At 42.0% G+C, this 144,179-nt stretch overlaps 2 protein-coding genes across 4 annotated transcripts; one reads left to right on the top strand and one right to left on the bottom strand.

Annotated features, from left to right (window-relative positions):
- Positions 1-52,663: 52,663 nt before the first annotated feature.
- On the bottom strand, positions 52,664-55,408 carry LOC147882618 (uncharacterized). The gene is made up of 4 exons (XM_087400462.1): positions 53,898-55,408; positions 53,584-53,718; positions 52,995-53,420; positions 52,664-52,847 (listed from the first exon to the last, which is right to left on the bottom strand). The coding sequence occupies exons 1-4, from the start codon at positions 54,653-54,655 to the stop codon at positions 52,664-52,666; spliced, it is 1,503 nt and encodes a 500-aa protein (XP_087256588.1). The 5' UTR covers positions 54,656-55,408.
- A 17,721-nt stretch (positions 55,409-73,129) lies between these two features.
- On the top strand, positions 73,130-119,889 carry LOC147882617 (uncharacterized). Of its 3 annotated transcripts, none has more exons than XM_087400298.1 (15): positions 73,130-73,274; positions 73,996-74,129; positions 74,357-74,397; positions 74,630-75,422; positions 75,563-75,634; positions 77,192-77,284; positions 77,389-77,468; positions 91,046-91,214; positions 112,844-112,931; positions 113,259-113,350; positions 113,480-113,548; positions 114,356-114,532; positions 114,628-114,829; positions 115,017-115,858; positions 119,367-119,889. In XM_087400298.1, exons 2-15 carry the CDS (start codon positions 74,058-74,060, stop codon positions 119,457-119,459), a joined length of 2,883 nt encoding a protein of 960 aa, XP_087256424.1. In that variant the 5' UTR covers positions 73,130-73,274; positions 73,996-74,057; the 3' UTR covers positions 119,460-119,889. The 3 variants fall into 3 exon arrangements, with proteins under 3 accessions (XP_087256424.1, XP_087256423.1, XP_087256421.1); XM_087400297.1 differs by having other exon boundaries at positions 74,001-74,129; positions 115,017-116,158; positions 119,367-119,885; XM_087400295.1 differs by having other exon boundaries at positions 115,017-116,158; positions 119,367-119,885.
- Positions 119,890-144,179: the final 24,290 nt, after the last annotated feature.

Raw genomic sequence — 144,179 nt, 5'->3', positions numbered from 1 at the left:
GATGTGCATCTGCTTTGGTAAATGAGACATTCATGTACTTGGGTACACAGTGTTGAGATATCAAGCTCTACCCCCGATATATCTCCTGGGTGACTATCATTTATGTCACCGCCTATGTTAGTTGTACTCGTGGTGTGGTTAGACTACCACGTATGTTTTTGGTTTGGGTTCACATATGAACCACGTATTCTAGGGTCTGACATATAGGGTATTTCCCTCTTCTATTGTATTGTTGTTGTGTGCAAAAGTGAAGAAAGTCTTCACCCTCCAACCGTGTGTCCTCTCTCTTTTGTGTGTTGTGAAGAAAGCTGAACTTGAGTCTCCTATCTCTCTCCCTTATTCTTTACATGGTATCAGAGCCTTGTTCGTGGTAAGGAGCTCAAGAAAGCAAGCCAAGTTTGTAATGTCCTGGTAAGAGGACCAGTGTTGCTTTCCTATTTCGAGTTTGGGAGCAAAACTCTGCAGGTAGCACAGCCAGAAGTGCAGGAGTGCACTGTTTCAGATTGAGAGGCCCTTCGCGGTGTGGCGAGAGCACAGTTTCGGGGCCGTTTTGATTTGAGGCCGTTTCGGGGCCCGTTTTGAAGGCGGAAGTTCTTCGCAGGTACTCAGAAAAAGGCCCTGTTTTTCGCTGTGCGACCGCTGCGCGGCTAGTTGGTGGAAAGGTGCCACAGAAATTGCATCGTATGCCTGTGTGTAGAGATATTGGGAGTTGCAGATTCATGCCTGTTGCCTGTTGATGCAAAATCGTCACTAGGAAGTGACTGTGTGGTGAAATACCACTTTCCTCAGTGTTGCGGATCTGCCCCTGTGAGGCTGTTTGCAGAAGTTTTGCTATTTGCCCTTGTGAGGCATTTGCTGTGTTTACAGGTTGCTGTTGCAATTCGTGATTTGTAAAATGTCTGAGAATCTGTCTACCATTGTCAGTGAAAAGCTTGACAAGAACAACTTCCAAGCATGGAAGTTCAAGATGACAAACTTCCTTATGGGAAAGGGAGTTTGGGAGTACATCAATGGTGAAACTGCAGAACCAGTGTTGGGTGCTGCTCCCACTCCTGCTGAATTGAAGGCCTTTAAAGAATGGCATGAAAAAGCCAGAAAATGCCTGTATTGGCTGTCTGTTAGCATTTCAAATTCTATGATTGTGCATATACAGGGTGCATATATAGGATGTAGAGACGCCTAAGGAGGCATGGGACACATTGGTGAAGCTGTATAGCACAAATACCAAAGCACGAAAGATGCAGCTAAAGCAGGAGTTGCACAATGTGCAAAGGAAAAATCTGAATATAAATGAGTATTCCTTGAAGGTGAAAGGCCTTGCAGATTCTCTTGCCTCCATTGGAGCACCTGTTGATGATGAGGACTTGGTGTCCGTGACCTTGAATGGTCTTGGGAAAGATTATGCACAGTTTCGGACATCCATTGGAGTCCGTGAAACATTTCCTAATTTTCAGGAACTTATTGCTCTCTTGCTGAGTGAAGAGCAAAGGAATGGTGGTTCAGCCACCTCAACTTCTCAAGAGACTGCTTTCTACTCGAATACAGGTAGAGGCAGGGGTAGAGGAAGAGGCCGTTTGGGTGGCCGTGTAGGAAATCAGAACCAATAGCAACAACAGGAAAACCAGTCCTATGGAGGAGGACGTGGTAGTTCTAGAGGCAGGGGGAGCCAAAGAGGCCGTGGTTCATGGCAAAGGAACCAGCAAGTAAATAGCAGCACAGAATGCTATTATTGTGGAAAGCCTGGACACAAGGAGAATACATGCTATAAAAAGCAGAATGACATCAAAAGTGGGAAGTTGCAGCAAAGCAACTATGCATCATCAAGTGGGCATGGTGACGACAGAAATGAGCACCTTTTTGTGATGCAGCATATGGTTAACTCCATGTCAGGAGATGCTGCAGCTTGCAATGATGTTTGGTATGTTGATTCAGGTGCCTCTAACCACATGACCATTCATGGTGAGTGGTTTCATGATGTTAGAAATTTGGATAAGCCAGGTTATGTTGAAACAGGTGATGATACTGCGCACCCAATTACGCAGGTTGGTAAAGTGCCATTGGCTATGCAGGATGGCAAAACAAAGTACTTGGCAGATGTACTTCATGTTCCAAAAATCACTAAGAACCTGGTTTCAGTTGGCCAGATGGTTGAGCAAGGTCTGCAGGTTAGATTTAATCCTGATGGATGCTTTGTTGAGGACTTGAAAAATAAGTGCCGCTTGGTTGCGAAAAGCAACAAAAATGGCAGAATGTTCACCTTGGATGTTGATATGCCTGAGGTGAAAGCTGCTATGTTTGCGCATGGGAGAGGTGTCATTGCAGATATTGAGATATGGCACAAGCGCATTGGGCGCGTGAATATACAAAGGCTAAAATCTATGCAAACGAAAAACATTGTTGCAGGTTTGCCTAAATTCAGAGTTGAGGGAATGCAAAAGGTATGTGAAGCATGCCAAATGGGTAAGCAGGCCAGACATGCATTTCCCAAAAATTCTAAGGTGAGCAGAAGACCTTTGGAAGTGATCCATTCAGATGTTTGGACAACCAAAGCTGCTTCTATTGGTGGATGCCATTATTATGTGACGTTTATTGATGACTACACTAGGAAGGTGTGGATTTATTTTATGAAGCACAAAAGTGAAGTGTTCAGCCATTTCAAGGCTTTTAAGGCCATGGTTGAAAAAGAGAAAGGTGTGCATATTAAAGTGCTAAGATCTGATGGAGGGGGAGAGTACTTTTCAGAAGAATTTTCTGAATATCTGAAAGAACAGGGAATTCAAAGGAAGTACTCATGCAGGTCTACCCCTCAGCAGAATGGGGTTGCAGAAAGGAAGAACATGCATATTGCAGAAGTAGGATGGGCGATCCTAAATGAGAAAAACATGCCTGATTATTTTTGGGCTGAAGCAGTAGCAACTGCAGTTTATATTATGAACAGAACCCCCACTGCAGCTGTCCATGGCATGACGCCTGAAGAAATGTATACAGGCCAAAAACCAGATATTTCTCACTTGAAGGTATTTGGTTGCATAGCTTATGATCATGTTCCTGATGAGAAGAGAACAAAGCTGGATCCAAAGGCAGAAAAATGCATCTTTATTGGATATGCTCTGCACCAGAAAGGGTATCGCTGTTATAACCCTTCCACCCGCAAAATGCAAGTGAGCAGAGATGTTGTTTTTGATGAAATGAGCAGCTGGTATGCACCAACTGTTATGGTAGGAGATGCAGATGCAGGAAACGGGAATGCTGCAATAAATGCAGAGCAGCAATCTCAAGCCTTGAGTGAGAGTCCTCTACTAGTGGATCTAATATATGAGTCATCAGGTATTGATCCACAGAGAGAGAGAGAGAGACTGTGCTAGTTGTGCTTGTGGTTGCAGCCACCATGCTAGTTGCATAGGGCAACCACATTGAGTGTTCTTGAATGCATAGGTTGAAATAACAACCATCCTGCTGGTTGCAAGCGACCATGATGGTGGCATAGAGTGTTCTTGGATGCGTAGGTTTTAAATGTACTCTTTACATCGACCAGCTCGATGGTTAAAAAACAACCATCATGATGGTTGCAACCACTCTATTGGTCAGGATGATTGTAGCCATCGTGCTAGTTGTGCTCACTGTACTGGATGTACTAGTGTGTTGGTTGTAGCCACCATGCTAGCTGCAACCACACTTCGTACAAATAACGAAGAAAAAGTGAAAGCATTATTAAACAGCCATATACATTGGTATACATTAACTGTAGTCACTTGGATTTTAAGATCCATATAATTACTCTATAATTACAAATGTTTACATGTGGGATTCAAAGAGCCATTAAAGTATACAAGTTTACATGTGATCAGCTATCTATCTCAACTCAAGTGTACACTCATCTAAAGTTTGGGTGTTAAAAAAAGTCCCTGATGAAAATTCCTTGCGATTGTTATAGCATAGCCATCACCATAGCCAACCAAATACATGTGGCACAATACCACAGGGAATGGCTACAACCTTGTACAAACTGTCATCCATTATGAGCATATTGTGATCATTGAACCAAGGCTTCCGCTCCCAGAAGTTGCCCAAAAATTTGAAGAAGACAGGCTTTTCAAGAGGCAAAGTGACAGTAGTGCTTTGACAATCCTCTTGGCTGAAGAAGCCACCAATATGTTCTAAACTCTAGAAAACAACACTTTATACTCCGCACAATATTTACAATTTTGGCACAACTCCATATGAACACATCAAAGTATATGATTGCCCACTGCAAGAAGGCATATGCATGCATCTTTTTGCACAATGTGTGTGACACCCTCATTCTCTTTCACAATAAAAAAGGCTTGGCCCATTGTGGAAGCCTTTCATGCCTTGTATGGAATGATTGCATCACCAATCTGTTCATATCTAATATGAGTACCCACCTCTCTCGATGCTTTGGGGGTGGAGACTTGCGAGGCCATTTAAGTGCATAACAGGAAAATAGTTTCCCACGTAGACTTATGGGAACTTTATTTGTAGTCTCACCACATTCATATTTTCCATCTTTGCCTTGCAATGAGCCCTCCAAACAAGAATGGGGTTGAATGGGGCTCTTTGTTTTGGTTGCATGCCAACTGTTGCATTAAACATTTACCAATTGTAACACTTTGTTTTGGTTTCATGCAAATTGTTGGATTAAACATCTACCAATTGTAACACATTTTTGGGGGGGGCAAACAGAAGTTTTGTATCTTAGATTAACACAAAGGTTTGTACAATATCAGTTTATCTTTCCGAAATTCTCATAGTGGGAAGATTGAGAAAACATCTGGAGCTCAAGATAGAAACACTTGACTCCATATAGAAACAAGTAAAATATAAAAGAATAGAATGGGGTTGCAAGATTATTCTAAAATTTTATTTTCACTCAACCATTACAAAATAAGGTGGGCTTGCATCCCCCGACTATCTTTAATACACATAATACTTTCTTAACTGCACTTTTATAAGCCACTATATGTAAATCCTGTATATCACATGCATGAGGTTGGGATGGTGTCATGCTCCTAGTTTGCTAGGTTGAGATGAGGCCTTACTTCATAACTTATGGGCTATCAATGACACACAATGCCTCCTTTACTTTCTTCTGCTACTGCAAAACTACAAACAAATATATTCAAATAAGTAAAGTTTTCATTCAGCAGTTGCAAAATATAATCTTTGCTATGATGGATTTGAACTTTTGCCCTCAACACTTGCATTCATGCACCTTCTTTCCTAAATGCATTGTTGATGTTCATTCGCTTCTTTTGAACTTTCTTGCTTAATTGTTGCAAGGTCAAGGAGTCCTTAGTGGGGTATAAGAATTTTCTTGCATTTTACTAGATGCTTACAGCCCCTTTTCAACAATGTTGTCCAAAACCACAAGCAAAGAAGCTCCTACCCAATCAACTTTGTCAAGTGTAGGTTGTAGTGGATCTAAGTCACAATTTTGTGGATCTACATCAATAGGCTTAGAGGAGCCCATTTTTTACAATGTGTTGCAATCTACATAAAATTAAAAAATAGTTTCATGAGAATCAAGTGCACACAACTGAACAAAAAAAGACCTAGCTATAGAGTGATAATATTACCGACATCCAATTCATTTCAGGTTTCGGTGGTGACATCTTGTTGACCAACTGTCTCACTTGGGATGTTACCTTGTACAAGAAAAAACACACATTATTTAATATCCTTGAGATGCACAAAAGCCATTCACTCCATGAACTTATTATATATTGAAAATGAAAACATTTTAAGAAGTGATAAAGTATAGGATCTATTTATTTGAGTGTAATGGAGTCATACTCTACCTTATTATAGAAACCATTGACTTGATGATGCTATTATATATTAAGATGAATCAGATATAACTGAGTATGAACCTATGTAAAACTGCTAAAATAGAGTTCATTCTAACATTCTAAGTGATAGAGTAACATCAGTATTTATTTGAGTATATTGGAGTCTTGCATAGAGTATGACAGTGGTTGTTATTTCAACCACCGGGCTAGTACTGTAAAGAGTACATTGAGAACCTATGCATTCAAGAACACTCACTATGATTAAAATAAATAGCCCAGTGTTTTGTAACCAGCATGGTGGTTGCAACCATCCCAATGGCTGCAAATAGTGTGGTGGCTTTTGTTTCGACCATCGGGCTCGTCATTTGCAAAAGATTACACTCTCTCTCTCTCTCTCTCTCTCTCTCTCTCTCATACACACATACACACACATAGAGATAATAGTTCATTGATATAGATAATAGTGCTAAAGAGTCCTCAGAAGTGTCCAAAAAGTTTTTAGCAGTTGCTAAAAAGTTCTAAAGAGCCCTAGAAGGTGCCCAAAAAGTATTTAAAAGTGCTCAAAAAGTGCAAAAAACTGTGGTAAAGTTTCATAAGAGTGGTTAAAAGTGCTTTGAGAGTGCTAAGGGAGTTGAAGAGTGATGGAAAACTACTTGGTATTGTTAAGAAGTTCCTACAAGTGCTAAAATGTCAAAAAATGCTCAAACAAGCTAAAAAGTACCTTGAAAGTTGTCAAACTTGTTGAAAAGTGCTAGAAAGTGGAAACAAGTGTCCATAGAGTTCCTAGAAAATGCTAAAAAAGTTCTCAAAAAGTGCTTTAAAAAGCCTTTAAAAGTGCTAAAGTTGCTCAACTTTCAGCTCTCACTCTCCTACTCTCTTGCTCTCTTGCTCACACACTCTGCTCTCTCTCCCTTAGTACTCACATTTGGTATCAGAGCAACAAGATCCTACTCTTAGTTTTCTTGCCCACAAGCTTACTACCCAGCTACCCTGCTCCCTGCTCGTCGTTCGTATAGTCTGTCTGTACAATATGTATGGACTGATTTAGTACATTCCCATACAACTCCTCCTCTCTGTACATTTGCTTCAGCTTTCAAGGTGCCGTACAACGTTGTCAGGGCCGTACAAGCTCATAGAGCTCTCGCTATCTGTACATATGCGCCAGCCCATCACCACACTGTTGTACAATTTCACCGTACACCTGCTATCCGTACCATCTGCGCCAACCGGTACAGCTCATCATCAGCAGTACTTGCTCTTTGCACTACTTCCCATACAACTCGTACAGATTGTTTCGTATAGTCGTACCTGTTTCGTACAGTCATCATACATCCGTCGTACCTATTTCGTATAGCCACTGTACAGATCTGCGTCGATTGTTTTGTACAAGAATCTGTACATCTATACAAAGAGCTCCGTACAAGTCGATGTACACAGTCCATACATTGTATGAATTTCGTACTGACAGTTCTATACTGTCTGAGGAGACCGTACTTTTTGCAAAATTTTTCTTTGCAAGTGGACTCTGGAAGGTGTTTTGTGATAGGCATTTGCGCAGAGAGCCATTGTTTGGGTAAGATCTTGCAAGAATTTGAGACATTCCGTATTTGGGAACAGACTTTGCATTTGTTGCAGAGAATTGCAAAAATTTGGGGCTTTTGCAATCACACTATAATTTTGCAGTGAAATTTGGGGCTTTTGCAGGCAGAGTGCAATTTGTGCAACATTTGGGGCTTTTAGACCATTTGCCCCTTTCTAGTTGCAATTTCAAGCCATAAATTGGGGCTTTTGTGTTGGGAGAGCAATTTTGCAGGTTTTAGTTCACACTGCCTTTCTGTAAGTGTTTTGAAGCACTTTTGGCAGGTCTTGGGAGAGGACAAAATCAACAAGAAAGTTTTAACACCATAAAATAAGCTATGGTCTCAGGACCGAGGCGAGTCTCCTCCCACTGAGAGTAGGTCCTCGAAACTGTAAAGGTCTCCTTCCTATAGGTTTTGCAAAAAAGTGCTCAAATGCCCTAAAAAGTCCTCGAACACTAGAATACATGCTAGAAAGTGTTAAACAGTGCAAACAAGTGCCAAAAATGTGCTAAACTACAGGGGTTCACTACTAAGAAACCCTATGTATCATGTGTCTTCAGGGGTATTAAAAAATCCCTCAACTAAAAACCCTATGTATCACGTGTATTAAAAAAGCCCTCAACTAAAATCCTACCCCCCCTAAAACCACCCTTGTTTACTTATGAACTAATGGATTTTTTTCTAAAGTTGGATCAAAATCCCCTACAGTTATTGTAATCCTATTAAATTGTTTCCTAAAGTTGAATTTTAAAACCCCTCCTTTTGAACACACATGGTACACTAACAGTATGTGAGGTGAACCCCACAAGTGTTAAACATGTTAAAATGTACTTAAACTATGCTTACAAGTACAAGAAAAGTGCTAAAGAGCCCTAAGAGAGTGCTAAGAAGTTCTTACATGTGGTAAAAAGTGCTAAGAAGTGCTAAGAAGCCTCCAAAAAGTGCTTACTATTGTTAAGAAGTTCCAAGAAGTGGTAAAAAGTGCCCAAAAAGTAAGAAACAGTCCTAGAAAGTGCCACAAGAGTGCTCAAGGAACCTTAAAAAACGATATTATCTTAAAGTGCCTACAAGTTCTGAAAAGTTCTAAAAGGCTTCTGAAAATGTTGAAAAGTGTAGACAAGATGCTAAAAAGTGCTATAACAAAACTAGTTTAGGATGGCAAAAGTCAAAAGATAAATTATCAGCATGAACATGTTCAACAAGGTGATAATATGCAGTACATGTGAGTAATGAACTAGTGATGCAGTGATTAAAAAACATGTCCTTTGAGTATTTGATGGAGGGACCAATGTGGCACCCCAACACCATCTACTTTGCAACATCGATGATAGTTGGAGTCTGAAGTATTTATTTGAAACCAAGTTTTGCATGATGATTTGCATTTGGTTATAGAAGTGGTCGACTGCTTTGATATTTAGCATGTTCGGGTAAGGGTCAAGTACAACTACAAGCCAATGACTGCAAAGAAGAATGTGAGGTAATTTTTTTGGACTAGGGAGATAGCGCAAGTGTTGACGGTCTAATTTGCTCTCTTTTTTTTTTTGTTAACTTATGGGTGCTCAGTGTTCTATGCTCATGGACCCTTAACCCAACCCGTGCAGTGCTCAGATGAAGATGCTCGCTCTTATAGTCCTTGGGTGAGTGGTGCATGCAAACGTGCTTAGGCGTAATGCAAATAAATGTCAACACAAATAACGTGCTTGGGTGTAATGCAAATAGATGTCAACACAAATAACTCAGAGGTCACGGTTGCTATTGAAAGGAAAATTGTATGGTGACAGGGGGGGATTAAGCATATAAAATGAATAGAGAACAAAGAACAATATAGACAAGATGGAAGGAAACCACACTTGTATTATATTAAGAAAAGACTCTGTTACAATGGAGCTGCCTTGGCTTGAATTGAGCACTCAGCTAAGCAAGCTCCTAACCTAGCAAGCTAGAGAGAGGTCACACACTCATCAACAACCATCACCTGTTCTCTATTACAATGCCTTTCTCCTAAGTAGACTACCTGCAAAACTGACTTCTATTACTAATACTCATGGTTCACTGGACCATTGCTCATCATTGGTCTATCATCCTTAGCTTTAGGATGACTCCTTGGAATCACCACCTTAGCTTCACTGATGTTATTTTCTTGTCGGTTGGTAGAACTACCCAAAGATTTGCTTGTCACTCAGAAAGTTATCCAAAGATGTGCTGCCATGTTACCAACCATAGGTGCCACCTACTCGTGCTCATGTTTGGTAAGTTTTCCATGGGTTCTACCTATGTTGGTCTAACCCAAGGGCCAACATCTTTCCTCAACTTTCCATAACCAGGCCCTCACAGCTATAGACTGACTAGAACTAGGCATTGCTCGAATGCAGATGCACGTGGATTAAAGCCGTGGGGTCATCGTGCATGGTCATGGTTTTGTCTTGGAGGTTGGCATGGAGGTACTCAGGGAGCAACAGAAGAAGGGACAAGGGCATCATTTGGAGGGGCATGGGAGGAAGATGATCTAGGAGAGGGAGGGTCAAAAGGATTAATCATTAAGATCGGAGAGGAGACCAAGGATTCAAAGAGCGGATGTCAATGGGAGGCCCCTCAGTATCTATAGACCAAAGCTCGGCGAGTGGGTCCTTGAATGGATTGGTCATGTGGTGTTTGTGGATTCAACATTGAGATGTAGAATATCTCTTTTGCCACTACCCAAGTCATGGGTAGATCAAATTCACTATTATGGAATTTACTAAACAGGCGTAGTGGTTGTTTGGGATTGACTAAAAACATGCATGAGGTTGTTTGGGATTATGGGATTTACTAGTCATAAATACATTTTCCATTTTCTAGGATAAATGGAATAACTTTTCCTTGCAATGAGAATACACTTTCTTTGTACTGTCTTAGTCGCTCTTAACAACTACTTCAAGACACCCCATGATGTGCTCATGCATGTCTAAATCCATTTTTAAGACACTCTTGCTCTTCTTTCCTCTAGGCACAGCTTGCAACTGGAACTCAATAGATCAAATAGCTCCAACTACTACATCCCACTTCTAATAGATTGTTCCCCAATCATCCTTAAATGCTTCCTCAACCTTGTTCTTGGGTTTGGTACACAACAACACAAAGTGTTGGTCACAATTGGGACACTACAGTGGCAGCAACAATTGGGAAGCTATCCCACTCTTCCAGATAGTCAGTGAGGTCATCAAAACACTCCCCAAAATATGGTGTCATTGTTTGTCACTCAATCTTCACGTAGAGGGAAAACTTAAAATGGCTCCCATCCCTTCACAGTTGCAATGTCCTCACAATTGTCATGATCCCCTATGATGCACACATTGTAGGAGCAAGAAAGTTTTCTTGTTTTGAGTAGGTGGTTGTTTGAAAAGCCCCATATGTTGTGCAAACTATGAGTTTCTTTAATGGCCTCACAATCGTGCCTACTTCTCCTTTGCACTTCGTTCACTTTCACTTCATGGAACACTCTACACTATTCTTAAGGCTTTGTTTATTGTATCTTGATCACACCCCCATGGCTATAAGCCATGTTACAACATCATGGGCATCATTGAGCTTTTCTTGAGGACATGTTAATTGGTGTTTAAATAGATCTCTCTTAATAGCATCACCACATCCATCATGTTCATCCTTGCCATGGCTAGACCCAAAGAAATTCCACATCATGTTTACACTGGCCAAGGATTTAAACCTTGAGACAAAGTAGAATCCACGAGCTAATTTAAATTGAGAGGTAGCACCATTTAACCACTCCCAATGTTGTTTTATATTTTCTTGTACATGGGAATCATCTTCTTTTAGCCATTCCCATGCAATAGAAAAGCATGTTGCTCAATTAAGGTCTCGTGTTCCCTAACATCCAAAATGTACAAATGGTATGTGTGTTGCATTGCCTTGGACTCCTAAAAGTTACCAACAGGAAAATTGGCATCAGTATTAGAAGAATCAAGTGCATCAATTGTAGAAGAATCAAGCAAATGATAGTATGTGATATTCACTAGAATTGTTATGTGCTTGTTGTACCAGCAATGAGCACTTTGAATCTCATCTTGTTCTTGAAATGAGTAATTTTTTGCAAAATCTATGACAGAGACAATAGTGTCATGGGGAAAATTGGCTAGGCACGTCCGGAACTGCTTATCTTGCCAGTTGGCTGTGAAATTGTGGAGCACATCTTTTGGGATGGATTGAACCAAGTGATCTATACGCTCCCTCAGCTAAGTGCTCTTATATGATAATAGCCATCTCTTTTTCTCTGATCCTTCAATATTAACATGCTCAAATCTCCTCCATTTTAGAGCAACATGGTTGTCTTCCCTCATTTCATTTGGACAGACATCAAATTTCCTCTTCTTTAGACTACAATGTGTGCATGTGCCATAAATACGTTCAATGCAGTGCCATTCAAAGTCTCCCTTGGACAGACCACTGGCTCCTAGAGAGACATTAGGCTACCAAACTTGGCCTTTCTTGCGACACATGACAAGGATCCAGGTGTCCTATAGACTACACATTCATCTGGGACACATGGGCATCTATCTCCATGGAGCAATGCTCCAACATGACCAAATCTCAAATCATTCATAGCTTACTAGGACAATTCAAAGTTATCTATGTGTTTAGCTCGGTGATGTTCCAACCACCAGGCTAGTTTAGGACAATCACATTAAGTCCAAGCCAGCCCGCTAGTTTAGAAATTAACTAGTATATGACCCAAACCAACACGAAATTAAATTTAACCGTTATTGACTAATTGATGACCAGCCTAGTGGTTGAAATTGCTATGCAAAATAGATTGTTGTTAATTCGATATTTGTGTGGAGGTGATCCATTTTGTTGCAAATTTATCCATGATATATCAAGTAGAGGTCACACTTATAACTTTGGGCAATTCTTTGGTTTATTATGCCATATTTGTGTGGAACTAACACGTTTAGTGTTCCAAAATAACCCAATTTACAAGTCTACCAAGTGATATTGAGTGGAGGTGACCAGTTATAAAAAAAAGTCCAAATGAAGCGAGAAAGTTCAATTTTTTTGAAGTGTGTTAACTGTTTCAAAAACTAGAAACCAAGCCCAATTTAACGTTGAAACCTTGCAATCACACCACAAAAATAAAAGCAGTCAGCCACCATCTGCAGATTTGCTTCAATCCTCCATAAGAACCCCTCAAATACAGTCACAATTCATTACAAATGCACCCGCTTTTCCAATTGCATCATGTTGATTAGGCCTCAACATTATACCATAGTTACTTAGCTCGACCCAACAGCGCCAGTCTAACACTATCACCTGATCCACAACTCAACATCAAGTAGAAAATATGTTAGTAGTACACTGCCAATGTGTGAGACACCATAGCCATGTTCAATAATTCTCTCAACAACTAGACACACTGGCTACTATATGATGCCTAAACCATTTTGTACTAGTGTTCCCAAGCAAATCCCAAGGAGATCTCCACATGATAGTCAAGATCCCCAATTAATTTTCAAAACGATTTTTCATCTCTTTGCCCAAGGCATTGGTTGTTACAGCTTCCAACTAATGCACAATGGGCAATGTGCTATGCCTACAAGGATAGGGACCCCAAAAACATGAAAAAAAACACCCCCCTCCTGGCGAGCTATACGGGGAGGGGGGGGAGATTTTTCACTTATTAAAAAAAGGCCCCCCTCTTGGAATAACTTGCCGACGAGCTATGCCAGGAGGGGGCATTAAGAAATATGTTCTCTCTCTCTCTCTCTCTCTCTCTCTCTCTCTCTCTCTCTCTCTCTCTCTCTCTCTCTCTCTCTCTCTCAAAGGCAACTTATGGTTTGGGTGGGTAGTGGAGAAACTAACTTTGAAGAGATGCTCTAACATTGCGGTATGTTGCTTCTCCACTCTTGCACAAGTGGGAAAGAAATATACTTCTACAGCGCTGATTACCAAATGCATGCTTACTTCAAAGTTTGGTACTCTTTATGTACTCTCTAGAGCATTAGAACACACATCGTTGGAAACAATTCTTTGGTACTGGACATGCATTTTGGGAAGCAATTTTTTACAAAAGAATTGTAAGGATTGTTGGCATGCCTTGGCACACCAGCAGGAAGAAGCCTGGAGGCAGCAAGCATTTAATGAATGAGCTTCATGTTGACGAGTCAGGATGAGATTTTATAGTGTCAATCAGTAGCAAGAAAGAAAAGAACTGCTCTCACCATGGGTTGCGTAAGCGTGCTTGGGGTAAGTGGGTATTTAAGAATTTTGTGCCTCGCACCAGATCTCATATACGGTTGGGATCTTATTTCAGACCGAAGGTAGCTGTTCACGCTTGTGATATTGTTCTGTTACATCTTCGAGGACCATCTACTCGGCTCACTTTTCCCCAATTTATACAAAGAGCTACACTTAATGAAGGTAATTCTTATGATAAATTTTCAACAAACTCAGCAATAATACAACAAGCACTGATGTAACCTCTCTCATCAATGCAACTAGCCCTGCTTCTAGCTATGTCCTCCACAAGGACAAAGCAATGTTGGAGACTTTATTAGGCTCATCACTAATTTAGGTTGCACTTTCTAGCTATATTACCAAATTTATGGTGGGTAGTGCAAGTTCTAGCCGTGTCAACTAGGATAAACCGTGTTTCAAGCTTGGGGACTTTGTCGGGCTCGAAAAGGCTTTAGATAAAATGTATGCCAGTGCTAATTTGATATCATATTCCAATACAACTTTGACTTACAACACCCATGAATTGGCATAGATTTTGCCAATGGATGGAGATGTGACGTCCTTTGGTGATGACAACCACTTAGCAGCTCACACATTCAAGGAGGAGCAAGATGTGGAACCTTGGGAATCAACATTTCTATGGCAAGATGGATATTATTGCCACATGTACTAAATGCTAGGAAGTTCCCCTCTTGTCCAACTACATAAATATAAGAACTTTGTGTTTGTAGTGCCTCATGTAGTCTAAGTATTCTAACTATTTTATAATAAGGTGGCAAAACCATTTGAGCAGGAAAGAAGAGTGGTATGTGTGAGTTGCTATTTATGAGTGATTATGTAGTTAATATTTCTAGATTTTATGGTGTCATTGACTTTAACATTTATATGGGCTTTAATGTCCCCTAAATCTCCAAACAATAGATTAAACTCCCCCATCCAGTAGTAATAGGGGAGAACAAAGGGAGTGAAAGGAGGAGAGGAGCAGTTTATCTAAAGGTGAACGAGAGAGAGGAATGTGTGGAGGTTAAAGCAAATTAGTAATAGGGAAGAAGAGAGGGACTAAAAGGGAGGAGTAGGAGAGTAGTTTATCTAAAGGTATAAAGGAGAGAGGGGAATATGAGGAGGTTGAAGCAAAGTGCACTTAACTAAAGGTGGAAGAACATGCTAGCTAAACTTTAGAAGTTACAAGAAATGAGCAAGAAACACACTAACTTTTTTTAAAGTAGGGAAAAAGATAATTTATTAGTAAAAGAATATAAAATTTTGAAAAAGTATAGTTGCCTCAGCTAGAAGTAGAGCACTTGTTTCAAAGCTCTGTGTGCAATTTTAAGCTTCTCAAACTTAAATCTATAATAATAAACATATCTTTCATTAATGTGGACTCGTGTGCTCTCCAAATTCATTTTTATAAGTACTTTTGGATTAAAAAATTTTTAAAAAAGAACTCTCCAGTAAACAAATTAGGAAGATTCACAAAACATGCATTAGGTGCATTCTTAATGGTAGTAAAGTGAGAGGTAGTCAGAAAGCTGAGCCACCAAAAGTGAGCCAAGCAGAAAGCCAAGCTACCAGAAGCAAGCCAAGCTATGTACGAGCACATAAATGTAAGTTTTGAAGTCTTTTCATTATTCTCAATTCTTGCTATTAATTGTACTGCCTACCAAATTCATTAACTTCATTGATTGAATTAGTAGCATGAGTGACTTAATAAATTACATTATTGACTTCATTGCCATATCATGAGCTTCAGTGACTTAACAAATTACTCGAGTGACATAAGAAATTTCATGACTGACTTCTATGCCATAACATGGAATATACAAGAATTACTTGAGTGACATAAGAAATTTCATGACTGACTTCTATGCCATAACATGGAATGTACAACCATAATACTCAACAAAGGAGAATAATGTGAGCCAAAAAATTTCATCCAATAGGACTATTTTAAATATTCATCAAATCAAAACTTTGTACAACATCCTTTGGAAATCAAAGCTATGGAGTTCTTTTAAAGAAGCCAAAATGAGATCATTCCTCACGAGTCGAAGGTGAGGCATGTGCTACATCTCAGAGCATTCATCATCGACAAACAAGCATTGAGCAACTTTCTTGTCTTTTATCCTTCTATCACACTTCCCACCTGCCTCCATTTGCTTTGCCATGTCTTCTGCATAGCATGGTAGGAAGCTACAGAAATCAACATAAGAGCCCAAGTCAACTTGACATTCCAATAAGCAAAAACTTTCTTTAAGTTATGGATTATTCAACTACAAATATAATCTCCTTGCTCACAAAACAAATCACTACAAATTCTTAAGCACAATCAAGATATTATATCACATATAGGCCATATGGATTTGCGAGGGATTTGCCACTCTCAAACTTTTGAAAAGTTCTCAAAATATAAAAAAGAGACCACTACTTCAAAGGTCTCAAAATATCAAAAAATGAAACTTAGACAAATATTATATCCAAGTAGCCAGTGTCTCACTATGAGTCATCATATGGATTGGTAGTAGGCATAAAGGCATACTCAAATTCATCCCCCTCTGTAATACCTACATCCAATCTAGCTCTCTTTGCACATGATGCCTGCACAAGGGGCTCCACAATGGAAAGAACAATGCTACTATCACTATAAAAAGAAAAGCAAGAACGACTAGTAGCCTGGCATGCTCGCATAAGTGGTGTTGTTCCACATCCCATCTCCATGCAAAGGCCACCTCTGCAGGACATAGCAAGCTCAAAATACAACCCACAAAACTAGTGGACCTCTCCGCTGATTCTCTAGCATGCCTACTCAATGAAGATCCTGCCATCTTCTCTACATCTAGAAGATAGTGAGTCCATGAGTCACTCCTCTGCTTGATGTGAAGTCTATCAAATAATATTCGGCTCTCCTGGTAGAACATGAGTGGGCGACAACCCACACGTCTAGCAAATACTACCATGAAAAAAATCATCTGCATACAAACAATGAAAGTTAATGCTAAACTTTTCTTACCTATTGTGATAAAAGCAAACAATGGATGAAAGAAAACAAACCATTAAATCCTCTCCATTCTCCATGACATGTCCATAAGGCACTCTGTCTACACGCCGTGCAATCTCCAAGCCCTGAACATGAATGTATTTCTCAAACCATGTAATGCAAGGTCCTTCAAACAAAGATTGTGCCAACATGTTAGAAAGACCAAACTCAAGCAAAATCTCATTCAATTAAGAGAGTATGTTTAAAGTTCTTTTACTTGCAAGAGGACAAAAGAGAACCAACCATCCATCATCGCCAAGTGTAGCAGCTGCTACACTAATACCATATCTAAAATGGTCCTCTAGAATCTTATTCCATGTGGGCATCCCAACATGTCCATCTCTAAACCGGTAGGGAAGTTTAGCAATATAAAGTTTGCAACCCATTTTACTTTCCTACCCATCCTAGAATAATCCCTCCCCTTACTAGCAACTCCAAGAAAAAACTCATGCACCTTTGTGTAGGCATCATTGTTCTTGGCAGTAGCAATGTCTAACCCCATGGTAATGTTGAGATATCGAGCTCCACTCGCGATATGCCAGGGTGACCGTTGTGTACTTATGTCACTGACTTGTTAGCTGGAGATGCGGTTGGTACACCGCCCATGAATAATAGCTGGATGACAGCTATCCTTATCTACTCTAGTTTGTGGCTCAGTTAGTATGCCACCTTAGTTAGTTGAGTTTGGTTTGAGACCCACATATAGGGTTCTTCTATTTTCTTTGTACTAGAGTTCTTTTGGCTTTCACAACTAAGAAGAGGAAAACTGTTTTCAGCCTCCACCTTTGTGTGTATTCCCCCAATTGTTCATGTGAGAAAGCCGCAAGTGAGACTCCTTCCCTCTCTCCCACTATCTTCACATGGTATCAGAGCCTTGTTCGTGGTAAGGAGCTCAAGAAAGCAAGCCAAGTTCGTGGTGTCCTGGTAAGAGGACCAGTGTTGCTTTCCTATTTCGAGTTTGGGAGCAAATCTCTGCAGGTAGCACAGCCGGAAGTGCAAGAGTGCACTGTCTCAGATTGAGACGCCCTTTGCGGTGTGGATTCGAGGTCATTTCGGGGCTCGTTTTGGAGGCAGAAGTTCTCCGCAGGCACTCAGAAAAAGGCCCTATTTTTGCTGTGCGACCACTGTTCTGCAGGTCGGTGAAAAGTTACCACAGAAATTGCATCGTATGCCTGTGCACAGAGACATTGGGAGTTGCAAATTCATGCTTCTTGCCTGTTGATGCAAAATCGTCACTAGGAAGTGACTGTGTCATGAAATACCAACTTCGTCAGTTTTGCAGATCTGCCCGTGTGAGGCAAAAGCTGTGTTTTTTGCAGTGACAGAATATTTTGCAGTGCTCTGTAATGGCATCTGATTCTCTTTCACAAATTGTCACTAAAAAGCTTGACAAGAACAACTTCTAGGCATGGAAGTTTAGAATGACGAATTTCTTGACGGGAAAAGGCTATTGGGAGTTCATTACAGGAAATGAAGAAGAACCTATTCTTCCTAATGTTCCCAGTCAATAGGAAATGTAGGCATTTAAAGGATGGCATGAGAGAGCCAGGAAAGTTATGTACTGGCTGTCTATAAGTATTTCGGACTCCATGATTGTGCATATTCAAGATGCAAATACGCCAAAGGAGGCATGGGATACTTTGGCAAAAATGTATAGCACAAATACGCAAGCCAGGAAAATGCAACTCAAACAGGAGTTGCACAATTAGAGAAACTTTGAGCATAAATGACTACCACATGAAAGTGAAGAAAATTGCAGATGTACTTGCTTCCATTAGGTCGCCAGTGGATGATGACGATTTGGTTTCTGTGACCTTGAATGGTCTAGGAAAGGATTATGCACAATTCCGGACATCCATTGCCGTCCGTGAAAAATTTCCAGATTTTGAGGAGTTGATTGCTCTTCTAATTTCTGAAGAGCAGAGAAATGGGGGTGCATCGTCTTCAGCAGGAACTTCAAAAGAAACTGTCTTCTACTCAAATGCTGGCAGAGTAGAGGAGGCCGATCTGCAGGCCGTGGTAGAAATCAGAATATGCAGCAAACGCAAGAAAACCAGTCCTATGCAGGGGGACGTGGTAACTCTAGAGGCAGGGGGAGCCAAAGAGGCCGTGGTGGATGGCAGAGAGGCCAAAATGCAAACAGCAATGTTGAATGCTACTATTGTGGCAAAATGGGTCATATGGATAAAGACTGCTACAAAAAGCAGAATGACATTATGAATGGAAAATTGCAGCAAGGCAATTATGCATCCTCTAGTAGACAGTGTGATGACAGAAATGAGCATTTGTTTATGGTGTAGCATATGACAAATTCTGTAACAAGTGCAGAAGAAAGCAATGATGTGTGGTATGTTGATTCAGGTGCATCAAACCACATGACAGGTCACGCTGAATGGATGCAAGATGCAAGAAAAATGGAAAAACCAGGATTTGTGGAGACTGGTGACGATACTGCACATCCTATTGTGCAGATTGGAAAAATTCCTTTGTCTATGCAGGATGGGAAAAAGAAATACTTGTCTGATGTATTTCATGTTCCGAACATCACCAAGAACCTGGTTTCTGTTGGTCAGATGGTTGAGTAGGGCTTGCAGGTCAGATTTAATCCTCATGGATGCTTTGTTGAGGATATGAAAAATAATGGTCGCTTGATAGCAAAAGGAAAGAAGAAGGGCAGGATGTTTACGTTGGATGCGGACATGCCTGAATTGAGTGTAGCAATGTTTGCACATGGGACCAGTGTAGTTGCAAATATTGATATCTGGCACAAACGCATTGGTCATTTAATATATAGCAACTTAAATCAATGCAAGCCCAAAATATTGTTGCAGGATTGCCTAAATTCAAGGTTGCAGAAATGCACAAGGTTTGTGAAGCCTGTCAATTTGGGAAACAGGCAAGGAAACCTTTTCCTAGGCATGTTCAAGAGAGTAAAAAGCCATTGGAATTAATCCACTCTGATGTGTGGACTACAAAAGCTGCATCTATTGGAGGCTGTCACTATTTTGTCACATTTATTGATGACTTCAGCAGAAAACTGTGGGTGTATTTTATGAAAAAGAAAAGTGAAGTGTTTGGGCACTTCAAAGCTTTCAAAGCTATGGTTGAAAAAGAAACAGGCCTGCAAATAAAATGCCTAAGGTCAGATGGAGGGGGAGAGTACCTCTCAAATGAGTTTGCAAGGTTCTTGCAGGAGCATGGTATAAAGCAGCAATATTCATGCAGTCATACCCCACAGCAAAATGGAATTGCAGAAAGAAAAAATAGGCATATTGGAGAGGTATCTGGGCTATGCTAAATGAAAAAGATCTACCAGAATATTATTGGGCTGAAGCAGTTGCTACAGCAGTCTATATAATGAACAGGACTCCCACTGCAGCAATACATGGCATGATGCCAGAGGAGATGTATACTAGTAGGAAACCAGATATTTCTCATTTGAAGATTTTTTGTTGCATTGCCTATGTCCATGTGCCAGATGAGTTGAGGTCCAAATTGGATCCAAAAGCTGAGAAGTGCATCTTTATTGGTTATTCTCTGCAGCAGAAAGGGTATAGATGCTATAACCCTTCTACACATAAGTTCACAGTGAGCAGAGATGTTGTTTTTGATGAGATGAGCAGCTGGTATAAACAACCAATAAATGTGATGATTGATGTAGATGCACAAAATGGTAATGCTGCACAGAATGCACAGCAGCAATCACAAAATATCAGTGGACTTGGAGTGTCCTCTACCAGTGGTTCACATACTTCGCCATGGACAAGCAGATTGAGATCAGGAGAATCCCCTCAAAGCAATGCAGAGAGTGGTGTGCAGGTATCACGAAAAGGAAAAGAGAAGGTAGATCAGCCCATGTTTGATGTGAATGCAGGTCACTCTTGTGTGGATGGTGAATCCAGTGGCTCAGAACAGAGCATTGATGATGAGTTGGGTATTCCTTCTGTTGTTACACCTGGAGTAAGGAAGACCAGGGATGTTTTGAGAGCACCTGGAAGTGAGCCTATTTTGCGTAAGTCTACCAGGGTCAGGTATCCTATGGATAGGCTGAAATATGATGGATTTACAGCCATTCACTATGCCTATATGGTCAAAGTGATACAAGAACTAGAACCCACTTCTTTTGAGCAAGCCATGGGAAATGAAAAATGGGAGAAAGCCATGGATGAAGAAATGGATGCCTTGGATGCAAATGCTACATGGGAATTGGTGCCTTTGCCTAAAGACAAGAATGCAATTGGCTGTAAGTGGGTTTATAAGATCAAGCACAATGCAGATGGTTCTGTGAATAGATACAAGGCAAGATTAGTTGTCAAGGGGTATGCACAGACATATGGCATTGATTATGAAGAAACTTTCAGCCCGGTTGCAAGGATGGCAACCGTAAGAGCAGCCATTGCTATGGCTGCATCAAAGGGATGGTCTTTACATCAGATGGATGTAAAGAATGCCTTCTTGCATGGTGATTTGCAAGAAGAGGTCTTTATGGAGCAGCCAGCAGGTTATGTTCATGCTACTCATCCTGAGTTTGTTTGCAGGTTGAAGAAAGCCTTGTATGGCTTAAAGCAAGCACCTAGAGCATGGTCTGACAAGATAGGACAGTATCTTATCACTATTGGCTTTCAGATTTCCAAGGCAGATTTCTCACTCTATGTGAGAAAAACAGAGAAAGGGATTATGCTGCTGGTCATTTATGTTGATGATTTGATCATCACAGGTTATAGTGATGAAGATATCCTTCATGTGAAAATGCTATTGAGGCAGAAGTTTGGAGATGAAGGATTTGGGAGAGCTGCGTTATTTCTTGGGCATTGAGGTGATTAGATCACCAAGTGGGATACAGCTCTTGCAGAGGCAGTATGGACTGGACATGCTATCCAAATATGGGATGACAGGCTGTAAGCCTATTTCAGTTCCTTTAGAGCAGAATGTGAAGCAAAGCGCAGATGCAGGTGAGCTTCTGGAAGACCCTACTATGTACAGACGCATAGTAGGAAGTTTGATTTACATGACTATTACCAGGCCAGATTTGAGCTATGCTGTTGGGTTGGTAAGTCAGTTTATGCAGGCTCCAAGGAACCGCATCTGGATGCGGCTAGATGCATACTCAGGTATGTGAAGTCCACATTGCAGTATGGACTATCTTATGAGGCTGGGGTTCAGATACAATTGCATGGATACACTGATGCTGATTGGGCTGGTAGTATTTCTGATAGACGATCTACCAGTGGGTATGTGTTCTCTTTTGGGAGTGCTGCAGTCACTTGGAGCAGCAAGAAACAGCCTACAGTTGCCTTGTCGAGCACAGAGGCTGAGTACAGGGGTGCAGCAATGGCTGCATGTGAGGTAGCTTGGTTGCATAAGCTACTCTATGATATGCATCAGTCAACAGATGGGCCGGTTGTCATTTATTGTGACAACATGAGCAGTATACACTTGGCAAAGAACCTAGTCTTTCATGCTAGAACAAAGCACATTGAGGTGCATTATCACTATGTGCGGGAGAAGGTTTTACTAGGTCTTATTGATCTAGTTTATGTCAGCACAGAGGATCAGGTAGCTGACATATTCACGAAAGCATTGGGCACAGAGAAGCTGCGCAAGTTCAGAGACCTGCTTGGTGTGCAGGAATTGGGATTGAGCTCGAGGGGGAGTGTTGAGATATCGAGCTCCACTCACGATATGCCAGGGTGACCGTTGTGTACTTATGTCACTGACTTGTTAGCTGGAGATGCGGTTGGTACACTGCCCACGAATAATAGCTGGATGACAGCTACCCTTATCTACTCTAGTTTGTGGCTCAGTTAGTATGCCACCTTAGTTAGTTGAGTTTGGTTTGAGACCCACATATAGGGTTCTTCTATTTTCTTTGTATTAGAGTTCTTTTGGCTTTCACAACTAAAAAGAGGAAAACTATTTTCAGCCTCCACCTTTGTGTGTATTCCCCCAATTGTTCATGTGAGAAAGCCGCAAGTGAGACTCCTTCCCTCTCTCCCACTATCTTCACAGGTAATGCAATCACCTACCACTGAACCAAACATAGACATGTCTCCATGGCCATCCAAAGGTGATGGGGGGTGACATGTAAATGTGATGAAATTTTTCACCATTTTCTTTTTTCCTGGAATTAATTCAAATGCTTCAGTAATAAATAAGAACATAAGCTTGATACTTTTTCAAGAAAACAAACTTGAGATTTCTACTTGGAAGAGAAACCTCAATGACTGGTTCCTCATCCCTAGTCTCACAAGGTGGAGTATCCATGTCATCTACTTTTGTAAAACAAAGATTCCAATACTTCAGAATTGTAACTTCCATACATTTTTTCTACCAACTAGGCTACAAAATAATTGATGACATACCTTTCTCTTTAGTTGTTTGTTTTGTCTGTTGTTGCAGACATTCTCTTTGGAGTATCTTCTTTACCAGTCTTCTTACTTATTGAGTGCTCAGCAAACATATATCTCTCATGTGTAAATACTTGCCCAGCTGGAAAGTCAATCCACCATGGGTAGTTACTAAGCTCCCACTAGGACAATCCATGCATCGAACTAGAGTACATGCAAGTGTTGGGGTTCCCTATCTCAAGCCAGCCTTTGCATTGAGCAGGCATCTCAATCAACTTGTTCTCCTTCACAAGGTGCTTCAAGTACCTTCAATGTGGCATAAGTTCATTACTTACCAAATGGACAATATCTAGTTCTCTCCCAAAGAAAAGACTTATAGATCATGCGTAAGTACCTAAACACAACTCTCCGCGTAGCCTGATCAATCTCTATAGCCTTCCTTGGTGCATGTCCGTCTCCTCTCTTTGAACCTTTGATAGGGGATTTGCTGTCACGTGCCTTCAGAGAGGAGAACATATGCTTCCTGCCCTCTAGCTTGATGTCCTCCATGTATTGTTGGAGGGTATAATCCACATGCAATTCCGCATGCAATACAAATGGATGGGTAATGGCACTGAGGACACACAAGTCCTCGAATGCAATGATAGACTGTGTCTCTATCTTCTCAAGGAGGATCTCCCTGGCAAGCCACCTAAAAATGATGCACAAACCAACAGTAACCATCTTTCATTACACAACAAGACAAGAAATTGAGCATAAAGAAACACCTTACTCTCTAAAGTCGCCGTCTCGTGACGGCATGAAATACATATCCCTCATCCTCTTATTTGCTTCAAGAAGAGACAATACCATTAGTCTCTTCTCCATCCTCATTTCTACATTTGCTAGACTCTTAAGCTTTGCCAAAGTTACAATGGAGTCATGACTCTCATATCTCCTATTGAAGACTCTTGTCTTCCACACATCTCCCTGTTTGGGATTTAGACAATTAAGCATCTACAAAAAATTGAACGTAAGAAATTTTAGAAAGCACAAGACTTACCAAAAAATTAAAATCACACTTCACATACCATTCCCATCCTATCAGAAAGCTTCTTATGAATTCTCCCTCTTTCCTTGCTTTCTGCTTCTCCTCTACTTTCTTGTGGTATTGTTTCTGCCACAGTATCCAATGCTTGCTTCAACTCAGAGATGTACTCCACCTTCAATAGAAGGAAAAAGTGTGAAGAATTGAAGATTAAGCAAAGTAATCATGATGTTTTTGAATCACATGAATTTCAAGTACCTGAAAAACAAGACGAAACAAAATTCCTCGTGACAAAGGAAACCATTGCTGCTTCTCCAATGCATCCCTTGATCTAGACTTTTCAATCATTTGTTGTTGCTTCTTTGTCAAACTATTCATGAAGAATTTTGGATCACACTTAGCCACTTAGCATACAATAACATTTCAATGACTTGAGGACTCTAATTCTACAGTTTTCAATCATCAGAATTAATAGAGTGTTCTTTGCAATAGAGAGATGAAAAGCGTGAAATACTCGATCATTTAATCTCACTGCCATCTTCCCATAGGTACACAATCAAGGACCGATGATGGATCACCTATTTGGTGGAAATGATGAGCCAAATGTGGCTGATATGCAAGGAGGACAACAAGTTGAAATGCCCTTAAGAAGATCAGCTAGAGTGTTTAGACCGCCTGATAGTTTTGTTCCAGAGGCAGACTATGTGATCCTTACTGATTGCATGGAGTCTTCTTGCTATAGAGAGGCTATGACGTGCGAGGATCATCACAAGTGGGAGCATGCTATGCAATCAGAGATGAGTTCACTCATGAAGAATAAGACTTGGGACTTGATTTATTTGCCACATGGAAAGAAATCATTGCCATGTAAATGGGCCTACAAGATGAAGGTCACATGTGATGATGTGCCTAAGTACAAGGCCCGTTTAGTTGCTAAAGGGTTCAAGCAAGAGAAGGGTGTGTACTTTGATGAGATCTTCTCTCCGGTTGTGAACATGACCACACTTAGATGCGTACTTGGACTAGTGGCAGCACAGGATATGGAGCTTATGCAGATGGACATCAAGACAGCTTTCTTGCATGGGGATCTGCATGAGGAAATATACATGGTGCAGCCGAAAGGCTTTGAAGAAAAGAGTAAAGAGCATTTGGTTTGCAAGCTGAAGAAGAGTCTCTATGGCCTTAAGTAAGTGCCTAGAGAATGGTATCAGAATTTTAAAGCTTTCATTCGGTCCCAGGGTTTCAGCAGGACTGAAATTGATCATTGCCTCTACACTAAAAGGACTAAGGATCATAACTTGATACTCTTGGCACTATATGTGGATAATATGCTATCGGCTAGCAAGAATACTTATGAGCTGGACACATTAAAGGCCAAGTTGCATGAGGCCTTTGATATGAAGGATTTGGGACTTGCAGGTCATATTCTTGGTATGTGCATCACGCGTGACTAGAGTAGGGAACTCCTTTGGCTTTCATAGAAGGAGTATGTTACAAAAGTATTACAGCATCTCAATATGGAGGGGGGGGGAGGAAGTGAGTACTCCATTGCCTCCATATGTGAAACTGAGTCAGGAAGATAGTCCCAAATCAGATGAGGAGAGAGCCATGATGGCCAAGGTTCCTTATGCATCAGTGGTTGGGAGTCTTATGTATGCTATGATAGCTACTAGACCGGACATAGCATTTGTCGTGGGAGTTGTTAGCCGATATATGGCTAATCTAGGAAAGAGGCATTGGGAGGCATTTAAGTGCATCATGAGGTACATCAAGGGTACCAAGGAGATGTGCATCTACTTTGGCAGAGGAGTACTTTGGCAGAGGAGAGATGCGTGTACTTGGATACACAAATTCGAACTATGCAAGGCATGTGGATAGCAGAAGATCCACTTCTCATTATGTGTTCACCTTTGTAGGTGGTGCAGTGTCATGGATGTCTCGTGCACAGAAGTGTGTTGCTTTGTCTACCACAGAGGCTGAGTATGTTGCAGCCACTAAGGGTTGCAAATAGGCTATATGGCTTGATAGGCTAGTGGGAGATTTGGGGATTCATACAGGTGTACCGACATTGCATAGTGATTCCTGAGTGCTATTCAGCTAGCACGGAATCTGGTCTTTCATGCAAAGACCAAACACATGAGGTCAGGTACCATTTCATTAGGGAGGTACTTGAGAACAAGCGCATAGAGCTTGTCAAGATCCATACAGATGATAACCCTATAGATATGCTGACGAAGAGTCTACCTAGTCAGTGGTTTGAGTATTGTCATGTATTGATGGGCATTAGATAGTATGCTCACTGATTGTTCTCCCTTAAAGGCACATTGGCCTTTAAGTGGGAGGTTGTGGGGGTTAAAGGCCATTGTGCCTTTACCCTCGTTATGTACAATACTCAAACACATATATAAATGAATGAAAAAGAAGATTAGGATGTTCTACACCCACCAAAATCTTGTGTGGCTCTCTAGTTCTCTCTCACTCTCTTCCGTTCCACTTTCGTTGAGAGCACTCTCAAAGAATACCTAAGGGAGCGAGACAACTCTCTCTAAGGAACTCGACTATATTTCCTTGTAACTTTGGGAGAAGGGGTGCCTCCTCACAAAGGAGGTCGCAATGACCAGGCCTAGGTGACTGTTTACCAAAAACACAGCTCTCCACAATGTTGTAAGACCATGTGTGGGGGCTAACACCTGCCCAGTACCAAAAGGTTAAGGAAGTTGGTGACTTGATAGCAGGGAAGCCGACCCGCAGGGTGGATAAATATCAACACCAGGGGATGCCAATCTCAAAATTTCAACCTTATGGTTTGCTAAAGGCCTCAAGTGTCTATGCTTTAGGCCATGATGATGTTATCAAATATATACACAGAATAGCGCAAAGCTTATTCAAAGGAATGAACCAAAAAATTAGTCCTTGAATTTCACCTCGAGTCCCCACAATTGCCTTGATAATAGTAAAACAAAATTATCCTCAAATTTACACTATGATCAAAGGTCAAGTTATTAAGGATGTTGTAGTGGATGTCAATTCTGGTAGCCAATGTCATGAATCTCGAGAGCTTTGAGATGCTTGAACTAAAGTTCTAGTCAAGCAAGTGGTATCCTATTTCATTTACCTATTAAAGTTAAAGAAATTCAAAATTTCCATGTGCTTTGCATGGTAAGAGGATGAGCAAAATGTTCGATTCTCCTTAGGAAGTCATGGATTATTTGAGTGGACCAAATTGACATATTACTAGAAATAGCATTCTAGGGAGAGGCAAGAATCACATTATTCTAGATGCCTATCCTTACATGCTAACTTTGTATTCTGGGGAGAGGTAAGAATCACATTATTCTAAATGCATATCCTTACATGCTAAAATTTGCAGGCATTGGATATCTAGCTTTGATTTTACTAATGGGATATCTAACTTTGGTGATGAGGCCTCCTCCATTGACTGAAGTTCAACACATTCAAGAGATTCCATCACCCTTGACCATTTAGCAAGCTTCAATTTTCTTGGGTATGGTAGGCTATTATCAAAGGTTTATTAGAGACTATCCAACTTGAACCTTGCCTTTATTCAAGTTACTAAAGAAAGACAATGGCTTTGATTGGAAAGATAAGTAGGATGAGGTCTTGAAGGAAATGAATAAGATATTGGAGACCAAGCTCTCATCCTATTCCCCCCAAATTATGGGGAAGACTTTTATGTCTTTTTAGTCGATTGTTGGCAATCAAACTATAGCATGTTGTCTACCGCAACTATAAAAAGACAAACTTTATCATTCAATAGTCCTCTTAATTCAAAATTACTACTATCTCAAATGCAATATACTCAAGAAGAGAAGGTGGTTCTCTCAATAGTCTATGATAATCAAGAATTGCAACATTATGTCACAAAACCAACAGTGGTAGTTTGCATGCAGAGTGAAGCGATTTGCCTCCTACTTAATAAATAAAAGCTACTTCAAATGGGCTACTTGCATTGTGATCTTGTAGAATATGAATAATTAGGAAATAATTAGGAAGCTACCCTTCCTACTTTACGACTCAGGAAGAGTAATTTATAATGGGATATTACCTTGAATAATGGACTAGATTTCTATAATATTAGATCTAAGACTTTTGGATTGTTCTATTGTTTACCCATATATGAGCAGCTTATACTGGAATACTCTTAGACTGTATGTTTATGCATAGAATGTTGTCTTCTTTTTCAGCTTTTGCCAAGCTTGTTGGGAATGATAGGGATAACAACCGCATCCAAGCAATGAAGCCTGCGGTCATGTTCACACATCACTAGTACTAACTTGTGATGTGTGTCGATTGACACAAGTGAGTTTGGATGAGCATTTTGGCATTTGAAGATGAAAATTAAGGTTGTTACATTTAGGAACTACGCCCTTTTGTACTGGACTCCCAGCTCTACTACACTCAAAGTTTGCAGATCATTTCACGACTATGGATTCTGATGAAACTAGCCCCTAAACTTTTATCATATTTGGAACCTATGGAATTTTTTGGAATTTGATAGTATGGCACATGGGACCCTGGTTATATTGATGCATATTAGTTCTATGTTTTTACAAAAAGACTGTTAAGATACAGCTAAATCTGAACATATTGATGAAAGACTTTTTTGTGGGACTTTGCAATAACAATAGAATATGTCATGTAGATATTCCGTTCTTTAAGGAACCAAGAATCTCCTTTCTGCTCTCTCAAATATGAACCTTGTTATGACAATTCTATTACTTCAAAAAGATCATTTAATGAAGAGGATGGATAAAATTAGTTAATTTGAATTACAATCCCCCCCTTTCCCCAAGAAAGACCTGGATGAAGAACCAACAAAGGAAAAGAGCAACGGACATGTTGAAAACAAGAATCCTTGAGTCGACCCATCTTACTACTTCATGCATCTTGATTTATCAAAAGAAACTGAGTAGAACCTGATGATGAAAATACTAAGGTTTTAGTATGAATTAGCAAGGCCTTTGGGTAGCATAAGTGTGCAAGAAGGCAGAAGGGTAGAGTAGTATTGAAGATGTAATAGGCAACACACACCCTTGCTAATTCGTCATAGGATTTTAGACGTCCTATAACTAACGAATTGGCATGTCTCCCCTAGGCCCCTTCGTGGCATGAGGACCTTACCAAAATTGGCTATGAGGATCCACTTCCTGCCCCATCACCGGCTTGCCAAGCTATCATGACAATGTTTAGTCCCAAAATCCATGAGGTGATAATCAGTAAGGATTCCAAAGAGCTTCATGGACATTTGGACTCAGGAAGGTTGCTAATTATGCAGTTATCCTTTAACGATTGGTGCAAAATCCTTGTTATGGGAAAAGGGAAATTGGAGGACACCATCTCTATCATCAATCAGCTTGAGCAATCTCTTGACCAGATCATAGAACAAGACAACAATGATTTGTTGGCATTTGCAGAGGATTCCCCCAACAATATGAGGAATCTCTTCTTTAGCTATAACTTAACCCCCCCTTTTACCCCTAATTCTGCAAAAAGTTTGGCCCCAAAGCCACTCTACTACCAGCCAACATAGTTTCTGCAACATGGAAGGCTTGTCTCAGGATGACCAAGATAAAATTTTCTCTGATCTAATGGTCACACCTCCAGCCACCATAAAAAGAAGTTTGTGTCCAACCTATACAAACCCCTTCTTCCCCCCAAGGGTCCTTGAAGCCAAGTTGATGGCACATGAGAATAAGGTTTGGGATCTCCATGACATGAACTTATTAGCCCCGTTCCATATGGATACTTGGTTCTCTTTAGTGGATCTGGTGCAATCCTCAAAGGTAATGAAAGCAGAGACTAAGAAGGCAACACATAATTTTGACATTCCCATAACATATAATATGCATTGGCAAACTTTTTCCCTATGTCTTCCTTTGCATTAGGCAGATGCTCTTCACCAGTGGGGGTATTCGGAAGATGTAAGAGTAAAATTGTAGAGACAGAGAGAAGAACACCAAAATATATCAATGATATTTTCAACATTGGCAGACCATACATAAAATGCAAATGCACAGAAGAGAAACTGGACTGCAAAGCTCATATGTTATGGTTTGACCATGCGGTTTGGTTCATAGCCAAAACTTTAACTTCTTTCTTCCCCAGAAGGCCTCTAAAAGCAGCATTCAACTCCTTTCTATTATTTATAAAGGCTCCGGATATGGTGCAATTTGGGAAATCAGCAATTACCTTTATACTTATCAGGGATTTGATGCCATTGCAGTGAAAAACCTCGAAAAGAACCCCTCCTTGCCTCTACTCCCCTTGCCCTCTCTAGGGATGTGCTCTTATGGTGAGAGGATAGTTCGAGGATAAGAATCCAACTATTCTAGAGCACCAGGATCATCAAAAAGCGAAAGGTTCCAATCAAAGAGGTGGAGCGAGCTATGGAAGAAGCCGGAGCCTCTACCCCTGGCCCACTCCCCTTCCCCTAGGAGGATTGAATGGCAACCATCATCGGAAAGCTCAGTCCACCTTGATAGCCATGAAACGCAAGTAAGAACCTCCAAAATCCTAAGAGGAGGAAAGACGATTTCTCTCACTCAAAGTGCTACTAGCAAGTTGCCCGTCAAGCACCTTTTATATGATGACAAGGACTGATTGATATAAGGAAACTTTGTCAATGACTCATGGAAACATGTGGTAACCTTGGACATCAACCTGATTCGATAGGAAATGTTGAGGAAGGAACTACAGAAGGGCTTAAACCATATCCCTAGGGAGCAGGTACAAATGGAAGGTTTCCTCTTAGCAATTATGGATGCTTGGTCTCAATTATCCAATTTTTACAAGGAAATGATAAAGATCACCTTTCGACTTTAGGGCTAGCAATGGAATCATACTCACGAAAGTTCTTACAACAATTAATAAGGACTAGATTTCGCCACAAGAAATATTCAGCAGACCTTCCCGATCATTATTATATGCAAAAGGAGATAGATTGGCTTGCTTCAACCCTTCTAATCAATTCTACTAATAAATCACCTTCCACACCAGCCTTTGTTTGCAAAACAGCCCCGACTTTACTCGGGTGGAGCATGGGAACCTCCTTGACCAATTGGAAAAGGAGATCTTGTCATTTCACATATGCCCAAACATTGAGAACTATTCACCTCCTTGACCGACTGGAAAAGGAGATCTTGTCATTTCACATATGCCCACACATTGAGAACTATTCACTCCCTTACTTGATGTGTACCTATAACGCACACAAAAACTCATTTAGATGGATAACAAATGCCCATGCACATTTTTTCAGAATTGGCTTCATTCATAGCATCATCCCTCCAAGCTTGCATTGAACCTCTCATGATAGCAAGTGCTAAACTACAAGATACCATCTTTATGGACCTAGGGTCCAATCGAAAGCCATTTGGATTACAAAATCAATATTTGATACAAAGATTAACTTACCCAAACAGTTAAGCTGTATTTTTACCACAGCGGATATTGGTAAATGCTTTGAGAATATCCCCCTACAAGGAGAGGTGGGGCTCATCAGTGTCATGAAGCGAGTCATCTCCTTTGCTTTTTCCAACATTGACAAAAGGTTTACTCTCTTGGCTGGAAGAAAGAAGCTACTTGGCATAACAAGAGACCATGGTATAACCCATCGGTTTCAAAACAGGAATTAATTAAACTTAACGCATGGCCTTTATCAAACATGCACCTCTCCTTAGGAAGTTTGAATTTTCAGTAGAGATATCTGGGATCCCCATGGGATTTGCATGCTCTCTCCTTTGGTGCAACTTATATCTATTCTCGTTTGAATATAATTTTACTGCCAGGCTATGGAAACTCGAGGAAAGAGATGCCTTGGAAAGTTTCAAACACTCCACACGATATATGGATGATATACTCTTGGTGAATGTGAGGAACACAAAATTATGATTCCTGGACCCCTCATCCCAACGGGACCCCCATAACCCTTATTGGATTTATCCACTAGATTTTCTAGAAATAAAAGAGACGACTATCACCCACTCCCCACATTCACATGGCAATTTAATTGGAACAAAGGCAAATTTCCTAAACATGACTATTACTGTGGTGCATTGCCAAAATGGAGTGACGGTAACAAACAAGTTTGATAAGTTTACAGATTAAATTACAAGGTTTTCCAATATATATGGATAGATAGCAATAGACCAAAATCATTCTCAGAAAAGGTAATTATCTCCCAGATTATGCCAATACTCTACGCAGAGAATGAAAATTTTAATGCATTCCTACAAATTAGGAAGCTAATGGAAAATTTTGAAATCAACCGCTTGAAGATTAAGAGGATCCACAGGATTATCCTAAAGTTCTTGGAAAGATACTTCCCCAGAACGGACTTGGACTTGAAAAGATAAAACGTTGAAGAGGTATATCCTTACCTTCTTGAAAAAATTATAAGCTATGTTTGAACTGTAACGGTTCGTCCCGATCTATGATGATGGGCGGACTACTGCCCTCTCATAGATTGTGGTGTAGGACCTACTGTGGGTTTGCGAAATGGTGGGACACACACACACACCTCCTCTAGCCCTAGGCCTGACGTGAATATACCGAATACATGCATGACCATAAAGGGACATACTAAAATTCTTCACGGAGAGCCATATAATATGATCCCCAAAAATTATTCTATAGGCTCCAATGTGACCAAAAAGGGTAAAAGGCCAAGAAATAGGATTATTAGAGTGCCCATCTAGAATTAATTACCTTAGAATGCCCATCTAAGGTAATACATTGAGGCACGAAATGGTTTTGTACCATAAGAAAAAGTGGTTATAATTAAGCATTGGATTCCATGAGAAAGAGATACAATCGATGATAACTCATATCTAAATGTGGCAAGAGCCTTACCTCTAAGGCATATGAAGGTCTCAAAACAACCCCCCAAAAATTAAACACTACGCACTAAAAAGGACTAGGAGTTGGGAAAGACGAGGATCTCAAAAATCTTCATACTAAAGCTATGAGTATCTATATCAGATCTCAAGGTGATATCTTTGGGCTGAGACTCCCTTTGAGAAGAGGAGGAGCTTCTGGATAGCGAGCTAGCAGATGACACTGCTATTTTTTTGGATGCCACTCCATAGACACTCACTTCCTTCAGGATAGCATTAGATTTATTATGTATTGCAGCGGGGGCGCACATCAATTGGCACAAATCCAATGTCTTTTGGATCAGTGACAAGGACACTCCAGATTGGGGAAATGACATAGGGTTCACTTGGGTTCCAAGGGGTGTTTCTGTCAGATATTTGGGCTTCCAGATTGGTTTGGGCATCTCTCCAACACAATAGTTTGCTCCGGTGTTGGAAAGCATAATAAGAAAGCTTCTTTTTTGGGGCTCTACCAAGCTTGACCTTGCCTCGAGAGTTGTGGTGGTTAACCGAGTCCTATTAGCCATGGCTTGGTTTGTCTGCTCTTGCTGGTGCCGTTCCAAGTATTGTATCTCTTAGCTTAGGAGACCGTTGAGGAACTTTTTATGGAGTGGACTTGATGGCACAGAAGATGTTACAGCTAGGGTGGCTTGGGACACCTTGATTCTCCCCACTTTGGATGGAGGTCTTAATATAATAGATCCTGATTTGTAGTGCAGGGCCTTGCTCTGCAAGATGGTTGTTAGAGGACTTATGCCTGGGTAGGAGCCTTGGAAGGATTTTTTTCCTTGCAGCATATAGTCATGCACTCTTTGTTAATAGGAGACTGGATGGCAGACATGAGAGGGGAAGAAGGTGAGGTAACCTAAGTTACTACTACTATCCCAAGCAGAGAGCGCCCCCAGTACTTCATCTTCTCTCAAATTTTTAATATATTGAATGTCAATCAATAATAAATATTCTCTATTTTCAATCAAAATATACAGAAGGGTTTGCATCAAAACCTCATCCGTCATACCTTCTTCCTCCTCTTTTTGCTCTCCTTCCTCCTCTTCCTCTTCTAGTTGTCCTATGGGGAATGATGTCCCGCCTACTTCAGGAACCACAACCAACTATGTCATCTACTCTATTTCTGTTGTGTGCTTTCCCTTGTCCAAAGTTGCACTAGACCAATCTAGAGCAACGGCGGCTTCCGCAACCACATCAGGATTCAACGTTCACATCTTGCCCTCTTGCTAGAAGAAGAGTTGGCTCTACATTTATGAATGGAGGTGCGTCTGTGTCCTCCATTTCCAAAAGAATTACACAATTGGCTCTTTCCAGGGATACAAAACGAGTTCCTATAGGACTCGCTTGCAGATTCACAAGAACACACTGTACTCTATCTATGTCTAGCCGGATAAGGTAAGGCTTGATTTTCTCTCTCACATAATCTACCACATCTCTAAAGAGATCTAGATGCTTGTGGACTGTGCCGATGGCATCTATCTGACGATCAAAAATGTCATACAACTCTGCCTCTCTACTCGAATGATCAGTAGAAGCGACGAAGTCATGGTATGCCTTGTGGGGTGTGGCCATTAGAGGTTTGTGGAAGATGGCAAGAGCAGGCTGTCTAGGAGGTGAGGACAATAAAGGCTATGTCATACCTAATGGCCCTTTATATAGTTGACTTTAGTCTCTTTAAATACCTTAAAAGTCCGACTACAATTTAGATAATAAAATATTGGACATTGTAATATATTGGCCTAAATAATTTGCCATCATATTCCACTCCCGCCTCCCCCACCACCCAAAATAATGGATTTTTTTTTTGGAATTTAGGGGGCCCTATGTTAGTACAAATGACATCACACTTAATAAACACTATTACATTTAGTCAAAAACTATTACAACATAGTTTCAAAACTTTTACATTTATTCAAGTGCTATTACAACACAGTTCAAAAACTATATCATATTTTCAAAACTATTACAACACACATCAAAAACTACTAATTTTATTAAGTATACTCATTGCCAGCCAGTACAAATGACATCACACTTCAAAAACTATTACATTTATTCAATACCAGTATGAATGGACAAGTTACAAGGAGGCTTCCATTTCTCAAGCATTGATGTTCCTTCGAGTCACCTTCTTACTATCTTCCCATTTAGTATAAAGAAAAAATCACTATCATCAAAGGTGACAGAGCAATGTACTCTTGAATGTGCTTCAAGATCCAACTACTTATGACCTCAAGATGTTGGATATCCCCATTGGGCATATGTACCTCTACCTCTGTGGTGTCCACTACATCACAATCCATAGGTATCCATGTGCCATGATTATTTTTCCAATGTTTGTAAGCGTATCTCATGTAGCAAATACTCCGCACTACTTGCTATCTTATTACTATACCTTCTTTAATAAGTATACATCGAAAATGGTCTCCCTTTTGCAAACCCTCCCTAATATCCCACATTGGGTATAGAATATTATCAACAAATTCATTTTCTAGGCCTTTGCATACCCACATGGTCTTTGTCTTGTGAATGAAGACTGATTTGAAAAAATAAATAAATGTAATGGAGGGCATGAACCAACTGACACCCATAGATTTTGAGCCAAAAGTAAACTTCATTGATGATTGAATATTTGATCTCATCTTCATTCTAAATGCATCTATAGAGACTGGATCAGGAAGAGGCCATTTTGGACTATCAAAGTTAGGGAGAGGAATAGGACATAGGATTCCATATGCACCTTCTCTTCAAGGAACTTGGTAACATGAATTATAGATAAAAATACTAGACTTTGTGAAGGAGGCAGCACTCCGTCCTGAGAACATTAATTCCCCAATATTTGAATGGAAAGCTTAAAATATTCCCGTGAGACTGGGTTTTAACTTTGGTAGAGGAAAAGATATCTACATAGAAAGCAAAGAAAGATGTTAATGGGCCAATCAATCTGTCTCTCTCGCTCTCTCTCTCTCTCTCTCTCTCTCTCTCTCTCTCTCTCTCTCTCTCTCTCTCTCTCTCTCTCTCTCTCTCTCTCACTCACTCACTCACTCACAAATCTCTCCCCTCTACTATCTCCCCCTAACACCCCTCCATCTCTCTCTCTCTCTCTCCCTCCCCCCCTCCCCCTCTACTATCACCACAAGACACCCTCTCTCAAAACGCATGCTCACATACAATCATTAGAATACACAATTGAACTGAAAATGAAAAAAAGTTAATGTAAAAGAGAGATACAGTTTGAAGGAAAGCAAGTTTGAACTAGCAGGATCCAAGTTCATGTCTTGAGCCATGTACATGTGCGAACCTTCACCTTAAGTCCTTTTTTTGTATCACAAAACCCAACAATGTGACCCTTCCAATGCTTCTCCTTCTTTGCTCTATCCTTTCTAGAAACCTTGAATGGACCTATTGTAGATGGTTGCATTGTGACCCATAACATTAACCTAAACTCTTGAGGGATCCAAATATCACTGTTGTCCTTCAAAATGTGACCCACACAAGATTGAATTGATAGCTTTGGCCTACGGGAAGGGGAATGCTTCACCATTGTAGAAAGAATGGGAGCAAGCAAAGATAAAAAGGTTGGGAGAAGGAAGAGATTGAGAGGAGGTTGAGAGGAGAAAGAGGTTGGAAGGAGGCTGAGAGGAGGTTGAGAGGAGGAAGAGGTTGGGAGGAGGCTAAGAGGAGGTAGAGAGGAGGAAGAGGCTCAGATAAAGGTGGGGAGTCAATGGGGATAGTTTGGGGAGACTCCTGGGAGGAGTTTGGGGTGCTAGCGATACTTTTGGAAAATTTTAATTTTTTGGAGGGAAAAAAAAGTCGCGGATTTGGGGGCCTACCAAGAGAGCCTAGGAGGGTATGGGGACCATCCAAAAGTGAAAGGGGGGAGTAAATGCCTCAAGAGGTGGTGGGGACATGAGAGAGGCAAGTGGAAGCCTAGTGGGGACCAAGGAGGACTCTCCACCAATGAGAGGCCAACATGGAATCCTCCATTCTTTTAATGCCCAAGCCTTCCCATTAGCTAGTTTGCTAATCACAAATCTTAACAACTAACCCAAGAGGCCCTTTTTGAGTCCAAAATTCCCCTAATGGCACATGTTAAACTACAACATGAGCTAACAATAAGACATGCATTGAATGTGCTCCCCACAACATGCTTACCATACCAGTGTTAGAAAAAAACCGTCTTAAGTGGTGAGAAGAAGGTTACTTTAAAGGATAAAATTTTATGGCAATCTTGACTTTAAGGGTATTTGAAAGATATATCTTGAAAATCAAGGTTAGCTTAATAAATAGTCTTTGAAATACCAGTTGATGTAAACTTATCCATGTGGCTTGCATGATAGTCCTTGATCAATTGGATCAAACTTTAATCGTCACCATTGATTGCTCATCACATGTGTGGTTCTAATTTTAGGTCTCTTTTCTTTCTCAAACTGTGGAGTGTACTTTGGAGGATACTCCTGCTATCACATCCATTGAACATTCTCTATGCCCATTGCCTAATGCTCGTGATTCGTGACCTAGGAGCTTGTTTGAAGTTGTCTATGTCCCGAAGAAAGGCCTTTCAAGTTTCAAAGCTCAAGTTGGACTCTGGAGATTCGAGTGCATACAAGTCTGGACTCTGCTAAGAGCTCTCCTTTCAAGGCACATCAAACCAAGGAGTTGGGACTCGAGACTTGAAAGGATTGAGGAGGAGCCGTCACACATGTTTGAACTTTGTGCTACTTTGAAGTTTGAAGTTTCATTTTACTTTGAAGTATATGATTGTATTATGTAATTTGTGAGTCACGAAGGCATAGCATAGTGTAATCAAGTCCAGTGTCCATGGCTGACACAACAAGATAAAGCAACTATAAACGTGCTTGATAGACACGCAAAATAGCAGACGCGTCTACAAGCATTGCTAGAATAGCAAAAATATGAGCGGGTCTAATAGCACATCTAATAGCACGTCTATTTGCACGTCTGAACTATGAATTAGATGCGAATTTAGACGCAGATTTAGATGCAAAACAAAGAATACGGAAAGTGAAATTTTGGTGTAGGCTGATAAATGTACATCACTGCTTTCCAAACATTGCCCATGATTACCAAAGCACGTAATTTTAAAAAAAATATCAATGCTTTTTGGCAAAGGCACATATACAAAAATTAAGTGAGGTGAGGAGAATGAGACAATATGTAAAATAGTTTTGCCAATATCAATGATGGGGGCTACGGTTCAATCTCATCCTCAATGAGATCAACCCTTGCCAAATTATCTACTTCAAAATCCAAACCAGTGTTGAGATCTACAAATACATTCAACCCACTACTACTTGTGCTACTCATGTGCTCATCGAAATAAGCATCACCAATGGTAGGCTCATCCTCACAGTGGGTAATGGCCTCAATATCTATATCTCCTATCTCATGATCATCCTCCTCTCTCGAATCACGATCATCATCACCTCCATGGCCATGATCATCCTCCATATGCTCCATATTAGTAAATGTACTATACATCACTTTGGAACGTGGCGTAATAGGTATGACATGCCACCACCTATTATTATCCACCATAGGTTTGATAGACAACCTAATTCAAACACAAATACAATCATGTTATTTTCCTTGCATCGAAGGTATCAAATATTTAAAAGTGAGTACTTTTATATGTGTGTACAATACCTGTTCACATTGTTGCGGTAGTACTAGTGTGTCCTTCTTACTTTGCCAAAACTTTGTGGAGTCAATAGTTACAAAGCCACTCGCATGGTGATTGATTGTTGCATTAGGGCCTCTTTCCACCATGTCCTGAAACCACTTTACATCCAAAACATACACAAAGAAGCATCAAAAGTCAAGCTTAATAATATCTTGGATTATGCCACAATAATCATCCATGGTTCCATTGGCTCCCTCAAAGCTAGCAATGACGCCGCAATTTTGTGTGTTTCTCTTATCATCAATCTGTTGTGTTCGAAAATGCTTGCCCTCACACCATATAGCATTGAACATAGTACACTACACCAATACAAAATCAATTAAATAAGAAATCTAAATTGTTGAAAGCTCCTAACTTATGCATAACATTCTATATACCGACCTTGCTTATGCATCCCCTAGCATACTCCCATTCTTCCATTGTGATATGCATCCCCTCGTCTCTCTCTGCTCTCTCCATTTCATCAAGTAGCCAATCCACACGAATATCCTTTGGAAGTGCTCTTAGATGCTAAGGGTATGGCACACGAGATCTGTGGTGTGTATGAAAGAGGGCCCTTTCTCCTTGTCTTCTTGCCTTTGCATCCTCGTATCTTGTCACCCATCTTTTCATCACATCACTATTAAGCATGCAATAGAGGTTGATATTATTATGCAACTCCGTGTCTATTACTTTGCTGCATCCTTTCCCTTGAGGCACAATAGAGGTCATCCTTAGGTCTTCATCATCTCTCCATAGTCATGGGAGAGAGCTATCCACATCAACAAGAAACTCAAAAATATATACAAGTAACTCTTGTATCAACCAACCCTCAGCCATGCTACTTTTGGGTCTTGCATTTTGTCTCACGAAACCCTTCAAGGTCTTCATGAAGCGCTGGAGGAAGAACAACCATCGTGCATGTACAGTACCGCATATAGCAATCTCATCCACCAAATGCACTATGAGATGTAGTTGGCTCGTGAGAATAGAATGTGGGAATGTCTCCTTCACTAAACAAACCACCTCCACTGACATAACTCGAGCATTCTCAAGCGTGGTCGGATCTATTTCCTTTGAGCTCACATACCTAGAAAGGAAAAAGTACGCAATATTAGTGATATGAACACCTTGCATCTTGTGAAGTACCTCACAAGCTCGCCCATCTTGTAAATACAATATTCACATTTTGTATCCTGTAAAGTACCTCACAAGCTCACCCATCTTGTAAATACAATCCTTTACGTCCTTCGATGCACTGCGAGAAATGCTAGTAGGTAGTATGAATTGAACACACGAGGAATGGTTGATTAGTTGCTTCTAAATCACTCACAAATTTGGAAGGAAAAAGATATTATGCACATAAAATACTTACTTGGAGCATCTTGTGCCAATCATGAGATTTCAAGCCGTATAATTGCTCTACACCTCTTGCTCTTTGTGAAGGCCCCCTTCAAACACCTCATGCATCCAGTGGGAGTACGAATTGTAGTGATAGCTCGCTTCACTGCCACCATCTCTAGATTTGATAACCTCCATGGTGCACGAGGTAAAAAGACACGCCCATTTGGCCTCTCTTGTGGCCAAGCTTCATGCATCCTCCCTGTGGTATGTAGATCCTCCCTTATGCCTGCGGAATCTCGTGTCCCATTCAAATGTTCCCAAATGGTAGACACCACATTCTTGAAGATATGCATGGGATCAAGCAAGTGATTGATCTTGAGGTGGGACCAGTATGGTAAACGATAAAAGATGGAGTATCTAAACAAAAGCTAGTGTTAGCGGGCAATCTTTATTTCAAGCCAATATAGCACACAATAGTTACAAACCCTTACCAGCTCATGCCAAGTGGTGGAGTCGTGGAACCATCCCAACAAATTCTCATCCAATCTCCCGCAGTGAGTGATTGTGGGGGGACTTCATTCCAAGGGGCGACATATCTAGGATGATCACATGGGAGAAATCAATGGTGGTTCTCATAGATGACCTTATTCAAGGCGTCTGCCCATGAGGCAACTAGCGAAGGACCACAAACAGGACATGCATGGTAACCTAATGTAGTGAGACCTGAACAATAGATGCAATTAAGAGTTAAAGGTGGGTTTAGGGTGCCACATTGATTGCCCAATCATAATTAAAAGTGCAATGCTTACCTAAACACTCGCCATAGCCTGGGAAGTCATGCATCGTCCACATCAAGACTACTTTACAGTTGAAGTCTCGTGACGAGGGAGGCCTGCCCACATCATGCACCTCGACACCTCTCCAAAGTATCTCTAGCTCATCAATCAAAGGCTCCAAATAAACATCAGGATTTTTGACTTTATGTTTCCTTGGAATTAGAAGGGATAACATAACATGTCCTTTCTTAATTGCCATAGAGGGTGGAAGGTTATAATTCACCAATATCACTAGCCATACACTGTAAGAGGTGCTTTTGAGACCAAATGGGTTCACACCGTCCATACCCAATCCAAGTCTCAAGCTCCTAGGTTCTTCCTTGAAGCTTGGCCATGTGTCTTCAATATGCTTCCACGTAGGAGTGTCTGTGAGAGTTCTCCACTTGCTATCGGTTGATCGATGGAAGGAATGCCATGACATGAGCTCTGCAATGGATTTGCACTTGAACGTATGTTGGATGCAAAGGATTATGGGAAGATGTCGCATAACCTTACAAAGCACATCCAAGGTTTTGAGATCTGCTCTATATCTTGCCTCTCCACAATAGGACGCTCTCTTACATCCTTATGTGGTCCATGAAATAGAACGTAATCGTTGACGCATGCATGGATGCGCTTGTAATCTAATCCTCCAAGAGAGGTCACATGTTGCCTTGCCATATCTCTTGAGGTCGGTAATTTATTCTCCCTTGGAATCATTTTCCACAATAGCCTACACGTGAAGACCATAAATGAGAAAAAGCATTCAAGTAATTGACCCACTAGCATAATTCACCATGTTTGCAAAATAGACTTTAAAGCTTACTTGAATAATGCATTCAAACTTGCATTGCTCCATCCATATATGGTCTGCAAGTTTAGTAACTCAAGGGAGGCACGTAGAACAAAGAATGTGCACCCCTCAAATAGTGGAGTTGATGCTACGGTAAAAATATCGTCCTGCTCCATGCTATCATCCCCACCTGAAGATTGATGGACATATAAATCCTGCACCATATCATCAAACACCTCCTCCTCCATGGCCTCACGAGGTAATGGCGGAGGGCTACTATCACCATCACTCCATGCATTCATAACGGTCCCTCCTGAAGATCCCAACTCATATCGTCGATGCTTCACCTCCTCACGATGAGCATAGGGCAACATATGCATGTGTGGCACTACATCCTGTATCAAATTAAATTGGAATCATAACTCAAACACATGAACACTCATAGGTATCTCAATCAACCTTAACTCTTTAACACTTACCATGTTTATGGTCGCATCCCATTCTCCATACTTTGAGACATGATTGAGTGTAATTTAGTGTGCACGATACATGTTTCCTTGACATCAATCACACATACATTTGACTTTTTGCTCCAACCACATTTCGCGATGGTGGATATGGAGCGATTCATCCTCACTAGAGCTACTTGTTGAAGATAAAGACATCCTATAGATAAACAACCCAAAAAATTTATTCTTGCATGAGTTGTAAATGTCAAAACTCTATGGAGTGTCTAAAAGTGCGTCTAAAATCGTGTCTATACTGTGGAGTGCATCTATAGGCGTGTTTAAAACGTAGTATAGATGCACTGATAGATGAGTATTTAGATGCACTTTTAGACACGTTGCTAGACACGCTAATAGATACACTTTTAGACGTGCAGATTGCGAGCTGATTTTCAAACCTACATTTAGCGTGCTTGCTTTCCTTCACATACTTTTAGCATCGCACGGCTTGCTTTCCTATTAATAGACACAACTCCGAGCATCCACACTTATCTCCAAGCACCCACACTCATCTCCAGGCTTACACAATCATCCCCAGGCACACAAGAGAAGAGGGTGAACAAGGAAGAGAAGAAAGATAAGTAGCTTTGAAGAAGGACAAGAAGCTTCCATACCTCTATCCAAAATAAGTCTCTTGGCGGTTGATCTTCTTTGGAAGTTGCTCTCTTTGGATTCATCCTTTGTCGTATGCAGGGAACGGATGTTTTTGGTACTAGTGTTGTTCTTTTTAGAGTCAGGCACATGTCCTTTTCAGTTTCTTTGAAAAAGGCATTTGTCGGAGTGCGTCTATAGACACGTCTAATAGCACGTCTGTCTTTTGGAAAAACGGACAACCGCGCCTATAGACGCACTGTTAGACACGTCTATGGATGCACTCTGATAGTCTTTGTTATGTATTCTTCCCTTTCCCCTTCCTTTTCCTTCTCTTTCCCTTCCCCTTCCCCTTCCCCTTTCCCTTCCCCTTCCCCTTCCACTTCCACTTCCAAGAAAAGGATTGCATATTGAATGATGGAAATAAGTGATTGCATGAATGAAGAAAGGAATTGCATGAATGATGGAAAGGGATTGCATGATTGAAGAAAGGGATTGCATGAATAAAAGCATGATTGAAGAAAAGGATTGCATTCGTGAGGAAATAAGGGATTGTGTTCTCTTTTTCTCTCCTTTCTCCTCTCTTTCCTTCTCTTTTCTCCTCTCTTTTTCTCTCTTACCTCCTTTCTTTTTTCTCCTCTCTTTTCGTCTCTTTTCTCATCTCTTTCCTTCTCTCTATTTTCCTGTCTTTTCTCCTCTCTTTCCTTCACCTTGTCTGTCTTTTTCCTTCTCTCTTTTATCCTCTCTTTCCTTCTCTTTTCGTCTCTCTTTTTCTCTCTTATCTCCTCTCTTTCCTTCTCTTTTCATCTCTTTTCTCATCTCTTTCCTTCTCTCTTTTTCTCTCTTTCCCTCCTCTCTTTTCTCCTCTCTTTCCTTCTCTCTTTTTCTCTCTTTTATCTTCTCTTTCCTTCTCTCTATTTTCCTCTCTTTTCTTCTCTCTTTCCTTCACCTTGTCTCTCTTTTTCCTTCTCTCTTTTATCCTCTCTTTCCTTCTCTTTTCATCTCTCTTTTTCTCTCTTATGTCCTCTCTTTCCTTCTCTTTTCGTCTCTTTTCTCATCTCTTTCCTTCTCTCTTTTTCTCTCTTTCCCTCCTCTCTTTTCTCCTCTCTTTCCTTCTCTCTTTTTCTCTCTTTTATCCTCACCTTTTCTCTCTTTTTCCTTCTCTCTTTTATCCTCTCTTTCTTTCTCTTTTCATGGTAATTTTCCTCTCTTTATCTCCTCTCTTTCTCTCTTTTTTTCTCCTCTCTTTTCCTCTATTTTCCTCTCTTTCTCTCTTTTTCTCTCTTTTATCCCCACTTTTTCTCTCTTTTTCTCCTCTCTTTTCCTCTTCTTTCTCTCTCTTTCCTTCTCTTTTCTCCTCTCTTTTTCTCTCTTATCTCCTTTCCTTTTTCTCCTCTCTTTTCCTCTCTTTCCTTCTCTCTTTTTTCTCCCATGTGAAGCTTCAATAGCCTGACATTGAGCAAGCAGATACAGACTTCTATCACTCTAATTCAAAGAATGCAGGAGTCTGTAAATGCTTGCTCAATGTCAGACTGTCACTCTATTTTTTATTTTGCATCTCGTGACTCGATGGTAATCTTCTTCTTTTCTTTTCTTCAGTTCATCATGTGGCCAAGAAGCTCTTCAGTCTCACCTAATCTTTGGGATGGCATCTTTCGGGAGTTATATAACATTTTGGGGCACCCTCCCACTCCTGTGGAGTTATACACATACATGATGGGTACTACAAACACCCCCCAGGAGTCGACAGTACAGACTCCAAACCACCCCAATCCCACACCAGCTGAGATTACCCCAGTGGAGTCGAGACAGCCCAGCCGCCCGAGCCCCTTCTCCCCCCCTATGGTCAGGAGGTCCTTCTGCCTCGTAGAGTCACCGACATACTCCCGTGCCATCGAGAGTCACTTCTCTAGCTACGAGTGGCTAGCGTACTCCCGTGCAGTTGAAAGTCGCTTCTCTAGCTACGAGTGGCCAGTGTACTAGCTTGACATGACAGGGCAATAGGCGTAGTAGCAGGGAGAGCAGTGGGGGATGCATGGCACAGTGCTTTTGGGGGGGTAGTGGTGGGGACAAGGATGATTCAAATGATGCAGACGTGCCCTAGGGTGATGGTACGATCTTCTATGACATCACTCAGACATGAGGCATCTTGATCGATGCATGGGGGAAGGACATCATGGCCTTCATGCGCTCTGTAATTGCTAGCAACTATAGAGATTGCTTTATAGCAGTCTTTAGCCATATGACCCATTTTACCTCAATAGTAGCATTCAACATTGCCGTTCGCATTTTGGCCTCTCTGCCATCCACCACAACCTTTTTGGCTCCCCTGCCTCTAAGATTACCATGTCCTCCTCCATAGGACTGGTTTTCTTGAATTTGTTTTCTGCCATGACCTCCAAATCAGCCTGCTCTACCTCTGCCTCTACCTCTTCTAGCATTTGAGTAGAAGACAGCTTCTTTTGAAGTTCCTCCTAAAGAAGATGCACCACCATTTCTCTACTCTTCAAAAATTAGAAGAGCAATCAATGCCTCAAAATCAAGAAATTTTTCAAGGACGGCAATGGATGTCCGGAATTGTCCACAATCCTTTCCTAGACCATTCAAGGTCACAGAAACTAAATCATCATCTTCCACTGGCAACCCAATGGAAGCAAGTCCCCCCAATGTTCAGTTCACAGATAAATAGGCCAAGTCAAAGATTGTTACGATACTTGGCAATAAAAGATCTTCGCTTAAGAGGCAGGCACTAGCTGAGATTGCTAGGCTCGAGGGAGGTCAACCACCAAGGGGCTAGCCCCACACCGCTCACAAGTGTGAGTGAAAGAAAGCATTGAAGGCAGTGAAGGTAGACCCCAGTCTACAGCACGTGGAGGCACGAAGGATCCAAATGGAGAAATATGGAAGCATGCATTTTGGAGCAGGGGGTGTTGAATAATGGGAGGCCCAATTTGTAAGTATCGATCTCAAATTATATTATTTATGTAGTTTATTAGGAGGTTGTTTCTTTCTTTGTACTAACCCCTCTGCAAATTGTGTCATCTTGCAACTTGATATCGTGGGTAGGTACCCTACTCCTGTCGAGACAGCCTACCACCACCACCATCGCAGAGGAGATACATGGAGGCACTTCTATGATGATGGGTTGATTACTGAGGAGCAGTATCCCAGGTATTTAAAAGTGATTAAATAATGTCAATATTGTAAGTAAAGATTTGATTTGTCATATATTGATACATGTTGTCCCTCATTTACAGGGCCTTGTAGTGGCTGATCAGGAGGAAGAAGATGAGGAAGAAGGGAGCGAAGAAGGGAGCAAAGAAGGGACCGATGACGCGGAGAACTTAGATTAGTCGTAGAAGTAGTTCTAGCTACTCTTTTTTGTACTTGAAGCCACTGGCTTGGGTTCGTGCCTCTCTTGTATATACACTCCTCTTATTTTTTGTACTTGAAGCCACAAGATGTGGCTTGGCTTCATGCTATATGTACATACAAGCACTTTTTGAGCTATGAATTAATATACACTGCTTTTATTTTTTTGGCTTTCAATTTCCTTGTGCAATGTTCTATCAATTAATGCCTTGTGAACTAAACTTTTTGAAGTCGTAATGTTTTATTCGGAATTTTATCGTCAGCTATAGACGTTCTTGTAATCGTGCTAATTAAAATGCAATTGGCTGTAAGAATTGAATTACACAATGTGGAAATGGGATTCTTGTAACTACATAGCATACACAACATACACAGCATTCTGTTCAACCACACAAATTTCTGCTTTTATTAACAAAAAAGATTCTGTAGAGCATCTATAAATGCGTCTATAAATGTGTCTATGTACGCAACTCTTTGTTTTTTTAAAATTCTAGTAGGGTGTCTATTTGCGCATCTATAAGCGCGTCTGCCTGTTATATAGACGCGCATGTAGATGCGGGTCTATAGATGCACCAATAGACACACAAATAGATGCGTTCATAAGTTTTTTTTAAGTTAAGAAAATGCATCTGTGGGTGCTTTGTCTTCTTGTGTGAGGGTTGGGCTGGCCGTTGTAATCTTCCACTCCAGCTTGCAATGTGCATGTTATCATTTGGACTGTTTTCCATTATCCCCTTGGCTTGTGGGCTTGCAAGATGCATCACCTCAAGACCTACAGAGTCTAGACTTGCGAATTTGATATCCAAAATCAATAGAGCTCAGAGTCGTATCCAGATTCCAACGATTTCCTGGATACCAATGATTGCATAAGTTATGAGGGAGAAACCTAGGAAGGGGAGGGGCGATGGCTTCCCGACCTCCTCCTCCTCCTCCATTCCCATTTCCATTTCCATGGGAGCTTTCAGCCCACAAACAATCCAGTAACTAGTTCATTGTGCACATTGCACAGTGCAAACAATCGAGTTTGCGATGACCCCTCGTCCTCCCAACTGCCGCACAATAGGCAAATATGCGGAGCTTTTTCACCTTTCTCTATCTTGTAGCCTGCTGCTGGTTCTGGTGCGCACTACCGTGCCTCATGTCCTGCCTCCATCGCAATTTGCAGCACCCACCACTGTCGTGCCTCATCTCCTGCCTCCATCGCGATTTGTAGCACCCACTCTTCTGCACTATGCTTCATACAAGAATCGCGATTCATGATTCCATGAAGTTGTTAGGAGGGCTCCAACCTCCGAAGTCTGTAGATGGTCACATCCTCTTGTTGCCATAATAGTTGTTGGAACTTGGATTCATCTTTGAGGAGGTTGGAACTTGGAAGTCTCTATTGCTCATCGTTGTTTGTCTCCAGAGCTTCTACAAATGCATCAACATAGTCCTTTGTTGCTGCAATACGAATCCAGATTCCAGAGCTTCTACAGAGCTTTGTTTCTCTCCAAACTCCAGAGCTTCTACAAATACGAATCGGGATTGTGCTACAATCCATCATTCATCAAAGTAGACCTTTGTTTTCTATGTCGTCCCTCAACGCAATCCTTTCAACTTTGTTTTCTGAAATCTCCAACGTATTTCCAATGTCCATTATTTTTTAGCTTGCCTAATATTTACAAGGTCCAACATTTGTACACGTGGTAGCTGAATAAAAGTCCTCTTAAGAGTCCTCTTATCTCCTTATCACAAGGCTTTTCCTCCAATGTAGGAGCAAGCCATGTGCTACGAGCTCTCGTAGGTTGAGAAATGGGAAGCCATGGATAGATTTGATGGTGCAATTTGCAAAGCTTGTAAACTTTGAAGTAAACCAAAGGAACATTAAAATTTCTTTCTCATTTGTGAATCTCTAGTATCTACATTGTTGTTCTAGGTTCTACGTGTTTTTTTCATGTTTTTGACTTTTCTAGATCTTGTGTGCTCTTTCGATTAGCATTTTTTAATACTTTGTTAAAGTTTTTATTTTTAATTATCGAACCAATGAGCATTAAGTATTTCATTTTAATACTTTGTTATTTCTTTTATGAAGGAACACTGCCGTTTTTCAATATGCGAGGATTTACTAAAAAGGATTCATGTGAAAAATCTAATCAGAAGAGAAAGACAAATAAACATGTATCAACCCTGATTGAAAATGAAATAATTGAGGTCAGAATTTTAAAGAAGACTGAGATAGATGAGAGCCTTGGACCTAATGAAGCTAACCGTAGGAGAGAAGCTAGGAAAAACTGGAATGAAGGGTGGACCAAGATCTCCAATTGCACTTATTTTGATAGGGACTTAGGTCGAATGTTTTGCAAATTCTACAAGCAAGACAAAGGTAGCAAGAGCAAATTTGGAAAGCTAGGATCTTGCAACATTCAAAGTAGTGCCCTCTCTAATCATGCAAAGTCCAAATCGCATAGATTGACAATGTATTCATATGGGAAGGAGAAGGTTGCAATTACTCAGCGTTTGAGTAAGAACAAAGATAAAGTAGTTTTGCAACCATGAATCTATTTGTAGTAGCCTACCATGTTGCAAAGGAAGATCTTCCTTTCCATAAATATTCATCAATCTTAAAGTTACTTTTATTTGCTAAATGCCCTTCATTACCTATTGAGATGTATCATAATGATAAATCATGTGCCATGTTTGTGCATTACATTAGTGAGTCCATGCTTATAGACCATGTTAAAAGGATACAACGATCTCCTTTTTTTAGCATTATGATGGATGAATCCACAGACATTGCAGTGACGCAGCATCTCATTGTGTATGTGTCCTTCTTAGAGGATTTTGTGCCTATTACAATTTTTTTGGGATTATTGGAAATTGACAGTGGTACAGCCTCTACACTTTATATTGCATTTGAGTGACTACTATCGAAATATGACCTTGATATTCGAAAAATGATTTGCTTTGGAATAATGATTGGAAAACATAAAGGATTAGCCACTTTGCTGAAAAAGCATAATCCATATATGACATCGATACATTGCATTGCACACAGAGCAAGTTTATGTGTTGTAGATGCAGTGAAACAATCAAGCATGGCACAACATATTAATGAGTGCATGAGTTGAATAAATGGATTGTTTTCAAAAAGTGCTTTAAAAACATCTGTGTTGGAAAGCGTAGAAAAAGAATTTGGTTGCGCCATACTTCGTATGAGTCGCATTCACAAAGTGCGATGGCTCAAGTGGTTCACAAGGTTTGTAAATCACTAGAGCCATTACTAGCATTTACAAGGACTGAGAATGCAACTTTGTTTGAAAAGATTTCCAAGTTTGAATTCATCTATTGTCTTCATTTTATGGTGGATATCTTAGCCAGACTTGCATTTCTAAGCTAAACTTTTCAACACAATAATGTCGATGTTTCATTTGTAGTGAGTTGTGTTCAAGTAGAAATAGAAGCAATAGAAAAAGAATTCATTCATGAGCACGAAGTTGATATGAATGCTTCAATTGATGATCACATGGGTTTTCCTATCATTCCTGATTTTGGACCGATAGATGGTCAACTCTATGCCCTTCATTCATCCATTCGGGGTAATATGTATAGGTCCATTAAATTGGATAGGGAGATTGATGGGCGTGATTTAGAGAGTGCCAGTGCATTTCAGAAAAATTTTGCTTTCTCTATTATTCAAAACTTGAGAGAGAGATTTTGTGATAATGATATTTTAGGTTGCTTTAAGGCTTTGGCACCTTCTAGCTTTCCACCTGGGTTGGGATTTAGAGATTATGGCAATGTGGAAATCCAAAAGCTAGCATCATTTTATGGTGAGAAGAAGAGAGCAACTAATGGTGAGGTTTTTGAGGAATTGATTAACATTATCCAAGCTAAAGCGAGAGTATCAATACTCTAAATTACAAGCTCCTTATGAATGGAAGGCATGGAGCTTGTTAGAACATGGGTTGCCATTGGAAGAAATGCAACAATGCGTGTCAAGTATCCCATGTTATTGAGATTGGCTGGAATTGCCCTATTGCAATGTTGTAGCATAGCATCATGTGAGAGAGGATTTAGTGCTCAAAACATAATAAAATCCAGATTAAGAAATTGCTTAAACACAAAAAATGTGGATGCTTTGATGCGTATATCAATTGAGGGGCCAAGCAGCTTGGATGATTTCGATTTCTCTGATGCAATACGGATGTGGACTAATGGAGCAAAAACAAGTTGACATATCTATGGAGACACTGCAAGGTAACTTCAACTATTTATTTTTTACTTTTTTTCTTGTGTCTTTCTATTAGTATATGTGAAATATTTTGTTTAATCATTTTACAGCTCAGTGCTTATAATCAACTATATGTCTATCTTTATGTAGGCTAAATGATACTGAAGATCTTCACGCCCTAGGCTCACAAGGGGTAAACTACTTTCTAATTATCTTATCAATCGAATTACATGTGTCTACTTATATATACTAATATATATCAATATTCTTACTAACTTGTTTTCTTATGCTCAATGTGTAGGTTTATGAAGACCATAACGAGCTTGCATATTGAATTGTGTGTGTGTGTGTGATGCCTTGTGTGCATGTGTGGTTTTTGTCCATACGCAAAATTATAGTATGATTATTTGGACATGTGGTTTTTGTTTATGTGTGTGTGTTTGTTTCATTAATTTAAAAAAATCCTTAAAATATATGGCCAATGATGACAAAAATCTTGGATCCTTAGCTTGTTGTAGTTAAGGATCCTATAGAAAGATCATATTTTATGATGCTGCATTTTGTACCATAAGTCCATCTTATTGTGTATAACATTTTTTCTTCTTCTTCTTCTTCTTTTTATACTTATGTATGAGCATGTTTTACATTGGGACTTTAGAGGATGGAATAATGAATGTGCAATCGCTTGGATTTTTTGTTTTTCATGATGTGCTTGTTGTTGTATTAATGTGTGGATCTCTCTCTCTCTCTCTCTCTCTCTCTAAGATGGATAATGGTACATCCCAAATTGCATGATTAACACTTGTATAAAAAAAGTTTGAGGCCAACAAACAAAAAATCATTTAGATTATTTGTAAGAATTGAATTATGTATGTATTGCATTATAATTTGTAAAAATATTTAGTGTTGAAGTTATAACAATTGTGGATTAAAAATTGTGTTGTTATGCAACATTTATAGCTACGTAGTACGGTTCATGGATGGCGACTCCGAGGATATTCTTGTACTATTCAAGCTAGGTAAGTAGGATGATGGCAAGTCTTTTTATATTTTTATTTTGAATGCTATAGCTTCATATATATCTTGTAATAATATTTACTTTGAAAAATTGGATCTTCTCTTTAGGAACCATGCAAAGAACACATAAAAACCTTCAAGGTCAAGGTCAACATACGATTGTTCCAACATGGAAGTTATGCGATTATCCCAAGTATGTAGTCTTATAGTGCCATAATCTTGTTTTTTATAACATGCAAGATGACATGGGTGTTTTAAAATTTTCAAGTTCATTGAGTAAATTAGAGAAACAATGAATATCTTTGCATACTTTAAAATGTATTATTAAAGCTTAAATGCTAATACAATGATTATTTGCTTTATAATGAAACTATTAGATATGGGATGTAAAATGTATAGTCTTTAATTTAAGGGCCAAATTATGAACTAAAGTTGAAATCACCGGCTCAAAAATATGGAAGTCTTTGAGAACCGGCCAGGATTTAAACATTTAGGTTGAATATAAGAGTAGAAGGTTTTTTTATTGGTTCCAAAAGAGGTTTTTTTCTAGCACTGTGCCATACACAACACTGACCATCAAGGCAACAATGCAACCACACCAACAAAGGGTACAGCATCGGGAACCCTTGAAACTCATCACAATGACAAACTTACCCACCCATGAAAGAAAAGCCAAATAATGAGGAACCCCAAAACATACCACAAGAACAAACTAACACACCCACAAAAGCATGACAAAGCATCAAAGAGCAACAATCATGACCACCCTCGTGGAAGGATTCAACCTCATGTTTCCAACCATTAAGGGATGCCAATGCTATAGATTCCTTGAATCTTCTTGATGTAGAATCTAGAGTGAGAGAGTAATGGTTTGATAAAGGCCATCTATATAGATTTCTTGAATCTTTGAGTAATGGTTTATATAGATTCCTTACTATTGTGATGCACAATCTAAAATCTTGAGACACATAATAGATGTTTTCCTTTGTGTGATTGCAACCCGGATCTCCATTTTTGCCAATTGAAATGAATCCACAAGAATGAAGGTTAGTGATCACAGAATCTCAAAGATTATGACTTTCTCTAAATCTGATTACAAATTCTGTTATTTAACACAGGACTCCGTTTTGCCAATCGAAATGCATACACAGGACTCCGTTTTTGCCAATCGAAATGCATGCACAGGATACGTCAACGCCGATGCCATCGCAACGCCTCTGCTGTGCCTGACCTCCCATCATCCATGGTCGATTTCTCTCACACAGCAACAAAATGATTTGTTTGCCAATCATGCACTCAGTACTCAATCCAATCCACCAAGTTTTTAAGCCCGATTTGCACAGAGGGTTTTTGATCATCATGAGATGACTACAGACCTCCCATGGTGGTCGATTTCTCTCTCACACAGCACCAAAACGATGTGTTAATTGCCAATCATGCAATTCCTGAATCCAATCCATCAAGTTCTGAGCCCACTCTGCACAGCCAGTTTTTGGCGTAAGAGCTGAGATGGTTACAAATTCGAACCCTGAGCAGCTTCGGAATATCGCTTGCAAGCGCATAGCTGCTGAAGATGCTGGATAACTACGATATAAGGTTCTGGCTCTTATCCATTAATGGAACACTGTACACCACTTCTTCCCTTACTATCTTCAGTTACATTATCTTCAGTTGTCCACGCACAGTTGGAAATTCTGTACTGGCTACAAGCATCCATCGCCACCCTCTGACCTCTCTTTCACACACCGCTTCGGCCTTAATATGGCTGACATCTCCGGGAGCTCTTCCAAATGGTCGAACACATCATCCTCTCCGGTTGTGCCTTTCGATAAGCACAGATCCACATCCCGCTGCAACATGGATCTTTCTTCATCATGGAGCCATGGCAGCACCCGTTCATCAGTTACGGCGTTGGGAGAATAGATGAGGGAAGAGAAAAGATTTTCGGCAATTGATTCACAGCTGCCTGCTTTCTCCAGATTGCCATGGACGTTACTTTGAAGAGGGGCTGCTGCTGAGGTAGAAGGCCTACTGGCTGGCCAAGGGTGGTTGTGATCGGACGTATAAGTAACTGCAAGCATTGTTGGATCCATTCGGCTGCGTTCAACCTGCTTCCTTGCCGAGCATCCTTTCCAACTGGTGCATCGGTAGTACCCTCTGCACATAAATCAATGACAGAAATTAGAAGACACGTTCTCCTGCACAGAATCCAGATGATCTCGATCTTGACGCAGACTAAAAACTTGAATCTGCAATTCTGCATCCTCCATCTTCCACAAACATCAAAGCCCACATAATAAACATGGAAAGCTGATCTTACCTCGGATAGGGCGACCCTTTTATCGGTTTCTGTCCATATTTTCGCCATGCCCACAGATCTGGCGGGGGTGCTTCTCCCTTCTGCTTGCTTTCTCCTCCAATTGGGCAGCAAACGACTCTCTTCTGTTGTACTTTCCTGAGAGCCACAGTTACTGTACAAATGAGCCAGCCAGCACATTTTTCCTAAATGGCATTGATTTAGTTTTCAAAAGGAAAAATGGCATTGATGTAAGTCTCTCTCCACTTGCATTTCGAACCCCCTCTCTTTTCCCTTTCTCAATCGCAAGACTTTCGTTGGCTTACAAGATAGCATACCGTCTTATGAAGCTGTAACCCTGAGATTTGGTATAAGTATCCATAGCTTCCGCACTTTGAACTGGAGAGTCTTGCTTGGTATGAGAGTTCGCTGAATCTGAAAGGTTGGCAATCGTCTCTGAAGTATCGGAACCAGCGGCAAGGCTACACGACTGTAAAGAGGGCGAGATCCCCTCCGGAGAAGGTTCCACAGGCACCACTGGAGAAGAAGCCAAGGTTGTAGGTGGGAAAGTCGCCGACGCAGCTTGAAATAGCTCTGCTGCGTCCAACGCATTTCCTGCAATGCTCGATGAAGAGTCGGTGTAGGGTGCAAGGTCGAATCCACCTTGTAACTCATTTTCCAGACCTTTTTCTGTGAAGTTCTCTTTGGAGAAGAGAAAAGAGTGAACAGGTGGCATCCATTCGGAGACTCCCAGGAAATTGAAGGAGTTGGACGACGTTACGAAATCTGTAACATCAAACACTGGGAAAGAGGAAGATACAGGAGTACGAATTGGTCGTAGATCGCTTGCCGGTGATGAATTGAAGGAAAGTTCAGAAATCTTTAAGGCCTTTTCGCACACATGGGGAGCTGCTGCCCGAGAGAACATGCCTGAAAGACTTGATACGAGCTCCTCACGTCTGAAACGAGCAGTTGCATCATACAGTCCAGACAGCTGCATGTTGCTACCTGACGGCCTGAGAAAGCTCTCGTAGGGCGAATGCAAACTTGCAGCTCTAGCGGTTGCCTGATCAAAACCGGTGTAAACGTTGTCCATTAGCTCCCCTGGGACGGTCGATCTTCGTAGACTAGGGTTAAAGGCTTTGCAAATTGGTGATGGAGGCTTGCTAGCAGCTCAAAGGGGTTCGATTTCAGCAAGATTTAGGATCACCTTCATCCTTGCTCGATCCCCTCGGGTGCTCCTTTCAGCAGAGCCAGTGCAGATGCTGATACATGAGCTGAATGCGGCAAATTGATAGCGAGCTGCAGGGCACGGGCCGGTCAGATATGGAGGATACGGAATATCCCACACAAGGCAAATGCGGCTGCAGTGGACTGCAATTTGAGGTCGAAAAAGACGAGCTCCAGGCAGCGCCTGAGCAATTCAGAGGGCGGTTAAGAATCTATGCGCTAGGATCGAGAGGACGGAGATGACTAGAAACACCAGATCGCGAATGCAGCAAGCCTCGAGAGCGTGCAGTACGAATTATTTAGCGAATCTAGCAGCGAATTAGGAAAGAAGTGCGGCGGACATTTCAAATATACGAAGAAGAGCAAGACCGTAAATGGGTTTTTGATATGGATCTTCCAAACGTTGGTCACAGCCGGGATGGGCTATTGAAAGCAGCATGATCGGCAAGCAGCTGATTAGCGAGGAACAGGAGGCGGTCTGAAGAGAGTGATAGATCAAACGAGGTGGGTTTTCTCAGTACTGTCTAAAGGGAGGTAGATGAGCTGCAAAGAAGCACAACAAGATGCTGATGAAGCCAGCAAAGGCAGAGAAGAGGATATGGAGCAGAAGCAAGGTTGGGAAGATATGGGTAGCAAAAAGAGAGGAGCCTTGTTTTGTTTGAACTTTGGGATGCAATTTGCCTTGTTTTTTCCTCAAATTTAGATGGTTAATTTGTCCTTGCCTTATCTTGTGCCTCTCGTCTATCTTTTTCCTCGAGCTCCCTTGATCCTTGGCCGTTCCCTATGCTTTCCACCCCTCCTTCCCCCTTCCTTTTCAAAGGCTCTCCTCTTCTACAAATGAATGTCATCATAAGAGTACGTTTCCACACCTAGCAACAATGCCCACAGACCCCCGCTGGAGACGGAAATATGGCCTCTCCAAGCAGGCATATCGAGGCTATGGGCACTCGACGCCAAGTTTGCAAGCATCACAATGATGCAACTGCTCTCTTTACTCAGATTTCGCGCTATTCAAGGTCACAGCTGTCTTGCATTCCTACGATCTAACGCACGGTGAATATCTCGCAATGGGACCCCTTGGGAGCGTTTGCAAGTTGTAGGCACAACATTTTGGTCATGCAAACGATCGCATGTTTTTGCTTTGCTCCATGGGAAGGCTGGCAAATATGCTAGCATTGGCAGACGAGGGAATACGCTCTAACCTACCTAAGAAAAAAACCAAGGGTAAATTTTAGCCTAGTGACTAATTTAGAGGGTGCTCCAAGTTGGCTGCACTAATTTTTAGAGCTTCAAATTTGATAAATTCACCCAAAAAAGACACTTTGGCTAATATTTAGGGCTTCAAATTTGATAAATTTACCACAAAGGATCAATGTTTGCTTGGGTGTAGCCAATCGTGGAACTATTTTTGGGACCATTTGGGGCTGTGACGCAATGCGCTCCTGGGTGAGATTTTGAATTTGGGGCAGACCTGTGCTCTCGTTGAAAATTTTTCCAACATCATGATACTACACTGACGTAATAATGAGATGCAATATATAATTCTGAACACCGCAGAGCTCAACACACGATAGCTATGCCTTGCTTCGCGTAGCGCAATCTCTGGCTTGATTACATCATGCAACGCTGCCCTGCTTCGCACAACGTAGTCCTGGCCTGACCACATGTCATTGCGTAGCCTTTTGTTGCAGCTTTGCCACCTGTCATCGGGCAATGTGCGGATGCAGATCACGAAAATTCAAGGCTGGCTTGGAGCGACCACCACACTAGTTCTTGGAGTTATGGAGTTACCTATTTTTACTTATTACAGAAGGAGATCTATGACAATCACTGCACTGGCAAACATAAGGAGATCTATGATAACCACCGCACTAGTTCTTGGAGTTATATATTAGTGCACCAAGGAAAATGCATTTCCTTGTGCAACCAAGGAAAATGCAATTGTCGATATGGCCCTTAAGGGGTTCCCTCTATGGGCGAGGGCCATATTGACATGCCATCTTTGTCCAATGGCATCCTAGTTATTGTGTAATGCATGTCAATATGGCCCTTGCTCCTAGAGGGGACCCCTCAAGGTCCATATCGTCAATTGCATTTTCTAAAATTTTAATTGTATTTTTTTGGATGTATCTCCATGCAACCACTGCGGTGGGTGTTGGAGCTATTTTAGCACTATTTTGGTCCTAAACCAAAGAAAATGTAGTCCTACTTTACTAGTATTTTAGTCCTTGTAAGAAATCCTAAATGAGGGCAAAATTATTCCAAGCCACCATGGTGATTGGAGGCCCGGTGGTGCCATCTAGATAATCATTCAAACCAAAATTCGAACCACCGCGATGACTAGAGGTTCAATTGTGTTGTCCAGATAATCAACTACAATTCATCGAGTAAAAATTGAGCAAACGAGATTACATCTACATCCAATACAAGTTATATAAAAATTAATAACAATTTATACTAAGAGCCTCATGGAGCAAAAATTGAACAAAAGATCTTACATTTATAAAAACTCAGCAATTGTTGAGAGCCTTAGAGACCAAAAGATTACATCTAATGAGGATAATCTTTCAGCCATTATTGCTGAGTGGTTTATATAAAAATTAACAACAGTTTATACTGAGAGACTCATGGAGCAAAAATTGGACAAAAGAGATTACATTTGTAAAAAACAAGCAATTGCTGAGAGGCTTAGAGGCCAAAAAATTACATCCAGCGAGCGAAAAGACCATTGAGAGCCTTAGAGGCCAAAAGATTACGTCCAGCCATTGTTAAGTGGTTATGAGCCTGGTTGAGCAAGAGAATGTTTGTACAACTCAATATTGTTGATTGTTGATAACAAGAGGATATATGCATAACTCAGTATTGTCGATTGCTGATACTCACAGAAACAGCCCAGCTTGCTACATTCAAATATTTTGGGGAGCTGATGGAGGAGACGATGGAGAGACTGAAGACCGTGCACATCGCACAAATGCAGGACTCAGAATATGCCCCCCCGCAAAAACAAGACGAGAGAACTCGGCTCTAAAAATCCTTTGTGCTTTGTCAACGTCTTCAAGGAATCCATAGAGCACAGCCATATAGAGGCTAGAGGTGTGCATGCCATTCAAGGTGGGACATGCAGATGTGGGGGGAATCGATCGAGGGAACCAAGAGATATCACAAGAACGAGCATGAGTGGTTTATATAAAAATTAACCACAATTTATACTAAGAGCCTCATGGAGAGAAAAATAAACAAAAGAGATTACATTTATAAAAAGTCAGCAATTGCTAAGAACCTTAGAGGCCAGGAGATTACATCCAGTGAGCCAAAAGATCGTTCAGAGCCTTAGAGGCCAAGAGATTACATCCAGCCATTGTTGAGTGGCTATGAGCCTCATTGAGCAAGAGAATATTTGTACAACTTAGTATTGCTACTACCAGCCCAGCTTGCTGCATTCGAATTTTTTGAGGAGCCAATGGAGGAGACGATGGAGAGGCTGAAGCCCGTGCACATTGCACAAATGCAAGACTCTAAGTATGGACCCCCCCAACAAGACGAGAGTACTCTACTGTGAAAATCCTTAGCCCTTTGTCAATGTCTCCAAGGAATCCATAGAGCACAACCATATAAAGGCTAGAGATGTGCATGCCATTCAAGGTGGTGACATGTAGATGTGGGGGGAATCGATCGAGGGAACAAAGGGATTCCAAAAGAGCAAGAATTTCAAGTCCTAACGAGTGGAACACATTGACTTTACATGAGAAGGTAGACAAGATTGGATCACATTGCATCGAGGGGTGATAGTAGTAATAGGCATGGTGAAAAGAGTGGGTGAGCAGTGGAGCGAATGAGCAGGGGAGTAGATGAGTGGATGAGAGCTGGAGGAGGGAGCATGGAGCAAAGTAGAGTAGGGGCAGAGGAGAGCTAGAGAAGGGTGCATGGAGCAAAGTAGCAAAGTAGGGGTGGATGAGAGCAAGGTACCCAAATGCCAAATGCCACGGATCTTATATATTGCAAATTTTGAGCCACCGTGGTGACTGGAGGCCTGGTGTGCCATCCAAATAATCATGAGCCATTTTAAACCACTTCCTTAATTAATCAAAATCCAAGAAGGTTGCCATCCAAATAATCACGGGCCATTTTAAGCAAAGTAGCTAGATGCCAAATGCCACAAACCTTATATTAATAAAGTTCGAGCTGGCCACCCTGGTGATTGGAGGCCCGGTGTGTCATCCAAATAATCATGAGTCATTTTAAACCACCGCCTTAGTTAATCAAAATTCAAGGAGGGTGCCATCCAAATTTAATGATGAGCCATTTTAATTGCAAGCCACCGTGGTAGCTAGTAATTAACTGCCAATCGGGTGGAATCTTAGGCACCATCCCAAACACCACCTCGCCACTGACAACAGTGGCAATTAATTAGAACGTTACTTGTAATCTCTATTGCATATAATTATAGACAAAGACTTGAGGCCACATAATTACAAGGCATCTAGCACAACTGCCCTGCCCATCTACATGAGCAATTGCAAGTGTCACTCAAGCGGCTCCCAGATTGTTGCAATGTGTTTCCACGAGAGAAAGAGGGAAGGGGGAGAAGGAGCCCCAGCAACCTCCAGCACTCTTGGTCCCAGCCCTCGGAAGGAAGTCCAGACCCGATAATACAAAGTCCTAATCGCAGTGACAGCACCAGAGTAGCACTGCAAGCTACTCCGCCCACCCAAAAATGTCGTGAACAATAGGTGCAAGAAGCTATTCTCTATGCTCAACACCACTTCAACAGTAGTCGACGGCCCGAAAGGACCAAAGTAGGGAAAGGGTCTCCGCCGATCCCCTCTTGGCCTACACTGACATGGGCAACCCCATCTAAGAGAAGAACTTGACGCTCCAGGCCTACAACTCCAACACCAATGTGGGCATCCTGCGCGACGCAATAGGCACCCCCCCTTCTACCACCTCAATGTGGATGTGGTGTGCGCTAGCGGCCTTCGGCCTCCCTGTCATTGCAGACAAGTACTGCTAAAATAAAAAAAATGCACAAGAACCTCAACCAGATCTGCAAATATGATCGGAAGAGGAGCAAGGATCACATCCACTTCTCCGAGATCACCAAGCCAGTGTTGGAGAAATTGACACGTGCACTCCAGTGGCTAACCCATGTCAAACATATGGATCACCACCAATCCATCATGGCCAACATCCTGGCAAGATTAGCAGCCCTACAGGTCACCAACTTGGCGGACTACTTCTGCACCCAGATGTGGGAGGACCTCAAGATGCACAACGAAGTCCTCGGCAAACCCATGCTCTACTGCTGGCACTCTACCATATGCTATAACAGCAACTGCCAATTGGATATGGGCTAGCCGACAGCCACAGGACCGATGCCAATCGATGAGGAAGAGACAGTGGCCATACCAAAGCGACCAAGGAAAGAGCCGAGTGCCATAGCAGTCTTCAACTCCACCGCCCCCCCGACTGACATCCCATAGCTCCCTCCTACTGATCTCGCCCAACCCCCCCAGCAAACCACCAATCTCGTCCTGCTCCCACTCCTTTGAACAAATCTCCCCGAGTGCTCCTCCAACACCTCAAACACAAGCTCTACACAACATGAGACCTCCCAATCTATCTCCTCCAATGCTCATGTCGACCTTCCAGAGGAGGCACTCAACGCGCTCCTCAAGCCGGTGCATTTTGAACATACACCCATCGATCCATTGCCTGCAGGCACTGCTGAAGAGGAATCCATGCCTATGGACAACGATGACATCCCTCCAGAGCACCCCTCTTCCTTGCCCCAAGATGTCCAATGCATCACTGGAAGATGCAGTTGGAAGGCTTTCGCTGGGCTTTCGCCTCCACCTTTACGAAATTATGAAAGTTTACCCCCTTACCCAGTTTATTACCTAGTCCTTCAAGAACTGGTAGCAAACCCATCCAAAGTGCACATGTGGTGGGTACCACCTTGCTCTCGATGCACCTGTCCCCCTCATTGACTCTGACGTCGGTCTTCAACCTCGTTGGCGCATTCCTTTTTTGAAGAAGGAGCAATTTTGGCACTACTATCGTAGTGCATACGTCGACCGGTAGATCCACCCCCTTTACATGCCCATGGGATACCATTGGTGGACCTGGGCCCACTTCCGCAAGCTCTAACAAAAGGACCCCAATATTATGTACAACTTCCCGAAGTACAATTTTCCTAAGGAAATGACCCAGGAGGGATTTTGCTTCTGCCTCCAATCATTCAATGACACCTATGGCTCTGTTCCCATCAATTGCCTTAGCATCTTGCTCCTCTGTGATCTCCCCACCCACAATTGACCGATTGACGACAAGCTCCATAATCTCAACAACAACCAAATTGTCTTCAACCCCGACATCGACCCCTCTCTCTTCGAGTCCGCAACCTCCATGGGCATCACATTCGCACCTTTGATGACATGCATGCCACCCACTTTTGGAAGCTCCGCTCATACTTCACCCGGACCTAAGGGACACCCAAACCATGCGATGACTTGCTCGTATAAAAACTTAGAAGTAGATCATGCATTGGCTTTTCTTGTGGCTCTCCCTTCCACACATTTGGTGAAATAATATGTGGCCAAGATAATGTATCGGGCCCCTATTCCTTTAGCCGCTGGGCTTATCGGTCCAATAAATTCTATGTCCCATTTCTCAAAGGGCTGATCGGTTAATATTCCCATTAGGGGCATCATGTCCGCTTCATGTGGGATTTGCACTCGTTGGTAGGGGTCGCATCGCTTGATAAACTCAGCTGCATCTCCAAAGAGAGTCGACCACCAAAGGCCAACTTGCAGCACTTTATGTGCCGTAACGTCAGTGGCAGCAAAGTGACCGCCTACTATCCCAAAATGTGCTTCTTCAAGCACGTCAATGTATTGGTGCTCGTACATGCATCTGCGCATGATGCCATCCTTGCCCATGCGGTATAGCTAGCCCGCGATTAGCTGATATGGCACTACATCCTTGATGAGTTTGCGGGCTCTATCCCTCTTGAGGGCTTCATCCAAAAGCAACCCCTTTGCCAAGTAGTGGCCTATTTCAGCTTCCCATTTAGGAATTATGTCAATGAGGAATAGGGGAGCATCTAGGAGATCATCCTCAACTCCCGTTGGAGCTTCCCCATTGGAAATCCTTGAGAGGTGGTCGGCTAGGACATGAGTCTTTCCCTTATGCACTGTAAGTGTGAAGTCGAACTCTAGAAGGATTAGCATCCACCTTGTGATGTGTCCCATTATGCAGGGCTTGTTAACCAAATACAGTAATGCTTGATGATCCACAAAAAAGACAAACTTATTGGCAAACAAGTAATGCATGAACTTCTTAACTGCATAGACCCCTTCCCTCTCTATTGTCGTGTAATTTACGTTGGCACCGTTGAATTGCTGGCTAGCAAAGTACACCAGGTAGTCCAAGTTATACTCCCCTGGTTGGGCTAACACACACTCGATAGCAAAGTTGGAGGCATCTATGTGAATGTGGAATATTAGATTCCAGTTTGAGGCCCGTAATACTGGTGTTGTGGCCAGAGCTAGCTTGATGGTTTCAAAGGATTTCTAACATTCCTTGGTCCACTCAAAGACTACTAACAGCTTGTACAATGGCCGGGCTATGTCTGCGTAGAATAGAATGAACCTTCGATAGTAGCCCATATGGCCTGTAAACTGATGTAAGCCCTTAGCATTTGTGGGGGGAAGTAATTCTAGAATGAGCTTGATCTTGTTGTAATCCTTGGAGAGACCATTCTTGGGCACACTGTGGCCGAGAATCATGTCGTGTTTGACCCAAAATTGGCATTTGAGGGGATTCAGGGATATATAGTACAACCTATACCTTTCCAGGACCAGTTTCACGTATCTCAGGTGATCATCCCATGTCGAGTTCACACACACGTCATCCAAGAAGACTTCCACAAAGTCCCTTAGGTACTCCTTGAAGACGGTGATCATCAACCGTTGGAATGTCACAGGCATATTGGTAAGCCTAAATATCATTACTTTAGCTGCATACACACCCCACTTGGTTGTGAAGGCAATTTTATGTTGATCCTGCGGGGCAATGGACACTTGATTATATCCCAAGAATCCATCTAGGAAGCTATACGCTTCCTTTTTTGCTACCCTTTCTAGAACATGTTTCGTGAAAGGCAAGGGATAGTGGTCGCACCTGGTGGCAGCATTGACTTTTTTCAAATCCATGCATTGTCAAATCTTTCCATTCTTTAGGACTATCACAATGGGTGACACCCAATATGTATGCTCTATCTCATAGATGAATCCTACATCTATTAGTTTTTGGATCTCCTCTCTCACTATGAACGCATATTTGGGATTCATAGGATAGGGACGCTGATGCACTAGTTTGACATCATCTAGCATGGGTATCGTGTGCTGCATGACTTTAGCTGACACACCCTTCATATTTGTGTATTTCCAGGCCATGCAGTCCTTGTATTCTCAAAGGAGGGCAATTAAAGCATTCTCCTCATTGGGGGTGAGGTCATCTGCGATTAATATTGGTTGGGGGTCCTTCCCTTCCGCTGCTAGGTTTACCTCCTTAACCTTGCCGTCATATCCTTGGAAGCACCCTTCTTCTTGAGTTCTCTTGGCCTGTTGGTATAAGATCTTGTGATCCTTGATCGTGTAGGCCTTGTAATGGGCGGGTACTTATAGTAGATCCTCCTTCTCTTCATCGTCCTCCTCCACTCCCCTTTTGGGGGTATTACTCTTGGCCCTAGTGGGAGCCTTCGGGCTTTTGGAGAGTGGGAGCTTTAGACTTGAGGGGGGCTTCTTCAGAGCACTTATGGAGCCAATCATGGAGGTAAGCTTGCTCAACCGTGCTCCCCAATTGGAGGAGAACTCATGGTGATCGACAGTGGCACCCACATATGTTAGCTAGTGGAGGTTTGATTTGACCCTCACTGACCCTTGGCACACCTCATGGGGTTTGAGTATGTTAAACATTCTGAGGGGAACCATCGTGCTCAACCCTTCATGCTTGGGAATTGTTAATTAGAACCCTATTCTCTCTAGGACGTCAATGGTTGCTAGTATGTACATCCAATTTTGAGAGAACTCTGGCTCGGGGAGCGAGGCATACCAAAATTCATCTGCCTCCTTCTTGTCCTCTTCTTTCACTCAGTTTTGAATAGTTTTAGGAATGTGGTCCTGGCAGTTGTGTCAAATTTCATGGCAAATAGTTGTCCTGACAGTGGGTGGGTCTTGTAGGTATGCAAGTCCACTTTCACAATTTGCTCCTCATGCCGTAAATAGATGTTGTCGGTGCGCCAATCATGTACAAGTCTGGACATTTGCAAGAAGGGCCTGCCTAGGATGGCTTCATATCCAGGTTGCTGGGTAAAGTCTATGACTACAAATCTAATGGGGTATATGAAGCTGAATACCTTAATACCAGTGAGGACTCCCAAGGGTTCAATAGTTCTGCCATCGGCTAACTTCACTACCAGGTGTGTTTGCTCAAGAGAAGGTTTTCCCCACCTCTCCTAGCATTCCTTGGTGTAGACACTCACACCTGCTCCCCCATCCAAGATGGCATCAACCTTTTGGTTCTAGTAGGTTATGGAGATAGCTGCATTAGTATCATCACCTTTGAAGTATTGGCCTAACTTATTAGTGGCGACCTTGGGTAGGTTCTTGCTTTCATCCTACGATTGGTTGACTTTGGGGTTGGTACTGGTCTTAGGGGCAAGAATTGCCCATTCATCAAGTTTGAGAGGTCTCGCTAGAGGGTAGGATTCCCTCTTAACAAGGATGCGATTGGCATCTTAACCTCGGTGGAGAGGAAGGCTACTAACCCAATGCTATCGCATGGTTCTTGAGAGGTCTCACTACCTACTAATAGTAGATCCTCGAGACCATAAATGTCTCCTTCCTCTCATAGGTTTTGTAGTACTGGGTCCTCCTAGAACATTTGATGCATCAAGTCTAGGGCCTCTAATTTATCGGAGCTAGATCATTCCTCTCTTCCACCCTCTTTGACACCCTTAGTTCCTTTGCCCATCTATGAGTGGTAAAGTGGTTCGAGTGGATTGTATTTGACCCAATGCTAGCCTTGAGCCTATGCTCAAATTTCTCCTAGCATTCCTGTACCAAATTTTGGGCGTCTATTACGTGTTGTTTTTCCAAGGTTGGGTCTGGATAGGTTCCCGTATACGGAGGTGGGTATGTGAGGCCTTGGACCCACACTGGCTTGTTTACATCTGGGTATGGAGGCATACTCGGGTCATCTTGGGAGAGGGCTCATCCAGAGGTAGAGGAAGTGGCAAGGGTGGTTGTCTCCTCATCTGAACCATCTTGGATGAGCACTTGGTTCATTCCTTCGCCTACCTGGGTGGCCTTCTTGGACCTAGTCTATGGGGGTTGGGACGCCTCGGGGTTTTGCGGCAAGGGCACTTTGTCCTTCCTTGCCTACTTCTTCATTTCGCTGACTATGGCTCTGGCCTCCATCCTTATGATGACCTTTAAGGGTACTACCTCTACTTGACCCTGCTCAATACTCAGTAAATTGATGCTAGTGCTCTTGGGCGGGGTGGCCGGAGTTGCTGGTCTCCTCAAGGGATACAATCCTTGAATAAATGCTCTACTCTACAACTAGCACACAAGGGCGTACGGCATGTCATGGGTGGAACCGCCGGGGTAAGATCCCTATAGGAGTAGTCCTTTAAAAAATGTGGCCCTTGGCATTTAAAACATGACATGGTAGGGTCCACTGAGCCCTTATACAGGCATTCACTTGCCCTATGCGGACCTTGGCAAGTATAACATTAGATCGGGTGCCTTTGCATTACGGAGTTCATGTCTCTTTCCCTTGCGGCCACGGGAGCTATCTGGAACACTGGGACATGTTGATCCTCATGTAGGAGGTAGTGATTTATGATGCCACTTCCCTCCTTGCAAGGGTAATAGTTGTGTGACCGTGGTCTTATTCCGGCTCCTCCCAATCATTGGGTAGTTCCTCCACCAACACTGGAGTTATATGAGGTGGGGGAGGTTGCAAACCCAGTATGGGTGGCGGTAAGGGACCCTGTTGTGCCCTATACTGCTCTGAATTGGCTAAAGGGGTACCTTGTGTGTTCATAGGATTGGGTAGGGATGTCAAGGATCCAAACTGTCAGACTCAACTCCGACAAAGTCAGATTTGTCGGACCCAGATCTGACTATTTTTGACTCGTCGGATCTATTTTGCAAACCAAGAAAAGGTTTGAGTAAGAATCCATTCATGGGCAAGATAAAACCATGCATATTCCTTAACCAGAACATTCCCTGACCCATATCCTCAATGATGTTAAAGGGCCCATCATACCTCAACTTCAGTTTGCCCGTGAATTTTCCCAACTTGGAGTTTGAACATCAAAACCCAATCCCCTTCTTTAAACAACCTATATTTTATGTTCTTGTTCACCTATGCTTGTCTTTGTGACTAGATTATTTATGTTGTATATTGGCTTTTTAACCGATCTTCTTCGTGATGTGTGAGTTGCTCTTAGCAAAATTCCATTGATTGCTCCAAACCTAATTTCTCTGCTATGATTCGAAGACTACCAACAATGAACTACATTGGAATAATGGCTTCCAATCTATAGACTAGTCAAAACGGTGTCATCCCCGTGGTGACTTTATACGCTGCTTGAAATGCCCATAAAGCTGAATCAAGTTTGGTATCCCAGTCCTTCTTGTTTTTTGACACTGTCATTTTCAAATGCATTTAATTGTTTTAGTGGTGCTTTCTACTGCCCATTACATTGTGGGTGATATGTTGATGCCACTTTGTGTACAATCATGTGGATTGTCGTTAGTTTCTTTACTGCCCTTCCCAAGAAGTGGCCTCCCTGATCCGATACCAATTCAATCAAACATCCAAAATAGGTTATGATATTCTGATATAGGTATTTTGCCGTACTGCCCAAGGAGTTATCTCTAAGTGCTTGTGCCTCAACCCACTTGGTGTAGTATTCTGTTGCTACCAAAATGTATTGATTCCTTGTGATCTGTGCCACAGGCTTTATCGGACCTACGAAATCTTATCCCCATTTTTGAAATGGATCGAGTGGGAGGACGGGATTTAGAGGTAATCGGTCTGCATCAATAAAGTTTCCATCTCTTTGACAATACCAACACTTGGCCGCAAATTCGTGACAATCCTTGAGCACTATTAGCCACCAAAGTCCGGCCTGAAAAAATTTATTTCCTGTGATCTCATTGGCAAAGTGTCCGCCTACTGCCCCCTGATGAGCTTCTTGTAATATTGCATGTTGCTAATGTTTTGGGATACATCGCTAGATGACTTGGCCAATTCCATGCTTGTACAATGCGCCTACAATAACCATAAATGGTTTACTCAATGCCAATCGTAACATCTGGTCATACTAGTCTGTTGTCCTCATTATTTGTATTGAAAACAATGTAGCATCCGATAAATCATCCGAGATGCCTCCACGTGAACTTTCTTCTATTTCTAATCTGCTCAGGTAATCTGCCACCAAGTGTTGTCTTCTTGGTGTATGTACCACTTGGTATTGGAACTCTTGTAACAACAATATCCATCGAGCCAGCCTTCCTGACAGCTAAGGCTTATTCATTAAGTACAACAATGCTTGATGGTCGACATGAAACACCGCCTGATTGCTCGGAAGGTAATGTTGAAACTTCTGTAGTGAGTAGATCATACCTAGTCCCTCTCTTTTGGTGACTGAATAATTGCTTTTTGCCAATGACAAAGTCCAACTTGCATAATACACTATTTGGAACCATCCGGACCTATGTGTTTGCATCAATACTGATCCGATAGCAATGCATGATGTGTCTACGAACACATGGAATTCCAGGTTCCAATCCATTGGAAGTAGAATTGGTGCTACCACTAACATCTTTTTCAATAATTGGAACACTTTCTCATGATCCTCTTTCCAAATGTATTGTTCTTTCTTCTTTGTCAACTTTGTCAGAGGTTGACATACATGGGAAAGGTACCGCACAAATCGGTTGTGCCACTCGATTTGGCCAATGAATCACATGACTTCCTTTGCATTTCACGGTGCCTTTGCTTCGTGAATGGCTGCCACTTTTCTTGGGTCGATTGCCATCCCTTCTTCAAAAATGATGTTCCCTAGTAGAACCCCCCTTCAGACTACAAAGGCACATTTTATTGGATTCAAGCTGAGTCGAGACTCCTGACACGTGACAAAACACAGTCTGAGGTGTTCAAGGTGATCTTCCTTTTTCCCAAACACACTGAAATCATCCAAGAATACCCTGATAAATGTTGTAAGATACGGGGCAAAAACCTTCTGTATCCGCCCTTGGAATGTAGGCGGTGCGTTCTTCAAGCCAAGACTCATCACATTACTAGTGGCAAACACCCCCCATTTTGTCACAAATGTTGTTTTGACTTTATCTTTTTTAGCCATCCAAATATGGCTATACACGGTGAACCCATCCAGAAAATTGTATACCTCGTGTTCGACAACTGCATCTAACATCGTGTCGCAAAAGGGCAAAGGAAATGGATTAGTTATAGTGTTGCATTCAGCTTTCTGTAGTCCACACAAACATGCAGTTTGCCATTCTTTTTCGAGTCAATCACGATGGGTGACAACCATGTGACCTTATCTACCGAGTAGATAAAACCAGCTCTGAGTAACTTGTCAATTTCTTCTTTCACCAACTTCGCATAGTTTGGATTTATTCGGTATCTCTGCTACACAACTGGCACTGCATCATGCTTGAGGTTGATTTGATGCACACAGAGACGGGTCCATTGCTTTCATGTCTGTATATTCCCATGCAAATACATCTTTGAACTCTATCAACAATTGCACTAGATCCTCCCTAAACTTTCATCTTGCATGCACACGCTGATTTTCATCGATTGCGGTTCATCCGTCGTCCCAAGGTTCAATTCCTCCAAAACATCTTCCTTTACTCTCAATGTTCTTTTCATTTGACCTTCTATGCTTCCAAGACTTCTTTTATCACATGTTCATTCCATTTTTGCTGTGCGGAACTATCCTTCACTTCTTTTTCAAATTTTGAGTCCGTGACCATTTTGTTGGATTTTTTGGACCTTGTTGGGTTTTTCGGCTGAAACTTGGAATACCTTGGCTGGTTCTGTCAGGTAGTGGTGCGTGATGTGGTTCACATCTATTTCAAACAAAGGTACAATAGACGAGTTCACATCCAAGAATTCTTGCTCCTCGTCATCATCCATTTCTGTAAGCATGTTGACACATTGTGCAATCAATGGTCTATTCTCCTATTGGAAAAGCACCTTCAAAGTCATTTCCAGCCGTAATTTCTTCCTTCCACTTTGGACTGTGATTTTGGATGCTCCCCAATCCTGCTTGATCCATGCCATTTTGAACCAAGGTCAGCCCAGTAGCGTTGGGTTGGACAAATTGCCTTTTCCCATTTCTAGAACCACGAAATTCACTCTGAATATCATACCTTCAATGCTGATCTGTTGGTTCTGAACAATGCCCAATGGTTGGACACACTGTTGATCTGCCATCTTTATTTGGAATTGGGCCTCTTCCATGTCGCTCAATCCCATCTTTTTATATATGCTATGCGGGAGAATGTTCACACCCAATCCTCCCTCCAGTAATGTACCTTGTATTTCTTGACCATTGAAATGTACCTTTATCGTTGGGACCTTGTAGTCCACATCATCTAGCTTGCATGACTAGTGGATCTTTTGCAACGTCTTGGTACTCTTCCTCTTGCGGGGTTTCCTCCATCTGTTTTTAATTTTTGTCGGCTTGAAATTGCTTGATAAATTTTTTGCGAAAATGCTGGAACTAGACTCAACAATTGATCTAGTGTGATTTTTATTGACGCCTGCTTTAGGGTTGTAAACAATTCTGTTGAGAGGCCATCCTCACGTGATTTTGTGTTTCAATTCCAAATTCCAATTTGTGGATTTTATTTCAGACTTCCTCGACAGATTTTGCGTCGGACTTTTTGTCTAATCACCTATCGGATTCACCATCCCACTAGATTTCTCCTTTGGCTGCCAGACCGGGTTCTTTGCCTCTTAACCTATATCTTTTGTATTTCTTTTAGCGCTGATGTGCGTACTGCTTCCTGATCATGCCAGCACAATTGCTCAGTCTTTCGTTCTTTGTCTTCTGGTGGCTTTTCCCTCACTGGTCCCTTAGATCTTGTCACGGCTAGCATGCCAACCTTTTCTTAACTCTCTAGAATGTCCTCAATGAGCATACATCCGGAACAGTTGCATAACTATATTGATCGTATTGGCGATTCCTTACCAAGCACGTTCTTCCGCGTTGGGGGATTTTTTGCAGTTCCTGAATTATTACCGCGTTGGCCTGTGGCGGTGGTTGTTGATTCTGCTGTGGGTTCTGGGGTGGCTATCATGTGATTGTCAAACCGATGCTTCACCCATAATGGGCAGTTTGTGCTATTCCAACGCATGATAGTATCCACATTCTTTGGAATTCAGATCCGAGTCTCTTTGTTGGTTCCAGTTTCTTTATTGATTCCAATTGCCTTGTTGCAGTGGTTGTTGCATCTATTGTGCTGCTTCTGCGGCATTCTCCCCAATGGAGATCGCATTAGCTCCCGTTGCTAAGATTCAAGGTGGATGTTGGCCTTGATTTGTCCATGCATTGGGATTATACCAACACACCTCTGTGGGGTGATTCTTCGTAAAAATACTACATTGAAATCATGGTTGATTGTTTGTCATTCCTAGACTCTGGAGTTTCTGCTCTACCAGCTTCGCTATTTCTTCTGATTTTGAGGTCTTTTTCAACTTTGACTTCTCTTTCTTTTCTTTTACCTTTTCCTTTTTAGCTTTCTTTGCTACCTTCTTCTTCTTCTTCTTTTCATCATCGTCCAAATTGTTGTTAAAGTCGTCATCGCTTGTGTTGTTTCTAGGATCATACTCAACTCTTACTTTGAGGATTCAAACCAACTGTTACTGTTGTTCCGACAGGTGTAGAATTTGTTCCCAAAACAGAGGGATCACTTTGAGTAATATATTGATGAACTAAAGATTGCCATTAGCAGGGTGTTGTGGGTCTATCAGCATCCAACAGATCATCTCTTGGCATTCACATCTCTTTCATCACAAATCGTGGCCTCGATCTCTCCAGGTGTGAGTGTTGATGCTCGAGAGATTGCACAACATTCCCCTCTGCAATTGCAACAATGCGGGGGTGGCATTCATTTAGTCCTTTGATCACCGACTTGATGAGTTTTCGAACCCATAGGATCACTAATGTTAAAGGGGTTGAGTACTCTGCATTTGTATTCAGGTTGAATGGGTTGCAAGGCAAAGGTTTGATGTTTTCGTGTGGATCTCTCACCTCACTTGGAAGTATTCTTAACACATATTGAAGAATCTCTCTCTCTCTCTCATTTTGATTAAAAGACTTAGGAAAAGATAATCAGAGACATCCAATAAGCAAATAGACATGAAAGATAAGACAGTAATTCGGATTCCATTTACGTTCGAAACACATTCACTCAGATTCCTTTTTTTTTTTGAAGATGCTTCCCTTCTCGCACCTTGTGCAGATTACATGTTCAACAATTATGGCTGATCCCAAAAGGTATGACCTTAAGTGTATACCTTTTCTCAAGCATGCTCAATATCCTATAAAAAAGATCAGTGAAGAATTGTTCCATGCTCAAGGGTTTACACCACGCTCGAACAAATTATAGGATGATAAGTCAAGGGCTTGCTAAAGTGAGCAACTACGAGTAAGGCAAGTACGATTCTCAAATTAAAACAATGGAAAGAATAATGACAAAATAAGATATTGAAAGCAACAAACATGGATTGTTGGATAACGTTTTAGATTAATGTGCCATACACAAATAGATGGTCTCGTGAACATCCATGTATTAGAAACTCTCCACTAGATTGCCTACAATAAACAAGGAGGCATAGGGTGCCAAAGGCAAAAAGGCAAGGAGAAAGACTTTAAAAAACTAGACACAATGTGTAGAGAAAAAGCATCCAACAAAAGTGACATTCAGTGAAGCACGAGTAGGATTGGGAACATTAAGGATGACCTTAGAAAAACCAAAATGTTTCCATTATCACAGGCTTATAGACATCACTAACAAACGAAGAGTCACCCTAAACGACTTCTATCCCTTGATAGGAAAGGATAACAACATGTAGACAATCACAACAAGGGACTTCCAAGTCTTTACTAAGGTAGGATTCACACATGACTGAACATTGCAACAAGAAATGGTGTTTGGGCATTGACCAGTAGCTCCAACCCATTTGCTTGGATCAATATGAGGTGTGCTCCTCAAACTCCCACGTTTTTGGTCATCCACACCCTTGGGCGGCTTGCCTAGGCAAGACGAAAACAAATACGACGGACAAGACCATTTATGTTGTGCCAACAAATTTGAACGCCCCTTAACCCTTCCGTCGCCTAGATGTTTGCGAACCCTGCCTAAAGCACTCCTTTAGCGAGGCATTGCCAATCTATACACCTAAAGCCGTGGGCATTGGGCTTGTTTCCACATAGGCAAGTGCGATGGTAGTGCGAGCACCTTCGAGTTATTGTTATATAATGATAACATCTTCACCATCCTCCGTAAAAAAAGGACGAGAGGGGTGGCGGAAGTAGTCAGCAACTTTTTGGTGGATCCACTTCCGCACTAGTGTGAACTAAAACTCCGCACCCAAATGTACGCATCTCGGCTATGTGGAAGAAGCCTAAGAAATATGTCCACTCTACTCACTTGCTCTCCTACTCGCTCATCCTAAATAAAATCATTAATTTGTCTCTTGATCGGCCCCCTTCAATCTATTAACCGAAGCTAAAATCAATTAATTACCACGCTGCCACCATCCTGTGTTGCCTCTCCCCTCCGCACTACTCAGCGCTCCCCCTCTCCCCTCCACTCAACCGTCTCTATGCCTTCCCCTCCCTCAAGTCTCCCTCCCCCTCCCCCCTCCCCTCCCCTCCCCCTCATATACTTGTTGAGGGCGGTGGAGGGAACCTTCTTGAAACCGACCAGCTGGAACTCTCTCGAAACGAGTCCTCTCGAATCCATTAATTCGCCATCAGCCTTACCTTAATTCCCTACACACCTTTCCTGAACTGCTACTAATGAGATTTTTTTTCTCATCGTGGGGACCTACGAATGGAGATCTAATGGACACTTTTTCAATGTATGGGGGGACAAGATGACCTTTTAATCAAAAATCATATTAAAGAGTCCTCTCTCCCTTGGGAAATATAATCCACTAATGGAGTAATTAGGCATGTGCTATATAGCTAATGATGGGTATTGTGAGAGACTAAGTAAGTTGATCTTCTGTTGTAGCCCTGTGCAAGGCATTGCATCTTCATCTTCTCCTTTTGCCCCTTTTACTTAGTTGTTCTCATTCTGAAGACAAGGCATTCCGAACAGCTTCCTCCATTGATTTTGCAGAGGATCGGGAGCGCGCATGCCATCGTACGTCCTCTGTCTTGCTCTGCTTTTTTTGGGTTCCTCATTTCTTGTTTTGGGTCCCTATCAAATGTCCGTCTCCTGTGTATTGCAACCATCTTTCTTAGTTGTTTTGGGCGCTTGGTAAGATTTGTGCTTGGGTCACGCATTTTTGTGGGTTTTTAGATCCTGTAGGCTGCCTTTCACCAAGTGTTTGGTTCGTCCTTTGGTCTTTGCTATGAGCTCTGCTCGCCGTCCTCCGGTTCACGATGTACTTGGCGTGGAAAAGCTGATAATTCATCGGGTTATAATTGTTGGTATAACCACTTTGACCCTCGGAGGAAAGCGCCGGTTCTGGGCGGTCGGGCTTCGTCCTGGTCTTAATTGCTATGGCTTTTCTCCCTGCTGTAGCCTATGGAGTTCAGAAATTTTCAGTTTGTTCCCCTTCTATGTTAGGTTCATTAGTTTATTAGGTGTACTGTCTGTTTGGGTTCTGATTGCTGGTAACCATTTAGAGTTTAATGGTTCCATTTCACAGAGGCGATGGTGTTCGTATGGGTAAGGACAGCGGCTGTTTAAAAAAAGAGGCAAAGTCAAACGTTGTGGGAGTAGGAAAGCTCGGGTATAGAAATTGATGCAAAGAAATGGGGCCTAAAAGAAGGCCCATGCTGAAGGAAGAAGATCCCGTCACACTTGAAGTTTTAAGATAGTGGTGTAACAGTTCCCTGTGTGTGTGCATCCGTTTCAGGACAGGGATCCTCCGAAAGCTGCAAACATTCTACAATGAAATAGAGGTGTTGGTTCGAGAAGATGTGGAACCAGGAAGACGCCATGGATACGGGGAGGTTTCTGCTGCATCAAGCAGGATGGGATAATAAAAGCGTATGATATACATGATAAGCTGTGTTTTTCTCCTTAAACGGTTGTGGGGTGAACCCATTCTTCCAAGATTAATGGATCACATGATTCTCTCCGTAGATTATCCATCATAAACAGCAAGCAAGCAGCCCATGGCCACTCGTGGATATGGAAGTGGATTTCACTGATACGAGACATCCTGAATGTTTCTTTTTGGATGCTGACTCGCCCTTATTCTTTTGGATTCACAGGGTTTGGAGAGATACAATCCAGTCCATGATACGGACTTCAGGTAATTTATTGCTCTTTCGCTCTTTTGAGATATCTGTTTCCTAGTAAAGTCGTTTGCTACTCGTTTAGCATTGAAATCTGGTTGAGGTCTTCCCTGTTATTGTCTTTTGCAGCTTTTATGTGCTATTGTCATCGTTAGATGTAGAGAGCTCACTAATGAGTAGGTTTTATTGATCATGAGTTTCATGGTTATCATAACTGTGATGTCTGTGCCCTGGCATTTGCATGCACAGAGTTGGTGGGCCTTATGGGGGAAGAAGTTTTGCAGAAGCAGGATTTCCTCGAGAAAATGGGTATACAAGGGGAGGTTTTCACAGGGACTTGCTTCTGGAGGGAGATCGATTTCAGATGGCTCCACCAGTGCTTGGGATGTGGCCTCCTACTAGAAGGACAACTTTGGAAGAAGAATTAGCTATCATCCGAGGACCACAAAGGCATGCTAAGGTTGGATTTGTTGATAGTTACAGGGAAATCGACACTTACAGAGATGTTGACTATAGAGAGATTGACAGTTTCCGAGACATCAATAATTTTAGAGAAGCTGACAAATTCCGTGATATTGATAAGTTTCGGGAAGCTGAAAGTTTCCGAGACTATGGATTTGAGAGAGTGGGCAGATTTGTCAACCCAGAGAGGGACAGCTTTGATGGTGATGACTATGCTTACAAACGACCAGCCCTTAGAGTTAGTAGGGAGGGGAGCTGGGATCGAGAGCATGCTCATTCCAGGTATGACGAGTATGGTTCAGACCATGAAAAAGACAAGAAGGATCGGAGTCGGCGAAAGACGAAAAAAAGGGACAAGGAAAAACAAAGGAGTAAGGACAGGGATGAAAGCCCAGAACGAGGCAGGCGTAGAGAACGTTCTCGTTCGTATGGTCATGAACATCGATCAAGGAGGTCTCGCTCATCTTCTCGAAGTCATAGAGAAAAGCGAGAGCGCAGTTATGAAGAACCCCATTATGAGTCCCGCAATGAAAAGAAACGTGCGAGGGATGAGAAACGTCATCGGGAACAGCCTGCAGTGGTAATTGCTGCCACGCTATATTGCACACCCAATCATTGCATGGTTTTGAAGTAAAGCATGATGGTTGTCTGGAAGATAGTAGCTTGGATTAAAGCTCTATTATTGTATGTTTTTTCATTCTGAAAGTTTCTATGCTACAGGCTCCATCAGCTACTCTTGTTGTGAAAGGGCTTTCACAGAAAACCGTTGAAGAGGACCTCTATCAAGCACTGGTAAAGAGAGATGCTTCCTTTGTATTGCCTTTTATCATGTGCATCTTGCCTTTTCTTCACTGTGTGGTAAAGAGAGATGCTCCCTTTGTATTGCCTTTTATCATGTACATATTGCTTTTTCTTCACTGTGTGGTGTGTATGGTGTTTCTGTCATGCTCTGTGGCTTTTATTGTTTCTAATGCTACCTGTCCTCTAATCCTCTAACGTAAATATGCCTGTTTCTATTTCAGTCAGAGATGGGTAAATTCCATTCAAAAGTTAAACGGTGGCCTGTGTGTAAAGTGTTTCCTTCCTAAATGAGCCAGGTTGCCTTTTCTCTAACATTTCGATGGTTTGTTGTTTTTGATCGCGTAAATACTGGTCTCCATATTTTCATTTTCTCCCCATTGTTTGGCTGTATGGGCATCCCTGTCTCTGTGTGTGTGTGTGTGTCTCTCTCTCTCTCTCTCTCTCTCTCTCTCTCTCTCTTCTCTTTCTATATGATAAAATTTTGGGTATGCCGATGGACATGGAGCTGGAACTAGAACATTGCTCCATGCAGGCATCCCGTAGGTTATCATAATCTATGCGCATATGTTTTATCCTTACAATAGTCTTTTATGGGGAGCTGCTGTGAGCTTCACAGCACTGCACATCAGTACTACTGGTGGACCCTGAAGCATAGATCCATTTGTTTTCTCTCTCCCCAAGGTTAGTTTGGCCTTGACAGTGCCCCCAACTCCTACATTTCTCTTAGCAACCTCCTTCATCCCTCTTCCTCGCAGCATTAGCTTCCATGCTGCCTGGTATCTCAAAGCTCCTGTTTGCTATATTTTTTGTGCCCCAAAAGGGTCTTTATTCAGGTAGGCGTTTTTTGGTGGAGTACCCAGTCTTCTCATCTTTAGGAGGCTATGTCTCTCAGCACGGGACATTCACTAATGGCTCATTCTCGTGAGACCTTGCTCCTTGCTCAGACTTCCTTAGCAATGACACCTCTCCCGCTGGTCCAACCTGTGCATGCATTCGAATCAGACCTTTGGAGATCTGTGACACTACTTGAGCTGATGTTGGCATCTCTGTCCTTTCAATAAAACTTGGTTTCCTCCTCCCTCTCTTCCCATGCATTGAAAGCTCTCTCTCTCTCTCTCTCTCTCTCTCTCTCTCTCTCTCTCTCTCTTTGTGTGTGTCTTTCTGCATTCATCCCTCTCTCCCTGTTGTCTACTGGGACCCTACTGAAGAGCTTTTACCTAGAGGGTTTGGAACCGATGAGTCCATAAGTGCATCTTTCTTAACTCAGTAGTTTAATTCCAGCATGCCCCCCCTCCTCTCCTCTTCCCAGCTGCAGGCCGCGGCCCCCTTTCCTCCTCCTTCGTTGGTTGTTCTTCTAAAGAATCCCCCCCTCCCTCCCACCTCTCTCTCTCTCTTTCTGTGCTGTTCTGTCCTTTCCTTTGTCTTTTTTGCTTATCTCAATGTTTCTTTGTTTGTAGGTTTAGATAAAGTATAATTATTTGAAATTGTAGCCGTTGACAGCTCTTTCATCTACTGCAAAGTTGAAATGATAGCTGTGAAAATTACCAGGTTGAATGGGGTCCTTTGAGGCATGTGCGGGTGATCAAGGAAAGGAATACAGGCATCTCACGTGGCTTTGCATTCATTGATTTCCCATCAGTGGTGAGTTCTTGCGATTTCAAGCTTTGATCCCATTCTTTGGAGACCATTTTTAAACATTGTTTTGCGTATGAACATGAATTCTAATTAAATTTCTCTCAAGCTAGGATGCGGCCAGAAAGATGATGGACGGTGTAGGAGAGAATGGCTTGGTGGTGGATGGTCGGCGCCTATTCTTTGAGTATAGGTATACTTTTCTCGGATTTTGTTCTTTTTATAGAGTTAATATCGATAGTCAAAAACCTCTACCGACTTGAGGATCAGAGTATGTCAGGTTTGTGTTGTAACTACAGGGGATGTGTACTACCCTCAAACAACTCTGAATTAATGTTCATGTTACACATCCTCATACTTTCCTTGGATCAGAGTATTTCAGGTTTATGTTGTAACTGGAGGGATGTGTACTGCCCATAAACAACTCCTAATTTACTTTCATGTTACACATCCTCATACATGCTTCTCTTTCAGTTTATTCATGCCTTTACTAGTAACTAGCTTGCAAAAGGGATTTTTATTATTCTCATTAAGCACCCTGCACATTAGGCTGTTGTGGCATGTGCCCTTGGGGATGAGATAGGTTAAAAGAGGATTAAAAAAAAAAACATTTTCACCATAAATGCACAGCAAAGCTCAATATTCTTTAGTAAACAACTGTAGAAATCACTGATAAGATTCTCACATTCAGTCTTGATTAATTGAGAAATAATTGCTTGAGCTATTTGAGGGAATTCACCATATATGTAATGCACAACTATGGAAGCAATCATTAAGCAAGAATTGGTCGTGTATAGATCTGTATTGACACAGCCCAATCAGGCTGAAAACTGAAGCTCCACCAGAGGTACATATCTGGAGACCAGTTGCTGAAGGCCATAACTAGGCCAAGTTAGTTAGGGCTGGGAGTAATGGCTAGGGGCTGTTTGGACCTAGAAGGGCTATATAAGCCCATCTCACTCCTAGTGTACCTCACGTTTTGATGTTGACTCCTTACTTGAAGCCACACTAGCCCCTTGCTTCCTGCATAACTACCCCCCCCCCCCCCCCCCCCCCCCCCCCCGACCAAAAAGTAAAATCCCCGTCCCCCCCCCCCCGCGTGTGTGTGTGATGACCATAGGTGGAAAGGGGCAGGTGGGCGAGATCCAAGATCCCAAGAGACACAAGAATTTGCAAAATCCGCCCCACAAGGAAGGTAGAAAATGAGTAGCATGTGCTCCTATATTGTCGAGCTTATGCATAGATTAGGTGGAAAAATAGTGGCAGCACTGGAAACCTAAAACCCCACTTGGAACAAGCAGCCAAACTGTTGGGGTGCTACCTAAAGGAAGTTTTGGGAAACCGCAACAAAGTTCTCGGGCTAGCACACAAGTTAGCCAAGCAAATACTCAGAACATAGCAAGTTTTGTAAAGATGTTTTAAAGATTTTGGATGTAAAAGAACCGCTATTAGTTAATAGAGGTTTTTGGTCTCGAAAGGTCTCAAGTAGACGTTAATACAATCAGACACCAAACTCTGGCATGCCTACGCACGCACGCTATATGATGTTCCTAACCAGTTAGCACCCATCTCTCAGATGCACTATGCCCCACATCGTGCACACTTTTCACAGGCAAGTGGTGTCAAATATGCAGCCTTGCAGCTTCACAAGGACTGTACAGCCGTACGAAAGGTCATGAGGGCCTATGTACTGAGTTCATTGCATATGTAATAAATACTTTTTCTTTCCATTTGCTGTACTTCACACCAATTTGAGCTTCGGCAGTGATTTGGAATGTTCATGATTGGATTTGCTTGTCTATGTCTACGTGTGGATTTGGGACATACTGGAACATCCATAATTGGGTTTGCTTGTCTATGTGGATTTGAGACAGAGAGTTAGTAGAGTATGTGGTTTTTCCTCGGCCTATGTGGTTTTCTTTTCTTTTTGCAAGGTTGTCTTGCACTGTCTTATGGGAGGCATTCCAGCTTCTAAAAGTCCGTATCTTGGTATTTTCTTGCGAAATGTTCTTGTGCCTCTGAGATTTTGGGACTTGTGCTTCTAGTGCATGTGATGCCAATATGTTGATTGAATGCACGTTTCGGTTGCTGTATAATGGGCAAACTGTGATATCAAATATTATTGTTGCGCATCACAGATGCCTTGTGCTTAATCAAGTGAACCCAACGCAAAATTTTCTTCGTGCACGCAAATTTATACAAGCAAAATAAAAAATAGTCTTTTGAATAGTGCTAATATTTGTTTGCCTTTGCTTCAATAGAAGATCCTTAAGCAAAACTTCTTCCGTTCAAGGGATTGTTTGATAGGCAAAGACAAGAGTGCAATAAAAAGGGTGGGAGGGGCTTCTGGTTGTTGATGCTACCATTCAACCTGGGTTGGAAAGGAATACATAGCTAGAGTTGCCCACGATACCAATCCTAGGTTGGGATAGAATACGTAAACAGAGCCACCCGCAACATTGCTTGTTGATATCTGTGGATCATTTAAGTCACAACCACCAATTCGTGTATGCCTCGCTTTTGTGCACCATTGCTCACCTACTCATCCTACTCCAAAGCCATTGTACGTTAGCGACTTACGAATATCACTCAGCCAATCTGCATACATTCACTTACCAGCGGCCTAGCCCACGGATGTACATCCATAGGAGATCTCCTTTGTCCAAAACATGTTCCTCTATAGCTCTACGAAATTATCTAAAGGCAATACAACTTCGAAATTTGCAAGAGGCCATACAACCGAACAAAATCTATAGACATACATTCAATAGTGGTATGTGACCAATGTATATAGGTGGGCCGAATATTTAGGTGAGAGACTGTGGTCAAAGTGTGTCGTGATAGGTAGTGTGAGTGATCGGTGGTTGTTGGGTGTGGGAAGCAATGGAAACGGAGTGGAATGCAAGGGAGCAAACAACAAGCTGAAGCAAACATGAGTACTTGCAAATGGATAATGAGAAAGTACAAAGTTTTCATCCAAGTTGCGGCCTGCTGGTATTGTGATAATTCTTTCTATCTTAAATGGTGCGTTGCCCTATCAGCTAGATTTAGATTTAGATGCTCGTTGGGGAGAGACTAAATTGAAAATGTTTAGACTTCACAAGCAGTTGTAGCTTGAATGAAGAGATTTTGGACTACCTTTTGATTAGCCTTCTCCTTTAGTGCTAGCCTTCATCATGGCTGAGTCTGCCCTTCACCTCCGGAGTGCCGACAGAAACTCAGTACGAAGACTTTGTATAAATGGATGCTCAAGTATGTGTGGGTGTGTGGATTTGTATGTGTGAGAGCATATTTTTATACTATGGTCTACACCCACTGTTGGGCGCTGATGACGTCAGTGGGGATGTCATAGTAGCTAGTCCTTGCTATGCATGATGGAGTTAATGGTTTTCAACCTTGTGAGTGACTATCATGAGATTGAAACTGCACTATGTTGTGTTTTTAGAGGATGAGTTTGGGAATGTTCCTGGATTCATCTAGGTTTATGCTTCTGCCGTATTAGCGGACATGCAAATTTCACCTTGTGAAGTTTTCGTCCAACTTGCGGCCTGCTGGTATTGTGATAATTCTTTCTATCTTAAATGGTGCGTTGCCCTATCAGCTAGATTTAGATTTAGATGCTTGTTGGGGAGAGACTAAAATGAAAATGTTTAGACTTCACAAGCAGTTGTAGCTTGAATGAAGAGATTTTGGACTACCTTTTGATTAGCCTTCTCCTTTAGTGCTAGCCTTCATCATGGCTGAGTCTGCCCTTCACCTCCGTAGTGCCGACAGAAACTCAGTACGAAGACTTTGTATAAATGGATGCTCAAGTATGTGTGGGTGTGTGGATTTGTATGTGTGAGAGCATATTTTTATACTATGGTCTACACCCACTGTTGGGCGCTGATGACATGAGTGGGGATGTCATAGTAGCTAGTCCTTGCTATGCATGATGGAGTTAATGGTTTTCAACCTTGTGAGTGACTATCATGAGATTGAAACTGCACTATGTTGTGTTTTTAGAGGATGAGTTTGGGAATGTTCCTGGATTCATCTAGGTTAATGAGAAAGTACAAAGGGAAGGCCTAGATGGCCCTGAGGTCAACCATATGGTTGACCAATGAAGTCAACCTAAGGGTTGATTGAGTCTAGGTATACCTGGAAACTATATCATGGTTGCACATATTCGTCCGAAATGGATATAGCACCCTATGACAGTATAGGGAGATCAAAATCACGTAACAAATGGTGCCAAGTGTAAGGCATGTCAAAAAATCTCAAACTTGAGCCGTGGTAGAGCCTTTGTGAAGAGATCTTCTAAGTTGTCCTCTGTGAGAACATAGGACAACTATATGTCTCCAGCTGACAGTCGCTCTTGAACACAATGATAATGAACCTCAATGTGCTTTGTGCACGCATGAAACATTGGGTTTCTCGCAATAGCCAAAGCACTCTGGTGGTCAATGCAGATGGTAGTAGAAGCTGGCTGGCTGATGTCAAGATCTATGAGTAGCTTACGGAGCCAGACACACTTTACTGTAGTTGTGAAGGCTGCTGTGTATTGAGCTTCACAATTGGAAGTAGCAACTGTACCCTGCTTCTTGCTGAACCATGAAATGCATGAAGATCCAAGCATGAAGAGTTGCCATTGTGGCACACTCTCGTGTCATAACAACCTGCCCAGTCACTGTTTGTGAAAGCATGCAAGACCAAGGGAGTCTCAGAACCATAGAACAGTCCCAAATTTTGTGTTGCCTTCAAGTAACGAAAGACCCACTTCATTGCTTGCCAATGCTGTGTACTAGGTAGATGTGCATGTACCTACTCAACTGGGAGACGGCATATTGAAGATCAGGCCGGGTGTGATATTAATAAATAAGGCAGCCCACAGCCTGTTCAAACTTAAAGCGGTCTAAGAGCTGTCCAATATACTTGGCCTGACTCGTCATTATACCCCTTCAACGTATGCAAAATGGATGCCCAAGTAATAGTGCAACCGGCCCATATTTGTCATGGCAAAAGATTTTTGCAAAGCTGCCTTGAAATCTGCAATTTTCTGCAAGTTGGCCCAGTCATAAGCATGTCATCCACTTATAGAATCAAAATTAGAAATTTTGATTCACTCTTCCGAACATAAAGAGTAGCCTCCGTAAGCATTTCTAATTTTGATTCACTCTTCCGAACATAAAGAGTAGCCTCCGTAAGCAGAAAAGAATGTATCTTGGCATAGTATGCCTTTGGTACCTGCTTCAAACCATAAAGAACCTTTTTAAGCCAGCATACCTTATTTTCAGACCATGGAAGTTCAAATCCTGGAAGCTGAGTGACATAGATCTCTTCCACTAAATCCCCGTGAAGAAAGGCGTTCTTAATGTCCAACTGATGGACCTCCCAATGTGTGTCAGATGCAAGTGCAATGACACAACGAATGGTCGTGATGTGTGAAGTGGGAGCAAATGTCTCTTCAAAGTCAATACCATGCTGCTGGGCATAACCTTTCACAACAAGGCAAGCTTTATAGCGATCAACACTGCCATCAGCTTTGCGCTTCAATTTGTAAACCCACTTTGTGCCGATGGCACATTTGCCTGTAGGCAAATCACACCAGTCCCATGTGCCATTTGCTTGAATGGAATCAAGTTCAATTCTCATGGCCTGCATCCATTCATGACTTTCAAATGCATCTTTGTGACATAGGGGCTCCTCATTATAGGCAGTTGCAATCAAAGATACAGCCCAAAAATTTGCCCATCAAGATAAGATCGACCACGAGAAGCTTGCTCTTGCCACACTGCATTTACAGAAGGATGCTTTGATGTGGTGGTCCTTATCACAAACGGGAAAAGAGCCTATTCTTCAATGGTCCAAATTTGTAGAGCAGCTTAAGGCCACTTTCATGCCTCTGAGGCATGAAGAAGAATTGACCTTTTGCTGGGAAAGGTTCAGGCAATTCGATAAGGAGAGTAGCTCTGAATTTACAGCTAGGTTCAGGCAACTCTCTTTAGAGTTACCTGAGAAGAGCGAGGATGATTGAAGGAAGAAGTGTTTAGCATCCCTAACCCCGAAAGTGAGGTATGAGGTTGAAATATTCAACCCAACCACCTTGAAAGACCTCACTAAATTGGCTGAGATTGCTGAGAGGAAATTGAATCCTCGGAAACCTCTCAACAAAGGAAAAGAGAAAGCTATTGTACAAAATGTTAAAAGCCAATCACATCCTGGATGGATACCATTTCCTTCCATGACTGATGATGAGAAGAAAAAGCTAATTAAGGAGGGTAAATGTTTCGGATGTAAGAAACATAAGCCAGGGCACCCATGGCATAAATGTACTACTCTATTAGCCAAAATTGCCAAGACCATTTTTGTAAAAGGGAAAGGCAAAGCATCCAAGCAGGAGGGTGAGACTTCTACCTCCTCATCCCAAGACTCTACGGTGAACATAGAACCAAGAGTAAATGCTATCCATTCAGCCAACATTGGTGTATAGATGTGTGAACTGAATAGAGAGTAGGCATATTCATTGTAGAGTACAGATAGAGAATAAAGAATTTTCTCCTCCGTGTAGAGCGTCTTATGGAATGAATAGGGCTGAAATAGAAGAGTTGGAAAAAGAGAGTGATGATCAATAGTCTCTATAGATTAAGAAGCTCTTCATCACAAAATCATCTATAGCCAAGGTCCACCTAGTTCAATAAAACATTTGGGTGAGAGAATCGTTTTAATACTGACCAATTTGTTGAGAATATGTTTCAGCTTATTGAGTAGGTTACTATAAAGAGATTTCAGCAGCGAAGTATTCAGAAGAGGATTCTGAGCATGAAGAGATACTGAAGAGGCACTGCAGTGGTACTTATGCTTTTTGAATATTCAGTATAAAGAGGAGATGGGATTTAAGTTTTGATTCAAAAGAGATCGTGTACTACCAAGAGAAGACTATTTGCAGATTATGAAGAGGAGATGCAAATGCAGGAGTAAAAGAGAAAAGCGTACGCAAGAGAGAGAAAAAAAAGGATCTAGAAGAGGACTTCAGCCCGTTCAAGCAGGAGGGAGTGTCATGACAAGAGAATACACTAATCTGTGATTAGTAGACATTAAAACATTATTATATATTATATGCCAATGGTGTAACATGCATTTGTAGTTATGATGGACACCGACCGATTTGTTAAGGTGGTGGATCATCTGAGTAGATAGGACTAGTCGAGCTGGAGCCGCTGCTTCAAATGGTATCAAGTTTGGACATGTGATACTTATTTTATTAATAAAGATATGCACACACGTGTCTAGGTCCTAGGGGCAATAGGAAGGGAAGGGTGCATTAAGGTGCATTGAATGGGAGATGCATGGGTCATAGGATAAGGGTAGGTGTAAATGGGAAGATGAAACTTGAGTGATCTCAAGGGACATTAATGAAAGGATATCACCCTTTCATTGTGACTCTCACGTAGCATTCTTCATTCACCTTGCATTCATCCACCATCTCACACACACCTTGCATGTATAGACCATTGTAAATAATGAAATCATGCATCCTACCCATATCCAACAGTGCATGTCCATATGCTGCGATTGGGGCTGGCCTATCGGGGTGGACTCGCATAATATCTAGATCATCTAGGTCCATATCCAACAGTAGAATGGCATCGTTTCGGAAGCGAAGGAGCGGTACTTGACGTATGCTTATCCTCGTGTTGAAGGCCCTAACTAGAAGGGCTTCTTTGTGTTTTGAGAAATCTACAATGTCTGGATGAAGGGCCGCATATGGTGACGGGTCGGCCTCCTCACAAACATCTTGGAAATAGTGAGATGTCTCAGGTGGAGAGTAGCATACTGCAACAAACATGCCCTAACTGGCCGTACGCCGGATCCGAATTTAGAGAAGTCGGGGATGTATGTCCCTCCTTCCAGTGAGATTTGCCTTGAAAAGAGATGATCTATAGAGCACTGCTGCTACTCTTGACCCATCTCATCTCTGTTAGCTATCTCCCAAGTGTGTCCACTAACTATTGGTAGTGGGCCTCTTTACTCTGGTGTGTCTTAGTGTAGAAGACTATGTCTCGTCTTATATAAGACTCCCAGAAGTTCCTTGGCTCTGACCATAAGGTACCATTGCAATTCCAAATGGTGCAGGACTGGGTCTCGGTACCTTGAGCCTCATATACCTTGCCCCCCTATGTGGGGCTCCCTTCTGTGTGCTTCGCCCGCTATTCTGCTAGCCTAATCTGCAGACCACCAATTCTGCAAATCTCTTTAGGCTAGGTTCCTGACCGCTATTCTGCTTGCCTAATCTGCACCAGCAGCACCAATCCTGCAAATTTCTTTTGGCTGGATTGTGGTAAAGCTGTGCTTTGACACCACTATAACTCGGTTGGCGTGCTACTCACAAATCTTCAAAACTCAGTGATTTCGGGTGCTTCGAATCAGCAAGGGGGTGCGCTAAACAAATACTAAGTTCTGGGAATCCATTCGAGAGAATTTGCAACAATCCATCCCCACACGAGGGCCTAGAAATAAGGGCTGGACCCCCCTCTGAAGGATTTTGTTACTATGAAAGAAAACTTGTTACAATACAGGCTTAGAGAGCAAAGATTTTTAGCCTGAAAGTCACTCCATATCACTTTTCTCTTGTGAGACCTTGTGGGGAGTTCTACTACTCTAATCCCTTGTCACAAGTAATTGTTAGCAGATTCCTAGTCCTTTGGGTTTGCCCCCATCATGCATATGGGTAAACATAAACTACTTTCTCTTGTTGACCTAAGCAACACTCTCTGACCGAAGACAAAACTTGCTCTTGTTGACTATAGCCAACACTCTGGGATCAAATCCTTACTATTTGACCCAAGTCAAAACTTTAACTCAAAACTCAAGAATATTCTCTTTTATTTCTTGAGACATAAAAATACCATCTCGTGAGTTGTACTCACCATTGAGCACTGATGACATACCCACAGTTGAGTGCTGATGACGTTGTTGGTGGGGATTTCATAGTGGTAGTCCTTGCTGTGTGGAATATAGAGTCTATGATTTTCAACCATGCGTGTGACTGTCACGATGTTGAAATTGCACTATTCTGTTTTTAGAGGATGAATCATCTAGACATATGAGTACTAGAATAAAGACTAGTTTTCAGAGGTGTTTTGGAGGAGAGAAACTCTTGAGAAGCTAAAGCATCTTATAGTATCAACGACTGACTAGGATTAGGTGGCACTTAGTGAAGGATGCCAACTAGTTACAATATGAGCTTTGTAGATAAAGATTCAAGATGGAATGGGAGATATTACAGATAGCCAAGGCTCAAAAGTAAGGTTGTTTGAGACGTAGAAAGATGACCATGATTCAGCCATATTTAGGAGGCATAGGCATGCTTGTGAGTTGTGCGTTCAGGTGGGAATTGATTCTATTACTGTCAAAAGCTATCACACTAATGGGCTGTCATTTCGTGGATAGCATGAATAGCTGGTTAGCGAAATTAAGACACAAAGTTAAGACACATACCTTTTCTCTTAGGTTCCATTGCCGTAATTCAAGGTTTTACGGCAAAGAAAAATTTTCAAACTTCCCCCTCTTTGATGTTATAGAATAGTATCTTTTATAGAGATGTTGGTAAGCAAGCTTGAACATATCATGTTAATTTAAAATAGCCTTGCGGCAGAAAATTCTGCTTCTTTTCTTAGAGCTAGAGATTATTTTGACTTTTGGCAACAAGAGGAGGATTTACAAGGCCATCAAGCACCTTGATTTTTTTCATTCTGTATTAGTAATTGTGAGCAGTATAGCACTGATGCCAGTACTTAGCTGACTAGCATGCTTTAGATTATAGTGCTAGGCATAGAAGCTAGTCTTGGTGATTGTGTCTAACGACAATCCTTTCCTTTGTGAGCATAGTTGCCAGAAACAGCCGTTTCTTGGCAGGAAACGGAAACGGCGAAACGGAAACGTCGTTTCTTGAAGAAACGCCGTTTCGTAAAACCTGTTTTTGACCTAGACCCCCAAAATCGCGATTTCGTCACCTCCCACCCATTGCACTCCTTCTGTGCATCCTTGCTGCTCTCTCCACCTTCTCTAAGCTCTCTCCATCCCTCCATCCTTTGCTCTTGGACTCTCCATCCTATTTTCCTCGGACCTCCATCCTTCTCTCTCCATCCTCTTCATCCTTCTCTCTCCATCCTCTTCATCCTTCTCTCCATCTTCTCCATCCTGCAAGCTGCAGCTTGGCAGCCTGCTCTCCATCCCTCCATCCTTCTTCTCTCCATCCTCTCTTACCTATAACCTCTCCATCATCCTCCTCTCCGTCCTCCTTCAGGCTCCTTCCACCTCTCCATCCTCTTTTACCTCTGAGCTCTCCATCCTCCTCCTACCTCTCCATGTTAGAAAATACCCAACAGAGGGTACACGCAGTGGAAGACTTATAGTAATGCCCAGGAGCTCACACAGTGTGGTGTGTGGGGTGTGGAATCACAAACTTCTTAACTTAATGTGCATCACATAGATGTGCAGACTCATCAATAGACAATGAACCAGCCAGATAGAGAAACCACCAAAATATATATTTCCGTCCAAAACTATGGACACAATACAAAAGAGAGAGATCCAGAGTCCCACCAATGGTGTGGTCCTCTGATCTTACCACAAGGTCCTTCTCCTATCAGCTGGCTATCTTTAGACTTGAGTCCGCGTACTCCACCTCGAGATTCTGTAGACTTTTCGTCCAGTGTGTTCTTCTCCACCTTACTGCCTGTGAATCAGCCTAGGTGGGCAGCCCCTGCCAAGCTTTGTTTGCAGCACACAGGTCCCTGTTCCACTGCTCTAACCTGCTTGTGAATGGCTGCTCCAGAAGGTATGATGATCACAACACCTTGCTGCCCTAGAAGACAGCCAAGGTCCCAGCCCTTAGGGAACTCAGTCTGCAGCACTCCTTCAACTCTCCTTTACCTCCAAGATGAGGCCAAAGGGAATGCCTTCAGGCTGCTCCTGTCTGCTCCACTTTCTGCTGGATGTTCGATATGAAATGAGGCCACAAGCCTCTCCTTTTATAGGCACAAGCCTCTCCTTTTATAGGCCCTAAGGCCTGCTGAGAAAACCGACCAGTCTGTCCCAATCTGGGCCGACTGGACAGACCAGGTTGGCTGGCCCAACCGACCTGGTTGGCTCAGCCCAATCAGCCCTTTAAGGGCTCACAAAACTAGGGCCCTTTGGCCCACACTTCTAGGGCTTTTGGCCCTCCAATCTAGGCAAGGGCCCAGCCTATATAAGGCATGCCACTGCCCATTGGCAGCCCCATTTGCTGCTCTACCAGGCCCCATGTCAGCGCCTGTTTGTCCTACTGGTTCTGCCCTCTGCCAGGCTCCTCTCCAGCGCCGTACAATTCCGTACACTGCTGATGTCATCGCGCCTTTCATAGGGTCCTGCTGCAGTCCACTGAGTGCCTCATGCCAGGCCTGATCCAAGACATTGTGTCCCCGCCATCTTCCTGCACATGAGCTGCTCCTGATGCAGCCTTTCATCCCTGGGATACCCCACCAACCATGAATGCTCCAGATTTGTCCCAGATCCACACATCCAGGTAATCTCTCTTTGGGCACATCTTGCCCTAGGTCTCCCTCCCCCACGCTCTCCTCATTTGGGGGCTTACAGATGGGGAGGTGACCTTTCCAACACTCCATCCTTTCTCACTTGTGACCTCTCCATCCTCCTCAATGCCGAGAGATGCTTATTGGGTCCATGTCTCCCTCCTGATGTTGATGATTCTTCTTCAGACAGTGACATAGATGCCTCAGGCTCATCTAAGGAGGCAGAGGATGACGACGATGAGGAGTTCATGGATGATGCAGATGATCAGTAGTGATGTACCTTGGTCCTTGTCACTTGACTACGACTGTACAGACTACAGTGCTAGCCTACTCCTAGTCATGACACTTCAGATGCATCGTGGATGCAGCTTGCAGGCTGCAGCATGATGCATCTTGATTCCTAGACTATGTTATTTCTTTTTTTATGATAGTAGATACAGTACTTACTACTGAGTATACTTTGGACCTTGGTGCCAGGTGGCAGTTGCTTTTTTTTATATCATCCATGGGTGCTTTTATTTTGAGTCTTGCATGACTCATGAGTCATGATCATGGAATCATGATCATCTATGGAGTCTGGACATTGGATGCTTTCAAGTTTCAAGTTTCAACTTTTGTGCTAAGTTTAAAGTACTTCAAACTTCTAAATTAATGTCAAACTTGTTAGTCATGATACATGTTGATTTCAGATTATTGAAGTATCATTCAAGAATTTAGAATCATAGAGGCATGAATGATGCATTGATGCTTGAAGCTTCAAGTATAGATAATTGTATTATGTATGATTTGCACTCTATTGATAATTATATTGTATAAAAAATAAAAATTTATACATAAATTGTATCATATTGCCATTTCTTCCGTTTCCGATTTAGCGGGGGCCGGAAACTCCGTTTCTTCTGTTTCTACCGTTTCTGTTTCGGCTAGCAACTATGTTTGTGAGGGGTATCACGACATCAAACGCAGGGAGAACTTGAACAGTCCTTGCTATGCGTGATGGAGTTTATTGTTTTCAATCTTGTGGGTGACTATTGTGAGATTGAAACTGCACTATGTTGTGTTTTTAGAGGATGAGTTTGGAAATGTTCCTAGATTCATCTAGGTATATGCTTCTGCTGTATTAGCAAACATGCAAATTTCACCTTGTGAAGTTTTCATCCAAGTTGCGGCCTTTGATAATTCTTTCTATCTTATATGGTGTGTTGCCTTATTAACTAGATTTAGATGCTCGTTTGGGAGAGACTAAAATGAAATCCTTTAGACTTCATAAGCAGTTGTAGCCTGAATGAAGAGATTTTGGACTACTTTTTGATTAACCTTCTCATTTAGTGCTAGCCATCATGGCTGAGTCTGCCCTTCACCTCCGGAGTGCCGACAGAAACTCAGTACAAAGACGTTGTATAAATGGATGCTCAAGTATGTGTGGGTTGTGAATTTGTGTGTGTGAGAGCATATTTTTATACTATGGTCTACCCCCACTGTTGGGCGCTGATGACATGAGTGGGGATGTCATAGTAGCTAGTCCTTGCTATGCATGATGGAGTTTATGGCTTTCAATCGTATGAGTGACTATCATGAGATTGAAACTGCACTATGTTGTGTTTTTAGAGGATGAGTTTGGGAATGTTGATGGATTCATCTAGGTATAAGAGCTTGAACGGTCACCTTTTCTAGAATTTTTTAAATAAAACTTGTTGGAAACAAGTCGAATGCATTTATTTTCTTCTATATCAAAAATTTTTCCCCATTTTCTTTTTCCAATTATTTGTTTCTCTCTCCACCTTTTCTCGGTGTTTCGTCTGTTTATTTGTTCTTGATGTTTTCTTTCATTTTGTATCATTTGCCTTTGGTTTTTGTTGGGGCAGATCTCTCTTATTTTACAAACAGGGGGTCTGCTGATGAATCCCCTTTGCTGTTATTCTTGTCTCTGTGGTCTATATGTGTTGTGGTATTTTAGAAGGTAATCCTTTTGAAATCATGCTTTGATAGTCGCCTACTTGGCAGGGTATCAGTGAGGAGAGGTGAAATAATATTTCGTGGGATAGTTCTCTGTGCTCTTTTTGAGTGACTTGGATGCTGTCAACGAATCATGTACTAGTATGAAAGGAATGTTCCTTACATTGCTTTTATACAACATTGTGCGATTTCTTGGCTGGAAACTGATGCAATTAAAATCTTTCTGTTTTAGTGATGGCTTTTGAATTTGATGTTTCAGTAGCAAGCCAACGGGAGGCTTAGGAGGCCCGCAAGTGTTGCCCACAGACTCAGCAGCAGGTTCTATGCCTGGTGCCTCAAAAGGGGGCGGTGCAGCGGCTTCTGCAGTAGACTGGATGTGTACAGTGTGTGGCTGTGTAAACTTTGCTCGACGAATGTCTTGTTTTCAGGTAAATTTAGATTGCATCATGGCATAGGGTTAACTGGAGGCCGTGTTGTGAGTGGCATATTTATTTGACGGTGAACTATGTTTGAAATCAACTTCTCTAGGTTTAACATACATTTTGCCTACTACTACTGTGTCCAATGCATGCATGTGTCTTAACTCCTCAGGCAGCGGAAGGCTTGCGTACAGGCAAGCATGATTGGAAGACATAGCATCAAACATGGAAGAGGTGTCATAATTATTGAGCTGCTACTCTGCCTCCCTCCCTATTGCTTAATTGCAAAGATGCCTTTGGCTGAGGAGTAGTTTTACACATGCATTGTAGTTGGCATTGGATGCCTGTGATATCCCCTTTTGCTAGAGTCGGAACGGGGGTCAGGCCTACAAAACTCTGGGAGGCCGCTTGGGCTGTTGCTGTGACTGGCAATTGGGCCTGCCAACTGCGGGTTCAAAGTTACTGTTGGTAATAATGTTTGCAGTGACTGAGCAACTGAACTTCTGTGAACTTTTTGGGTGTCCTGAACATGGTGGACACGTGGAACATCCTGAACATTATGTTCCTGGGAAACAACCTGGGTTATTACATGAAAAACATCCGTTTCTCCTCTGGATTAAGTAGCCTTCGAGAGCACTTTTCCCCTGATGGTCACTTCTCATGGTTGCCCCCTCTTTGGCGTATTGCGGAGTAGAAGTTTTTGAATTTTTTGGATAAACTTGAACTGTAGGCTACTGTTGAACTGGTTCTTCTTGACCTTGTACTGTAGGCTCCTTCTGAACAGGCTCACATGGCGATCAGCTGTCTCTTCTTGACATTGCTGCACTCTAACAATTTATGACTGCAGTGCTTCCAATAATTAGGTGGAAGGAACTGCTTTCTCAAAACTGTCACAAACTAGCCTTTCCATAGACCGGTGTCCTTACCAGAGGCTTGGTGTGATCCAAACCTTCACGTGTGCTAAGGGATTGCTTCTCCATGAAGGGCTGCTGATGCTAGCAAGTGGTCACCAAGTAAGCAACGCTAAGAGGTCACACTGCCTTCTTGGGGCCATCACGTCAGGCTTTTGTTAAAATAGTGCTAATAAAACCTCCTTACCCTTTGCTTCTCCTGCTTTGGTTCTGCTCGATCTGTGTGTCCAGGTACTTCTTGGTCTATGCGATGTGACGTCACCCTTCCCTTTGATCAGTTTGTTCCTTGGCAGCTACCTCCCTGGCACAACCTTCCCATGCATCTTTTGCATCGTGGATTGCTGCAATAATTGTGCGGCATCACTGCTTTGAATACATTGGGCATAGGATCTAAAGATCTGGCGGGTCCTGGCTTCTCTGGCAGTGACCATGGCTTGCTGGTACTCTACCCCAGATGATCGTCTCATTGGGTCCTTGGATCTCCTTGACTGGATAACAAGCATACACTGGCTGGTACTTTTTGTTGCCATTGAATTTGCATGAGGCTTAATGGATTGCTGCTAACCGCTGCCTGAACAAATAGAAGTAAGCTGAACAGACTGTGATGCCCTCACCACAAGTAACATCAGCAATCCTGTCCTCAAGCTTACTATCTTACTTTGATACCAATGGGTCATGCACTAGGCCTGTTCTTAGGTTGCCTGACACATCCTTGTGTCTTAAAACTATTTCTTCTGGTGGTGGAGACTTGCATACAAGCTAGCATATTTGAAACAGACAATAAATGATGCGACGGATATGGCAAGGATTGGCGTGCAACTGCCCCCTCTGTAGAGACATATAGATGCCTTGGCATCCTTGCCAATTGCATGCAGATGCTAGGTGCAAAGGCTGCTTGTATGGGCTAAGGAACTTTGGTTTATCCTTTATCAAGATTGAGCACTCTGCTGCTCAAGGTGACTGCACATCTACTACATGATTGATGGCTGTTTGCTGCTGCTATTACTGCTTGACTGGTCGTTGATCATTCGGTTGTGAGAGAGCGCCTTTTGTAGTCCTTTCCCCATCAGTCTCCAGATGGACCTGAGTTTGTCATGCTGGCCAACTAAAGCTAAGGTGACCGCTGTCCCTGCCTATGGTTGGGCCTTTGCTGCTGTTCTGATGTGGCCGCACTCCCACATGGCAGCACTATATTTCTGCTGCTTCTGTGCTGCTGTTTTGCAGCCTATTTGTTGCTGCCAGGTCTGCCTGTGCTGCCATGGCCTGTCTTCTGCATGCTGTCACCCACGCATGATTGTCCTTGCAGGCAGACTGCAGTACTATGTGGCTGTACCTGCTGTCCTTCAGGTCTGTAATGACATGGCAGCTGGTTGGCTGCCCTGTACTGCACATGAGGCTGCTCCAAAGATGGCCCATTCTTGTCTCTGAAGTCTTACCTGCCAACTGACCTGCATGCTGTGCTAACTTACCTTAGTTAGGTGATTATGCCTAGCTAGTCATGCCACAGGCATCCTCGTTGGCACTGGGTGTGTGACTAGGCATGCTACTTGGGTGGAAAAACTGGCAGTTCACAGGCCATGCAATTCCTTGGTGCTAAGAACTAATGGCCTTGGATTGATACAGTGAAAGTCATAACAACTAAATTAAACGTTCTTCAATCATTAATGATGTGCAAAAATATAGTTTGAGATTGCAACTGTTTGAAGATCTCTGTATGTATTTAGCTTGTATAAAATACTAGTGCACAATCAATACGCCCATTAGTATCACTTTTTTAATTTCCAATTGGATTGTAGGCTGCTTTGATAACAGAGAGATGTAGGGACTGATAATGTGCAATTGTTGGCTGCTTTGAAGAAAGAGAGATGTAGGGATGAATTGCTCGTCGATTTGGAAAAAAAGATTTATAGGGACTGTGTCGTGCAATCGTACCAGCCTCTACAATGATGTCTTGTCAAAGTTGGAACTTTCCATGATTTTTTTGCTGTTTTGCATTCTTCATCATACCAACTGTTGCAAGGGATTTTTTTGTTGTTTTGCATTCTGCATCATAGCAACTGTTGCAAGGGGGTCCGTGTTTCTTCCTTTGCTCTTTGGAAAGCATTTGTGAGCCATGATTTCTGGCATGCATTTTTTCATCTCCTTGCAAGTGTGAGGCATCCTGTGCTGGGACATGGCCTTTCTATTTCCTTCTCGTATAAGTGTGTGTGTGAGAGAGAGAAAGAGAGAGGGAGAGAGAGAGAGAGAGAGAGAGCTTAGATAGTTCTCAAGGGTTGCACATTGCCTATTCGTCTCTTGTGTCATGCTTATCAGCACACCAGGGAGTACGACAATCGGGATGGATACATGGTTGTTTCCAAACGTTTCAATCAAACATTTGGTCTTTGAAACCATTTTAAATGTTTGATTCAGCCTCTCGCAGGTAATCAAACGGGGTTTCTTCTTTAGGCCCTGCCTATGAAAAACCTAAGATATTATCCCAATTACACAGATTTTGCATTTAGATAGTGCTACTATAATACAACTTTGAAGCTGTCTGAAAATCATGATTGAACTCTCCCATTTTTGTATTTTGTCATCCAGAAATCACGAGTTGCGTGCGAGCAGCAAGACACTAAATATAGGCAATAATGAATTGAAGATTACAACTTGGAACTAGAAACTAGAAACTTTAAACTATTTGCAATCTGATCATTTCTCACATAAGTGACAACCACCGTTCTACTTGCAATTTGCAAGAAAAGGGAACTATAACGATCAATCTGATTTACTTTGACATAGGTTTAAAGTTCAAGTCTGAATGCATGAACATAAATCAAGACTGAAGAACATGAACAGCTAGACTCTAGGAAAGTTGAAACAATGGCCATGTCCCATGAATGAAAAAGCAGATAGGGTGTTGTCTACTGCCAGCCCTGTGACGAACACATTCAAGGCTTTGCTGCTCCCCCTCTTATCTTCCTCTAAAGTATCTGATATGAATGCTGTTTGAAGGGCCGAGTTGCCTTTTTCTACCACCTCTTTTCACTCTAGCACCTCTACTTTTCTGTTGGTAAGCTGCTGTGAGAATCCAGCATGTTTGTCTGCCATTCCCTTCACGATCTCCTTGTGTTGACTTGGTGTGCGTGAAAGTCAAGGTCTCACTTTTGGTGTCTCTCGGTCACATCTTCCATTGCAAGGAAGTTTGTGATCTCTTGCTGTCTAATGTCATAATGCATGGTGGGTCTCATGGGTCTAGGGTCTAGTTTGAGTAATTGATCATTTTGCTTGTTTTTGGGTGAGGCAACAAGCCAAAAATCCTTGCTAGAAACACCGAAACCTTCAATGTACGATCTGACATAGCCATGATAGTGGTAGTGCCCCCAGATCTCATAGTAGGCTGGGAAGACACAAAGAAATGCTCCTCTGTCTCAACCACCCCTAGCGTACGTAGCATGCAGATCCGTTGTTCTGTGGGTATACTTGGGGCTCTCCCCACCTCAATCCTCTGTTAATGGGATGAAACCCGCATCTGTGCAATGGCAATCCTCAGTGCGTGTGAGACTCCTCTGTCCTCGAGATACTAGGGTATGATGATGAATCCCTCCGCTGATACTCTCAAGAAGTGGTGGCGATAGAACTGAATCTTGGTGGGGAGCTCTTGCCCCCCCCTCCCCCCCCTCCAAGTCCGAGATATATGGAGCTGGAGGAGATCTAATTGTATGATAAGGTTGATCTTATCTCAAGGGATCGACTCAAGAGGCACGTCCATGCTGTACCGAAAGGAGGGAAGTCTGTCCATGTGGATACTCTGCCTAGCAAGCCATGTGGATATGCGTGCATACCATGTGTCAACCCCGCCCTCTGCTAGTCGTCTGGATGACTCTAAGGCTAGTCTTGAAAGTCTCCAGTGAGGTAAGTCCCTAACTGTGTGGATGAAAGTCATTGTTTGAAAGATGACATCAACCTGGAGAGTTGTCATGGCGAAACTCTGCCTGCACTATCTCATGTGGGACTGAGGGCTTACACCGAATCATCCTGGATTCCATAATCACCTTAACCGCTCAAATTCCTCTAGTCTATCTTGGGGAGATCGCATCCCTAGAAGGGTGTGCATACATCGCAGTCGGCCGACTAGCGTATCGAAGGGCTAGCCCTTCGTCGGTGGATCCTGGAAGTGCGCGTGGAAGCACTGCCGCTCTAGGGGAGCCAAAGCATGAGAGTCGTGCTTGGGCTGCATGGGTCATTGTGTAAATCGGTCCTGTGAAAACTGATCCCAAATAATTGTAGGATTGCACTAGCTCCACTGGCTCGCTGCGATAGGTGAAGCCAAGTTTGCGGAGCAATGCACGTGAGGTGTTGAAGACCATAACCTTGGTCTTGCTAAGGTTGATTGTTAGGTCTCTCTCTCTGTAGAACACCTCTACGGCCTCCAGATGTCTCTGTAGCCCTTCCGCTAAAGATGATATAAGGACTATGTCATCAGCGTAGAGCAATATTTGTATGATGAGGTTGATCCCTCGCCCTAGGCGATCTATGAAGGATGTGATCTCATCGATGTAAGGTCCGAAGAGAGTCGGTGAGAGGGGGCAACTTGCTTCACCTCAACTATGCTCTCGAGCCAATTCGATAGGACGCCTGGGGCAAGGACTCTGCCTCTGATTGACATATAGGCTCATCACCAGTCTCCAGATCATGCGGGATCGTAGGACAGCGTCGAAGGCCTTTTGAAAGTCCACGACTCATATAGGCTCATCACACCCCAAATCAACGCCTTTGGAATCTGCATCTCTTGTAGTCTCCTAATCATGCGGGATCGTGGGACAGTGTCAAAGGCCTTCCAAAAGTCCACGAAACATGTGTAGACTTTCTGGTGTTTGGACCTTGCCTCCTCAATGATAGCCCTCAGAGTGAAGATGTGATCTCGAGTAGAGTGCTGCCTCCTTAATCCTGACTGTCCTAGTGCCCGTTGCCCCCGTGCCTGTGTGTGACTGCTGCCCATCTAGTGGTCGGGTCTTCTTCTTGAAATGCTCTAATGATCTCATCCACCCTCTGTTTGTGAGGAACGCTCTCTTGCGACGTGTCAACCGTCGAAAGATCCGTTGTGCCTCAGGTGACGTTAATTGATCCAGAGCTCGCTTCTGTGTGAGGGCTTGCGCCTCTTTGCACTCGTCATCAAACCAAGGGTGTTGAGGCATCTTCACATCTCTGGCTTGTGTGGATTGGGTCATAGGGAAGGATCTAGTGGCAGCGTCCTATACTACTGAGGCAAGGGTGTTCGAGGCGTGGGCAATGTCTATATCATCCTCCAGTGGGGCCGGAAGGTCTCTGACCAAGTGACTCACATATACTAGGTTTAGGGCACGGTCAAAGTGGATCTGGGTATGAGCAGGTGTGGCAAGGGCTCTCCCTGTGACTGGGTAGCAGAGATACATAGGGTCAGATATGAGTGGTCAGCTCTGAGTGGAGGAGGGGGTATTGTGAAGCCATGTATCCGCGAGACAAAAGCTAATGGGCCTAGTAGGTAGTCCACTGTGCTAGTCCATCGCCATGTGAAAAGCAAGTAAACCCCCCAGATGATGGCCATCTCTGAAGGCCATTGTAGATGATGAGGTCATGGATTGCTCCCAGCTCAAGTGTCGCCCGTATGTTGTCACATGTGAGGTATCTGCAGAGTGTCTCAGGATCTTGAGCTCCACTGCAACTAGCTTCGGAACCATGTTGGGGATCTCTATCATATGTGAAGTCTAGTAGGCCCATGTGCCTATCTCTGTCTTAGCATTGAAGCCCCCTAGAAGGAGGGTGTCTCCCTGTCTAAATAACTTTGTGATGTCATCATGTATTGTCTCAAATGGGCTGTCCCTCTGTAGTGACCTCATGAGCGTAAGATGATGGGGGGAAATAGCACACCACAATGAGGATCGAGCAACTAGAGTCGTATCCACGTGCTTGCTCCTCTCTTTGTACGACAGATATGAGTTTGAGAGAGAGAGAGAGAGAGAGAGAGAGAGAGAGAGAGAGAGTTATCAAGGTAGAGAAAGAAAGAAGTATTTACCATCTTTGAAAGGCCTCATGTGTACTATGAGGCAACAAAATACATCCAGAGTCCATCCAAGTATTAGCCATCATGGGCTGCAAGATGCTTGCAATATGCTAAGTGCCGATTACCATGTGCAAGGGTACACTAAGACCCTAGAGCTAAACATCACCTATCAAAGCCACGCTGCCTAGTGTCCATGACCTTTGGAGGGACTTATTAAAGGAGGCAGACGTGCCCTCGCATTGAAGCTGGATTTTAAATGACTCTGTAGGAGTGATTCTTGTTGTAAAATTTTTTAATTCCTGTCAAAGCATTCAAGAAAAAGAGTCTCCTATTCTCCTTCAAACCTATGATTGAGCTGGAAGATCTGAAGTGTAGAATAAAAAAGCTAGTGGCTGAAGTTTTCAAGCTGAGATTTGACAAAGATAGATGCAAAGTGCCAAAAGTTGAGAAAACAGCTTTGTGTTTTGACTTTTTGTGGCTAAATAATAAATATCATGACATCGATTCTAAAAAGACAAGAATCACAAAGGTAGTAAGTGTTGAAGATGTTTGCTCTTTGATAGATTTTCTTTTAGATAATCTTTACATCACAATAGGTGATTCTTTGTTTCAACAAATTATAGGAATCCCCATGGGCACTAATTGTGCTGTCTTTTTTTCAAACTTTTATCTTTTCACGTATGAGCTTGAGTTTATGCAACGTCTTATTTTTATCAATACCTGCCCTATCATTTTACATAAGCTTAGCCAAGTTAGATGTTTTATAGATGATTTATCTATACCAGATGTTCCTAACTTTCAAGACTTTATTTACAAAGGCGCTTGTGCTTTTGGAGAAGGAATCTATCCTCATGACTGTTGTGAACTGAACTGCACTTCAAGAAGGGATTCTTGTGTTTTATTAGATCTTAGACTTTCTCAATCTACCGAAGGATTAGAGGTTGATTACGATAAACGTGAACAACCTGAATATAGTGGTTTACACATTATAAAATGCCTCACATTGACTCAAAACATTTTTGATTTAGCTAAATATGGAGTCATTTCTTCCCAATTCCATATATTTTCCGGCCTTTGTATAACTAAGGAGTCTTTAATCACTCAATGTAGTAATTTGATCACTTTACTAATACACAAGAGATATAATCCAAGAAAAATAATGAAAAAGGTACGCACAATCTTAGATATGAAGTCTTTTATCTATGGTGTATCGGCCTTAGGTCTGTTTAGAATGATTGAACATAAGCTGAAAACAAAAAGCAGGGAGCTGAATGGCCCGCGTTTCTTTTAGTTTCAAAAGAGAGTTTGATTGAGTATGCATGTCCTTTAGTTAGGAATGTAATTTTGCATCTTTATAGGAAGCGGTACATAGGTGTAAGGGGCCCATTTAGTTTTTAATGTTTTAACTGAGAGAGAGAGAGAGAGAGAGAGAGAGAGAGAGAGAGAGAGAGAGAGAGAGAGAGATTTTATTCATATTTTTTGAAAGATTTTTTTTTTGATTTTCTTGTTTATTTTTGCTTAGTATTCACTTTTCCTATTCCTCTCTCCTACCATATTGAATTAATTAATTAGCTTTGGTGCATGGAGGCTTAATTAAGCTATGTTTATGTATGGCTTAGTTTATTTATACTTTAATTAACCTATGTTTTTCTATGGCTTTATTTATTCATACATTAATTAACCTACGTCTCTCCATACTTAATTTATTTTATGCATAGACTATCCAAGGAGGGCTTTCCCAAGCGTTCAAGAACCCCAAACCAAGATTCAAACCCAAAACCTTCTTTTTCTCAAGCGCAAGCCCTACCACTAGGCTATTAAGTAATATTATATCCTTCTTTCCTTATAATAGTATTATAAATCCTCGCTCCCCCTTTGGGATGTCCTTTCCTCTTTAATGCTTTCATAAGTGGTTCCCCCCTCCCCAATCTCACACGTCCTCTCTAATGCCCCCCCCCCCCCCCCCTTGCCCTGTTTATTTAATTCAAGCTCTCTCCCTCCCCCACGTGAGACTCATTATTGCCCCCCTCCCCCAACTAATTAATTAATATGATGTTTTGAATGTTAGGGACACCTATTCACCTTCTTCCTTATTTCTTTATTTCTTGTTTTCTTTCTCTTTTGTTTATTTGATGTATTTTAGTAAGCGTTGGGTTTGCCCAAGAGACTCTGCCGAACTTTAGAAACCCAGTATAGCTGCTTATGCTTGGGCACTGATGATGACATAAGTCTTGCTTTGCTCGCTAAGTATGTCTTTCTTTTGTTTTCGAAAAAGTTTTTGTTACCTCTTTTTTCTTTTCTTTCGTTTTCTCTTTTATTTTCTGTGTAGGAATTTTGACTTTAGAACAACAAAAAATCTAAATTTGTATGATTGGACATATTCTCTTACAAAGATATATATATATCAAAGGAAGATATATGAGAGCGAGAGAGGGAAAGGCGGGGGGGGGGGGAGGAAAGGAAAATCATGAGTCTACTCCAACCAATCAATGATTTTGTGACTTTTTTCTATTAGGAGGGTAGGGCTAACTTCTTGCAAGACATGCAAGAGATGGTATAGTATGCAGAGGAGGTTGAAGTAATGATAGAGTACAACCTGTCTAACTACCAATTGACTGTTCCATTTCTTGAGCAGGAGATGTGGTTATATTTAAAGGTCTCAAAAGGTTCCAAGACTAAGAGTTGTGGTTAAAAGATGTTGTAGTCCTTTCAGCCTTAACAAGAAGGTAAATGTTGTTACTTTTATCAGTTATGACTTCGAGCAAGAGGGAGGAATCCATATGAGCAAGAGTAGGCATCCATATGACTTTGAGCAAGAGTAGGCATTTGCTGGAATATGACACTTCACCTCCCCATTTGTAAGGCCCAAATGAGGAGAGTGTGGAGGAGGTGGATTAGAGCTGCCACATTGACAGCATAATGGCTGTCGTGCTGGCAGCATAATCACAGACAAAGTACAAAGGATGGCGCTGCCACATGGTCAGCACTTAGGCTGTTAGCAGCGTCGTTTTACATAGGCGGAATTATAGCAAAGGACCTTGGCTGAGTTTAGCTACAACAATACTAAGCATACCTCCATAGGGATGAGTCCATTTGAGGCCATGCATTGGAGCACTGGTTTTCACGACGAATGGAAGGTGATATTGTAAGACTGGTTCATAGGAAGTGGAGAAAATACTTTCATACAATGATCGGGATAGGACATGGTTAGTCCGACCCTAGACGCTTAGTGGACGACCTGTAGTCCTAGAAAGGAGAATGAACTTTGTAAGCCTTAGAGCGGGATACGAGAAAGCGTAAGCCGGTTGCTTTTTCAGACAAGTTATGCCAACTGGTATATGGACAGCACTCTGCTACTACAGGGTTCCATAGTAGGCATCACTTTTGTTTTATGTCCATTGTGGACGGAAATATAAGTTTTGTTGGTTCTACATCTCTCCTGTGCATTGCTCATTTACTTGCTGCACCTGTCTCCACTTCCTTATGTGTCTCTCCAGAGTTTGTTGAATTGAGGTAACCACCTAATTTCGATTGTTTTCTTTCTATGTTTCTTTTCCATGTTGGAACTCCTACCACAATCGTCATTTTTCTTGTTCTTTTGTGGTCTTGTGATGAAGTCTTCTTCTACAAACAGCCTTGCGTCCTTAGCCCTTGTTCACATTTTCAAAGTTCGTTCTACTGACAAAGTTAGTGTTGTATACAATCTTTGGACCTAAAGCTATAACATGGTAGTGTTTGTTGGAGGATAAAATATGCATGATCTTGGACAAATTGATGGTCATTTTGTTGCCGTTTGAATTGCGAAGCAATTTAGATCGTTTTTGAATAGCGCATTTGACCTTTAAATACTCCCTCCATGGCAAGAAATTGCTCAACACAAACTTTGCTTCATTAGGGTCAACATATGTTTATCAATGTGGCATTTGTGCCTCCATGTAACCACTAGCCACAGATGCTAAGTGGAACTTCCCATGGCTAGCCCATTGATTACATTGAAATAGTTGTAAAACTGAACGGTCCAATGAAGTACACACAAAAGGATTAGATTTACCAGCTATGAAAGCAAGATTTCATTATACAGAATACTGCAAGGAATCATGATGTAGGCCATCATCTCCTGGTCGTATTGATGCCCTCTGGGCCCTTGTATGTGCCATGTAGCTTTAGTTATTGGCACTTAGGTCACTTAGTACTTTTAGTGTCTTATGACACCTAGTAGTAGTGGTACCACTAGCACACTGTCCTAGGGTTTCCCTTTATTTTGTACTTCGTACTTTCATTCAGAGTGTTGATGTGACGGCTTTTAGTGTTTCGCTCCACGTTTGTACCTCCTTCCGCTTCCTTGAGCCTACAGTGGTATCAGAGCAGGTTCCTACTTATGCCTGCCGTCCCCCAACGCTTTGCATCGCCATCTTGGAGCATCCAGATGAGTTGATGTTGCCACTCTTCAACATGCGACATCTTTTTTCTTCCAACGTAGCTCCATCAATGTATTGTCATAAAACCCTTCGTCAATACCGTACAATCGTACAGCACACCATTCGTATACTGCAAACAATCTGTTGTACGCTTGCACATAATCTGTCGTACAGGACTTATGACTGTACGGCAAACTTGCCATACAACTTGCGCTCCTTCATGTGATTTGTCTGTATGTCCGTACGGGCAATTTGCAGTACTACTTGTGCCTTGTCTGTACAATATATTCGTCCGTACATGCATTGTCTGTACATCTTCCATACAACATCGCCAATCGTCAGCAATTTGTCCATACAGTGCCGTACGATTGCCGTTTGACGTTGTCTACATAGTACCTGTCAAACTTGGCACAATCTGGAGCATTCTGTGTTCATTGACAGATGTTGTAATTAGATTTGGACATTTGCAGATATCTAGGGCTTTTCATGATTTTGCCCTCTTTTGTTGCAATTTGCCTTCAAGAAATTGGAGCTTTTCATATTGGGCTTCAGTTTTGCAAAGGACAAGGCCTTTCTCAGATTTGCAGGCACTTTTTCTCTCAATTTGAGTGAGCATCTGACATTTGCTATCTCTAGCAGCCAGATGGGTCTATTTTGGCATTTTTGCAACTTGCAAGACATTGCAGTTAAATTGCAAGATATTCTCAGATTTGCAGGTTATTTTACCACATTTGCTCAAATAGCAGTGACATTTACCTGCTTTGATCTGAAATTGACAGTTTTCAGTGAAATTGACAAGAAATTGTAGGACATTGCAGGCCATTTGGCCACATTTGCAAAGTTGCAGCTTAATTTGGGGCTTTTTCACATTTGCCCTCTTTTTGGCCATTTTGCCCTTTCAGATTGTGGGGCTTTTGGCTTAGCTTCTATTTGCAGTGATCTTCCTTTGATTCAGCTCTCATTTGGTCACATTTGTAGTTGAAAACCTTGAGGCTATTTTTGCATCACTTGGTCAGTGCACTTTTACTTGTGCTATTTACAATGGCTAGCAACAATAATGATTTGTTTGTCGTTCTCCGTGAAGATGATACGTTGGATGGCACCAACTGTTCTATGTGCTCCTACCTTATGAAGCATAGTCTAGTTGCTAGAAACTTCTAGATGTTTCAAGTGTTGATTTGAGGCCAGCCAATGCTCAAGTGGCTGCCCCTACTGCGGCACTCCTCTAGGGAATCCTCGTGACTCTTCTTCCTCTAGTACTCTTGTCACTTCTCCTCTTACTCAGGATCAGATCAGATGGGATCCCAGAGATGCAAATGCACACTCATGTATTGCTTTATCATGCAAGAGAATCATTATTCCACACATCCGGTCATGTAGGACAGCAAAGGATGCTTGGGACATGCTAGCTTCTCTTTATCAGGCACGTGTTGCATATTTGAGAAGACAATTGCAGGAACTCAGCATGCAGGAAAGTGACTCAATGGATACCTATTTAACAAAGGTCAAGGACCTCATGGAGCAACTTGCAAATATTGATAAAGTGGTGCCTAATTCTCAGTTTGTTAGCACTACATTGAATGGACTGCGAGACACATATCGAGGGTTTGCTACAACCCTTAGACTTGTAGCCAATGGAAATCTTGATTACTACTCATTTGATCAGTTAGTCACTTTGCTTTTGCAAGAAGAGCAAAGTCGTGCTAATAGGCAAGCTATTATTCCTGATCATGCATTTGCTTCACAGCAGAAAGGAAAAGGCAAGGCTTCCAAGCCTAAATATGTGCCTTACAGTGGCAATTCCTCCAATGTATCTCAAAATACAGCAGATAAGTCCAAGAAGAAAAGATTCAACTATTGTCGCAAGCCAGGGCATGAAATTTCAGAATGCAGGAAGCGCATTGCTTCGGAGAAGAAGAAAGCAAGATTGACATTAAATGCCTCACGTGCAATTGAATCCCATGAGCCAACAGATCCCTCACATGCACATGCTCTCCAGGATGATTGGGCATGGACTGTCCATTGCTCTTTTGATCCCTCCAAAGTTGATGCATTCTTTTCTGCTAATGATGCTCAGTCTTGGTATATAGTGGTGCTTCCAAGCGTGTAACCTCTTGCAAACAATTGTTCCAAGATGACGTCAGTGGGGATGTCATAGTAGCTAGTCCCTGCTATGCATGATGGAGTTTATGGTTTTCAACCTTGTGAGTGACTATCATGAGATTGAAACTGCACTATGTTGTGTTTTTAGAGGATGAGTTTGGGAATGTTCCTGGATTCATCTAGGTATATAATTGTTTCATTCCTTGGCTAATGCACCTTGAGGGGGGACTGTCACATGTGCTAATAATGCTTCCTATGCTGTAAATGGCATTGGGAGATGTGCAGCTCACATCCATCTCAAACCATCCTGTTACTTTGATAAATGTTTTTTAATGCCTGGAATTGAAGTCAACTTGATTTCAATATCAGCAATTGCCACTTCAGGTTTCAGAGTGATATTTGATGGATACAGATGCCTAGTATATGATCTTCGTGATGACAGTGCCATAGTTCTCACTGGCACTTTGCAAAAGGGGCTTTATCACCTTGATTATCACTCAGCTGCACTTTCTATTAAAGCATTTGCTATTTCAGATTCACAGCTTGCTGAAACTCATCTTTGGCATGAGAGAATGGGTCATCTAAATTATAGAGCTCTTGCCAAGTTACATGCATAGGGCATGGCAAATGACGTACCTCAAACTCACACAGTTTCCAAACATGCGTGTGATGGTTGTCTTTTGGGTAAGATGCATCGGTTTCCTTTTAAAAAAGATTGTCCAAATTCTCACAAAGGAAATTGCAGCTAGTGCACAGTGATGTCTGTTGCCCAATGAGGACAAATTCCATTAGAGGGTACAAATATTTCATGACTCTAATTGACGACTTCACAAGATATTACTGGGTATATGCTTTAAAAGCCAAATCTGAAGTGTTCTCATGCTTTCAGAGGTGGCTGAATATGGTTGAGAATGAATCAGGATGCAAGCTTGTCATCCTCAACATAGATAGGGGGAGAGAGTACATGTCAAAGGAGTTTGATGCATTTTTGTCTTCATGGGGCATTGTTCACTCATGCACTACTCCTTACAATCCTCAGCATAATCGTGTACCTAAAAGAAAGAACAAGTCCACTATGGAGATGGCCAGATGCATGCTTAAGGCCAAGTACTTGCCCAATAAATTTTGGCTTGATGCAGTGATGTGTGCCAACTATGTGCTGAATAAGGGCATTGAGGACTGTTACACCTTATGAAGCATGGAAAGGTAGGAAGCCTTCACTTTCACACATGAGAGTTTTTGGGTCTCTTGCATATGTACATGTACCATCTCAGTTGAGACATAAGCTTGATGATAAGGCAATCGAATGCATATTTATTCGTTACAGCCAGGAGAGCAGAGGGTATCAATTGTACCAACCAAATACTGGGAAGATTATTGTCAATAGAGATGTAATCTTTGCTGAACATTCAGCTTCTCCTCTTGTGGACTGTAAAGCAAAGCCAGAAGTTGACATGTTTGATGCCTTTGACTCTTGGTTACCTCTTCTTCCCTCAGGGGGGGGTTTTTGACCAGCAACATGAGCCTCCTGCAAGCCCTCCAACAAGCATAATCAGTTAGCAACACATGCTGATTTGCAAGTTCCTCTTCCAGCGCAAAATGATCCCGGGAGCTTGCCTTTGCTGTCTCTTGACAGCTCTTTCTTCAATCACTAGATGGCTTCTTGACACATTAAGGGACAGCAAACAAGATCAACCTCTTGCTGCCCAGGACAAGATCAGGGAATAGACAGATGCATGGTTACTTTCTTGATTTTTGCACTCCTTGCTACATCTTGCAATGAAGAGCCTTTATGCCATAAAGATGCTTTGACAGCAAAGAGTGGATGGATGCAATGACAGCTGAGCTAAAATCTAATGCCAAAAATGACACATGTGAATTAGTAGATCTACTTCCTGGCAAGCATGCCATTGGCTTCTTGACACATTGAGGGACAGCAATCAAGATCAACCTCTTGCTGCCTGGACAAGATCAAGGAATAGACAGATGCATGGTCACTTTCTTGATTTTTGCACTCCTTGCTACAGCTTGCAATGAAGAGCCTTTATGCCATAAAGATGCTTTTGACAGCAAAGAGTGGATGGATGCAATGAGAGTTGAGCTAAAATCTATTACCAAAAATGACACATGGGAATTAGTAGATCTACCTCCGGTGGGTCTACAAATTACAAAAGGAAATCTGATGGCAGCATAGATCGACATAAAGCCCGTCTTGTTGCAAAAGGGTATGCCCAACAACAAGGCATTGACTTTGAGGAGACCTTTGCTCCCACTTCTAGGATTACTACTATCAATTGTGTCATTGCCATTGCAGCCCATCACCATTGGCAAGTGCACTAGCTTGACATCAAGACCTCCTTTCTTCATGGGCATCTGCATGAAGAAGTTTATGTGACACAACCTCCTGGCTTTGAGGTTGTTGGCTCTGAAAACAAGGTATGCCGGCTGCAAAAAGCCCTTTATGGTTTGAAGCAGGCACCCAGGGCATGGTATGCCAAAATTCATGTAACACTTTTTGTCCCTTGGTTTTCAGAATACCCCAACAGAGTCCACTCTTTATGTCTGTGGGAGTGGATCTGATTTTTTAGTGCTGATTTTATATGTGGATGACATGCTGATCACTGGCCCTGATACTCAGCATATTGCAGCTTTCAAGGCTGATTTGCAGCAAGCTTTTGAAATGTCAGACATGGGACAGCTGCACTATTATTTGGGCATTCAGTTTGTTCATGTTGAGGGGGGTATTATGATGACACGGTCCAAGTATATCGGACAGCTCCTTGATCGTTTTCAGTTTGAGGATTACAAGCCAATCTCTACTCCTGTGGACCCTGGCTTCAAATTTTCTGCTCATGATGGGAGCCCACCATGTGATATCACCCTTTACCAGCAGGCTGTTGGATGTCTCATTTACTTGTCACACCAGACCTAACTTACAATATGCAGTATCCCAACTCAGCAAGTTCATGCACATGCCCAGTTCATAGCATTGGCAGGCAGTGAAGAGAGTCTTTAGATATCTCAAAGGCACTCATGATTCAGCCCTCTTCTATGGTGACTAGGGTTCACTTACCATGCATGCTTACACGGATAGTGATTGGGCAGGTTGTTCCTACACTAGAGTGTCACATACCGGCAACTGGTTTTTGCTTGGCAGTTCATGTATCTTGAAGGACAAATTGATGTAATGGGATCATACCTAGGGTCCTAAGGTCTATGGTTGTGAGTGTGTGAACACATGGTGTGCTTGGTTAGGTGTCAATAGGTGTGATTGAGTGAATCTAGGTGTGTGGTGTGTGATTGAGAGAATCATGGACTTGATTGAGAGATTTGTGGATCTAGATGCTCTACTGAGCTCACATATGATGTCACTACTGGATGTAACTTGTGCCTATATATTGGGCATATCTCTCATGAATAAACAATCTTCCTTTCCATCATCTTGCTCTCTCCATCTTGTCTCCATGCTACTCCAACATGTGGTATCAGAGCCTTTCCACCCTCCTTGAGCCTCCACCCACGTCCTAGTGCTACCTCCTCCTCATCTTCTTCAACCTTCTTCCACCTCTTCCAAGTCTATCCCATTTTTCCCAATTCTGCCAGAATCTTGCAACATCGATTTCTCCACATCCGACCATTAACTTTCGAAATGCTTCTAGCTGCAGCTTCCCCACACTAGGACGCACCTTTCCACCTTTGGGATCGACGGAATCGCACTCTGAGCTACCGTGCTGCGCTGTTCTTTGGTCGCTGAACTTCCTCAAAATTTCACCTCTACAATCACAATTTTGACCTGCCCTATTAGCTGCACTTGGACAACATTTAGGGCTAGCTACTACCGAAATTTGAGCTCAATCCGACCACAGACGAGGGAGATATCACTGTTTCTTTGGTTGACTTTCTTGATGTAATGCCGGATTACTGTGCGCACTATTTCGCCCATCCTTTGTGCTGCTAGTAGGCCTCAGTAAGGGCTTTCATTTCCACCCAAAAGCCCCTTGGTTGCTGCTCAGGATAGGTCGAATTTGATCCTCCAGTCTCTGTTTACTCAATTTGGGGGTTTCTCTCAAATCTCCTTCATGGCTGAAGCATTGCAAGTGGTTAGATGCTCAAAAGTTTCCTTGTTTATCATTTTTCACTTTTGCTTTTGGTCATCTGTCCATATAATGTCTTCTAGCATCGATTCAAGATTGATCTTTGGGTTGCTGTCCAGTTTGACTATTTTTGACTATGTATATGTTTGGATGATGAGCTTCATTGACAACAATGATGTAGCCTATTTGATGCTTGAAGGTGATTCCGTGATGTATGTAGTTTCTATCATGATAGTTGAAGTGTACTTACATTTGGATGATTACATTATGCCATGCATTCATGAGCTTCTATGTTCAAGAGTAGACATTGCCCTCGTTTTACTAACAAGTGGTAAGACCCTCTTCATATTTTGATTTATGTGAAGGCATATGGGATGCAAGAAAGATCAAAGGGCAAAGGAGTTCCTCTCTCTCGCTCGGTCCACCAAGGCTGCCCACTCACTCCCTTTCTCTTCTTGCTTGTGGCGGAGTCTTTGGGCTAGCCTCACAGGGTTGAGGCTCCCAATCAGATAGGAGGAGGAGCTGCTTGACTCGGAGTTTGCAGATGACACAGCCTTGTATGTTGAGGGCACCACAGTGAGTCTGGAGAGATTCAGGGGTGCCCTGGCTATCTACTTCGAGGCCTTAGGTGCACGGATCAACTGGACAAAATTCATAGGTTTCTTCACAGGCTTTGAGGAGACACAAGGGATCCGTGAGTGGGGGAGTGACTTTGGCTTCAGATGGATACCGTGGGGCCAGACAGCGAGATACCTCGGATGCGAGGTTGGTATCAACATTACAGTAGAGCAGCAGATCGCCTCGGTTCTTGAGAGTGTTTGGCGCAAGCTTCTGTATTGGATCTCGGTCAGACTCTCTCTAGCAGGTCGTGCCTTAGTAGCAAACCAGGTCCTCCTTGCCACGGCTTGGTATATCGCTTCCTGTCGGTGCTTTCATAGAGGATGCATTGGGCAGCTCTGACGGTTGGTTCGGAACTTCCTTTGGGCAGGTTCAGACGGCACAAGGAACACTAGAGCCCGGGTAGCTTGGCAGACAATGATCATGCCATAGGCACTGGAAGGCTTGGGTATCATTGATCCAGGGATGTAGAGCAGAGCCCTCCCGGGCAAGTTGGTGGTTCACGGTCTCACCTCAGGTGTAGAGCCTTGGAAGCTCCTCTTGCAACGAGGGCTTCTAAGGAACATCCCACGCACTGGGGGACAGTGGCAGCCTTCACACAGATGGATCTTCTCAGAGACCCCTTCACGGGGAAGGGTTCCCCCTTGATGAGGAGCCTTCATAGGGTGTGGTAGAGACTGGCAGGGGGTGTCATTCGTGCTCAGCCGAGATGCAGAGAGGAGTTTGAGCGTTAGCCCCTTATGTGGCACCCAGAGATCATGGATCAGGAGGGACGTATGCTCGGACAACAGACTCACATTGGTTGGGCACAGCGGGACAGAGGTCACTGACAGGGTCTTTTGGTCATCGGAGCAGAGATTGCCCATGGAGGCAGAGGTGAGGCTTGATGCCCTAGCGCATTTGCGAGAGGCAGGGCAGCGGATGTGCGAGATTGACTTAGCCATTCTTGAGTCCTAGTGGGAAGGACTTTGCGTATGGAGAGACATCATATGGTTGGGGCGGTTTTTTCGTACTGGTGCAACGAGGTAGCACACACCTCAGCTTCTTCCATGTAGGACCTGGAGACCTACTTCAGCCACTCACTGAGAGAGACGCCGAGATGGATGGGAGTCTTGATAGGATTCATTGGTAGATGATCAGAGTAGTGGGACGTTTGGGGAAGGAGTGGCACATTGGCCCTCCCAGTATCTCAGAGCAGGATGCCCCCAGATGGCGCCTTTGGTTGTGGGAGGGTAGACCCCTGAGGGAGGTATAGTGGGATGGAGAGTGGTTTTGGCCTTCCAGGGGTAGCCTAGCCGAGCAGGTGGATGAGGTGCCCTTCTTTTCCTACACCACACAGATTGGCAAGAGGCTTCAGATGGACTCATCGAGGTGAAGGCCCACAAGGGAGAGGCATTGGGTGACCCAGAGAGTGCCCTAGGATGTTCGCTCCAGATTTTGGACGCGGTTGTGGTCCAATTTGTGGCAGAGGAAGATATCATACTTCTTCTGGCTGGCCGTCCAGGGAGGCTTGCCCATCGGACCGTGGTTGGAGCAGATGCGAGTGGAGGGGCAGTGCCATTGTTGCTCCAATGGTGTCCTGGAGACTATCCCGCATTGCCTGTGGAGTTGTCGTAGCGCAGCGAGGATTTGGATGGGAGCCCTAAGGATCATGACACGTATGCAGAGTCTTCAGAAAGACCACACCTGGGGAATGGTGGTCTGGTTGACAGAGGGAGGACACACGTTTCAGATTGATGAGATCTCTCCAGCCTACCGATTACAGGGTCAGAGCATCCAGAGGATAGCACTCCACGAGGCAGTCCCTCCTGACAGCCTAGCTTCTCCTTCTCCTAGGGAGGACAGCGTCTAGGAGGTGGTAGCCAGCATCACGGCATGGAACATTTGGGTGGCTCGTTGCTGTCTTGTGATGGGTGAGCACCCGGTTCCACCCTCCGCTACCCTAGTCGCCATCTGGCAGGACATCATATGCATGCTACAGTCCACCTGGGAGCGTGGGACTCCAGGCTCCAAGGCGACTATCGAGAGGTGTGCTCGTTTCTGCAAGGCTTGACCTGTAGGAGTTTTCTACATCTTCACCCCGTGTGGGATTCGCTGGTTGTATAGTCCCCCCCACTTGGCTGTTAAACCCAATACCTGAGATCCCCTAGGTAGTGAGCTGGGTTTCTTTGGAACAGGCCAGTTCTTTCTTTCAGTTTTTTTCCATACTCAGCACCTTCAGGGCTGCTGTCTTGTATGAAAGCTTTCAAGCATTAATAGAAGGTTTCTTTCTTTGAAAAAAAAGAAGTGATGATTGGTTGAGGAAAGTTTAGTTGGTGGAATTTATCTTTTCTCGATTGCAAAATGTCATTTCGAAAATCCTTTTAAGGTTGTATCTTGTTTCATAGAGGGGGGGCTTTTCCCATGTGGCCCACATACTAATACTCGGGCCGTATGTACGACAATATCACCTTGATGATGATAATGTTTGTTGTGGCCTTGATTTGCAAGTGGGCCTTCTTTTCCTCCAGGTGGTACTACAGTTACTGCAAAAGGCGCTTGTGATCATTTGGGGAATTGCCTATGTGCTTCCCCAATGTTGCTCAAGTATTACTTGTTTGATTCTCTTCATATGAGTTATATTGGTGGTGTTTCTAGCTAGCTATCCTCTCCGCTTTGTTGGTCAATCAATATTCGACGTCTTCACCTTCGAAGTCATGACATAAACGGAGTATGGAGATTTTTTGGATGTGAGCATGGGGACTTGTGACTTTCTTGGGATTTTCATAATGGAAGTGCTTAATACATACGATGGAGATTATTCGTGTGTAAATTATGGCTCAAACTTGGGGTGAGTTTTTCTGCCAATTGGCAACATGTCCACAACTTCTCCTCCTAATGGGACGCCTGAGCTAGACACTGTACTGTTCTTGAGTTGAGCGTACCTATCAGACTGATTGTCACAATGGATGCCATACATTCGTTGAATGTCGAGTCCATTGTGTCGGATTGGTTTGTTCTGAGAGGAAGCCATTTTCAAGGAACATAAGTCCAGACTCTGTCGGAGTGGAGATGGATGAGTTTGTTCTGCGTCACTTGGTTCTGTTCTAGGATGTCAACGCTCTATCACACATCAAGTTTAATGGTCGTGGTGATTGTGGACTATACAAGTGTGAAAGTAAATTCATATGACAAGGGTTTTGTTCATACTTGATGCAAGAGGCTTTCTGTGCAGCAATATTATGTAACGGGGGCAATCTGTGTATTATTCACGAGGTCTGATGACTTCTGACTGTATTTCCCTCGTACCTTTTTTAGACAATATCTAGATTATGAGTTTCGATATCTGCTCTTTCATTCCCCAGATTTTACAAGTTCGTGTTTTCTCCTTCCCAATAATTTGCAAGTTCTCCTTTTCATGCATGTGCATTAAAACACATTGCAAAGGTGCACAATGTATATGGGGCTTATGAAAGGCCGTCGTTTGTTACAGTGTAATGAAGGTCGGACAGATGATGCTCCTCCTGCAGATGTTGCTGCTGCTACACCAGCATTGACAGGAAAAAAGGGTTCTGAAGCAGGCATGATTCTCTCTCTCTCTCTCTCTCTCTCTCTCTCTCTCTCTTCCTTTTTGCCCGCCGCTAGCCGTCCTGTTCCATCGACCTCAGCTCCTCATTTAACTCCTTGTCTCATGTTATCGGAGCTGCTACTCTTTCATTCTACAGATATTATTTCCTGTGGTTAATTCTTTTTTATACAAGATACTTTTGATGTTCGTGGTTGATAAACCTTGTCGTTTAATACTGATAGATTGGGTGATTAAATGCGATGAGGTACGGGGCCACAGCCATGATGGCCATTGTGGTAAATTGTCATGAACTGATTTTGTCATCATTTTATGCTGGCAGGGCCAACCCATGTGTTAGTAGTCAGAGGACTGGATGAAGATGTTAATGAGGAGACATTGCACTATGAATTTTCCAAATATGCTCCTATTAAGGTTAACTGACCACAGAATAGATAATTGAGTAGGCTGATTGTACAATTGCATGCATGTAGGCACATGCTACATTGGGTGTCTCTACTTGCTTATCCTGGACTGTTTTTTGGACTGATAAATGGTTTGCAGGATTTACGGCTCGTTCGGGATAAATTTACTCACATTTCAAGGGGTTTTGCATTTATACATTTTCATTCGGTATGATCTGTCAGGATCTTTCTCATTAAAGACTTAAGGAGGCTGTTATTTTTGAATTTCATTCTCTACTTCTAGAATTCCCCAATGAGTCTCTACTTCTAGAATACCTATCTCCTACTCTACTAATGATTTGCAACCGCAATCAATTGTAACAGGTTTCTAATTTCTTGTAGAAAATTCTCAGCACTAAGCTTCAAGCTTCACCCCCTTCCCTGCGCTTTCCTGCTCTTCCTCCCTCTCCCTAATTTGTTATATGTATAGCCTTTGCTATAATCATACTTCGATTGGATTAATCAGATTAATGTTTCTACCTTCTCGTGAGCCCTGCCCTTCCTCCTTTGCAATTCCTTCACCTCGGCCGACCTCCCCAGGAGCCTCTCTCCCTCCACTCTCCCTCTGCCTCCACTCTCACCTCTCCCTCTCGCTCCACTCTGCTCCTCTCCCTCCACTCTGTTCTTCCCCTCTCCCTCTGTCTCTCCTTCCCCTCTCTCCCTCCGCTCAGGCTGCTTGACTCCCGAGTCCCTCTAGTCTCCCTCCCCCTCTCCTTCAGCTCTCTCTCCCTCCCACTCTCCCTCCCTCTCCCCGTACCTCTCTTTATAGTTGCTATGGCAGCCTCTTGAAAGAGTCTCCAGAAGCTTCGTGCGTCTTCTGTCAGCATTGATTAATGTGACTTACCTTAATCGTTGTCACTCGATTAAATTTCCAAAAACCTTACCTTAATCGCCCTTTGACGCTCCTGATACTAATTAATCCCACGATTAAAACTCATCGTGGGCACCTACTCATATAGATCCTGGTTATTAACAGGTGGAAGATGCAACAAAGGCCTTAGAAGCAAGCAATGGTACATCACTGGACAAGAATGGACAACCTTTGAGGGTGGCTTATGCCAAGAGTATTCATGGGCCTAGTTCGTCTTCAAATGCTCATGGTAACAGCAGTCTGGCTGCTGCTGCTATTGAAGCTGCAACCTTTGCACAACAGGTTTCTTCATTAAGTGTTTTATTCTGTGGTCTCTTTAAGATTCTTAACCTTTTTAACTAGCAACTTCGTTTTATTGAGATTTCCCTTGGGGGCAGTATGATGCAGTAGGCTGGGCTCCTAAAGAGTACAATCCTGAGCAAGAAAAGCTTAAGCTAGCATCTGAAGGTCTTAATAACGGAGGAATGAATGGAAGCTCAAATGATACCAATGCAGCTCCACAAGCTGGATTTGTATGGGACGAGGCATCAGGGTATTACTATGATGCTGTTTCAGGGTTTTATTATGATGGCCATCGCGGTAATTGTCATCTCATCTGGTTTCGTGCTGGATTTGATAGTCTTTGTCCAAAAGCTGCCAAGGATTTATTTTAAATTACCTACGTGCCTCTTTGTATCATTAGCTTGATTTCTACAGCAGATTTTGGGTTTCCAGACAAGTTTAAGAGTCTCAAATTGCTTTCTATTTCTGCTTTCCATTCTCACAGGGTTGTATTATGATGGAAACAATGGCATCTGGTACACTTTCAACCAGGAGACACAGCAGTACGAGCCGTATGTGGAGCAAGCAGGAGATGCTAGTGCAACAGACACCACCATTGTTTCTACGATCCGAAAAACAGTTATATCAGCACCACCTGCAACAATTCATGTACCAAAGGATACTACTGAGAAAAAGCAGAGTGTAGCTGAAGCTATTGAAGCAGCTGCAGCTGCAGCAAATGCTGCTCAAAAGAAAGAAAAAGAAAAATTGAAAGAAAAGGATAAGGAATTACGGCTGGCTGCTAAAAACCCTTTGCCTACAGCCAAGAAAAAAATAAGTGGGGTTCCGACTATGTGGAAACAAAGAAAGCAGGGTGACCAGGCTGCACCGACTGATCCGAACCATTTGAGTGCTCCAGTGCCTTCTCAACTTGAACATAAGCCCAAAGGTCTTCTTGTAAAAGGTAGCAGTGGGACAAGTACTGCATTGGTTGCATCATCATTAACCGTGAAGGCTACCACTGGGATGACAACTGCATCTGCTGCACCAGGGACAACTATGAAGAAAATACAGGGTGTGATACACACGAAGCAAGGCTTAACTCGGGGGATATCAGAGGAAGCTCCCTTGGCAGGCTCCGTACTTGATAATACCTACAAAGTTGTTCCAACCAGAAGTAGTGTGGGCTCAGGGACGGGGCCTGGGGTGACTATGCCTACCAAAAAACTGGAAGGTGTGATACATCCATCAAAAAATGTTCTGGGCACAGAAGCCTTGGGGCGTGTTGCAGGAAATACCTTTGGTGGTGATTATCATTCCTCAGAAGCCTCAATAAAAACAAGACAGGTGAGCAGCAATACATCATCAATGGTGGTGCGGGATGCTGGAAATAAATTGGGTAGGTTGGTAGAGAGTGCTACTACTTTGAGTGTGGTCTCAAAGGTTCCGTCTACGAATCCAAGCTCTGGCATGACTCCCTTTAGGACGGATGCCTCTGCTTTAGGCTCGTATGGGCCCATGGCAGGGGCAAGACGGAGATTTACTGAGGCACCTCAAACTACATACAGAGACAGGGCTGCAGAAAGAAGAAATCTTCATGGAACTTCTTTACCTGGGGATACATAAACTAGAGCTTATTTCAGAGAGGTATTTTCAGATCTTGCTGATCATGATCAATGAAATGTGGCTTTAAAGCAAGTAGTTGTGGACCTTTGTTGTGAGAGGGCAGGGTCTTATGGACAGAGCGCCCCCTCCTTTGTGGTCTATTTATCTTTTTTTTTTTGTTTCTTTTTCTTGGATTTTTGTATAAATTGTGGCTAAGCTTTGAAATTTTGACTAAGAACATTGCTTTCTTTTCATGAAACCAACGTAGATTTTATAATGTTTACAAGCTTCTGAGGAAATATTATTTGTATGCTACAAAGGCCCAAGTGTGAGTTTTTGCATTTAGCAGGTGAAGCTTTTGGGTATTATAAGTGAAACAGGGGCTTTGTCTGGATCTTGAGGAAGTCATCGTCTTTTCAGAATGACAACCATTTAAGAATGAACAATTTGTTGGCATTTGGATTTTATAGTTGATATATGAACATGTTAAGACAAAGGTTGCTGTTCTGATAAACGTTAAAATAATGTGATGTGGTAACTCGTAGAGAGAATTTTTGGAAATCAAAATATTAGCATCCGTGCCAAAGGGGGCCAAGGTTTGACATGGTGTCAAATGAATTCGCTATGGGAGTAGTTCTCTATACATCAGTACTTTTACAACATTGATGCAGTCCTTGTATGCCAATACAATGAAAGCATTAAAGAAAACGCAGGCTGAGTGTATGCATGAAATGGACTTCTGTCATATGCATTCATATGCATCCACTCCTACCTGGACGAGTGGATGCAGTGGCATGCTACTGTCTGGTGCTACTCATCAAATCACTTATAAGTTTTGGCTTAGCGGTTTATTATGCTAATGATGTGAGGCCCTTTCTGGGACAGGAAGAGGCTGTAGATTATTTCTAGCTAGTAGCCTCTAGCACAAATAGTTTGTGGGGCACATTGGCAGCCATCCATGTCCCGTCCTGCAGCACATGAACCCAGAAAGAAAAGCCTACAGCCAGAGAAGCAAGCTCAGCAGTCACATACCAAGATACCGTTCGCTGAACACTGATCAATAATCAGTCAGCTGAGGCAGTGTTGGCCAAGTTTGCTGGCTACAGGGCACTACAAAGCTAGCAGTGCATGGTGCAGCAGCCTACACCAGCGCTCTCATTCTGGGGGCCCAGAAGGTCCACAGCCACAGAAGCAAGCTTTGCACTGACATGCGACATACCAACCTTTGACCACCAACCCACAGGGCCTCTACAGCCCTACAAAGGTGGCCAGGAGGGGGTGGGTCAGCATTTTGAAGCAGCCTTCAAGCCCCCTCATTCAACTCCTCCATGTCCACCTTCAGAGAAGCCTAGATTCTGGAGCAGCCGGGCAGCATATGAAGGCAGCCTTTAGGGGGCATAGGCAGGTGAGTAGTATATTTGAGAGGCCCATCAGTAGTGAGAGATGACTCCACCTGGAGTAGATCAGCAAGAGGAGGGACACATATAAGCCATTAGAACATGACCAGTCACCATTCATTCATGTAGTATTACAGGCACTTGAGCTAAGCCATGCTCTTGGACACTCTCTCTCTCTCTCTCTCTCTGTGGAATATTTGTAGCATGCATGTGTGATGATTGTGCACAGAGCTTCTCTGTGTGCAACGGCCCCCCTGCCACAGTGTATTTGTTCTTTTGATATGAAAAGAGGGTACAACTGTCAGCGAAGGCTGGGAGCCTTAAGATTGGAGAGAGGCAATCACCTTTACTCCTTTTACTATTGGGGAATTGATGGGCACTTAAATTTTCTTTTGTGGATTCTTGAAGCCTTTTCTGCTGTGCTGAACTTTGGCTGATTGCTGAGGCTGACTCGCACTGTAGAATGAGGGGGATTGGTGCTTTTTATAGCTGGGTCAGCCCCTGGAACTGGCTGACTGGGTCGGGGATCTGGACGGTTGGAAATGGTGGCCGACTTATATTGTTCTGTAAGAGACCCAACTTCGTCTATAGGTCAACGACCATATATGGGCCAGATATGGGTTTTTTAAGACACTGCTTCTACCCTGAATCCTGCTGTAGATCTGCTGCAAGGTCCTGGGCCTGGATGATGTGGCAGTGAAGACTTTGGCAGCATTAGGCCCTGCGCGAATGCTCCCAATCACGTCTTACCATGAATGTGTCAGCACCTCAGGGGCTACCTGGCCAGTGCTCTACAATTGGAGCTGTTTCAGCATTATGCATCTTTGGATTTGGCTGATTGTCCCGATCATCTCAGAAAGTTTTTCTTGGCTGAAATTTCAGTCCTTTCTGCAATCGCCCTATTTATGAGAATTTCTGATACGATTTGCAGTAAGATGGCCAATCACTTCATATGTCAAACCTCTCTCTTTGAATACCATGACTACTTAAATGCGGGATCAAATTGTCAACTTAAATGCAGGATCAAATTGTCAATGTGGGAAGCTCTATTGCTACATTGCTACATAAATTTTTGCTTCGTATGAATGCAAATGCTGGCTAATGTGGCTATTGCTGACCTGATTTAAATCCTTTTTTTATCAAAATGGAATTCATGTGTTTTCCATAATGTCTTTCACTTTTGCAACTCCTGTGTTTCTTCCAAGCCGGTGTCAGTCCTTAGTACTCTTGGCTTTGGTGAATTGAGTATTATCACTGGTAGTTGGTTTCTTGTTTTTGCTGCCTGAACACATATCTGCCGTGTGTGTAATTTTTTCTTGGGGTATGTCCATACATGTAGGTATTTCTTCTTTCTAGATCCTACCTCGAATCTGCCAAACTCTGGTTTTATCTTAACATTAAAGTTAAGGACCTTCATATCAAAAGTTTGACCTGCTGAAATGTTGTCACATCTTGGGAAATGCTTGAGGCATTATTAAGCCTGCCATCACTCATGTTGCTTACACCCGTTGTTTTCTGTCATTATCTTAACTTTGCTAGCAGTTTTAGTATAATGCCTGGTCTTACAGGTAGTTAACTTTATTGGATATTACATATATACATTCGTCTCTTTCTTCTGTGTATATGGGACTTTCTGTCTACATTCAGGATCTAGTTTAGTTTGGAGAGAGTAGTTCGAAGTCAAAGTCTGATTTTTGCTTAGCCCTTGCACTCGATAAAGTACTCGGAATCGCTAGTGAGATGAGATTCTTTTTGTTATTGACTCGTCTACTTGTGCTCTGTCATTTTAATGAGCATCTGAGATAAACTATCGGAGCATGCGGTGATTGCTATTTTGGGTCTTGTACCTGCAGGGGGTCGCAGTAAATACCGTGAGGACCTGGGCAGGCTCAAACAGGGTAAGGCTCCAGCACGTTCTTGATGATTGTAAGGTGGGAGGTTCCTGATTTTTAAAGGAGCAATTACGAGCTTACAAGGATCATGAGGATGGTTGTCCTGGATGGAAAGTGTAAGCTTGTACATCCTCCACATCTATTTTTTCCCCTAGCCTAGGGAATCCTTACAAAGGACAGTGACCTGTTCATGATTTCTAATGGTGTTCCTCAAGAAAGGAAACAAATAGTGTTGATAATATTGCTTTAATGGGAAATGTCAGAAGTCGAACAAATTGTATTGGCTATTCAATTGCAACTGAATCTTTAAGCTGGAATTGGTCATCTAATTTATCATGCATCTTAACATGCGACTAAAATAAGAGACCGATAGATCCATTCACACGGAATAGTGAGTTCTGACAACGCCTGTGGGTACGAATGTTGAGACTTCCAGGATTCTTCAGTCCCTTTTGCTTGTTTGCTCACGAATCTTTTTTTTTTTTTTTTGGTTAGGCAGTTCAAGGGCTTGGGTCCTGTTATCTTTCTTCCTCTAGACTTTGCAATAATAAACTGCTTTTTCAAGTCTGTGTGTTTCTGGGTTAAGCTTTGATGGATGTATGGTTTCAAAGGTAGGTGTCTTAACCAATGTGAGAGGTATAGCCACTATGTTTGAACAAGCAATTCCGTTCAGGATTCTTGTGCAATTTACTTTTCAACTGTTCAAAATTCTGAAAGGCTGAGTGCTGTACTGGAACACTAATCAAGCTGGAATGCATAGTGAATTTTCACATTAAAGTAATTTGAAGCATCCTTTATCAGTTTGTTAGGGTCTTGAGCTCATGGGTTTGAACAAATTTAGACTTGTTGCAAACTATGCAAAATTTTGCCTTAAATTAGAGATGCTATTTATTTTCTCACTACTTAGATTTGTATATATATCCTAAAATGGTGACCTATGATAGCAAGATGCCAAATGGCTGTGATGCAGGTGGGGACTTGAGGTCCTCAAATGAAAGGTTATGCCTACTCTTCATGGGATGTTTCCGGCACTCGAAGTCAATTGTCACTTTGATGAGCATGTACTGATGTCACATTTAGTGTGGCTGATGGTAGTTGCTTGTGCCTCTTGCCTGTGGAGACTTTTAAAAAGGTGTACAATAGTCCATGGTTCCACCTTGCTTGCTAATCATAGAAATTTGATTCCATGCATACTTCTCATCTCAGCTGGTCCCACTGGGCTTGACATTTCAGTTTTGTGCATTAAATGATGCGAGCAGAATTATCTCATAGTGAATGTAAATCTCCGAGAATTTTAAGTTTCATAAAAGTTTAATTAATGAGAGGATAGAGCAGGATTGTTTATTTGTAGTCAATTGCATAAATCTTTGTTCGTGCGATGCAAGAACACATCTCTAGAGTATGTGTATATATTGTGCATATTTTTCAGTGTGGTATTCTTTTTGGTAGGTTGATTGTCTTTCAAATCCATTGGTGTATATCATAGATCATAGCCCATCAGATCTAAGGGCATTGAAGAGTGTTCACTCCAAAGATACGTTTTTTGGCTTTCTACAGGTTTCAGTTGACCATAGCTCATAGTGCAAATACATGGGCACTGAAGAGACTAGATGCCAAAGATCTGTATTTCGGCTTTTAATAGGATTTGGCCCCACAGAAAGTATATTGTGTAGGCGTGCTTACTAATTGGATATAAGATAGGATTAGCACATGTATAGAACAAACAAGCATGGTGTGAACATGAATTGCATGCATTGAGTGCTCACTGCTAAAGACATGAGCATGCTACAGAAGCATACTTGGAAAAGACATTACATTGGAAGCAGATAAGGAACCGTAATAATAATCTTTTCATTCCGTTCAACAAAGGGGAATCACATTTGCAAATGGGCCATCTTGATCTCAAAGTGCACGCATAGATTTGCAACGTTTGGACTAGTAAAAATGCTCTCGACTAACCATTTGGTTGTGACTGTAACACCACAAATTGTCTATTGGTGCAGTAGTGTGATACAGAATTGCTTACGAACTTGGGACCCCTGGTACGCATGCTGAAGTGGATCGATGATTTTAAAGCCATAAGGAATGTTAACAGTATAATCTTCTTTTGGCACCAGGTGCTCTCAAGTTGTTGCAAGCACCATTGATAGTAAACACTATTCTCAATTGTCAGCTGCACTCATGTTTCCCTTTGTCTTTCTTTGCATGATCAAAAGCTTTTGAAAGTCGTATGGCACTCCGGCCAAAGCATCAATTATAGGTGCTAGCATTCCCTTGGGAGAAGCAATTGTGGATGAGATTTATAGTTGCATCCCATGGATTCAGCATCTCTTGCATGAGTTGCTAGCAATTAAGGATGCTTGCATTACGTGGTGTGCGAGAGAGATTCTAGCCAACAAGGAATGCTAGCATCCCATGAGATGTATAGTAGTAAAAAAATTGGAGGAGAGGGAAGACACTAGAGACAATATATTGTATGTAAAGCAACTATGTCTTGCTTCTTGCTTGACCACATATGCAATGTTGATTGAGCAAGAATGTAAAATTGATTGTTGACCTTGGCTGCTCTAGCATCTATCTTGTAGTTCCAAGTGATGCTCACATGGGTTTGTCATAGATTGGTTGACCAAGCTTGCTACATAGTTAATATCTGGTCTAGTTACTATCTTCAGTGTTGTGACCAATTTTAATTGGAGTGTTGATAGGTTTGCATGCTTTGATACGAAACTATTAGAGACTCAACAATGAATGTTTGTTAGAAATGAACGTGGACAGAGGATAGCCCACATTGGAAGACTTAAGAGCATCCCAAGATTTTAATCACGCCATCCAAAAGTTCTTTCCTTATGTGTACTTCACAACCATGAGAGTGTGCAAGCCAGTAGATAGATTGTGAACCAAGAGAGAGAGAGAATCCACTGAAGGTATATTTTCGTCCAACAACAGCGCACAATATAGATTCAGAGTCCCACCAAACCGTGGTCCTCTGACCATACCAAAAGTTCTACTACTATCCCCTTGGCACCTCTAGAACCTTGAGCTCCTATTTGACCTTTTGTAGACTACTGCTTTGGAAGGCAGCCTAGAGTCATCCCCATGCTGAGCTATGTCTGCAACTTCTTAGTCACTCCACCTCCTCCTCGATACAGACCAAGGGAAGGCTCTTCTACTGCTACTTGAGGTGCTGCATTGCTAGATGCCAAATGAGTCCCAAGTGGCCTCCTTTTATAGGATTGGATGCTGAAAATAGTCGACCCAATAGCCCCCTATTGGTTGCCCAGTAGTTTGTTCGTATCCCCTTGGAGGGGGCACACTCTTTGAGGGTTGCCAAGTCTTGCCTAGTCATCTCGTAGATTGCCAATAGCCCAAGCTTGTCCAATCCTAAGCTGACATGTTTTTGGGTCTTTTTGAGGCCCATAGGTTGCACCAAACCCTGTGCAACCTTCTTTGTTTTGCTTTGTGTCATGCCTCTCCCAACCTCCTACAAACACCTTCGTAGAGGCTCGCACATGTGCTGACATCATTGTGGTTGTCCTTGTTTGTTTTCTTGCATAGATCTAGTCTTACCACATCGTTGGCAGCCACATGGTAGTTTCGTACCATTGTTGCCCTCGGTGTTGGCCCCAAACCTCCATGCATTTCTCTCTTTGTGCGGCCCACATGGTGCCCATGTGGAAGTCCCTTAAACCCTAGGTACAATCCCCCCCCTAACCCCCCAAAATGCTCTCCTCCTTTAGAGGCTTATAGATGAGGAGGTGACCAACCCTATTTGATGGGGAGGTGACCAACCCTATTTTAACATCCCCTATCATCGACACATCTTGGCCCAATACCATTCCGTCAATGAAGATTTTTCAATAGCTCCCATGTCGTAGCCCTCTGGAACACATTGGTGTTGATGTTGCTTACTGGCTTTTCATCCAGTGGTTCGTGCTCTACTAGATTCGGTTCCGCATAAGCACACCATCTTGGTACACCTTTGGTAGAACCTAGATGGCACCACCACCTTTAGTCATGTACCTGCCTCTGAACTTGAGCACTCCAGGTACTAGTGTCCTCCAACTGCCCCCCTCTTGATGGTTGAATTGTCTGAAGTCCTCTAGGCACCATGCTCTCAAGGTTTGTTTCAACCCATCCTTCGTTTAGCAAGGTCTACAACCAAATAACATACTTAGGAAATCAAATCCAAAACATAACTCCAGATTACCTGGACCATAAGTCAATAACAAACTTAGCATACTATAGGTAGCTAGCATCAAAGAAATAAATCAATAAAGAGTGTTTGGTGCTCACATATTGGACAATGTAGCTCAAATTTGTGGTCCCTTGTTCCAAGCTAGCATACTGTAGTGCTAGTTACTATACCATGAGACTACTTAGCATGAATGCAGCAATACATGATGGGGTACTAACTAGCATGCTAAATAGCATTGTAGTATGCTAGCTTGCATACTATAGACAAAACTAGCATGCTAACTAGCACAAATATAATTATTATAGAGGAAATAAGGATGAAGCTGTAAGAAAATAGTACGCAGCGGAAGATAACAACAAAACGCAAGTACACGATGGAAAGCTGGAGAGAATACAAAAAATTCTGATATACCAAACTGCTGATACAACTGATGGTTGGCTGTCCACCCGTGCGCTCTACAGACAGAGCTTCGATGGTGATCTAGACAGATGCTGGACGGAGGACTATGAGCGTGAAGAACTGGTGATCTGATGATAGGGGGTGGCCACTTATATAGTGTAAGTGGTTGACGGTCGGCCCTGTAATAGGCAGTCGGCCTAATAGACAGTCGGCCTGGAAGACCACCGACCCTTCAGAAAACATGCCGCTGGGGGCTTTGCCCCCAGACCCCCACCGGGGGCCTGCGCCCCCCGGACCCCCTGCTATCGGGGGGGCTATCGCCCCCCCGAACCCCCCCTTTGTGCAGACGGGTATCTACTCTTGGCTCCTAAGCCGTCTCATAACCATCTGGTCTACTCTAAGACCCCTTCCAGTGTCTAAACTGGGGATCCCTCCCAATATCCGATACCCATCATGGCTTCTCCTCATATGGGGGCCTTACAACATTGGGTACACAGAATATTGGTGGGTTACATGAGAGGTGGACATTTGAGCTAACTCTAACAGAAGCTACTTAGCATTCTATATTTCTAAGAGTGCTAGCTAGCATCAATGCTAGTTAGCACACTACACTACTAGTTAGCATGTAGTTAATAATGCTAATTAAAATACCACAATGCAAGTTAGCATACTACAATGCTAATTAGCTGTGTTATAATGATGCGCGGACTGCCATGTGCTATTGGTCATTGCTAGTTAGCATATTATCGTGCTAATTAGCATACTATAGTGCTAGTTAGCATACTATAGTGCTGATTATCATGTAGTTAATAATGCCAATTATAACATTACAATGCTAGTTAGCATACTAGCAATGCTAGTTAACATACTAGCATACTAGCATACTACAATGACAATTATAATATTACAATGCTAGTTAGCATACTAGCATACTAGCAATGCTAGTTAACATGCTACAATGCCAGTTAACATACTATAGTGCTAGTTGGCATTTGATACTACCGGTTAGCATACAATAACACTATTAGCCTTTTGCTACAATTGCCATAGATTCTTTCTGCATAAGGCCTCCTACTGATGAAGCAATTGTGCACATAGCCAAATTATATAGGGAGGTGCCACTGCCTAGGTCTGATGATTGGACCTTCCTCTCCATCTGCAACACCAAATGCAACTGATGTTCATGTTTCTCGACTTCTCTTTCCTTCAACCCCCCATCAATCTATTAAAAAAAGGAGACAACAATATTAATTGTGCATCTAACAAACATAAAGTGCTGATATTTTATGCAAACATAAAGTCTCTAGCAGTAACTTGAAGCATGGTAACATAGTTGTCCTCTAGATGAAGGTCCTCCATCTCGGAGTCCCCAACTGTTTCAAGAGTAGTTTTCATAGTGTCAATGACCATTTCAAGAGAAAATTGCCTCTTGTCAACAACATCAACATTCATTGGTAGGGAGCACAATTCCTCTTGAGCTTCTTTCAGCCTCTTTTTTGGTGTCATGACAGACCTATCATTACTGGCCTTTGCACACACGCATGCGCGCGCGCGCGCGCACACACACACACACACACAGAGTGTGTGTGTGTGTGTGAGAGAGAGAGCGAGCGAGCGAGAGAGAGAGAGAGAGAGAGAGAGAGAGAGAGAGAGAGAGAGAGAGAGAGAGAGAGAGAGAGAGAGAGAGAACGAGAGCGTCTTGAAGAGATCATTCCCTCCCCTAAAGGAAACCTCATGCCTATCGCCAAAGAAGAGTTAAATTTCACCCTTTTTTGTAGTAGAGAAGAGCCAGAGTCAATTGGTCCTTCACGTTGCTGGGTGTGCACCCTTCTAGTGGAGAAGAGCAAGAGTTAAATCTTTGAGTAAGAACCTTGTTTGTTCCTGATGCATGCTCTGGATCCTTGATGTCACTAGATTTCATCCTTTTCCATGGGGGTGATGAGCCAAAGTATCTTTGAGTATCTGAGCTTTCTTTTGTTTGATGTTCAGGAATAGATGTTGTCTCTCCCCACCTTCCCAACTCCCCTCTATTGGTAGACCCCATGGCCTTCATGACTCCATGCTCATTTGCAAAATGGCAACTTCATTGTCTTGAAATTGAAAGAAGTTGTAGAGTAACCTCAAATTGGATAAGAAAGGCATACACAAACTACAACGTTTGCATGATTTCACTTTATACGTGCACTTGCTTTCATGATTACGATTTCTAATTTCAAAGCCAAAATATATTATTCTTCAAGTGCTAGCTAGATGTGCTATTTGGTACATGCTAAAAACCTTAAAATGCATAGCACATTAATGTGCTTGTACCCCACTACCCATGCATCAGTGATAGTATCCAATGAAAGAATTAAGACATCTTGCAACACACTACCTACTACATTTGCTTCCTGCATATTCTCTTGTTGTCCATCTCCTTCCTTTTTCTTTCATAACCAACAATCTTTCTTCAGGTGTCCTTTCTTCCCACAATGCCAGCACTCTAGGCTCCCTTTATTCTTCTTCAAGTGCTAGCAAGATATGCTATTTAGTACATGCAAAAAACCTTAAAAATAATAGCGCGTTGACGTGCTTGTACCCCACTACCCATGCATTAGTGATAGTATCCAATGAAAGAATTAAGGCATCTTGCAACACACTACCTGGTACATTTTCTTCCTGCATATTCTCTTGTTGTCTATCTCCTTCCTTTTTCTTTCATGACCAAAAATCTTTCTTCAGGTGTCCTTTCTTCCCACAATGCTAGAACTCCAGGTTCCCTTTGGATTTATATTTGCTTCTCCTTGACTTGTTACGATGTCCATGGCTCTTTCCTCTCTCCCTTTGTCTTCCCCTATTCTCAATAGTCAAAGCATTACTTGATGTTTCACTTGTGCTTTTCTCTTGCATTTCCTTCCTAAGGAGAACACTAATAACATCATAAAACTTAAAAGTGTTTAACCCAGAAACAGAGTTACTCACAACCACGACCAAGCTATCCCAACTTTCTGGCAATGAGCACAAAATCAAGAGACCTCATCAAATTTTACTCCTATAGACCTTAGTTGGCTTGTATTTGTATTGAATTGATTCAAATGATTAGCTATAGAACCACCTTGTGACATCTCCAGATTGAATAGACACTTCATAAGAAATACCTCATTAGAAGCTGATGGTTTTCCATACAATGTATCCAGTGTGCTCATCAAATCCTTTGTTGTCTTCTATTCAAGAATTTTGGAAGCTACTAATGCTCCCAAACACAGTCATATCGTTCCTAGCACGTTTTTGTCAAGAACCTCCTAGTCTTCAACTGACATACTCGCAGGGTTCTTTGTGATCCCACCTAATGGCAAGAAAGGTCCTTTTGGTATAGATAATCCTTCCCTCCCTCCCTCCCTCCCTCTGCCCTCCCCCCCCCTTTCTCCTTCCTCCTCTACCTCCTCTCCCTTCTCCTCCCTCCCTTCCTCCCCCCATCCAACCCCCCCCTCCCTCCTCCTCCTCCTCTATGCATATTTTGTCATCGCTTCTTCACACTTGCAAGCCCCTCCTTCTCCCTGCCTACTCCTCCTCCTCCACACTTTCTCCTCTATGTTTGGTACTCTCCTCCTCCATGCCTACATGTTGCTTCTTCTTCATGCATGCATGCTTCATGCTTGTTGCTCCATGCCTACCATCTCCTACTTTGTGCCTTCAATCATACCTTGACTACGTGCTCCATGCTTACTCCTACTCCATGCCTCCAAGCTCTCCCTACACTCCCTAACCACTCATGGCACCATCTACCAGGTGAACTTATGGTTGGAGGACCAATATACAAGCATATGTAGTTTGGGATTAAGGAGAACTTCTGAAAATGTGCTACACATTCTATTTGCAAGGAAAGAAGCACTTTGACCTTTTGGTAGAAGGGAGCTTGTATCCTATGGACACTGATATCCAAAATAACTCTCCTTTTCATAAAATGTATGACCTTGTTTGGTTTTTTGGAACTACACATGCTAGATTGCTTGGTTATTAAAATAATTGAACCATGCATAGACAATGGCTATGCAAGAGGTAGAATAAGGATGTTCATGACAAATCCAATGCATTGGACTTGGAGTACATGCATTAGACTTGGAGTGACAAGAATTGCAAGAATCGCTATATAAGCTAGTTGAAACTTAAAAAAACTTTGGAAATATCTATCTAATAGCCAAGTTCAATGGGCCATAGTCTGAAAGGAATGGGAGAAGACAAGAGGAGTGGAAAGGATGAATTAAACAACTTTGGATTGAATGCTAGGAAAATTATACATGTATGCATTGGCACTCATTGGTGGTGCTAGAAAGAGGAGAATCTAGGCTACAAGGCTGGTTCTCTAGTGTTTCAATGAAATTTCTTACTCTTGTGCTACATAGTTTGTGCCAAGTTTTACTTGTGTTCTGCTTCAGAAACTTCATGTGGGCAAAATGGACAAAGATGATATTGGTTGTCCATACACTCTAGCTAGTTTAGAATCCACGTGAAGTCATTGGGACACTAAAAGATTCAAGACACAAATGATTGCATGTGCAGGTCATTGAAGAGTTGATGGAGGAGCATTGTGGATGAAAAGGAGATGCTTTGAGCTTGTGACATTACTAGTATAAGTCATGAAACTTACACATATATTTTTACATCTTTTGAGTCTAGTCTTCTGGGAAAGCACAATAAATCTATAGTGCCACCACCCACACCCTAGTTTGTGAAGCTTGCATGGCAAGAAGCAAACCAACATGCAAGATAAATGCTTAGAGGGTACTAAGGCACAATGACTTGGAAGAGTCAAAATAAATCTAGTGTGCAATCATTTGAGATGAATGCTTTCAATTTTTTTCATGGATGTTGACAAACTATGGAATAAGAGAAGATTGTTAGCGAAAATCCCTCATAGCATTGCACTATACTTGGTTTCATTTTCTATATTATTCTAACTATTTTTCTATTTTGTTGTACAAACTCCAATGGTAAGGTCATTTTTTTAATTTAATTGGATGAAGCTTAGTTGGTCAAAGAGCATAAGCTAGAGAGGATGAGTATCTATATTATTAACAAAGCCTTATCCTTTGTTTAAGGGGACGAGGCAGCTAAGACAGATTCCTCAATTAAATATAAAAAAGACATATGGTGGCTTGTAGCATTTGAGACTTAAAAGGAGTGCCATCATGAGACATTGAAGTGGGTTCTAGGATAGCAAGAATCCCATCAATTCTCCCTCAAATGGGGGGGTAAGGGTTGGTAGGGTTTTACAAATAGGCCTTGAACACACATGATATATAGAATTTATACGTCATAGTGAACCCCCCAAGAATTATCCAAAAACAAGAGGGAGAAAAAACATTGATAGTGGGCACATTTTCAGTTGAATGGAATCTTGTTGTTGGTGATTTGACACTCAAGTGCTTGCATAGTTTTGATACAAAGTAAAATGAAACATTCACATGCCTATATTGCTAATGTTATCATGGAAGTAAAAAGGAAGAATTACAATTGGATAATGGCATTTTCTCTATCTAAAGGCTAGGACGATATTGCAATAATAAGGGTACAAAGTGGGATTCCATATTGCCCATTCCACTAGAGAGAGTACACACATGTACTTTACATGCATAACTGTGCATACTTGATAAACTGTTATATTTGCATCTTGTTCATGCTTGGAAACTAATTTTGCAAGAAGTATCTACATGTTGCATTGTAGAAGATGAGGAGTTTCTTTAGAGATGGGATTCTATGGAGGACATGTGAAATTGAAGGCAGAAAGAAAATGTCTAAGGTATCACAAAATCTTCCTTCCAAAGTGACCATGGGTGCAGCAAAGGCAAGGATATTCTTATCTAGTCACAATCTTGAGAAAGAAAAATGTACACTTCTCAAATTAGCATGGGTTGGGAATATTGGAAAGCCTTGTGTGAATGCACAACCAAGAAGGCTTCACATTCTCAAGCATTGAATTTGAGAGACAAAGTATGGCCAAAGCTTCATGCATTGATAAAAATACTTTGCACGAATACCTCCCATGAGTCTGCCTCTCCTCATGAGAAAGCTAAGCATCCCTCCTCTCATCATTGACAACCCTCTTCCCTAGATGATTGTACTATGGAAGAGAAAACAAGCTTTGGAAATCTCCAAGACATTGAGAAACTTACTTGAGGGCCTGCAATAAAGTAGATAAAAATAAAGTCCACATTGACTCCAAATCTTCCTATGATAATACAAGAATGTGCAATGATGGTCTTGGATATAGTACCTTTACCACCTCTAGGAGTATCTCTGCCAACTCTAGTAGTAGGAAAAGCTTCAAAGAAGGTGAGAATGAAGAGCACACCAAGAAATATTCATCATAAGGTTTCCATTCAAGAATGAGGGGCAAGTACACTAGCAAGTTGTGCAAGATGAGCAAGCACAAGCAAGGGAAGAGAAAAGCACGAAGTTCAAGGAAAATAAGAGGCCATGGATCCATGTGTAGGTACCCCTAGAGCCTCCACAAAGGGTGAAGTAGCATCAACACATGAAACTAGGAGTAAGGACACTTAAAGAAATCAAGTATTGTAGTTAAGTGTACTGATAAGTTGATATCATGTGGCCCTTTCCAATGGATTGTATGTGAGGTCACACAAAGTTGCAAGGATGATGTGCAATTTAGTATAGGTGCTATGGGGGCACTCTGGGAGGTTGCAAAGTAGGTCACAATCAGACTCTTTGAAATAGCAAACTCGTGTGCCATCCATGCAAAGCATGCCACTATTATGGACAAAGATTTGTCTCTTGCATGGTGTCCCTGCCTTAGACCTTAGAATATTTGAGATATTTTTGTTACTCTTTGGAGGCATATTTTTGTATATGACGCCCTTAGAGGCAAAGTCTTATAATACAAAATATGTTCATTTTCTACAATATTACATTGTTAGGTTTATTATTTTTTTGGAATTATTGGCTGTCTATGGGGCACACCCTCATGAGGAGCTCAACTATTCTAAGGTTCAAGAAGGTTTCATGTTTGTGACATACAATTTGTGCTCTGAGCTAGATGGCTGATTGTGATTGATCCACCCATGATATGCATTGTGATTGGCTAATGTATTGTGATGCCTTTGGATGGCGAGGGCATGGTGACTTTGGTGATTGGATTACATGGCTGGCGATGTGACTTAATTGGTCGAACCTTGGAAATTTGTGCTACGGGCGTGGTAGACAAGTGTGTGATGGTGCATTGTGCAAAGGTGACTCTTTCCATATAAGTTGTCCGTGGCTCCTAGACACACTCTCTCTCTCTCTCAAACCTATCTTGCTCTTATGAGAGTTGGCATTTGAGTTTAGTTGTGTTATCATCTTTGAGTAGTCCTACTCAAGCAAAGTTTTGGTAGAAGAGTTGATCCCTTGGATCGTTTTGGTCCTGTATTGTAGCAAAAAACCTTGTATGAATTGATTGCCATCGTCTATGTTCACAAGTCTAGATTTCAGTTAATAAAGAGGTCTTTGGGTGTCACAATCTTCTCTTATTCTCTGATAATGTCATTTTACCTTAGGGATTTGTTATAAATCTGGTTACTATCGTCGTTACAGATGATACTATATGCGAAAACCTTGTTACTTCATGTGGGAAATTCTATTCGAGTTGTAAAGCTAAAGCATTTTGCATGCATGCAGTTCTAGCATTCGATATCAAAGAAATCCCTATGGGCTTGTAAGGATTTGCTTAAGGAGTACAAGTTGAGAAAAGTATCATTATATATTGAGAGGTCTACATGATTGCTAAGGGTCCAAGAGCATATCACATGTTTTAGAGAACTTGTGAGGAACTGCGAGTTCCTCTTTTTTGGCTTGGGGAACTACCAACAATGAATAGGTGTAGCTTTTTGATGATAGGGTTGTGCATATCAAAGTATTTGTTTGAGGCTTTTTATAGATTTTACAAACAAGGATAAGGAGATCAAAAGATACCTTGTGAAATCAAAACATTCCATTGTGATGATTATTTACCCAAATTTATCTGATACAGAAAGGTCTCTAGGCATAGTTGATGGAACTTATAAGAAGATGGAAGTAGAATGAGATGAAATTGCATGGATTCAAAGAAATGACAAGACAATAGAATTAATTATATGTTCACTTGGAAGCAATTATTTCCACCATGTTGATGTAGGAAAGCTAGGAGCAAAGAATTGGCAATTATTAGAGACACTCTTTGGCAGACCATATTAGGGGAAGTATGGACTCAAAAAGGCCTCATAATAAAGGGGAGGATTAAGAAATGGTTGATTTCCTTAATGAGAGGGGGAAAATACATTTGTAATATTCAATAAATGAAGGGTTTTATGAAGTCAAAAATTGATTTGTCACTATCTTGGCTCCCTTAGATGCACGAGAGAGGGTTTCAAAAATGTGATCCAAGGGATTATTTGACTCACGAGTAGATCTTTGATTAGGTCCATTGGATCAATCTACATCAAAGGATGATAAAAAAAAGTTGATTCCAACTGTCGGATCACTATATGCATCGAAGGTTTCACAATGGAAAAGCTATTGCACCCACAGTGACATGTGGCATTATCTCACACTAGGGGACACTAGTCCAACGGTGCATGATGGGTGCCACATCTTGAGAATTGGATTGAGATCATGATCCAAGGGTGCACTTATCATGCAATCTCCTCGCTGTTAGATTTCCTTGACATCTAACGGTGTAAAAATGGGCGACAGAGCATATTTAAGGGCCCCCTAGAAATATGCAAGGCCACATGATCAAAAAGAGATCCGACGACATGTGATCATCACTGAATGTGGATCCTTGGATGAAAATACTCATCCAAGGGTGTGCATGCATTGCCATTTCCTATCCCTTAGATCTCTTTTAGATCTAATGGGCCCAATTTACTTCATGTTGACTACCACCATTGCCATGTAGAGTATTGAGTATGTGGTCCCCCTTTAAGCTTCAGCTCACCATATCCATAGGATCAAATATGATTTAATGGAACGTATTGATCCATTGAATTACAATTCAACTCTTTACCATGTAAATTCATGGAATTTGAATTATCTAGCATGGGACCATTTTTATCCACCAATGAGGAGGAAGAAAGAATCCTCCATTCTTTTAATGCTCAAGCCTCTTCATTGGCCTAGAGCTTAATCACAATTAAGTTCCTAATGCAAGAGGCCCTTTTTGAGTCCATAATTCTCCTAATATGATAGGATATGATAGGAAGAATTCTGATGCTACCTTGAAGCAAGATCCTTTCAGCCTATAAATGCAAGAGAACAAGGGTTTGGGGACCTTCCTCAATAGGGTGCAATCTCTTTTGATACAATTGGGTCTAGGGTTGAGGCAAAGGGAATGAAGACCATTTTGATGAAGAGTTTGCCACCCGAATATGGTGATACTGTGTGGATTCTACAACTTGATGATGATGTAGATTTCTTGGACTATGTTGCACTACTACGAAGTGAGTAAAAGTACGAAAACACACTACAATGGATTGGAGATATTGATGTAGTTACTATGGCAAAAGAAAGGCAGTCAAGGATGAAAACCAAGTTTGCGATTACTACAAAAAGCCAGGATATGTAGAGTGATTCTACATAAAGAAGCAAAAAGATGAAGCTGTAAATAAAGAAAAAACAGACGACACTGATCTAGTTGAGATGCCTTCGATGAATGAGATAGCTGGTTTAGAGTTGATAGATGATGCTTCTGATCAAGACTAGTCCTTTTATGTGTGGAGATGTCTTAGAGTTGCATTGGGTTGGCAACTTTGTCATATGATTAGATCTTTGTGTGAATTGGTCATATGTTAGATGTCCATAGTTTTGGAGTTTTGGTTGTTGTGTTCGTCATCACCTCCCCATGTAGTCATGGGGGGATTGTTGGTATTATTCGTTGTCTAAAACATGCTCTCATGGGGGGGCTCAGCCATTCTAAGGTTCAAGAAGGCTTCATGTTGGTAACATATGATTAGTGCTACGTGCTGGATGGCTGCTTATGATTGGTCCACCCATACACGTCATGATTGGTTGATGCATTGTGATACCTTTAGTTGGCTAGTGCATGGAGACTTTGGTGATTGGACTGCAGAGATGGCAGTGTGAGTTGAAATTTGGTTGGCCCTTGGAAATTTGAACATGGTAGATAGGTGTGTGACAATGCATGGTGTAATGGAAACTCTTTCCATATTAGTAATTTGTGGCTCCTAGAAGCTCTCTCTCTTTGAAACTTGTTTCACTTTTATGAGAGTTAGCATCAAAGTTTAGTTTTGATGTCCTCTTAGAGTAGCCCTGCTTGAGCATAGGGTCTTTAACAGAGTCGATCCCTTGGATCATTTTGGTCCTATATTGTAGCTCAAAATTCCCCATAAGGTTGCGATGCCATTGTTAATAAAAAGGTTTTTTAATGTCACAATCTTCTCTTATTCTCTAAGAAAGTCATTTTAATTGAGGGAGTGGTGATAAATTTGGTTACTCTCATTATTATAGTTGATATTTTACATGAAATTTTTGTTATTTCTTATGGGAAATTCTATTTGGTTTTTAGAGCTATTTGTTATTGGTGATTTGGGTTTTATCATTAGTATAGTTGATATTGTATATGAAAACTTTGTTATTTCTTGTGGGAAATTCTATTTGGGTTGTAAAGCTTAACCATTCTATATGCATGCAATTATAACAATTTTCTATGTTTGGTGTGATCTGCCCTAAAATACTTAAACCAACCACGGTGCAAACTTGGGCATTTGGAGGCTTCCCAAATGGCCAAGTTTTCACCCTAGAAGGTTTTCATGTTTTTAGGTAGATTGGGTCATCCCAAACAATGTTACCTTCTATGTCAGGATCAAATTCTTTGTGGACTTGTAAAACATGATCATTACTGTGTCCAAAACTTTTTGAGAGCATTTTATTGACTTGAAATTTACATCCAAACACTTTAAAACATTGTATGCAATGTTAAAAACAATTAATAGGATGGAATGTGATTTAAATATTGTGTGGAATATGATATAATAGTAAATGAATATCAAGAACGATAATGACTAAAAATAAATATAATAGTAACATACAAAAGAAAAAAAAGAATAATTAAATATGTGGATGAGGAGATCATTGAGGCCTCATAACTTGACAATATTCTTATCTAATTCCAATTTATTTGGAATAGGGGACTTTGAATCCTCGAGTAGATTCCTAGATGTAAACCTGGTAGTAGCAGCACTAAGATTATCTTCTGCTATCACCAAAAAGATAGCTATGGCCATCAATGCCATGCCATGAATATTTAAGCAAAATGTATTAATGTTAGCAAAGGAGTGGACCAAAATGACCTTATTAGCATTCTAAGTGATGTTGGAATACCTAATAGCATGCGATAACATGTTATATTTAGAATCTTTGTAGGACTTCGAGGTGAAATTTTACTATTGACTACCAAGACGTTCCATCCCACTTGACCAAGGTAATGGGCCAAAGAGTGATCTCATCCCAAATGTGTTAGTCAAGATGAGATCTCTTGGAACTTAAATTCCTCCTGCAAAAATTCAACAAACATTATATTAGAAGACCAACAAACCAAAAGGCCATCAATACATTTTTCAAACCTCATGGTTGCTTACTTTTATAGCATTTTTAGCTTCTATTCCTTCCTCTCTTCCAATGTTGATGGATCTCTAAAATCTATCTTGTTACATATGAGAGGTAAAATCTTCATCCTTTCTATTTGAGAAGTGAAGCTTTGTGTCAGAGGGATGTACACCATATAATGACCTGTCTTGATCTTTCAACATAGCCAACATTGTCAATAGAAAGTGTTCCATTGTATGGTCATCTGATCCCAAAATTTTGGGATCTTGAACACTTGTATCGACATGAAACCCATATAGCACCCCATCCTCCCACAATCCAAAAACACCTTTATGTCATGGAGGAACACATATTCTTATCCAATCAACTAGGAGGGGGGTCAATGACCATATGTTTGATGCCAGGTCATTGGTCTCTAATGCAGATGCATGTGCTACACTGGAAAAGCACTACACCTTGATCCCCAATTCTAGGAGGTCTTTAGTGTCTACATCCCTAAACCCATCCTCCATAAGATTATCACATAAAATGGCCTATCAATTCACAAACTTGGGTTTCTCCTTAGAAAGTACTTAATATAATCTATCGGAACCCATGTTTTTAAAGACTCATCGAGTTAATATGCAAAACCACTAGACGTGTCTTGCATGTAGTTGATGATGTCTTTGAAGACATTCTTGGCTCTCATATATGTGCCTACGACATCTAAGGTCTTGTCAAACACCAAAAACATCTCCTTCTCCCTATCTACAAATGGAGTCTACAAGATTAAATCATGCAACACAACTCTTCTTGAATCTGTGGAAGATGCAACCAAACAACAATTAAGGAAGTGAGATAGTTTTGATAGTGGGAGCTTCCATGGCTCTCTAAACGTGAAAATAAAAAGTGAATGTAAAATTGCCTCTTACATTTATATATTCAACCCCTAATAATAAAAACCCTAAATTATAAAATTGCAAACATTGTTTGAAAAATTTAGGCATGAAAATAAATTACACCACATTTTCTATGTCCATTTCTTGAAGTAAGGACTTGGAAATGCCACATAGTTTCATGCTTGCACTAGTCAAACACATTGCTTACTAACTTCAATTTTGCAGGAGTGATGAAATTGGCACTATGTATGCACTTCTCTACATCTCTACCAATCTTTTCACCATTTAAGGTAAAGTCGAATGACTCTAACATGCAAACCCCATGACCGATAGGTGTTCTCACACATCCCTTAGGGTCCATTATGATGTGCCAATCACATTATTGACATCTATCAGATCAATATAAATAGATAAACTTACCCTTGTATTGTCAACATCTTGTTGTAGTCAGCTATCAAGGGGAAGTGACCAGCCACTTGTTTTCTTCTAGCACCTGTACCTGGAAAGCTATATACAACATTTGTCATGATATCTAGTACTCGATAAAAACCTTGTCCTTACATGCATGACATTGAAACACATCAACCTTTTGTTTGCCATACCTAGTTCCACAATTCATCCCAAGAAAATCTTCAAGATCATTTTCATCTACATGCTTGTAGGACCACATATGTCTTGATCTATGCATATGTATATTCTTAAACTAAGAAACAAAAAGGTGCAGAGGCATAAACCAAGTCAACATTTTCCATTTTGAGCCAAATGTGAATTTCATGGCCATGCCCACATCCTTTGCAACCTTTCTTATTAGGATTTCAATGTCCTTGAGTCCACTACTACATTCTATGTCTTTGAAGTTATGTTGGAGGCAATGCTTTGTAGATGGCCATAGCTTGATGCTATCCTTGGAGTGATCTATATTTTATTATACCAATACACATTCTTATTTATCAAGAGCATTAAACCAATTCAAATTATTCTTTTGAAAGGAGGAAGAATTCTCCTTAGCATGCATTTTCTTACCTAAATCCTCATGAATCGCAATAAACTCACCTATGAATAGTCACATGAAAACCCGTTTCGTCCTGTTCAAAACCTCGAAACCCGAAACAGACGAAACGTTTCGAAATAGGACCCTTCATGTGAAAATGCTATTGAAGAAGAAGTTTGAGATGAAGGAATTGGGAGAGCTACATTATTTCTTGGGCATGGAGGTGATTAGATCATCAAGTGGGATACGGCTCTTGTAGAGGCAGTATGGATTGGACATGCTGTCTAGATATGGGATGACAGGCTGTAAGCCTATTTCAGTTCCTTTGGAGTAGAATGTGAAGCTGAGCGCAGATGCAGGTGAGCTTCTAGAAGACCCTACTATGTACAGATGCATAGTAGGAAGTTTGATTTATATGACTATTACCAGGCCAGATTTGAGCTATGTTGTTGGATTGGTAAGTCAGTTTATGCAGGCTCCAAGGAAACCGCATTTGGATGCGGCTAGACGCATACTCAGGTATGTGAAGTCCACATTGCAGTATGGACTATTTTATGAGGCTGGGGTTCATATACAGTTGCATGGATACACTGATGCTGATTGGGCTGGTAGTATTTCTGATAGACGATCTACCAGTGGATATGTGTTCTCTTTTGGGAGTGCTGCAGTCACTTGGAGCAGCAAGAAACAACCTACAGTTGCCTTGTCGAGCACAAAGGCTGAGTACAGGGGTACAGCAATGGCTGCATGTGAGGTAGCTTAGTTGCATAAGCTACTCTATGATATGCATCATGGGCCAGTTGTCATTTATTGTGACAACATGAGCAGTATACACTTGGCAAATAACCCAGTCTATCATGCTAGAACAAAGCACATTGAGGTGCATTATCACTATGTGCGGGAGAAGGTTTTACTAGGTCTTATTGATCTAGTTTATGTCAGCATAGAGGATCAGGTAACTGACATATTCATGAAGGCATTGGGCATAGAGAAGCTGCGCAAGTTTAGAGACCTGCTTGGTGTGCAAGAATTGGGATTGAGCTCGAGGGGGAGTGTTGAGATATCGAGCTCCACTCGTGATATGCCAGGGTGACCGTTGTGCATTTATGTCACCGACTTGTTAGCTACAGATGCGGTTGGTACACCGCTTATAAATAATAGCTGGATGACAGTTATCCTTATGTACTCTAGTTCGTGGCTTAGTTAGTATGCCACCTTAGTTAGCTGAGTTTGGTTTGAGACCCACATATAGGGTTCTTCTATTTCTTTGTATGAGAGTTCTTTTGGCTTACACAACTAAGAAGAGGAAAACTGTTTTCAGCCTCCACCTTTGTGTGTATTCCCCCATTGTGTATGTGAGAAAGCCGCAAGTGAGACTCCTTGCTTCTCTCCCACTATCTTCACAGGGAAACAGTAGGGAAGGAGGAAAAAAGTAGGGAAAAAGGTGGACTCGGGAGAGAAGGGAAGGTTTGTGCATATTCTTTGGAGGTGAATGTTTATAATGAGAGGAAGACTTGTGTGTATATGCTTTAGAGGTTTGTCAAGCTTCACGCCACCCTTCAAAAAATTGCACACAAGTCTCCTTCTCATTGTAAACATCCACCTCTAGATACATGAAATGGAAAGGGGTAGGGGAAGGGGAAAGGGAAAAGGGGAAGGGGAAAGGGGAAAAAGGAAAGGGGAAAGGGGCACTTACCTCAAAAGTTAGGTGGGCTCTTTTTGTGAACTGCGTACAAAAGCAAGCTTGCACAAATCACTCAACAAAAGAACCCATGAGGAGAGGAAAGGGGAGAGATGTAGAGGAAGGGGAGGAAAGGGCAGACGTATAGAAAGAGAGGAAAGGGAGGAAAGGGAAGAGCTTGGAAGGGGAAGAGAGGAAGGGGAAAGAGGGAGGAAAGGGGAGAGAAAGGGGCGAGGGGGGGAATTTCATTTTTTATCCCAAGCCCCTCTCTTCCCCATGCCCCTCCTCCTCCCCTTATTTTCCTCTTGCATGTATAAAACAAGGAAAAAACCCACAAAAAACAAGATTTGAAAGGAGGAGAGAAAATAGGTATAGACATACCTAGAACTAGAAATGCAGGTTCTTTGAAGAGTCTCCTACCTTTCTCTTTGCTGCCTGTAGTGCCTCTAACATAAGAGGTGGAAGGAAGGTGGTTGCAAAGTCTAAAGGGGAGAGAGTGTGAGGAAAGCTTGGTCTTTGAGGGAAAAAAGTGACACGGAATAGGGGGAGTAGGTGTTTTTGGTCCTAACAACATCGATATTAGCGTCGATATAAGCGTCGAAAATACAATATCAAATTTTCCATTTGCAAACCCCAAATCCTTGTTTTTATAAGTGCGTAATGCTCCTTAGACTAAAAAACAAAGAGTTGGGCTTTGAAAATGGGGAAAATAATGTTGGATGGCCAATACACTTGTACCATCATAGAGGAAGCATGGGTAGAAACATGGAAATAACACCTATTTCATTAATTTTTGACTTTTTCTGTTGTTTTTGGATGAAGCCCAAAAATCCTTCCCAAATGAAAAGTTTAATTTGTGAAAATATCCTTCCCAAATCAAAATTTTACTTTTTGAAAATATTCTTCCCAAATCAAAAGTTCACTTTGTGGCACTATCATATTCACATAAAAATATTGTTTTTTCAATCTATACTTTTACACCAACATGCAAGAATTTGAAATAATCCTATATTAGAAATTCTAGCTATACCTAAGTTATTTGTTAATTTAATTATTTTTAATATTTTTCCTTGACGTGATAAATTTATAAATCCATGAAAGGAGACTTAAATATTTCATGAAAATAAAATTTTTAAAACTTCTAATAAATAGAAAAAAGACATGATGCCATAAGACCCAAGTTTTGTATTGAACCAAAGAGGTATAATAGCAATTATAGCTATTATTATATGATTACATTGAGAGACGTTGCTCTCAGCTAGAGTCTTTATATCCAAAATGATATAGATTGAACATATGTTTACAATTTAAATTGTTGCTCTTAAAGAGCCTCAATTCGTGCCATTTGCATAATTTGACTCCCCATTGTCTTATTGCTCAATGTCACGACAGTCCCTTGCCAGGTGCCATCTACATAATTTGACTCCCACTTGTCTTGCCAAGCCTTGCCCCTTGGGTGCATTGACTCCCCATTGTCTTATTACTCAATGCAATAGTCCCTTGCTAGGTGCCATCTGCATTAACTCCCTATTGTCTTGCCAAGCCTTGACCCTTGGGTGCATTGACTCCCCATTGTCTTATTGCTCAATGTGATAGTCCCTTGCCAGGTGCCATCTGCATTAACTCCCTATTGTCTTGGCAAGCCTTGACCCTTGGGTGACATCCAGTGCATATTTTGACTCTCATTTGACATAGGAGGTGATGACTCTGATTATAATTGTCTTGAATTGGCTTCTTGCCTAGTACCCAAATAAAATCCTTCAATGGACTTCAATACAAAGCTTTAATCATGGACATTCTTCATTTGCGTGTCTCCTTCTACTTCCTCCATGGCGAGCATCCTTAAAAATTCGTGTATATGCAAAATAGTTTGCTGTGGTATTTTTATTTTTCCTTCTACCTCATATCCCATGCGCTTCTTTGATTTCTTTGCCCTTGAATGCCAAGACACTATGATTGTCTCGGTCGAAACTTGAGAGACCGCTTCATCATTTGGGACCCACTCCTTCATTATACAATTAGTATACAATGTGTTGTTATCCATATTCTCCTTCCTGCCCTTTGGCTCATACCATACCACTGTAAATGTTGTAGCTCTCCCTTGGTCATCTCTTTGCACATCAACTACTTTTGCAACCCAAAACTTCACATTCTCATATTCATCATCCGATGGCCGAACCACAACAAAACAATCAACCTCTATATCTACTTGTGGCATAAACTCTCTCTTCTTCGGTCCACAATATGGATGTGGGAGTAATGATACAAATTCATTTTCAAAGACGAGTTGGGCGCAAATCATTATGAACATTTGGCCAAAACATATTGCATTCTTCCTTGACATCCTTTGAGCCTCGCATTCTCTCAAGGTCCTTTATTAAATTTCGTGTCTTGTTAATTACAATGGTAGTGTGTTCTCTCCAAGTAGGCTTCGAATCAGGATATCTCCAGAGCATTTCCTCTTTGTATGTAATAAATGCTTTTAATCCTTCTATTTCACAGTTAGACCTCTCATTGAATTCTTGTATAGGAGCCCATGTTGGATACCTTTCCTTGCTGGGAATTGAAGTTAAGAGACTGTAAGGTTCTTCAGGTTTCCATTTTGTATCATGAGAATACTATTGCCGCATTACGGGTTTTTCATCTTTAAAAAAAAAACAAAAGTAGTGTGGATTGGTATGACTTGTCAATGCATCACCACCCGTTTGTATGAAAGGTAGAATGAAGCTCTTCCAATCATACGTTCTTTCGAGCCTCTCACATACTGTACTTTCCTTACGACCACCAACTTGCCTGCCACATCTTCTTACCAAGTCATCTATTGTCTCCACATCCTTGCATTTAAGCTCCCTTGAGACTGTGCTAAAAACTTGATTGATATCCTCATGTGTATGCCCAACATACAAAAATCCACATTCGACCTCATTGAAGATTCGCCGATGAGCAACTAGCATGGAGCAGAATGCAAACATGAGTACATTCTTATTTTCTCGCCAGCAATTATCAGTTTGTATTCTCAAAGTCGGTGGTAGGTGACCTTTTTCTGCATGTACATTGCGAATTGCCTTCATAATAGATGTTACAACTTGATTGCTATCATGTAGATGCAAGGAATCAATCCATATATCTGCAAAGAACTTAATTCCATGCACTAACACTCCACATAGATGTGTCTTTAGAAAGTGCTTTCCTTGTAATTTAGGTGGAGTGGCAACAAAACGAGGCAATGTTGTTGTATTCTAATCCATGCCATCTACAATAAGGCACATGTAGTCATCGGGATGCGAAATAGCTTGCTCCTTCCAAAATGCATATTTTTGTCTGGAATGTCGAATAAGTCATGATGAGATTTTCGGTTTTTTTTAAATAATTCCCTTTGATTTGGACATGTTGCACTCTCAATCGCTCGCTTTAAATCATCACAGACATTGCACTTTGACATTTTTTGCCTCCTTGGGATTTTAACATATCCAAAGTTCTTCCAAAGAGTATACAAAGTATGAGAAGAAGCTATGGCATCCCCTCTTTGCCTTTGCTTTTCTGCAATAGAGTCAAATACTTCGAGCTTTGTCAAGCCCATTGGAAGGTGCATTTCAGTGATCGCATCACCGTTAGGGAGTTTGGTAGATATATGGGTTGAGGTAAAGCTTTTTCATGTATGAAGTCTTGCAAAATTGCTGCTGCCCTGACAATTGAGATTCTTGATTTGGACCTTCCTCTATGACCGTGAATGCTAAATTTGTTGCCGCCCTTTGCCTTGCTGACTAAATCCCAATATGTACCATGGGATAATCCAGTAATATTGCGATATGCCTTATTGCAAATCCTTTTTCCATTTACGAGAGGTTTTACCTTTTGTCTTGAACTTAGCCTTTTATTGCCATTCTGAAGAAAGCAAGAGAGACTTGTGAGAAGGTATTCATTTCTTTCGCTTCCTCTTCTTTGCCACACGTGTCCTCTACATTCCCCGATGTCTGCAAGATCAATGAAGCGCATACATCTTTGCTTGCAACATAGATATCCCAATGCATTTAACATGTTCTCCTCCTTCATTACTCTCTTCCTCTTTGGTTGCTTTTGTGGATTTGCCTGGATTCGCTTTCTCTTCATGCATATGTATGACCGTTTTCGTTCCTCGTGCACGTTGTTATCTGTATTTATGCACTTCTTCTCCTCACATTTGTTTGTAACCAAGCATCCATGATTGGTCGTTGCATCCTTGTCCATATCACAATCAAAGTTAAATATTGAATAATCCTCTGTTGATCTCATCCTCGTTTTTAACATACTCTTAGGACCATTCAATGAATTCAATATTCTACGAGAGTATTGAGAACCTTGAAACTCTTCCACTCCTGAGAGAACATCACTCATTGGGACATCTTGCATGGCTTTCACAAATCCACAAGCTTGATTGACACCAGGTTTGTTAATATGCATGAACTCATCCACACTTGACAAGACATCGCTATTGAAACCTTTGCCCTTCTCACTGTGCAAGAATTCATCCACCCCAGATAAGGCTTCACTTCTAAAATCATTTTGTTTCTCGGAACCAATGAACTCATCCACTCCAGATAAGATGTCACTTCTATAATTGAGTATATTGAAATCATCCACATTTGAAGTGATAGAGCCTGGCACATGGGCACGCTTTTTAGGTCCTTTGATATTGTAGTATACCTTGTCTTTATCATTGAAAACCACGTGCCTCTTTCTCATGTTTAAAAATTGCGTGCTCCATCTCATATTCTTGCCTACCTCATAGTAGGGATCACATAAGGATGTTATGTTATCAACCATACCATCATCAGTGACTTTTAGAATCCTCATCTGTGCAAATGACCATTGCTCCACTTGTTCAAATCCCAATACTTCACCTTCTGCTACAGTCTTATTTGCAAATGATCTCATTTGTAAAATGTCCCCTATAGTAAAATCCAAGGTGGTGCACTTTGTATTCTTGATAATGTCTGTTGCATAAGTCTCATCTTTGTCCCATGCTATAAATGATTTGTTGGATGTATTGTAGGGCATAACATCTCCAAGTGTT

This window comes from Dipteris shenzhenensis, chromosome 29, assembly GCF_047967505.1.
Source record: "Dipteris shenzhenensis isolate YYH24624 ecotype China chromosome 29, Dip_SZ_1.0, whole genome shotgun sequence".
Lineage (NCBI taxonomy): Eukaryota > Viridiplantae > Streptophyta > Polypodiopsida > Gleicheniales > Dipteridaceae > Dipteris > Dipteris shenzhenensis.
The sequence above is the reverse complement of the archived record's forward strand: the minus strand, read 5'-3'. Positions and strand labels throughout refer to the sequence as shown.

Bases quoted from the DNA above. Each gene is read 5' to 3' on its own strand.
- LOC147882618 (XM_087400462.1), bottom strand. From the start codon at position 54,655: ATGGACAACGTTTACACCGGTTTTGATCAGGCAACCGCTAGAGCTGCA. The intron at 53,719-53,897 runs GTATGCTATCTT...TGTGGCTCTCAG, and splicing joins GGTTACAGCTTCATAAGACG to GAAAGTACAACAGAAGAGAG. The intron at 52,848-52,994 runs GTCAGAGGGTGG...CTTATATCGTAG, and splicing joins AAGCGGTGTGTGAAAGAGAG to TTATCCAGCATCTTCAGCAG.
- LOC147882617 (XM_087400297.1), top strand. From the start codon at position 74,058: ATGTGGAACCAGGAAGACGCCATGGATACGGGGAGGTTTCTGCTGCAT. The intron at 113,351-113,479 runs GTTAACTGACCA...AATGGTTTGCAG, and splicing joins CCAAATATGCTCCTATTAAG to GATTTACGGCTCGTTCGGGA. The intron at 114,533-114,627 runs GTTTCTTCATTA...CCTTGGGGGCAG, and splicing joins CTGCAACCTTTGCACAACAG to TATGATGCAGTAGGCTGGGC.